At 39.1% G+C, this 144,179-nt stretch overlaps 5 long non-coding RNA genes across 6 annotated transcripts; 3 read left to right on the forward strand and 2 right to left on the reverse strand.

Moving 5' to 3' along the window:
• Positions 1-7,807: 7,807 nt before the first annotated feature.
• Positions 7,808-24,927, forward strand: LOC140688859 (uncharacterized). The gene is made up of 4 exons (XR_012063700.1): positions 7,808-7,934; positions 8,444-8,634; positions 20,777-20,931; positions 24,620-24,927. It is a non-coding gene; the product is annotated as an uncharacterized lncRNA (long non-coding RNA).
• A 25,690-nt stretch (positions 24,928-50,617) lies between these two features.
• LOC140688860 (uncharacterized) lies at positions 50,618-51,638 on the reverse strand. Its single transcript, XR_012063701.1, has 2 exons — positions 51,574-51,638; positions 50,618-51,442 (listed from the first exon to the last, which is right to left on the reverse strand). It is a non-coding gene; the product is annotated as an uncharacterized lncRNA (long non-coding RNA).
• Positions 51,639-55,424: 3,786 nt separating this feature from the next.
• Positions 55,425-65,170, reverse strand: LOC140688861 (uncharacterized). 2 transcript variants are annotated; one of them, XR_012063703.1, is made up of 3 exons: positions 64,728-65,170; positions 61,181-61,346; positions 55,425-55,563 (listed from the first exon to the last, which is right to left on the reverse strand). It is a non-coding gene; the product is annotated as an uncharacterized lncRNA (long non-coding RNA). The 2 variants fall into 2 exon arrangements; XR_012063702.1 differs by lacking the exon at positions 55,425-55,563 and adding an exon at positions 60,321-60,558.
• LOC140688862 (uncharacterized) lies at positions 55,818-56,160 on the forward strand. Its single transcript, XR_012063704.1, has 2 exons — positions 55,818-55,852; positions 55,995-56,160. It is a non-coding gene; the product is annotated as an uncharacterized lncRNA (long non-coding RNA).
• A 68-nt stretch (positions 65,171-65,238) lies between the features above and the next one.
• Positions 65,239-67,708, forward strand: LOC140688863 (uncharacterized). Its single transcript, XR_012063706.1, has 3 exons — positions 65,239-65,325; positions 66,146-66,206; positions 67,564-67,708. It is a non-coding gene; the product is annotated as an uncharacterized lncRNA (long non-coding RNA).
• Positions 67,709-144,179: the final 76,471 nt, after the last annotated feature.

Below are 144,179 nucleotides of genomic sequence, written 5' to 3' on the forward strand. Positions count from 1 at the left end.
AATCCTTCTTTATCACTAAGACTCAGCTCTCGCGAGGTGAATTTGCTGCTACTTTTAATCCTACATGGAACACAAAGGGGTCATCAAATTGTTCTGTGCTATTACTGACCAGCTATGTTGCCATCACTTAATTACATTAAATTTTCAGTGTTTGAGAGTCTTCTTTAAGGTATGTGACTATACATATTGGGTATAAGGGAGATGGAAAAAAAAAAAAAACAATTGGGTCCAGGGTCCTGAATTGGATGTGGAGAGGTAATTATTCAAAGAAAAGCTGAGCTCTGACTGAGAATGGGATTGCAGAGTGAAAGCATTTTATAGAAACCAAGTGCTTCTCGGAATTGGTGGACATAAACATTCATTGAAGCGGTCATAGGACCGTAATTACCCAACATTTAAGGATGTTGCTGTTTGAGAACAGATTATTTGGAATTCCAGTTGAAGAAAGTGTCAGAAGAGACGCAGTGTGCATCAGTGATCTTCTAGTGAAAGTTACTCCAGTTTTTGACCTGTATCAACCATTTGCCAAATTAATCACACAGTGTGTTCTATAATAGTCTTAAACTGTAACTAAAATAATTCTTGCTGTATGTTTATCCTGTATTTCCCCAGACAAATTATAAGATTCTCAGGGGCAAAGCCCATAGGTGCTTGGCTTACAAGGGGAGGTGAAACAGTTCCCTGCTTATGGTCGGCATTCAATAAATACATAATTTTGTATATTTTACTGAAATTTAGAATGAATAGCGCCTATATGGCCAATGAGTCTAATGGAATTAAAGGGGGTGTTATAAGATCTTGAAAAATGTACAGCTCATTAAGAAGAAGTCCTGCTTCAAGGTCAAGTGTAGAAGAGGCATAAAACCTACTACTCTGTAGACACTGAATTAATTCAAAAGGTGGGGAAAATAAATATTAATAGATGGAAAGGAAGATCTATGTATTCAGGAGGCTTTTCTGACTTTTGAAGGTAAAAGAATGTCACAATAAATACAACAAAGAAAATCCATGGGTTTTACTAACTTCCCTAGACCGCACAAGAAATTGCATCTTCGGCTTTTGACTAGCGTATTATTACGATCTTGTTGGACCCACAAAAAGCAGGCACGTTGCAGATGACAGATATGTTTGTTTCCTGCGGCTCTGGAACCAATAACCAAATGGTGGTGGCTTAGAACAACAGAATGTTTTTATCCTCTTATTGTGCTAGAGGCCAGAAGCTGGAAATCAGTGCGATTGGTACAAAATCAAGGTGTCAGCAGGACCACATTTCCTCTGGAGTTTCCAAGAAAGAAGTTTTCATTGCCTCTTCCAGCTTTTGGTGGCGGCTGGCATTCCATGCTTGTGCCTGACGCCTCCAAGCTCTTTCTCTGTGGTCCCACTGTCTTCTCTCTGTCAGTAAGTCAGATCTCTCTGTGCCTCTCTCTTATGAGGACACTTGTGCCTGAATTTAGGGTGCACCCAGGTAAACCAATATAATCTCTTGATCTCAAGATCTTTCACTTAATCACATATGCAAAGATCCCTTTTTTTTTCCAAAAAAGGTAATATTTACTGGTTGCAGGATTAGGTCCTGACATTTTGGGAAGTAATTATTAGCTACTGTAACAGCTATCTTTGCACTGCTGTTATTAAATGTAGCATCATATTTATAACTTTGGCTTTGTGATTAGACAGAGCTAAGTTCACATCTCTGTACAATCAAAGTCATATTAAAGAAATCATGTGCCTTCATGTTTCAATTTCCCCATCTGTTAAATGGGATATGTGTGTCTCACAATATTATCATAATGATTAAATGGAACAGTGTATATAAAACTTCAGCATAGTTTGGACTTAGTAAATTCTCAATTAACTATCACAATAATTATTTTTATAAAGTTAATAAACACTCTGATTTATTCAAAACAAAATGTCAGTGAAGGCTTACAAAAATGTCATTCAACTTGGCGGCTGTTTTCAAAATCTTACAATCTAATTGGTGAGATAAAATTTCCAGGCATAAAATAGTACAAGAAAAGTTAAGAAGTTCATGCTGGAAAACAGTGATGCTGGACTTGTTCAAAATAAGCAACAATAAGGGCGTGGCAGGTTTTTATATAGAAAGTTTGGGTTGGTGGGGCAGACAGGTTGGAGATGCAAAGACCCATGAGAATAGGGCTTGTGTGGTGGTAGGGAAGGAGGGACAGGGAAGGTTAGGAGGCAACAGATAGACTAGAGCACAGTGCATGCATGAAAGGGGGGAGCAAGGTCCTAGAACTGTAGACTGAAGACATACACAGTGCTCAGCACACGAACCTAGAAGTTCCACGAAGTCAGTGGCCGTTCCACCCCACCTCTCCTTCTCTGTCTCTGTCACATACACACATATGCACCTGGCTTAGTGTCTGACCTAAGAGTTATTCAAACCATGTTTGCTTCATTCTTGAATGAGAAGATGAGTAAAGAGTAGAACAGAGATAAAATAAATGTCTTCATGAAGCTGCAATTACCTGGACAAGTAGGTTAAACCAGGTTTTCTAAACTGGGGCACTGCTGGAATTTGGGATGGGACAGGTCTTTGTTGGGGTGAGGGGGATGCTGTCCTGTACATTGTGCAATGTTGGATTTTAACCGTGCTTGGCGGCTCCCCACTAAATGCCAGTTTCACACTTCCTCAACTGGTGACAACCAAAAATGTCCCTAGACATCACCAAATGCCCTTTAAGCAGATGAGGGCAAAATCACCCCGGGTTGAAAACTATTGGATTCAACCAAAAGAAGCATTATGGGATTAAGTTGAGAAGAGTTTCAGAGAAGAGAAGTTGGAATAAAATTAACCAAATAGACTAATTTCAGAAGACGTGCATTCTATTGACTTTACCTAGTGAAATCTAGAACTCAATGCCCTTGGTAATATAATAATACTATAATTTTATAAAATTCCAAATAATATAAAAAAATCCAACCACCACAGACTGAATGGTTTCTTCAGGTATTGTCACAGCTAATATATTTGGAGGGAAGGATCTCCACAAAAATGAAGTCACCAGTCAACCAGGGTGCTCAGAGGGCTGTGTTCTGAGATTCTTCAGCTCATGTTTGCTCTGCAGAGGACACAGGACCCATGTATACCCCGACGTGCCGACACACATCCTATAATCAGAACAGGACTTGATTTAAAGGGAACAAAGAAAACACACATATTGATTTCTGCTGCATTAAATCCATTTGCACATCAAAGGAAAAGAACACAGAAATGTTTCAATTTGAGTTATATACTTAAAATTCCATTATTAAAAAAGAATTCCACATTCTCTAGCAAATTTGGTTATATTATTATTTTTTTTTTTACACTCTCATAGCCAAATGGTTTCCTTTTTTGTGGGATGCATTTTCTGGAATACAATGAAACTGGCCATGGCTATAGGAAAACAAAATATGCAATTGCCTGTTTAGCATAACAATGAAAAGAAATGCATTTGGAAACACTTCATACTATAAAATTTGATATTAGCAACTGCAGGTAGAGTTATTTTTTATTAACTCATGGTAATAGAACAAATGTGAACCCAGACAAATGAAGTTCACAGGTACACAAAAATCCCTGGGTTTTAAGCATTATTTGAAATAAGTTTTAACTCCAGGTAAAATTATAAAGTTGCTAAATTTGGGGAGTATGGACTCCCAAAATATCTTCTTTTCCTTGTTTAATGCACCGGTCCCCAGGCATCTAATACTTGGATGCTTTTATGTGGGTGATTTGTGTATTCACTTACTCGACAAATACTTGATACTTATGTTGCACCAGACACAGTATTCAACAGTGGACATTATCAAGATGAATAAGCTACAGATCCCCTTTCTTCCCTGGTCTCGTTTTTCTCTTTAATTCTTTCATTAAGGTTTTCTTGTCCAATTTGATTTCTTCCAAAACCTATTTTTTCTTTTTCCCACAGAATTTTATTCTATTTTAAAGATGATATGATGAATGAATTACTACTAGTATATTTCTTAGTGATATGTGACCCTTCTCTGATAACGAATATCACAATCACATTTTATTTTATAATTGTGAATAATAGAAAGTAGGAGTTTTTTAGCATCATGACTTGAGTAGGGCCAGCATCACTTGGGAGTGAGGCTTATTGTCGCATCTCTCCACCCACATGTTCTAGGGAGCCTGTTATTTCTGACTACCTGGAATACATGCTTCTCCAACCCACTCTGCTTAGAAGCCCATAACCTACTTCTCTTGTCTTTTGAGAGGAAGGGTATTGGAGTATTTAGCCAAAAGGAATTAACAAGTGATGGGAAAACAAACAAACAAAAAACAAAGAGAAAACAGCGAAAGGAACTGGTTAATCAGCTCTCTCTCTGATGTACACTCTATTTATTATAGGTCAAAACACGGACTTCCCAGTGGCCCAATCTCATCGAGTTCTTCATGACCCCAAGAAAGAATTCTTTGCAGTTAAAAATATCACGGGACTGAAATATAAGTGAGGAAATACTGAAGAGTGACTCTCTTTCCAGAGGCCGTCTAGGCCTTGCAGGAGTACAGAAACTCTGTTATAACTCATTTCTCAGTGGGACAGTTAAGTGATGCCAACTTGAAATAGTCTGGAGTGTCCAAGTGGATGGAGGCCCGCATGGGTTGCCACGCTCCGAGACGACTCCACGGTGTGCTTTGATATATCCTTTATCTGTCTATAGGCCATAAAGGGATGAATTCTGTGAAAATAAGCTTAAATGATTAAATCACTCCAATTTGCTTTTGTTTACAGTTGTATAGTTCCTAAGGATAGTGTTTGAGCTGAATGCATTTTGACAGCCCAACAACACAATTCCCGTGTTCGGTGTGAGACTGCACACTGCTCTACACATCTCTCATTTTCCCCTATGTGTTTGTCTATCCTTCACCATTCAGCAGATAATTACCATCTTATTATATTTCTATCTTAAGATGGAGCAAGCTCAATAAAGCCAAGGGAATTATGAAGAGAACCCAGACAATTCCATTTCATTGCACCACGGTGAAACATAATTCATATTTTTCAAAATTGTGAACCATTGTGTGTGTTCAAAAACACTTGGATCTCAGTGCTGGTAGAAGGCAAGTGGAAGAGTAGGAAAAGTATTATTTTACTGTACTCAAAAAAAAATTGGTTCATATTTTCCCCCTAAATTTTTCTCCAAGTATTCTTAAAGTCCTTGGGAATTTTTATACTAAAAAATGCTCTAAGAACTCAAACTGTTCACAACAGGGTTGCAGTAATATGAATCATAGGCTGGTAGTTTTTTTCAAACTTGATTTCCAGATATCAAAATCTTTTATGTGAGATGGTGGGCAGGCCACCCTTTTTTTTACCATGAGTAATGAGGAACGCTAGCAGCTGGAATCTCAACTTGATGCCCACGTGGCCAGAGAGGGTTGAATAAAAAGCTCTCCCTTATTAAGCATGTATTGCATAAAGTCAGGAGTCTCTAAGAGATCCTGACACTTTTTTTTTCTTATGACTTTGCAGCACATGCTTAATCAGGTAGGCTCATAATCTGAGAGCAATCAGTTGATTCCCTATTTAAACATCTCTCTCCTACCAGTATGCCAAAATTATAAAATGTCTATCATTAGACATCTCCTTTTGTTAAGACAATAATGTTTCTTATTAAAATACAAATATATTATTAGACATTAATATCTTATTACTAATTAGTTAATCAATTTTATCCCGACAAAAAAGAAGGACCATAAGACAATGGGAGATAGGACCAGGGCAAGAATATTTATGAGGTGAGAGATCAGTAAAGGCAAGAACCAGAGGGTGCTGCTGGGAGGAGAGCTCAGATAAGACAGTGCAGAGGAGGGATTTAGGAAGGCAGATGATACTCTGGGAGCACTGAGACTTTCAGATCTGTCTCAAATTTTAATACCTGGATAATCATATATGCTACATGAGCTGGGGACCTGAGATGAAATGTGTGTGTGTGTACCAGGGAGTAGGGCAGAGTCATATCTACATGGCTCATATGGATCTGCATTCTGATGATTTAGATTTACTTTGGGGGAAAGATGTGGGACAGACTTCATGGCTTTTTCTGGGCCTATAAAATGCCTATGTTTCAGCAAACAACATGGCCACAGTGGGGGAAATGTGTTTTTGAGAGATACTGAGACAAGACAATAAAATAAAACAAAATAGAATAATGAAATAATGATAAACAAACTAATGGTAATGTTTACGCAGCCACCAGTGTACAGAATGAGACCTTGTAAAGACCATTGACAGTGAAATGGGAAAAAGAATAAAGAACAGGCACCTGCTGGCCATGAAAGGTGTCCCTGGACATGTCACTCTTGTCCTTCCCACATACGTCCTCAAAGAACAGTCCTCTCCAGGCAGTAAATCCCAGTTCCTGTGGTCCTGACAAGTAAAACTTTAGCTGGTATGTCAGAAGGCATGGTCAATATTAATAACAACAAAATATTTTATATGTAAATAGAGAACCAGAGACTGACCCTTTTGGTTAAGGGTCTCTGTCAGCCCGGACAGAGAATAAATCTCAAAGACATCCAGAGAGACCACCTCCAAAAGTGGAAGGATATTTAAATGTAGAGAGTCCAGTGCTTCAACCTAACTTTCCAAACACCATGATGGAAAGACACTCTTTCTGCCTCACATTCAGGATAATAGTAACTGATACCTTAACGTCATGTCGCATTACCCATTATTCACTCACTATCAAAGCTGATTCCTAGAACATGTACATGCCTAAAACTTTTAATTTCTTATAAGCTCTCAAAACAACTTTGGAATTAATGATAAGAAAGCTGAAACATAAATGAGTGAAGTAATTTGCCCAAGTCACACAGAATAATTATTGGAGATACGTTTAAACCCTGGCAAGAGGGAAAGCTGAATTATAAGACATAGTGAGTGACTTTATGGCCCTTTGTTTGATGTGACCTCAGTAAGTCTCTTATCTCTCATTGGCCAAGTGTGTAACGTAAAAGGGCATTGGAATTCTTGCAGCCACTGTGGAAAACAGTGTGGAGATTTCTCAAAAGACTAGGACTAGACTTACCATATGACCCAGGAATCCTGCTCCTGGGCATAAATCCATAAAGAACCCTTCTTCAAAAAGACACCTGCACCCCAATGTTCATAGCAGCACTATTTACAATAGCCAAGACATGGACACAGACTAAATGTCCATCAATGGATGACTGGATAAAGAAGATGTGGTATGTTTCTACAATGGAATACTACTCAGCCATAAAACTGACAACATAACGCCATTTGCAGCAACATGAATATCCCTGGAGAATGTCATTCTAAGTGAAGTAAGCCAGAAGGAGAAAGAAAAATACCACATGAGATAACTCATATGTGGAATCTAAAAAAAAAGAAAGAAAGAAAAGAGAAAGCCAAATGAACATAAATACAAAACAAAAACAGAATCATAGACAAAGAATACAAACTTGTGGTTGCCAGTGGGGAGTGAGGTGGAAAGGGACAGACTGGGAGTTGAAATTCATAGATACTGACAGGAATATGCAGAATAGATAAACAAGATTATACTGTATAGCACAGGGAAATATATACAAGATCTTGTGGTAGCTCACGGTGAAAAAAGTATGTGACAATGAATATATGTATGTTCATGTATAACTAAAAAATTGTGCTCTATGCTGGAAATTGACACAACATTGTAAAGTGACTATGACTCAATAAAATAAAATTAAAAAAAAGGGGGCATTGGAATTCTAAAGTCCTTTCTAGCTTCTAAATTCTGTGACTCAGTCCTAGTGAGTCTATGGGGAAATAGGCACTCTCATATCTCACTGGAGGATCAAAACATACATTGCCTCCTAGCAGAAACATGCCATTGTGTTGTTTCACTTTTAAGGATTCAACCCAAGATGTGCGAGATATAAAGCCAAGCCATGGAAGGTGAGAATGCTTATCTGAGATTTATATATACTAGCATGCAATTTAGGAACAACTTCAGTATCTATAGAAAGGGATAGATTATTCACATTTTCAGACATGATCATGCTCTTACTAATATCATGTTTTCAAAGAATAATTAATGGTATTGAAAAAACTTACAACACAATAGTGGGAAAATAAGAGATAAAATTATAAATATAAGACTATCTGGTCTTGATTTATGTTTATGTAGTCATGTGTATATATGTTTATATTCTTTAAAGGTAAAAATATATACAAATATCAACTTAGCTTTTTTTTTGGCAACATAGTTACAACTTGATTTCTAGTTCCAAATTTTTCCCACAAGCACTAATTTTATGATCAGAAAAACAAAATCTTTTGAAACAAAATATATTTGACAACATGTATCAAGTTCTATGAACAATTTTCCTCCTCTCTCTTTTCCACTTCTGATCATTTTAGAGAATCAGTGAGGACTTAAGACTGACTTTCCTTGGATCCCCTAGGAATCTGTGACATTCTTGCTGCAATCACTTGGATTAATCTTTGGAATGAACATATCCCTTTGGAACGATCATACAGATTTCCTTCCTGTGGACTATGCTGATGGCACCAAGTTATCCATGGCTGGAGACCCTATTCATGGAAACCTGTGCTGTGCTGCTAAATCCATGGTCATCAGAGGCTGCCTCTAATAGTATGTAACACATTGTTTACACTCAATAAATTTCAAGTTATAATCTTCAATAATAATAGTAATGAAGCAATAAAAATACCTGAGCTCAGTAGCACTGATATCGTAGCTCTTTACGAGTTCCTGGCAGGGAAAGCACATTGTGAGCAAGACCAGGAAGGGCATAGTGTTCAGCATGGTAGACCTTCTAGAACAACCTGTGAAGCAGAACCAATTTCAAGTGTGCAAGCATATGGGCCTGCAGTGGTGTCAGTTTTCCGTTCTAGGAATCGGGGCTGATGAAGTTGCATAAAGAGAACTGGAAAAATTTGCTAAATTCCCAGTTTTCTCTGAATTGTATCTATGCTGTTAGGGTAATATGGTTTGAAAAACATCTGAAAATGTCATGGACTTGGTGATGTTATATTGGCAAATTAGTGGGACTCTGTTCCATTGCAATTTATATCTTTCCCAAGGAATCTGTCCTGATCACTCAGTCTTACTTTTCTTTCCCCTTTCTTACTGTTGTTAGCACTTATCACCTATGGGTGCATTCAGATGTTTGGATATTTTATTTCATAATTTAGATGTGCTTCTGCATTTCCCCCTCTGTATCCTCTCTGTGAATTTTCTAAATTACAGGATCATTTGCTTGATTTTTTCAAATCTAACTAAGAAGTGATGTTAGAAAGGCAGGGCTTTTATGAGCAAGGCCCTGGTCTACTCCTCGGAAGTAACCCTGGGTAGAAGGAGGGGCGTGAGGACGTGATATGTAATTATTTACCTCCTCTGTTATTTTTCTTCTCTCTTCACTACCACTGAAGTTGTAGGAGGGCACACTTTTGTTGTATTCATAATGTAACCATACAACCGGAAAAGGATCTGGAACAAGGGGAGCATCTAATAAATGTTTTTAAGTGAACAAAAGAAGATTTAGAAAAAGTTGCCCTCCCAGAGAACACACATCACTGTGAGAATCTACCTCACCAATTCTCCAAAAAAAGGGGTGTGTCCAGGCTGGTTGGGGTGGAGTAGGTTGATCTGAGAGTATTCAACCAAAAAGTGACACAACACCCCTGGTTTTTATCAGAGAACTGTGCTAAATTCATGCATCTTCCCAAGCCTCTGATATTGACCTGATTACTTCCTGACACACAATTGTGACAGATCAAGGATTTCTCCTAGTCCGTTTCTCATCATGCTTTGTGATCCAAGACATCAACTTTAAGCTTCTTTAATCCGAAACAATCACAATTGACCAGACCAAAAAAAAAAAAAAAAGTCATGAGATGGGCCACGAAGGGGATATTCACTAAATACCTATGGTGTTAAATGGCGTACTCTACTTGGACACCCGCCATAATGGCAAAGAAGTCCCTATGTGTATAAGACACAAAATAAAATACTTACAGTAATGATAATTGTTATTATTCAATAATCTGTCTTTGTTTTCAGTTAATACACAGAGGAAGCAGATTATGCATTTTCGGCGAGCTTTCAATTATACAGCTGTAGATAGTAAATATGAGATACGCATATGTGGAAGAATTAAAGAGTGTTCCAACTTCCCCTGACACCAATTTTTAGGTTCTGCTGAAAGTCTCTGTGTGACCAGGGAACTGAATCATAAAATACTTGATCAAACAAAATGAAAGGAGGTTGTTTTCTGTTGTTGAAATTATACTCCACAGAAAGCACGCGCACACACTCTGAGATAAAACTTTGCTCGTATATTCTAATGCCCTGTGCATGTGTGTGTGTGTGTGTGTGTGTGTGCGCGCACGTGTGTGTGTATGCTTTTTCGCTAAGGATGTCACATCTCTCAGAATGCAAGCTGTTGGGGTTGAAATGCCTCAAAGCATCACCCAGAACTGTGAATCGGACCAGACACAGAAAGCATCTTCAGATGCTGGGCTACTGTTTGAAGACTCACTGTATTCGTGACCCCTATTTTGAACAAGACAGTTAATGTTGGTCTACTACATAAGATTTACCTTTGTCATCCTCAAAATTAAGGAGTTCTCATCTGCAAATGTCCTTAGGGATCATTTTGCCAATCCCTGTTCCTGAAACATGAAATTCATTTACCTCAACGCTGAAGAGGTGCTGGCCATCCAACAAATCCTGGGATGAGAATATTTTCAAGAAATAGAAATTCAAGGCCTGCCTTTTAAATGTGAAGGAGCAGCAAAAGCAGAAAGACACCGAGAACCCAGGAAAGGACAATTGACTTGAAAATCGGAAAAAGAGAAATGATAGAAAGTCTGATACCAAGTTGATCCGCGTCAGGGAACATCACCTTTTACATGAAAGTAAATCGACAAAACCGCCTTCTCGCCACCTGTGTCTCTTTCACAGTCCAATTAAAATCACGTTTCCTTTGAACACACAGGAAAAAGAAGGGAGCGTCTGGGCATGTAAGGGACCTCAGTCGTCTGGCTCTGCCGACAGGTGCATTTGTCATGGCCTGGGGAGCAATGACGGGACTTTCCCTCTATTAATTGAGAAGATTATACTCTGTGATACCCACGTTTTCTCATCCCCCTTCTTAGATAGGGGAGTGGAGGAGAAAAGTGGACACTGGTTAAGCAGGAAAGAGAAAACCCCTTTCTTGGTTTTATTGCATTCTAATTAAGCAGGAGAAGAGTGAAATTTTCTGCAGCAATACAGCAGCCTGGAAACACTGACAAGGTCAATTATCTCCTGATAAGCCCTGCACCGGCAAAGATTAATAATATGACTAATCTTAATTGAATGTGAGTTCATTGAATTTTATTTCTTATTTTAAAGTTCTCTTGGTGGGTGTGCACGCCATGGTGCTTGGAGAGTGATGGATGGAAGCAATGGAGTCACTAAAGAGCCCTTAGTCCCCCGTGGCCTGCTGTGCAGACAGAGGATGCAGGCTTGATTTTCTTTTTTTTGGTTCCTGCTCACCCCCATCCTGGCAGGAACCGAGAAGGGGCTAGTTTGATAATGTAATTTGTTCCATGAATGAAGAAAGTGCAAGAGCCTTCAAACCTATGAATTTGGAATTTCCCAAATGAAACTGAAGTGTGACTGACTGATGATGATATTTAAGGTGAAGTCGGTCTAGCTGATCTGTGTAGAAAAAAAAAAGAAAGATAACAGGTCCTACTTTCTTTCCTGGGATCCATCATCACAGATAAGTTGATTGTTATAAAAAAAATCTGTATAATGTTTGCTTTAATTTTTTGCACCTTTGTTATGAAATTAGGGAAGGATGTCCATGGACAAGACTTGTTTTGAATGAATTGAAAAATGGGGGCTAAGCTTGTGTTGTGTATGACGATCTTGTAAGTAATTTTCCCGATGGAGGACTGAGATGCTGCTCTTTTCACCCCATGTCTTCCCCACACCTGATGTTGCTTTTTCGTCTACAGATAGATGACCTCCACTCGCAGCCCATGGCTTTACACTCCTCCCTTGCAGAGTTGAGATGTGATGTAAGAGGTCGTGGGATTCTAAATCGCAGAGAATATAGTAACTTCTTATTTTGGAAACACTGCATCTATAAAATGACATAACACTTTATTTCACGAATCCTGTGTGTTGGAAATGTGCTTTATAAAAATACAGTTGAAAATGAAGGCTACTCACGGAAATGAGAGTGAGGGAACCAATGAAAGTTACTGTAAGTGCATCAAAAGTCACACAGGAATGAAAAGTGATTTGAGCACAACTGATTGAAGCCTCAGAGGCATTAATTGCAGATGAGATTTGAAACATAATATCAACCTCCAATTTGACTCATCTTTCCATTTCTCCTGTGGACCTCGGCTACACGTGAAACCTCCCTCCTCTGAAGTCACAGCTCAAAATCTGCTAACTTTAATTTGGCAACCAGAAACTAGCTTGACTGCTTGTAACACTGTGGTATTGCAATTTAACCCACATGTAAGTGTGTATTTGGCCTTTCATATGTGTGGTCTTATCTCCTCAACAGATAAATTCCTTAAATATGGGGGCCATTTTTTTTAAACAGCTTTTTATCCTGCAGAGTAACAGGCGGTGATATAGGGGATGAACTAAGTACTGAATATATAATTGAGTAAAAATGTTCCAACTTTTCAGCATTGGGACTGTGATGCGATATCAGTGCTGGGCACATGCAGCTGAATGTGGAGGTATTTTTCCCTAGGTGATCCTGAAACCTCAGAGAATCACCTGGCTTTAGCAAATGATGATCGAACCACGATGAGGGGCACGCATTACAGGTCACATCAGAGCATGGAGGGGGAATAACGGGGTGAGCGAAGAAACAACTTCAACTGCGAAGAAGAAAGGAGAGGAGGCTCATTAGTGGCAAAACACAGCCATAAGCCAGACTCCTCCAGAGGCACCAGAAGTTCAGAGCAATGAAAAAGGCGCTGGAGAGGTTCGTGCCATCTGTAAGTTTACATGTTGATAGCTTAGGGGGCAAACGATTGCAATTATTCAGAAATACTGATGAGAAAGTTCATCATTAAGCAAAGCAAGATTTAAATAGAATATAAATCGTTGGAGGTATTGTTCCCTGTTTTGCTTACTTCCTGGTGTCTCTGGTGATCTTCCATTTAGCATCATCCTGGAAGAGGAGGCGATCCAGGGCTTGATGCTGCAGTTTCTGATACACAAACCTGCCCAGGGGTTTTGTCAGCATCTCTCCCCTCGTCTGCGAACAGGGTTGGCAACTACACCCGCCAAGACGTGACGGCAGTCGACGGCTAGAGTATTGAAGTCTGGTGCGCGTGACTGGGGTTCAATGAAATTACACCAGGAAAGATGAAGCCCTTCCAAGTCGGTTGCACACATTGCTCTGCGAAATTTTCAAAACCAAAGTTCTGAAAATCTCTGTTGAAACGCATTGCCATGTTCCATCACCCATGTCTTTCAGAATGTGGTCTGACGTTGCCTTCTCCACTTCCCATTTTCTCGGTTAAACGCAAAGCATATTTGTAAATGATGTTTATTTTTCTATAAATAAGGTTTGGATTCCTTTCTACTTCACGGCTGCGTGCTTCGCCTCTGCCCTCTCTTAACGCATTTCCATGAAGTGCATAAAAGTGGGGCTCAGAATCCAGGCAGACATATCTCCCCAGTTACCACAATGAAGAGAGCGACATGGTGGGTTCAGAGTCACACTTGGTGCACATGAGCACAATTGGAAATATTCATTACTGAGTTGATCTTTATCATTTTTTTTACATAATAATCTGTTTGTCTTGACAGAATTGTCTATATCTCTGCTCTTTCTAATTCTTTTAGATGATAAGGATCTAGTTGTGGGTAAGAGATGGCACACTTGGTGTCGAAAACAGACAGTTCGACCTTTTTGTCTGATGGTTGAAGAAATAAGATGCATTATTCTGGCCAAAGGCTGACTATCAGTCTATATTTTCTTCTGGTATCTGAAAACCATATAACTCATTTTTAAGCCTGTCTCTTCAAGAAAGGGGAAGGGGTAAATTTCTCTCCCTCTTATCCATAGTCTTAGCAATCTCTTCATATCTCTCCCCTCCCTAGTCCTGAAAATAAGATCACTGGGCAGCACGGCATGAAAGACTCTTTATGAGGTGGTAGGTGGCCCCTAGTCAGCCTTGAATGGTTCCTAAAGCATTGACTTTGAATTATAATTCTACAACTTAAGATCTGTACATTTTAGGAGAAGTTACGTACCTTGTCTGAGCCTCAACTACCATCCTTAAAATGAGAATATTAGCATTTATTCCAGAGTGTAAGAATTAAAGGAAATAACCCATGCAGAGCACCCATTTCTAAGAAAAGTAAGAAGCAGATGGAGGTCCCTTATCTAGAATCTAAATTCATTATAAAATGAAGATACGCAAATACTTCATACTGTGCCACTCTACTGGGCTTCATGAAACATTCATTTCAACTCTCTGAGGTTGTATCATCACTGTTCCTGAGAGATAAGGAAATGGAGGGTTAGTGAAGTAAATGAGGTGCCCTGAGTTACACAGCTAACTGGTAGGGTTGGGACAATGCGAGTTCAGAGGGCTCTCAGTCACTGCAGCGTGTTTTTATAGGCATTATTATCCCATTTAATAGAGCAATGAGACCTGTATTTTGGTGAAACCCTGTTCAGGATGAGGGAGATAGATCTGTGCCACATAAACACTGAAATACTTGAAAAATATTATTGGGAAATTTTATCTCAAAGATCCTCTTCGATGTGAGAAACTATCTCATGCAAAAGTGAATGTTTTCTTTCCATGAAAATATGAAAACTTAGAAGAACTTCTTCACGGATATTGGTATGAATTGAAACTTTTTTTTCAGGATGCATTTTTTTTTCCACATCTGGGTTGTTTCAGATATGATATGACAACCCATACAAAAGTCCTTTGAAAAGTAGGAAGGCTTGTGTTTGTATTGGTTAAATCAATGGCCCATGTGCCAGTCAGTGATTTCCAACAAACTCAACTCTTCTGTATTGCCATCCCTAAAGGAAAAAATCTGTAGGAGGTAGTTTTTTTAAGCAAAGGTTCTTAGCAGCAAGGAACAGAATTTCCACGCTTTTAATTCTGCTGAAGGGAAAAGACATCCCAGCCTTCTCAGGCCCTTGCTTGGACAATTGTGTTTAAAATGAGGTAGCAGATTAGAAGCAGAGACGATACGCTGATAATGGTGAAGAGTTACTGGTGATAACAGACAAGAAGGTGGCAGAACCACTAACATGAAATCAAAGTGTCATGGAATTCCGAAAACAGGGCCATTACCAGAGGGATAGGCATACAGACTTGGGCCAACAAGAACCAAGATTTCTGTTTGTGAAGAGGACTCTGAGACAGCCAGAAAGCACGAAGCGATTCTCACAGTTGCCCATTTAGAAAGGCATATTCTTATTTTGAAAGAATCTTCCCTCCTAAATTTTCATATAAATATTACATTTTTTGCTTTGTATAAAGAAGTAAACTTAATTGTCTGAAAAAAAAATTCATCAATGAAACTTGTGTTATTACAGCCTGGAAAGCAAATGACTGTGAGTCTATATGACAGATGATTGAGTTCCTGACTGAGATAATATGCTGTAGCAGGAAGGTACGTTTCAACAGAGTGACTGAAGGTGTCTGCAGATAGCAGCCCACGCTGGGTGCCGGCAAGTTGCCTGGAGAGCACTCTCATCAACAGGGAAGCGGTCACCACAGCACGTAAGTCCATGTCAGAACTGCCTGCTTCTTCACTCATCATGTTGATTGACTCCATTCACGAAAACATCAAGTTATCTGGCATCATTTAAACCAAGCAACTGGTGTATCATGTGATAGTGTGTGCCCTTCAAAAGTGGTGATGCATTTAAGAAGATTGAGAACCCTGAATGTCAATAAGAAATAAAATCACCAGTATGATGGGGTGTGATTAAGAGCCTATTTCAGTGTGGTGCTCGTAGCCAGTCTCATCATTTCAAATACCACCCACGTGCTGACAACTTGTTTTCCTAGCTCATCCTTTTCTCCTGAATTCTAGACGTATGCCTCCAACCACCTCATCGATGATTCTTCTTTGGGTTAACGCTAGACAGGCGTAAGGCGGGAATGGATGGGGTCTGAGTTGCTCTTTAAGGATGGTTAAAATTGGGCAGAGAAGAGAGGAGGAAGAGCAAACACGTGCACCAGAAGAGCTGAACAAGAGCACAGCATAACCAATCAGTATAAATGGGGATCTTCTTCTGCAGAGGGCAAACTAGTACATTTTATCTCCAAATGTGATAGAAGATAAAGAATGAGAAATCCTCCAATGCCTCTAGGAAAAGTCCGGATTAGACGTAAAAACAAAGGAGTTAAACATTTCAGCTAAATGGCTTTTGTAATTTTAAGATGGCAAGTGTCCCCAAGATTCTAATTGATAAATAACCTTCTGGAATTCCTTCAGATTTCCAAGTAATTCTCCAGTCTTCATGAGAAAGAGAAGAGACATCGAAACGTGCTGTCAGATTTTGGGGGAGAATTCATATAATTTTTTCTAGGCTAAGTCAAGGCTCAGGTCAAACATCAAAAAGGGTCTACCACCAACCCCTACCAGTACCTTGACATATCTCTTATTAAATTCAAGTGGCTATAGTTTTGGGGTTTTTTTTTTTGCTTTTTTTTTTTTTTACTGCAGCCCAAATTATCTTCAGCTCTTTCCCAGCAGCGATGAGCTTTGAGGCAATAGGATGGTAGGAATCTTTTTTCACGTCTCCTCTTTACCCCTAATCTTTATTGCCTGTTCATTGCAAGAACAAGCATGAAAAAATAAGACAATTTCCAAAGATAGTCTAAAATCCCAAAAGGTAAGATAAAGCCATCTGGGGTCCAACACGCATATCATATTTTCTTTCTTTAGCAAGGCAGTTCTGCGTTTTATGGAAGGCATCCCAGTAGGCAAAAACCTACTAGCTGTTTGTAACTCCTTAAAAAATTTAAAAAAAAAAGAATAAAACTGCAATGTTTCTTTAATGTCACAGCCTGAATTATAAGCAGAGAGCTGGCACATCGCTCAGTTTATTCATTCTAATTACAATTGCCTTGTCACCGAGATGCCAACCTGACGAAGAACAAATCAGGGAGAAAGTCCCCAGGGGCCGCTTAGTGAGAGCAAGGCTGTCTCCAGTGGAATCAACGTGACAATTTCTTCCTTCCCTCCTCAAAGTCGAGAGTCCCCCTGGACAAATTCACATTTGATGATTTTCGCGAGGCTCTCTGTCTTCAACTGCTTGATTAGCATCTCACTCACCTAGGAAATGAGACTAAAGTTTGTGACCATTAAAAGGAAACCCAAGCATGTGCACAGGTGTCTGCTCAGGCATGTGACGTGCTTACGGAAACCGTTTCCTTAACTTGGCACCAAGAGTTGGCACTGATGGTGCTGTGTGCACGTATGTGTGTCTGTGTTTGAGCGTATGCATGCCTGTGTATATGCATGTGTGTTACTCTTTATGTTTTCAGAAGGTGATCTTTTCACACATCTCAGTCTAGAAATATGAAGCCAGAAGTTTGAAAACCACAGGCAAAGGTGTGCTGGTCGGTTCCCATGGGTACCTGATTTTCCTCTTTCTAACATCACAGCAGCTGTGCTTAGAGATGAGATCACTGTGCCTCTTGCTCCTAAAATGTTTCATACAAAACTGCATTCTCTCTGGTAAAACACATTCCCATGGACTGGGGTGCAATTAATGTTAGAGGGGAATTAATATAAATCAAATTCTAAAAACTACCTGGATAATATTCTCTCAGTCTACCACCAGCTCTTGCTTGTGATTGATCAGTAGCCCAGGAAATAGAATGGAAAAGGCACAGAAGGAGCCAGAACTCTGCCTTCAGAATCATTCCTCCTACCTCTTTGTTGGCATTTTCCTGAAACACTACTCTGGCTGATAGGACGATGGTTCTTAAACTCTGATGTGTGTAAAGAGCAGATAACTGGGCTCCTGGTCCAAACATCCCATCCACTACAGGTGAAGGGTAGCTCAAAAATCTGCATTTTGACAAGCATCAGGGGTGATTGGATCAGAAATGCTGCAACACTTATTCTCTCCATTCCCAAATTCCATGATGAGAACGTCTGTCTCATAAAATTGTCCTACAGCTTAACTAAGGTGCGCTTTTAATTATGATATATTTCAGCTCCTTCCAAGTAGTTTCCAAGAAAGGACTGAGCATCAGTATTTCCTCTGTGCTACACAGCACCCCATACATAATACATGCTCAGTAAATACTTGCTGATATGAGTTGATTTAATGCAGAAACCAAAGTCATATTGTTTAAGTGCCTTCTTTCTAGAAGCTGGAGTTTCCTACACAAACACACAGACTGCAATCCTTTAGAATTCTAAATGATTTTGGAAGAACATTCGTCTCTTCAAGGAGATGGGTCAGGGATGACTAGCTGTCCCCTGGGCCTGCAGACTTCTCAGCTACACCTCCCGCTCAGCTCTAGGTGAAATGATTCAGTGTTTCTGCCCAATGCATGGTTGATGGTCCGAGTCCTTCACTCATGGCCACCTGAGCTGCCCAAGCTGAAAATATACACCTTTTCCTAGGACTAGAAGGTCAGCCAACAAGAACAGAGTTATATCAGCCAGGATATAGATTAAATACAGGAGCTTCGGACCTTTGTGTCAAAAAATAGGTTTATATTCTCCTTCATGCTCAGAGATCAGCAAATTGAATTATCAGCCCTGCATGTGACAATTCTCTGCCCGGTGCCTTAGTGCTTCAGGGACTGAAGAGAATGAGTGAGTCATTTTCTTGGCCCTCAAGCAGCTTGCAGTTTAATTTGGGAGACAGAAGGACGCTAAGCATGTCGTGATTTGCCAAAAAGTAAAAGAATTCTAGAAATGTTTAGGGAAGAGAGACAATCTTCAGATGGGGCGATCTGAGAAACCTTCAAGGAGGAGATGAATCTGGTGGACTGGAGCAAATAGGTAGGTGCGAATACAAAGGAGATTAGTCAGCCTGGGTAGAGATGCGTCTGGTGGTCAGAAGCGCGAGAAAGGCAAAGCAGAGGTCCTTCCATCCTCCCCACCCACCGATAGCTTTCCAAGTCATCCATTCCCGTATTTCCTAAGACTTACAGAATATAATATTCATACACTAGTTTTGTACTGGACTGTTACATTGCATTCTAGGTATGTTTGATGTTTGCGCAGAACCCCCTGCTCATGGAAACTTCTCTCCAGTATTTCATTTCCATGGTGTCAAATAGCCAATCGATTAATTAATCCTTACATAAAGAATAAATGAGAAACTTAAGGGAAGCCCTGGATAACTGATCAGATACAGTCCTAGTTTAGGACAAAAAGGCAAAAAAGGTTATACTTTTCAGAAAGACTGGGGGAAAGTCTCAAGTCACATAAGGGGCAGGAGGGGGTGGCTATGACTCATGGAGAGTAAGTCCTTAGCTGCAGGAGATATGCACTCAAGTCTAAGCAAGGTAGAAGTTTTGTTTTTTCATTTCACCAAATTTCTAGCTTTGTCCATCATCTACTAACACCTAATTGAGAAGCAGTGTACTTTAGTCTTACTCTATCCAAAATGACTGGTCCCCATCACTTAGGAGTGAGCGGTCCTTTGAGTTTCTATAATAAGACTCCTTCCTGTCTCTTCAAACCCATGATGCCAATTTCGTTACTTACCCTCCTCCTTCACCATGTATTTTCCTGCCTTGGCATTTGAGCCAAATGCCCCATCCTATGGCTAGGCATTTTGCTCTCCCCTTTGATCCACCCAAAGCCATCCCTCCAGACCCAGACAGAGCCCAGAGGATTTCCCAGACACTGTTGATTCTTCTCTCTTCCACACCCTTGGATGTAGAAGTGCAGGCATGAAGCACATGTGACTGATCCAACGTCATGTGTCCGCATATGTGTGCATGACTTCAGAGCACTAGATGAGCCATTATTGCCCTATGTTTGTGCTCTCTGAAAAGGGCAGACTTTGATCATAGGTGTTGAAATCAGTTTGTTCAGGAACCCTTAGTCTCAGTGGCTGGACTGGAGAGGACAGACCTCAGTAAGGCATCCAATGTGCTTGTAAAGATCCATACAGGGGTTAGTGGATGATACAAAGGATGTTCCCCATCAAGCCTGCCTAATCACATTGATCATCCCCAGATACCTTTCCACTGCAGGACTAAAAGCCATCTCAGATGGTCTCCCTGGCAAGAAGAAAGTGAGTTGCATATTTTGGGCAGTTTAGGTGGTATGTAAAATGCAGACAGGCAGGCATTTATGACACCACTGTCCTTTGCGGAGCTATGGTGGGCACTGCATATTCCTATGGGGAGGGGGTGACGGTATGTATACAAGCCTCAAACTTTTAAAAACCACTTGACAATGAAAGTTCTCTATTTTTCAAATCACTTCTTCCAGCTTTAGTTTTAATAGCAGGTTAAGCAGTGCAGTCGGCCTGGGCCTGAGCCATTAAAACTCACCTGTGGTATTTAGTGGCTGGCTCTGGTGACCAGAGATGGTTGCAAAGCCACCTTTTCCCTCAGGTGACTATTCACATACCAGAAATGCACTCCAGCGAGGAGCAGCCGATTTAAAAGACAAACTCAAGTGTGACTCAGAGCTAATACAGATCAATCACCATTAAAACCTTTTGGAATAGGGCTCCCTCTCCTGCCGCTCTTCACGTCAAATGCCGTGTGTTATTATTCCCTAGAATCTTGAAAGAATGAAGATCTCGACAGCCAGTTAGATAGGCACCAGGAACAGAAACGAGACTGAAGTGAATGGAAACACGCCGAGCCAAATGGCAGTTTTGTCTTTTAAGGCATCCTTAAACATTTCCCGGAGCTGCACCACACAATTACTCAGGTAAATCATAAATGCATGTATTGCTGAAGAGGGAAGAGAGAGTAAATGATGAGGGAGGTGTGAAGGGATAGAATGCCTTCCATGCTTTGAATGGTACCCTTGAGAATCAATAAGGTCAAAGAAAAAAAAAAACAACACTGGTAGGGAGTTCTCCATATAGGCACCTACAGAATGACTGACTTCATCCCAAGCCAGAACCTCCAGAGTAGAAACTTTTCTCCCATGGAGGGAATTCATGTAAAGTAAAATTTAATTTAAACTTAGGAAATGGACCTCGTATTGGAATGATTCCCTGATAATGCCAGAAATGACAGGAAATGCGTTAAAATAATTTATAGGGTCCAGTTGTACTTGAACAGATGATTAACGGTATTCCATCTGCTTTCTAAATATCCCCACCTTCCACTAATTCCTCCGAAATTTTGCCATTTCAGTCAGGGTGAAATTTATTGGCACCCACTTACTGTGATTCGCACGCAGAATGATTTGCATGCCTTTATTAGGAATGCAGTTTATTTGGGGGGCACATTTGATTTATAAGCATTTGGCAAGTCTGCCCTTCTACTCTTTTTTTCTGTTTTGATTTATGCAAGGGCAGCGTTACATTTCTGGGGCTCATTCATTCCTTAGAAATTAACTTTTTAGCTGAAATCTTCCACTTGGTAAAAAAAAAACAACAAAGAAAAACTGGCAACAAATTCAATTCAATCTCCTTTGCTTGGCTACAACAAAAAAACAGTAATTAGAATCAGGACTTCTCTTTGGCAATATTTTGCACTAGATGGAGTTTGCATATAGTGGCTGTGGACTCACCATTTCTACCTCTCAGTGCTCTTTCTGTTAGCCATTTCTGTCTTTATACTTTATCTCAAAATACATAGATATCACTTAAAAATATTCCTATATGCGTGTCAACTGACATAAATGCACAGCCTAAAAGTTGAGAGTTATGCTTTATTTGACAGACATCTTTGAGGGCTCAAACCCCTTTGAGTCCGGGATGACAGCCTCTCAGATGGCTCTGGGGGGCTGCTCCCAAGAGGTGGTGGAGGAGCCAGGATATATAGGAGCTTTACAACAAAGACCAGGTAGTTGGGACATTAAAAGATGTCTTGTTAACTAAAGAAAACCAGGCATCTTGAATTAAAGAATTTAGCACTTTTCTATGTATGGGAGGAAGCAAACATTTGGGCTCATTGAATTCATTCCTGTGACAAGCACCTCGCTATCCAGGGCCAGTGTCCTGTCCTTTCTTGTTCTGAGTCCCCTCAGGGTGCACCGCTGTGAGTGGCTGCAGAGGCCGGGCCGCGGGCTTGTCTTCCCTGGGGGGTGAGGCAGCCGCTGATGACTTGATGGCTTCAGCGTTCTCTGTTTACTGATATGGTTTACAGTATTTTTCTTCACATGCAAATCTTCCCCTAATTTTGCCTCTACTCATTTCCCACCTTTACAGGACCATTGTTCACTACCTGCCCTTAACTGTCAAGAGGAAAATGATCTAATAAAATTTCACCACCAGAGTGAGAATGATGCCTGCCTCCATGAGGCAGCTGGGATTTGAAATGGAATGGTTAGAGAAACAATGCCTTAATTATAACTTCATAATTTATAATGAGCCATTCATAGACATTATGTAATTTGATCCTTAACAGATTTTTCAAGATAATTACACATATTTCAGTTTTATGTGTGGAAAAACTACAACTCAGGAAAAAGAAGTAATTTAGGGGGCAAATTGTGGGTAGTGGGTGACCCAAACCAGGTCATCTGTCACTGAAGTCTCTAAGTCCCACTTTTGCACTGGCTCCTTAGTGAGAGCTAAGAGGCAATAAAGTAATAATGGGCTTTTGTTTCTGGGCCAGACCCAGATGCATCTTCCCCTGGGCTGGGCAGCTTTCGTATATCTTTCAAATCAAATTACCTGGGTGGTTTCCTCTTCTGCCTAAAAGTAAGAGAGGAAGAGGAAGAAAAATAGCATTAGGAAAAGGCTGAGTGCAACTACAGGGGAATCTAATTTAGGACGTGATCTCAAGAAGCCTTAATCCCACAGAGAATAGTCCGAGGCAAGTCATACTTGTCCGCTTCTCCTATCAGCCCGTTTCCATTTTTAGTCTAAGGCTGTTCAGTGACCTTGTCCTGTGGCCCAGCTGGACAATATTACCAGAGAAACAGGAGTAGCTACAGCCTAATTATATGATTACATATTCATTTAACTCCTAGAGAGCTTATGACTTTTCTGAGAGCCAGAGAAGTAGTTGGCTGGAAACTCATGTTGAGAGATTGTCTCACCTCAAGATACAGAACCTGTGTATGGAACGTAAAATTATTAGCTGAGGTGTGTTGACGGACATCATGAGAAACAAAATGATGGAAGACATTTAAAGTAAAAGTTCATAGAAATGTAACTAGATCTAGAAACTTGCAATCAAGTCTGCATGGTTTAGCAAGATAAATGTTATCAGTGTAAGACATTTCATACTCAGATTGTGTCCAGACATTTTCTTATTTGAGCGAGTCATCGTATGGATGGTCATCTATTTTCTACCTGTGCTAATTTTGCTCTTTTTCTATTAGGAGTGAGAGATGCTAAGAAAGAGTAATGGCTTCTGAAAAAGAAAAAAAAAAGATTTAAAAAAGAGGAAGAGAGGTCACACTCTACAGAACAGTTCCTTCTTGATTTTGTCTTTCTTAAAATTGGTTAATCTGTGATTCGTTGCCCAACTGTCTTTCTTGATAGTGCTGGCTTTGCTGACATCTACAACAGGGTGGGAAATTTTTTTCTGTAAAAATTTTTGGCTTTGTAGACTACAGGCTCTGTCTCAATTCTTGCCTCATTTCTGCTGTCATAATACAAAATCAGCCTTGGAAAATACATACATTCATAGATGTGGCTTTGTCTTAATAAAACTTTGTTTACAAAAAAAAAAAAAAAAAGAAGAAGCAGGCTACACGTGGCCCATGGACTGTAGTTTGCCAACTACAGGGTATAGAAAGGTATGGTATTATATGTCAGCGGAAGGTAAGTCACTGTTACTTTTCCACTGTGTCCATTTTCAAAGTTGTTATAATAAAGTAAAAGAGTTTAATGAGTTTAGTTTTTTCACAGTAAACTTGAAATTAGTATACAAACGTCTCATCACACTAATGAAAAAACAAACAAGTATGTAATTTTACTGAGCAAATCACAAATATCTTTAACAACCTCAAGAAAAAAATTTTTTTCTTTCTTTTTTTCTTTTTTTACATATAGTATCATTTCAGTTGATAAAAATCTGGACACTGTGATGCACTTCTGAGATCACTTGGCTATAAGCAAGCACAAATCTCTACTTCTATAAAGCTCCCTTTCTCATTGTACCCTACATTTTCAAGGCTTTTGCTCATGTCCTGATTCTGTCCTTTGGTAATCCTCCTCACCTAGACTGCACTTTTCTCTTTCTGCTAAATCCACTCCAATATTTCAGGGCTAATTTATGTCCCATCTTTCCCCATAATGCACATTTGGCTACCTTAACTGGCCATTCATTATTTTTATCTTCCCTACCCTGTTTTCAAGCCTTCAAATCTAGCTCCACTCTCATGTTTCCAGGGTCTCAAGGTGCAAACCAGGGTCTTCACTTGTTTTCATAAACAGCTTTTTGTACAGAGAGAAGGTGTTAGCATTTTTAACTCCTTGTTTCCCCAGCAGGAAGGTGGATTCTGCAGAGTGGTCCTACTGTCTGATGCACTGCATGTGACGATGAGCATCACTGAGATGACTGGACAGAATACAAGACTGAATCTGGAGATCAAGATGCTGGCGATCATTGCTACAGGGCTGTTTGCAACTTTTTACATCAGTTGACTTACATGCAGATCCAAACGAGAATTTCCATCTTGTTACACAATGTTCTAGTCATCTCAGCTGATCTGCCCTTTTCTTGGGAGTGAGCTGGAACATTTAACCAGCCTTGATAGCACCTCTACCTGACTATTAGAGAAACAAATGCTAAGAAGTTTCAGGTAACCCAAACATAAATGGGATCATTGTCAGTCTTACTGTAGATCACCTTCAATACTATCTGGTCAACCGAGTGTTTGCTTCTGGTGGACAATCTGTCTCTTTGACGATAATTGTGATCCTTATTACCAGAATTAAATGATCAAAGAGAAGATTGCCTCTGAGAAATAAATTGACACAAGCAAAAACAAACATGCAGAAAGCACGAAACATTCTCGCCGTAATGAGTGTCACCAGAACACATGTTTCCTCCCAGGCACTTTGTGAAAATACAGCCTATTTGAAAATGCTCATGACATCCCGAGTTCTTCCACCCTCATCCCTTAGTAATTAAGGAATCAAATTTGTGAGGATGATAACGGGGCCCCCTGCCTAAAGTGACCACCCCCATCTCTTGCCAACTTCTTTTCAGGCCATCTCCTGGGGCAGCTGGAATGCTGAGGGAACCCTCCTAAATACGAGGTTTCAAAATGCAGCCACGTGGTTGCCAAAGCGGTCGTGGACCGGGGCTTCTAACCCCTGGGGTATTGGCCTCCTTTCCTTTTGTGAGAACGTGTTTTCATGTTTGGTGCTCCTATCACATCTTCAGAAGTCTGCAGTCTGGTTTCCTTTTTGAGGATAAAAAGACATCAGATTTTCTCTTATTTACAACATCTCTCCGAAGTCTGAATAATAAAGGAAGCTTCGGGTCTCTTATCCATTTTATCTTGTCATATATATATATATATATATGTGTGTGTGTGTGCATGTGTGTGTGTATGTGTGTAAAATAATAAATGTATATATTTATTTATAAATATATACCATATACACATGTAGAATATATTAGAATAGAATGGAATATATTATATAGAATATATAGAATATATATATTTATATATATACATGTCCCTTATTTTTATATACATACATGTCTCAATATATATTTATAATATATAATATAATATATATGATATATCATCCATATGTATAATATATAATATATATTTTATATATATACACGTCTCATCCATTTTATCTTGTCATTTATATATATGTAAAATAATAAACGTATATATTTATTTATAAATATATATATTTTACATATATACATGTATAGGTGTATGTAAATGCAGGCTAGGATTATCCTTTTCTATGGCTAATAATTAAGATCAACTGAATAAATGAAAAAAAACCCCACTATATTTGCTGCTAAAAAGGGCATCTGGTAGCAAAGAGGTGGGAGTGTCCGCTGGAGGATGATCAGATGGGATGTCTTGACATAGAACATAAGAGGTAAAAACGAAGGATGTGTCAAAGGGAAAACACTGGAATGGAAGGACACAGGCAAGCCGGTGGAAGCTTGACTGTAGAGGAAAGGCGTCCTTAACTGAGCAGACAATGCCTCTAATTATAAATCTCTAACCAGCAAGCGATGCAAACTTGAAGTATTTCAAACAGTTCTGTAGTTTGGTCTATTCATCAAACAGCAACCCACGTGTGAGCACCAAAGATGGTTCTGTGCCACACACTGTTGTTGGTGATCTCCCAAGATCCATTCCCCCAAATCGTCTTCCTTGGTAAAGTTCTCGAGCCTTGTTTAGTTTAGGATGACCGTGTGCTCCCTGGCAATCTCCGCCATCCTGGGGTGAAACGTTATCATGAGCAATCACGATCATTTATTCCGCTCGCCTGCTCTGAGTTCACTCACAGCCTGTGACACAGCCAAGCCTCGCCAATGACACCGGAGGAGACAGCCACTGGGGAGTTTCTGGGAAAGCAACCTGCCCACGGGACTGCCATGGTCGGTGGCTGAGCCAAGATTCAAATGCAGGGAGTCTGACTCTGTCTTCCTTTGGGAAGTGAGTAAGCAGTACCCAGAGGTTACTGCTCTCCGATTCTACAGCAGACGTTCTCAAGTTGTACTGGGAGAAAGAATACCTTGGAAAGTTTATTAAATGTAGATTCCGAAGCTCTGCTTTGACTTGACTATTAAGCTCTCTGGTCAGGCAGTGATGCAGGTGAACTTGAGATCATGTTATTGATCCTGGCTGAGTGAGTGGAGCTGACGGATGGGTGGTTCCTTATCCCTGTTTTATATTGTGGTTTATTTAGTCTGGGGAATTGTATCATTCATTCTGTTGTCTCATGGAGGTTAAGCACATGATTTTTAAATGGCCTCTGTTTGGTGCATAATGCCAGATTTCTGTCCCTTGTTTAGATGGAACACGTTATCAACTGCTTATTATTATATTGGTATTTGCTTGATGTAATTACTGGGGTAGTCATTAAGGATGCTAAATTCATTTGCTTTTCTTCTAGAACAATGTTGCCCAGTAGAATTCTGTGGAATGTGATAAATGTTCTATATCTGAGATATTCAACACTAGTAGAAGTTAGTCACAAGGGACTACTGTGCACATGAAATGTGCTCGGTTCAACTGAGGAACTAAATTGATAGATTTCATTTAGTTGTTATTTATTTATGTTTAAATATCCACTGTGGCTTGTGGCTCTAATATGCAGCTTCAGTGTGTATATATGTACATGCTGGTATTTTAGAACCTTGAAAAAGTATTTTATCTTCCTGACAAGTCTAATTTGTAGAATGGTCTATGCCCTGAATTTCGCTTCTCTTGAAAATCTAACACTTGATTCTCAGCTATTCTGTTCATCAGGGTTTGTCTTCACCTCCCTGCCATTCCCAGGCAGCCCCATCTCTGGGAGGCAGAGTAGTTTTCATGTCAGACACATGCGTGGACTTCAGACTCATAGAATCCTGACGCACAATAGCCTGGCCTCCTAATGGGTCACCACAGGGCGCCCAGGACAGGAACCACCTTTCCGGAGAGATGGACTCATTCATTATTCTGAAAGATTAAGTAGCAAATACCCATTAGAGAAAGTGCAAGCTGAAAAACAGATAACAGCTGGAGAAAAGGAAAAAAAGCCATTTGCAGATGAGAAAGGGGGGAGGGTGGGAACGAATGTGTTCCACACCGAATGGGGCTGGCTTTCCTTTCCAATCACCCAGGGCCATGTTTTGCCCAGAACTGGTGCCCGTGAGCTGCCAGACTCTTGCTGTAGTAGCCAGGTAGGACTCACCGTTAGAGTCCTAATGGAATTAGTAGGAATGACAGACTGCTCAATAAATCACCTGCTGGCCTCTTCCATTTGAATGAGAATCGACTGGTACAAATGATTGATTAACATTGACAAAGCCATATGGGTTCAGGCAGATTCCTTTTGTTCATATTTTCAAACTATTCAAATTGTATCTTTCTTTGAGGTCCAACATTGAGGTTTCTTTGTTGCTGTTGTTCTGTTTTGTTTTGTTTTTTTTTCTCCATTAGAACATGGATTGGGGAAGGGGAGGGTAGATTTACAGAAAATGGCAAAACTTTGATTCTCAGGTTACACTGGCTGTGTGATTTTGGGAAAATAATTACTTTTAAGTCTCTGTTTCTTTGTCTGTAAAATAGTGTCTTCCTTATAGGTGTAACATTCAGCAGTGTCTGGATTTAAAGGTTGGCAACATCACCATTAACACAGTCTCTACAAGAACTTCAAGTGTTTCCACTCTCGGATACTTACGATATGGTTCAGACTCTGGCGTGTAAATGTGAGATGCCCTGTCATTTCAGATTTGGTCCTGCCTCTCAACGAGACTGTAAGCTCTCCAGAGGCAGGTCTGAACTCCAACCCTGTGAGATCCTCACAATATTACATTCAACAGAACACAACCAATCCCCTGTTTGTCTCAGGCAGCGAGCTTTTTTTTTTTTTTCACTTTGGTCACATCTGTTGGAGGAAAGTAGGAAGGGTGCTGGGATGATGAAAGGAATTGGCTCCTTGAAAGATCTTGTCAAGTTTGAGATAAGCATCAGAGTCGGAGCTTGAGGTGGGATGCTGGGGTTCAAAAAAGTAGATGGAATTTGGTAATGGGACTGGGGAGAGAAGCAGCAATCATTAGGGCCCGTCTCCTTGGGCAGCAGACCTTGGGCTCTGGGCAGGAAACAGTCCCCATTCACAGGGGGAGAAAGGCCTAAGAAGAGAGCAACGTTGTGCACTTAAATAAAAATGCAATTTCAATGTACGATTCTTACCCTAACAGAGCTTTAGGAAACCTGACAAAATAGCTGTTTGGAATTCCAAGGTAACAGAAGTCCAGTTTTAGGCAAATGAGCCAAGAGGGAGCGCATGGGCTGAGGACAAGGACGGGCAGGTGGAGTCATGGCCAATGTCAGTGTTAGGCACTTGGAGAGGGAAAAAAACGTGAAGCATTCAGTTGGAGCTTCAGCCCAGCTTAGATGAATAGCTTTAGTCTAAGTTCTACTAGGTTGGAGGGCAGGAGAAACCCACACAGATCTGACACTGGATTAATGTCCTGCCTCCTTAGGGCTAACTCAGGGTCTGGTGCAGGAGAGAGCGTAGAGATGGGAAACATCCTTGTGGATCTCAGCTATGAGTTGCTGGGTAAAGCAGATTCAAAGGAATTCTGTTCGTTTAAAATGCTTGTTATCCTTAAGGAACAAATATGGGTTTCCTGGGTCCTTGCTGCTTGTCCATTAGCTGAGCTTTCCCTGCTATGAAGATGGGCCCAAGTCTAATTGACTGTCCACATATGGGACTCTGAACAATGGCAAACCAGGAGGATCAGGCAACATGGCTGCTCAAGTTGTAACCATGGGGATCAAGCAGTGAGGTGGGACCAGGAGACCAGCCAGTCTCAGAATGCTGGTGAGGCTGACAGGTGGCTATCGATGTCACTGCCATCCAAAAGCCACCTGGTGTCCAGTGTACCATGGGGACCCCTAAGTCTGACTCCCAGCGTTTCAACCTGACCACCCTCTGTCTCCAAAAAACCTGACCTATGGCTTTGAATCTCTATCTTGTTTAAACCCACATTCTGTGGTGTGTTTTCATTCTATCTGGTTTCCTTTTCTCTGTTGACATTTCCCTCTAAGACTATAGAAGTTTTGAAAAGAAGCCTGCCTTTTCTTAACCCCCATGCCCAAGTCCTGAAATCCAATGAATTCTCTGATTATGACATTGTCCGGAAGCGTTAGTGTGTAGCAGTGACGTGCTCTCCCACTCACCACACACACACAGAACCCCCAAAATGAATCGAACCACATCTGTGTAATCCCTTCCTGACATTGTATTTTAGGCAGAGCTCTGCATGTTGCGCGGTGGTTAAGATCACAGGATCTGGAGTCAGAAGACCCTCGGGCAAAAACACAGCTCCATCAAGTATGAGTCTTGGGGCTGAAACTGAGCAAATCACTGACCTATTTAAGCAATTGATTCTTCCAATCTAGTGTGAAGAGAATAACAGTGACCCATTTCATCGTGAAGTTTAACATTCCCTAATGCTGAATAACTACTCAGTTAATGTGGCCACTATTATTACTTAGTATTATTAACATTATTATTAACATGTCTCCTACTATGTCCATTTTCTGAGTCCAGATAAGACCCTTGATTCAAACTTCTCATTGCTAGTTAATTCCACCTTTAACAAATTGCTTCATCTCTGTAACAACCAAGCTCTTCTATTTGAGTACGCTCCCTTGTTTATCTTCAAAGAGTGTCACTGGCATCAAGAATAATTCACAGCTGCAACACTACACCCCCAGATCCTGTAATGGACACTTCTGCTTTGCAAGTTTGACACACTGTTTTCTGACCCAAGGGGAAAAAAGACAAACAGACAGACATTGAAAACAGCAACACGTTATTTGCCTATGATAGAGAACAAAACGAGAATGAGGGCTTGGTGGAAAAGCTGGATCTTCAACCAAACTTGTTGCCCACCGGTCACCAGCTTCTTAAGAGCTTGTGCATTAGGGGCATGTTACAGTTCATAAAACATAACCCATTGCTTTGAGGAGAAGGGTGGGAAAAAACCACTTATTCAGAAAAGTGAGTGAGAAACCAAAGAAGCTTAGATGATAATTTTGCGGATTTCAGTTAAAAATGATGTCATCTCCATGAAAGAGTGGTTTGTAACTTCCTTTGCATTTTGCACACCAAACTCCAGCCACATCGCCATGTGTTCTCCCAGCGGAATTCCCTCTCTCCTGCCTTTGCCATGTCTAAAGAGCTCAGCCAGACTAATTTCCTCAGGATTCTTCTGGACACTCAGAGGAGTCTTAGTTGTTTTGTTTTGTTTTGTTTTGTTTTGTTTTTTGTTTTTCTTCCATCTTAACACCCAACTAGTGTTTGGCTGGGGAGCTGCTGGGCAATATTTCTCCTCACCTGTATTTCTGAGAAGGCTGTGTGCCTTCCAAATAGGTCACTTCCATTCCCTTCTCTGACATTCTGCGTTTGCTTCCCTGTTGGCACTGCACCTATCCACACAAACTCATACCTTCTTTTGCTGGCCCAGTCCTTCCTGTCCATCTTTCTCAAAGTCTCTCCTTACTCCATCTCCTAGCTCCTGCAACATCTGACCTCAGAGACTGAGCTCTTGGTCTTAAAAGGTTGGGGCTAGTCTCCTATTTCTTGTGTTTGTTTTTTGTTGCTTGTAATTTTTGTTTTAACCTGTTGAATCTGAGAGGTATCTGGGAGCACAGATCGTATTGCACAGATCCACCATCTGAAAGCCCAGTGATGCTGGCTAGGAGGGAATTTCAAGATCATCTGAGAGGCTTCCCAGGGCTATAAAACTGCAGCCCTTTGGCTCAAGCAGAGATGCCTACAGTTAGAACGTACCAGAGGTGGCTAAACACCCAGACCAACCTATTCTGTGTGTCTCACTTGCCCATTTCTCTAGAGAATCCCCCACATTCTGCAGAGCAGTGTTTGAAAGCCATGAAGGGCAATTTCATTCCACGAATGAGGAGGCAGGGGTTCCGAGAGGAATGTAGGTTACCTGCCCAAAGACACAGAGCTGACATCTTGCACAGGGCTGGCAAATCATCCAACCCAGGGTAGAAACTAGTGGGACTGAGTGTGTTGGTTGATTGTCAGTTGTCACGTAGCAATCACCTGAGCTTCACAGCAAGAACCATGAAACAAGAGGAGATACCCATTTATATCAGGAGAAAATATGGTCTGTAACACTTAAGGACCTTTGGTGATACATATTTGTGTCTGCTAAGATTTTAAGATGCTTGGAATATGAGATAATCCATGGTTACTTATTGCCCACAAGCACCGAGGAAGTCAGGAACCTCCATGAACCAAAGACACCTCGGAGTCTTCTTTGCTTTCTGCTATGCTTACTGAAGGCTTTCTACTCAACATCACTCTTGCAAAGAGTTGGAGAACCAAAGGACATGAGTGATGGCCTTGGAAACGGAAACCACACTTCTCAGAAGTCAACGGCCTTCTTGATGGGCTCTTCTAGTCTCAGCCAAGTAAACTGCAGTGGGAACACTCTTCTGCCTCCTTGCCGAAGGGGACGCTGAAGGAATTGAAGATGTATCGCTTCACTGTGTTCTCTATCGTGAGCTGGATTCTTTGATACACTGAGTCAGTTGCAACAGAATTCTTCATAGAATAAGACTGCGGTTTTTCCTTTGCTCATTTAATACAAGGCCACTTTATATTTGGAAGGAGGTTTGGCCCGTTTGGGTGTCTCCTTTGTAACCTGCAAGCCTGGTGGGTTTAAGATGCTTGAACCGAGGCTCCCAGGTAGCCACTGATTTTCCTTCTCTGTAATTGATCATGAAATTTAGGGACCTCTTAATTACCACCGTGAAGCCACTTCTCAGGTGGACGTAGAACTCAGGAAATTCTGTTGTGAAGGTGACTCAGGACTCTACACTGCAAGCCATTATCTAGATTTTACCAGTATCTGTTTTACAGTCTGTCATCTCTCTCTTTCTGACTTGCAAAGGAAACAATTCAATATAATACGTGTGAGGCAACATACCTGGAGGGCAAATGTGCACCTGTTGTGAGATGGTCCACATTCATGGAATACAGTAGAAATATACATAATCCACAACATTGACTTCTCTGATGTGGAATGAAACTTTGCCCTTAAATGCAATATATTTTTTTAAATAATATTTTCTCTAATATTTCCTCTTTCGTTATTTTTCCCTTGTGCTGGTCTAGTTCTTCTGTGATCTTCAGTTTTTCCTCAGTATAAACTCATCCCTTAATAACCCTTAATAGCCTCTATTCATGGACTGACTTCCATTGAGAAACTATAAAAAGACAAACAATCTACACCCCTAAGTGTATGCAGCAACCACCATTTGGTCTTTAAATTGACAAAGACGTGAAACATTGGGTTGACTTACAAGTCAAATTTGATCTCATAATTATATCTGTACAGTTACTAGGGAATAACAGAAATGGGTCAGCCCAAAGTTTAGAGTGATACACGTGAATCTGAAACTTTGCAAGGATTTAATCTTCCTTTATTGGAAACAAAGAGTAAGGGGGTTTGGGAGCTCTCTAACAAACCACCCATCTCCGCCAGCGTGTGAGTCCCTGATCAGCTACGTGTTTATCCTTGGATGCAGGTTTCCACAGATGTGGGTGCTCTCAGCCAATCAGGGCTTAGCACACACTCATTTCCCAAGGTCCACTGATTCAGGACATGATGCTTTTACTTCCATTTGTTCCTCCGTTTCTTCCCTATGGCCACTGTTCTCCCATTCTCTGCAGTGTTCACACACTCATCTTTCACCTCACTTTCTTATATGTGACTTCTAGACCTCCTGCTCTTGTAAGGTTGTCCAGTTGTCCCTTCATCTTGACTTACTCTTCTCTTAAGAGTACTCGAGTTTTTCCCACGTGTGTGGATACCCCTTGTTTGGACTCGAGGTATCTATTTTCCTGAAAACCATCAAGGCTCCTCCATACCTGATGACTCCATTTAACTTCATGACACCCAACACAAGATTGAGAATTACTTTTAAATATTTGAGAATTAAAAGTAAGCAACATGACCAATTGCTTAGCCAAACTAGGCAATGTAATGTGAGCCTTTGGTTTTAATTTTAGAATTCCGATCTTATTTTTCTTGGTATTAGTTAAACGTTTGTTTTTTAAATGTTGTAACTGCATTGCATCACTATGATGCATTTCAATGTTTTTAAAAGCTAAACCTTTCCGTGAATGACTTAGAATTCCATCTCACTTCCTTGGGCTGAAGTTAAAGAAAAGAAACATGAAGTACGTGTCAAAATGTGGTGAAATTGTAAAAGCAGAAAGGCAATAGCCACGACCACCCGTATAATGAGACTACATCTCACTGAGAACGTGGCTCAACACGTGTCAGTGTCAACCCGAGGCTGAGATCTAATTAGGGTGCATTCAGCCAGTCTGATTATGTGTTTCTTGTTTGGTGACAAATTCATTCATTTTGCAACAACATTTCTGTGGACATCCAACAATTTGCTTCTGAGCCTGAAACACATTTTAAAAATATATAATTTTATGGAGTGGTGAAAAAGAGTGTTCTTCCGTAAACAACCATTAACACACACTCCGCTCATCTGACCCTTTAGATGAAATTGCCAAGTCTGTTTAGTGAGTTGACAAACTCAATCAATTAATAGTTTTGGATGCTAATTTGGCTGTTTGTTTACTGATGACAGTTAGGAGAAGATCTAGCTGGTTTTATTTAAATGAGTAGATCAGTTTGTGTAGATAGCATCCAATTTTCAAAGACCGAACATCTCAGGGAAACCACTGTGAATAGGAGAAAGAAATACACTGCATGTTGAATTTTATCACAAACTTGTTGTGTGACCCTGGGAAAGTCACCTGACTTTTTAGGCTTCTCTTTCTTTATTCTGATCATATCCCTCATGCTTTCATCACTGGGAGAGCAAGATGAAGCGATGGCATTGGCTTTTCTTAGATATGTTCATAATGACTCACATGAAACACAGAGGGAAGCACTTTGGTTTACCAGATATTGTTAGGACTCCTCAGGAAATAAAGTATCTTTTTGAAAGAAAATGTTTTGATAAGATCTTGGATCCAGAGAGAGAAAGAGATAAAAACATGTATGTCTCTAGAATCCTAAGCAATTAAGACTTTCCTGCATAATAAAATAAAAAATTAAGTAAAAATAAATAACAACGTGAATCTGCAATTTCACTTCTTAGATACCGGAGAAAAGGCTGAGAAGGCTAATACGGAAAGAGGAGGATGGCTCTGACAATGACACGGACACGTAACACTCTACAAATAAAGAGGCATATGATTTAATTGGAACTTGTTTTGCGTTTCAGTGGCACAAGCTGCCCCTCCTCGCTCGCTTCTTCACTCTCCCCTAAACGCACACTCCTACAAAGACAGCAGAGCCATCAAATCTTAATTTAGCAATGAGGTTCCTACACTGTAGATTGAGAACAGCTGATACAGAAGCAGCGTCCTGGATGCTGTGGTGGTTTTAAAAATGCACTCCAGCCTTTGAACAGCTTTTGGTGAACCCACTTAGGAGTTCCAACTCTCTGAGCTGATCGCCGTTTCTCAGGGAAGGGCAAGGAGACGCAGAGTTTCAGTTGCTTGCCTCGGGTCACGTGGGGGCAGAGCCAGAATCCAAACCCAGACACCTGGCCATGAAGTTTATGATCTGTGTTATATTGACTCCTCTCACCGCTTCCAGTTGCATTATCCAGAAAACATTTCAGAGGGCTGAAAGACTAGGGTCAGGAGTTGAATGGCACATCATTACAACACCATAAGGTGGTCAGTCCAGTTGGAAGACAACTTTGAGGTCCCTCAAGTTCTAGCCTGGCTCCAGAGACCTGCCTCTCTTGTCCCAGTCCTCCTCCCAGGACTGACGGGGCTGAAGAGTGTGCTCCACGGATTGAAGGCATGTAAATCAGACCCCCATCAGGGGAGGCAGGCAGGAAGCCAGGGACCCCTGCGTTCCAACCTCAGTCCTCTCCACTGAGGGTCTGCTTTCCATCATATATAAAATGAGGAATTTGCATTTATAGCTTCCAGGGTTTGCAAACCACAGGGCCATGCTTCTATCCCATCAGCCATGGATTGTGTTCCTGGTCAGTGGCCTCATAAAGCTCTCTTGACCCTCAATAAAGACAGTTCCAGAATGGCATCCTTTACTCTTCGGTGACTGTTAAACAGACACATTTCTATGAGCAAGCTCCCCTACTGTTTCCTATGTGGGGTAAGAATGGTTTTGTTCTATATTAAGGAGGAAGAGTGTTCCTCACTGCACACAAAATTCTGGTTTCTGAACAGTCCCTAAAACCAACCTCCTGGCTGTTTTTTGGAGTCATGTGTATGAAGGTACGTATGGGATGGATGTCATATACGATATTAAACATAACTTCCGGGAACTTGCTTTTTAAATAACCCTAAAGAGGAGTTTTTGTACACGCACACACGTGCATTTTAAAAATATTTTGTGTACAATGTAAACTCGTAAATGACTATTGTTTACATATGTGTATTTTTATTACATTTTTTTCTGAATCCACGTGTATATTCTGTGTAATGCTTATATTCTGTTTCTTTTAATACACATACTGTTGTCCAGAAATGAGGGCTTCTTTTTATGGGAGATATTTGTATAGCCTTGACTTTGAGATTTGACAATCAGAATAAGATTTATAATGCCATTTGCAGCAACATGAATGGACCTGGAGATTGTCATTCTAAGTGAAGTAAGCCAGAAAGAGAAAGAAAAATACCATATGATATCACTTATATGTGGAATCTAAAGGAAAAAAAAAGACAAACAAGCTTATTTACAAAACAGAAACAGCCTCGCAGACAGAAATCCAACTTATGGTTACTGGGGCAGGAATGGGCTGAGAAGGGATAAATTGGGAGTTCGAGATTTGTAGATACTAACTAATGTATATAAAATAGATAAACAATAAGTTCATACTGTATAGCACAGGGAACTGTACTCAATATATTGCACTTATGGTGAAAAAGAATATGAAAACAAATATATGTATGTTCATGTATGACTGAAGCATTGTGATGTACACCAGAAATTGACACAATATTGTAAACTGACTATATACTTTAATAATATATATATATGTGTGAATATATATATATATATATATACACACATATATATATACACACATACAAAAAGGAAAAAGGAAAAGATTTCTCACTGAGGATACCAAGCAAAATAAATTGTATTGTTATAAAGGCTTCCAATAAATTATCAGTTACAATAAATGAAGTCGTAGTCTCTTGGGTTACAACATGAAGATGCCCAAAAGGAAACAGGAGAGTCATTAAAACTAGGCATTTGGTGCCACTTGTGAAATTCATTTGGGGGATATCTAAATTTGGATTCTTTCCTGATAGCATTTTTTTTTCTTTAGAAAAGACATGGTTTGGATGTTTTGATTTTATTTTTTTTCCCCTTGAAGAATATGTCTATACATTTCCAAGCTGAATTTAAGTGGGTTATTTTTTTGTTGACATTTCTAACCTCTTTAATTGGATTTGTGTGTGTGTGTGTGTGTGTGTTTTGTCCTTATAGCTCTTGCAACACCTTCCAATTTAGTGTTGCTTCCTGTTTTCATTAGTTGTGGTTCCTTCCCTCGTCCAGGCCATTAATAAAAGGATTGAATCAAGCCAGCTCTCGCGGCTGTTGGTACTCTCCCCCGAGTGCCTCCCTCCTGCTGGACACATCCCCGATTCATCATTACTCTCAGTTTACCACGGTCCAAACAGGCAATGTAACCACATTCCTTTTCAAGTCTGCTTTTCACTGTATTCTGCAATTGCGTTTTCATTGCATGTTGGACATGATATTATTTTTCAGCCCATATGAATCATTACTAAAATCAAACCTAGTGGAAGCCAGGAGAAGACCAGGGAAAGAAATCTACCAGCTTAAAAGGTATTGGTATAATGGGTCTTTTTTGCAATGGCTGGGGAAGTCGGAAACCAGCAAGATTGATGGAGTCTGTATGTCAGACACAGTAGATAACCTGTGGGGCTGGAACCATCTCTTCTGGATCCTGTAGGCTGGAAAAATGCATCAGTGGATAGACGGGCATGTTTATTATTCCCAATAAATGCTCTGGGTCTGACAATTTTTCTTAGTTTAATGTATGAATTTCATTTCATAACAGCAATAAGACACTCCGGGCTGTGCATTTGTTAGGGGTTAGTGCACTTCTTGGGTGGTTTAAGTCATTCTGCCTTTAGTCTTGTGCCGTATAACATGACTCAAGGCACCTTATAAAGAGCAGAACAATGCACTGCCTGCCGTGTTATAGCTTGAATAGCCTTGTAAAGGGACGTGGATTACGGAGGTATGATAATAACTGTAAAACTGCAGTGGTAATTTAAGTGCCTGTGCTGGATAATCTGTATGATTAGTACTTTTTATGTTTTGGTCTTCTGTGTTTCATTCTGCTCAGAATTCTCATTTACTGAAATCACTGCTCAACAATGCAATGTGCTAATGGGGTTGAAGGTAATTCAAGATCTAATGTAATATTTAAACCTTCTCATTGTTTTGTTTACCAATTAGCTGCCAGAGGTTAGGCTGGAGTTTACAGGTTATCACCACAAGTTAAAACAGACCCTCGAAGGGCTGAATTCTTTAACTTCGTGAAAAAGTGATACCATATAAAGAACACCTTAATGTTTCAATACCAGAACCGAATGAGCAGATGAGCATTGCTTGTGTTTTAAAGCTAACGTTGTAAATATGTAATATGTAACTTTAGACTCAGTGAGGGTTTGGCATTCTGTAAACCAGTATCTTGCTATGTCAGGTGAACCATTTTTTTAAATTTGTTTTGTTGTTGTTGTATCCAGATGTTTGACATAGTGGTAGCTAAATGTATCCACATTCTGTTTGTTTTCAGTCATTTATTATAAAAGAAATAATGTGGGAAATTGTAAATGTTAAGGGGCTGACAGAAGTTAATGAGGGAAAAAAGACTGATGAGAATGTGGGTGCAGGTCCCTGAGTTTCCAGTCCCTCCCCTTCAGCTGACTTGGACATCACACTGACCGCTGCTTGGCTGTAAGGGTGTCTTCATCACTTAAATGGAAGAACTATGAAGTTGCTGTGTGCTTAGCAGGAGGGGAATAGATGTGTACCTGTGATGTATGTCATAATCGGTCATCTGTTTATCTATCCACCTACCTATCTAACCATGGTAATTGAAGGGTTATGGAAGGTAACTCTCCCCACCCCCACACACCCTGCGTAGCCACCAGGACTCCTATTCAACCCTCATTCCATGTCAAGAAAGTCATTTTCACATCTTCTCTTCATCGTGCATAAAATGACATGCTTATATCATAGAGTTTTTGAACAGCGCTGGAAGAAGTCCTAAGAGCTTTCCAAAGCAAGCTTTCATTCACGTAGGCATTCTCACGACCACGTGCGGGATGTATGTTCCTTCCCTCCCATAATGGGTTTCTACTGTTGGATAGCTACGGTCAGAATTTTCTCATTGTATGAACATACACCTCTTTATCATCTCTCCACGTCAGTCAAGGTCTAGCCTTTCATACTAACGTGAAAAAACGCTGCTCAGCTTCTGATTCTAAATTCCTCAATATTTCACTTCTCTTGAACTACTTTTAATCCCAGACAGGAGGTTCTGCAAGGCTCATTGCTAATTGTAGCCTGTATGCTTAATGCTGAAATTCTCTAGCAATGACAGAAGGTTCTGCAAAGCATTTCATAGATTAAAATTTTCCATGTTTCATTCAGTGAAAGGAGAAGAAAGACTGATAACACTGACAATAGCCTCCTTTTAACTTCATGTAATAGATCTAATATGGCACTTTGTCGCAGTCTGCAGAGCTGTTCTTTTTATTTTATCAGGATAGGAGTAGTTACTTTTCAACAAAAGAATAGGATTGAAAGAGTGTATTAAAAGAGAACAAGTACCCTGGTATTAATTTTTAGAATATAAAGAATATAAAGACTATCATGCACATTATTAGCTCAACATTCTGATTTAAAAATTTTTTTTTTTGCTCTTAGAAACTGCAAGCCTGCTGAGGGCTAAAGCTAGCCTTAATTACTTATCTTAGCAACTGCAGTATGTCTACCAACAAAGGAGATATAACTCATCAATGCTAGATGAAATTAGTTATTGATTAATAAACATTCATTCCCTAATATTCTTAGTATATAGCTTAAGTACAATTCACACTCTACCTTCTGGCCATACCTCCTTCACACCAAAGCTTTCTCAGCCCAGAGTCTTTTTTTTTTCTCTATTTTTTGTTGTGTAATAATTGATGGTCAGGCCGTGGTTACTGATTATTCATATGTTGCAACGTGCAATGAATTGCATTGTCCCATTGAACTATTTTTATGTTTGATATTATTATTTAATGTTCTACCTGTTTGTCTTCTTGACAAACTGGAACTTTATGCTCCCAACCATAGGATTACCCTTACAAGTCCTTGCTTTTGCTCAACATCTTGGACTAAGCACATGGCAAAAAAACACAAGCTATGTTTGCATGCTTTTACCAGATACTTAGGTGATTTCTTTAATTATTTCCATCATCCAGGCCATCTGACCTTCGTGTGAGGGTAGCACATTTAGAAACATCACAGCTCATGCACAGCATCCTCTGTGCTTGGAGCTGTGTATCAGTGAGGGGAGGCAGAATGTGCTTCGACATTAAAGTCTCCTTTCAGAAACTGCACAAGGACAGCCAAAAGTTTTTTTGTTTTGTTTTGGTTTGGTTTTTTCCCCCCATATATATATATTTGAATGCTCAGAAAAGATAAAAAAAAAAAAAGCCTGAAGAACAGATGTGTTAGAAGTGTGAATGGATTAACATCAAAGCCCCCTGGGAAAAATCCGAGACATGAAATGCAGGCTCCTGACTGACAAGAGCTATTCAGAGTCTTCAAAGCCTGGCAGTGTGTTTCAGGCTGTGTCTCTCCCTGAGCTGTGAGGGGCTTGTGTGGCAGGTGGAGGTGCCGGGGAGGAAACCCTCTCTGAACTTGGAGGAAATGGAGCCTCCGTGCGTGCTGATGTGCTGGAGATGAGAAAGGCAAGGAGTACTTTTCAGTCTTTTTCTTTTTTTTTTAAATCATGAAAAGACAGGGTGTATTTCGTATATAGGCAGAGAAAGAAGCCACTGCTGTATTTGATCTGAAGGGTAGTAAGAAGAACCTCTTGCATAAAATTTTGCTTACCCATTAAATGACTCAAATATTCAGTATTAATGACTAATTCCTCTGGTCTTTATAGGCTGGGAACAGTGACCCCCTAACGCCTCTTGTGGTTCTGCCATGACTTCACAGAATTAAAAAAAAAACAAACATTCAAAACAAGTTATCCACCTTCATGATTTAATGGTACAATCCAGAGACTAGAAACGGCATTATTTTCTCAATTGTTTCAACCAGGTCCTTTTTGAGTAACAATATTTTTGTAATTTGTTCATTTTGTTTTAAAAACATGAACCCAGTCCATTTACAAAGTTAGCAGGTAAAGTCATTGAAAGTGTAGAGCTGGAAATTTTGAGTATCGTTGGAGTCTTAAAAATGAGACAAGCAGAAGAGATGACTTTGGAATTAGAAAGGATACTAGTTAAAGGATGTGCCACCCATTATTGAGCTATCACCCTACTTTATGACCACACTTTGAGTAGCAGCCTCGGAAACCTTCAGGACGTATCTGCGAAGTAACGCACCCTTTGATTCTTCTCTTCAAAACTGTGTGAAATACATATAAATAAAATTGTGCCCTGGTACTGTATCCCGCTGCACACAGAAGGGTATATTCAAGCTGTGACAAGCCTTCCTTTATGAAGGTGAGTTTGATTTTGAGAGAAGTCATAAATCAGAGTCACACTTGTCAATTGAGATGATTCTGTTTTTCCAGCAAATGGGAGCCATTTGTTTTTCTTGAAATGCTGGAAGACAGTGGAACGTGCCTATCTATTTTGAACTAAGAATCACGGATAATCCAACTCACCTAAGTACAATTCACACTCTACCCTCTGGCCATACCTCCTTCACACCAAAGTTTTCTCAGCCCAGAGTCATTTTCTTCCTCTATTTTTTGTTGTGTAATAATTGATGGTCAGGCCATGGTTGCCGATTATTCATATGTTGCAATGTGCAATGAATTGCATTGTCCCATTGAACTGTTTTTATGTTTGATATTATTATTTAATGTTCTACTTGTTTATCTTCTTGACAAACAGGAACTTTATGCTCCTAACCATAGGATCACCCTTACAAGGATCACCCATACACCCACTATGGAAAAAAAAATCTGCTCCAATATTTTATACATAATTTATAATATTAAATAATGAATCGAGTCAACAAATATTTCTCAAGAGTCTATGCTGTTGTAGGAAATGTTAGAAAACAAGAGAGAATAAAAAAAATTAATCACAACTGATGAATCTCATACTACAAATTATCCAGATCAATCAGGGTGCATGTATCCTATTCTGATTTCTTTTATTGTTGGCTACAGTTTTCCTTTGTAGATGACCTGTCTCCCACCATGTTTTGAATAGATCAGGTAAATATGGTGTGATAGTTCACAGTCAGGTTGCAGAATCAGGTACAAATGGGTTCAAATCCTAGATTTTCCATTTAACAGCTTGGGCAGTCTTTAGCTATGCCTCCATCACTCTGTTGCTAATGTCTCCAGTTTTCACTTTTCTTAGTCATAAAATGTGAAGAAATAAAAAGACTGTTTTATTGACATTATAAATTAAGGTAACAGACAGGAAGAACTTAGCACAGTGCTTGATGCAGAAATGCTAAATCTCAGTATTGCTGGAGGTCCACACTCTGGAGCCTCCGTCCACTCAGTCCATTTGAAGGCCTTGCACAATGTCCACAATGAGGTTGATACCAAGTGCCAGCTTATTGATTCATTGTGATGTATCTGCAACTAAAATCTCTGAATGCATTTTTAAAGAAAAAACAAAAAAAGCAATCTACCTAGCCATTTACAAAATATATAAAGCTGGCTCTACAAGTTGCCAACACATGCAATTTGAGATGCATGAAGGGGTTACAGGAGCATGTTTCCACTGTTCTGCATTTATTTCCTGGAAGTCTGATAATTTCATACTCTTTCAAGATAAGCATTTGCAACCTACTTTCTAAAATGTAGATATCCCTGAGATAGGCAGCTTATTAACTATTAACTTCTATAATTTTGTTTATCCAAATATCCAATTTATTTTTAAAAAGTCACTCATAGAATCCCTTGCATACAAAATGAACTTGTCCATCTTTGCAATCAGAGTGTATAGAAGAATATACAGTAGGCACTTAGTATTTATTTCAGTGGATTAATGCATAAATCCATGCATGAATAAGAACGCCCTTTCATAAGCATGCTAGTGTATAAGTTTCAGGTTTGTTCTCGTGCTGGGTAATTAGTGGATAAAGAGCTACTGAGTTATTAATGGTGTCAACATTCAAGTGAATGAAGCAGAGGACACTGAAAAAGATTTTTCCTGCATGATCATTTTTTTAGACCTCTCCCTGGTGTTATGACATCAAACAGCCATATGGGCAGACTGTGACTAAGGGTTGCCACAACCTACAGAGAAAAATCATGGCCTTATTTATGTTGGAGATGGGGGAGAATTCCTCTCCTGGTCCAGAGTGGTTCTTTTCCACTACAGTCATAACTGTGCCCTGGAGAATCTGTTTAGGAGACTTCAATTGCCCATTTCCTCCAGGTAAAAAAAGAAAAAAAAAAAGAGAGGGAGGGAGAAATATAAGAAACTAACAGAGGTGAATTATTAGTAAAGTATAAATATTAAATGAAGGTAAAATTTCAAGCTGTTGAGAATATTTCATCTGAAAATGCATCTCAAAACCTTTAAAGAAAAAGAATATGTAAAGAACTTATCTACTTATTTCTCAGTGAAAAATGTGTGTGTGTGTGTTTGCTTTTTGGTTTTTTTTTTTGTTTTGGTTTGTTTTCGGGTGAGAAGATTACAATCAAAATATTTCCCTTTTTTCTAGACTTGGATGGCTGCTTGAGGCTACTGCATGGTGTTTACCTAGCATCATCTGGATTGTTCATGCATTTTCCACCAACTTGTTCTTTGTTGGGGAAGTTATCTTTGTGAAGAGACAAAAGCTTAGCTGAGATGGCAGGTGAATGACTTGCTGTGCGCGGCTGGGCGTAGGCTGGGTGGTGAGGTGGCATGTTTTCGTCTCTAACTATGGAGAGCGGAATGCTGAGACACAGAAGAAGAGCATATTGAGAAACGCTCAGAATTTAAACCGACTGAATTTCTTCTGTTACAGCATTCCCATAGTGGGAATTTACCAGTGACATTTGACAACATCAAACTCAGAAAAAAAAATCGAACTATTAATATTCTGTCTATTAAAAATTTGGTATAGGATTGATGAGAGCCAGGACAGAAGGAACGAAAAAGCAGTACTGGAGATTAGTTGGTGACAACTTGGGCAAGAAAATGACTAGGAACAACTGCCCGGATAGAAGCCCAGAAATAAGAAAGGCGTCAACAAGCCAAAAAAAAGGAAACACAACCAACTAGGTGTCAACACCAGAGCGATAGAATGCAACCAATGGAAAAAAAAATATCTCAGCATACAGATGGAGAAAATAACTCGGAAAAATTTGGTGAGTGGTGGTAAGTAGACACTTCAATAGGTGTATAATGGGGACCAGAAATGTCTGCTAGTGGGAAAGAGAATATAGAACCCAACCATGCAGTCAACCTTTTGAAAAATATTAAAGGCACTTAATACACGGAGTTCAAAGTGTAGTTCAAACTTGGAGTACCAATCAAGGACCACACTGAGTTCGTTATTAAAATTAAACACCAATGGGAGCTGTTATGGGGCATAAGGCATAAGGCGTTGAACTGGTGCAGAAGGACCACCAACACTCTGATGCGATAATAAGTCTCCAGGCTGTGGATCCACCATTTTTTGTGTCATTTTCCTATACGCCAACAAGCCCCACCATTTGCAATGGATTCAGCCTATAGGTGTGGGTTTGAGGTTTTCTGGGTAGATTTCCATGTGAGTTACCAAAGAGAGATGTCTTGCAACAAAACCTTCTTAGAGAACAAAACCTTTGGTGAAGCTATCAAGCAGGCTCTACGTTTACAACGTAATCAACAAGAAGCTCAAGAATGAAAGCCAGGACTTTTACTTAAAATATGTTACTATATAAAATAGTAACAACATTATATATAATTCAGTATATATATTAAGTATAGATTACATATATAATTACGTATATATTGTATTTGAGTATATATATATATATAGAGAGAGAGAGAGAAAGAGAGAGAGAGAGAGAGAGAGAGAGAGAGAGAGTCAAGTTTTCCATTTAACTTAAGAATAAACCCACGAAACAAATAGAGTGTCTGTGACAGGAGTGGGCGGACAGAGATAAAGGGGATGTCATTAAAGACCGTGACTCCAAATGTGGCAACTGACGACCACCAAGAGCACTAGACAGAAGAGTGTATTGTTGCAAGAACAACAGTGAGCAATGTTGATTTTGTTCTCGGCTGTTCTCTTTGCTTTGCAAAACAGGGATGTTCATAAAACTGTTTAAAAGTTTCCTATACAATATGAATATGTGCTGGGAGATGGGGCTGGGGGAGCCGTGTGCAAGCTTCAATTATCGGACACCACCACTCGGATGCAACACTTCACTGGCAGGAGGTTCTGGACACGTGAGAGGCGAGATAGAGCTCTAGATGGAAACAGCACAGTCGATGAGAAATCAAAAGTCTTCACGACGCTGGGAAAACGCCAAGTGACATATCCTCAGCCGTATTCCTCAACAGGGCGATTCTGAACCGAGAAGTGAATCGGGAAAGGGGATCTGACGGTTCCGGACCCTGGTGCCTTCCTTCAGCGTCCAGCTGGGCATTTGAAAGACCAGAAATCTGCTCTGTAGAGGTTGCTGCTCACCGGAAGTCACTTAAATCTTGGAAGTTGGCATTTAGATCCGAATCTCTGATAATTGGAATCCTCTGCCCATTAGTGATCGATCTGTGCATCTTTTACAAACAACTTGAGCGTCTGATGCCAGTGATTTTATAAAGTAGATCATATTTTTTATCAATTAACTAGTACTTTATAGATTGTCCAAAACCTGTCATGAACTGCGTAGCATTTCCTCAGCAGCAGCCCTGCCCAGTGAGAGATCATACAGCTGGGCACATCCAGTCCATCTGCCGTGAAAGAAACTGACCATTGATGGCAATTCTCAATCATCCATCAATTATCAGATACTTACCCCTCATGTTGGAGCAATGAGACACACTTCCAGGGTAATTTTCTTTACTACTTCTGTATCTAACAAATAGCTGTGCTTTGTGATTTTTGATATTTCTTAAATTACGCACATTTACGTGCCTGAGGAATCATACTAGGAAAACTGAAAAAGCTTCATAGAGAAAGCTCAGTAAGGCTACCACAAAATCTTCAAGGCATTTAAAATCATCCCTGTATCTAAAATATAGGAAGGAAAGATGATCTAGTTTTTTTAATGTCAGTGAATTACCAGATGCTTCCTATATGATTATGTACAGTATCTCATTTAACACTCACGGGAAATCTTGTGAGGGTGCACGTGGTTTTGATATTTAGAGTCCAGGAGGCTGAACTTCACTGGTGTTATATTAAGTAATTCACAAAACCAGAATAAGATGCCAATTCATGGGTCTCTGAAATCCAATGTTTTTCAATGATATTAATGTTATGTGTATAATCATGTCATATGTTTGTTTGGACACGTATAATGATAATGACAACAAAAATTGTACAAAAACAAACCAGCTTACATTGATCAATATTTAATATGTCATAGGCCCTTTGCAGTGGCCCCACTTCATCATCAAAACAACTCTCTGAAAAAAAAAAATTCATTATTATTCTGATTTGAAAGGAAAAATTGAGGGAGAGAGAGTTCTGTAAGCAATTTGCTAAAGTTTGCATGAATGCTAGTGATGGGCAGATATTTGACCCCATGTCTGATTCCAGAGTTCACAGTCATAATAAGTGTGACAAGTGCTCCACTACGGCAATTGCTTCCACGTTCATTATTTTATTTGAAACTATAAAACTTTATGAGAGGGCTAGAGCGAGCATCTGCTGACTTTACAGGCAAAGAAATGGAGGTGAGACTTCCAGGGAGCTGGGAAGCAGCAGGGCAGCATTTTAAGCTCAGATCTTCTGACTCTGGAACACACACCTGCTCCAGGAAGTCACGTGATGCTCATGTGATGGACAGAACAGGGCTGGTGCTTCTGGGAAAGACAAAGTTCCACACTCTGTTCCACAACTTGCCTTGCAAACTGAGCATCATAAAAAAAAAAGTTATGGCAAGATTGCAGTAAGTCTTTTTGTCCTCTTGACATTGAAGGCTTGATTTCTCAACGAGCTAAATCAGCCAAAAAGAGCTCATGTGTTTTCATGTTCAGCTCCAACCTGGGTTTAGCAAATTTTGACGGCTTAGCACTACTTCACAGTAAACAAAAGACAATTCTTGTCCCCAAGCAACTTACAATCTGGTTGTGGGGTAACAGTATCACTCATGCAGGAACAGCAAAAAATGGAAAGTGTACGCTGTATGTGTAGATGTTTAACAGAAATAATGAGCAAAGGATGGTATTGCCAACTTTAGGAAGAGATACTGAACAGATTCTTCTGGGTCATCTCTGCGATAGACAATAGGAATTCCAGGTGAAGGGAAAGATTTCACTCTGTAATCTCTGTGGTTTTCCTAATCAACTACCTTGAAAAAAAAAAGTCTCCAAGCCACACTGCTCTGTGCTCTTCAAGAGTGTCATAGACGTAGACAGAGTAGCCGGTACCTTCAGACTTTGTGCCTTAATTTTCCAAGTTCTTTTTACAGACCTCTGGGAATCCACTGTAAAAATTCACAGACGTCTGGAAAGAGAAATACTACAAATTCTTACCTAACGCCAATGTCTTTGCATGCATAAATGTCTCATTTTGTTCTTCTGTCTAAGAGTTAACTGAAAGTCAAAGACTGAAGGATGCAAATGTTTGAAAGAAACAATGAGGGAAATAACCCTGGTTGGCAGTTCTGGTGAGGTATTTTGGACAGATGGGGACATTAGGAGGACTTTGAGCATCCACAGGAAAGGGAGACTAAAGGTCTGGTGGTGGCAATGCAAAATCTCATTCCCCAGCTTATTATTTCAGTCCCATCAACTGTCTTGTCTTGGGAGACACAATATTTGCTCAGGAAACAGGATATGAGGGACAGGAAACAATAGATCTGGTCCTCATGAGCCCAGGCTTCTTTGCCATTTATCAATATAATTTTCACTGTTCTCAACCCTAAGCAAACTCCCTGTTTATACAATCCTTCTATGATTTGACCCAGATAAGGACAAAGTGTGTATTGATCAGTTTGCTTGAAAAGCACCTTGAAAGAGAAGAGCTCAGTTTCCCCTAGAGGATCACAGCCATACAAGAAGTTGATACTTAAGACTCATATCACATCAACACTCAACGGCTTCCAAGCAAGTGGACCAATCTGAACTAGATGCACCGGGAAATTTTTGCTACATAGTTTTCTTTGCCTGCAAGTGCCCGCTCAATCCCATAAGCAAGGTGTGGGTGAGTTGATGCCTCCTGGGAGATGTCCTTTAGCAAGAGCTGATGGGAATTTGTGGATAAATACTGTGGTCATCACTTTGCATGGAAAACCTCTGATACACACTCTTCAAACCAACACTTGGTGTCTCCAATCAGGTGAAGAGCCAGCTGCCCAATGTAGTAACATGCTTAATAACACATCATTGACTGGTTTCTTCCTCGTTCCTATCTTACTTCTCCAGCCCCTTAACAGAGTTTCCTGGTCTCACCTTCTGAAGACTCATGTCAGAAAAGAATCCTGCCTGCGGTAGAATTTCACATGATACAGGTGAAATGTGTACCACTGAGTTCTCTTCAAGTCTGTCACTCATACGGCAAAACATCATAAGACGACTTCATAGTGTTTCATAGTTAAAAAAAAAATTCTTTAAAGCCACTTTAAATGACACTTCATTTCTACCCCAAAAAGCCAAGTAAGAAGCCCATTAATAGTAATGCTTTGCTCTCATGCATAATTTTGCACTTTCTACAGCACTTTCCCATATTAAATCATATTTGATCCTCATGACATGCCGGTACAAAATGTAGGGCAAATGTTAGCTTGAGGGACAATGTGGAGTGGTGGAAAGAGTTCTCTGAACTGGGGGCCTAGAGACCTGATTCTGTCAGTAATTAGTGGTGCATCCATAGTCAAGGCCTTAATCCTCTCCGGGCCTTGGTGGCCTCATCATAGCCGAGGGCTGGTCCGTGGGATTTCTGTCAACATTCTATGAGAACCAAAAGTCCAGAGATGGAGGGTAGGGTATGTGACTGTGGGCAAGCTTCCTTAGCATCAGACAGTGGTCAGGAGCAGCACCAGGACTGAAAACAAGTTGTAGTAACTTTAGAGAAAGGGTGCATTTAGTAGCAAACAAGATCTTGTATTGATAAGAGCTTGTCATGCTAGCCACGGAGAGCATGTTGTGTATCACACATTGTCATAAATGCTGAAAAGGAAAATCACACAAGAGATGTGTTATTCCCAACATACAGGTTAGGAACCCTGGACTCCAATTGTTTATGTCACTTGGCCCAAGTCACAAGTTTTCCCTGCTCTCTGAAGCCCAATGACATGATTCCAAAAATGCCCTCTTCAGTTCAACAAGTATTTTTGTTTCTGTTTCACCCAGCACATCTGACAAGGGCATGGGGAATATTATGAAAAATTAGGAGTTTTGTTATCTGTGGTGTCCACTCAACTCCTCTGATTATATTTCCTCATTTATAAAATGGACATTCCTTTAGGGTGCTTGAGAGAATTAAAACTGGTGAAGGATTCAAAGTCTTCAGACTATGATTTCTACTGAGTATGTGTTAGTTTCCTTCCCTGTTTCTGATCAGTTTTTCTACCAAACCCAGCCTTCTCTGAAGGCCACACTGTCAGCTTTATACACCTGCAATCAACCTCTCTCCTACAAACACACATGGGGAAGGCTGGGAGGTTGGTGGTGCATGGGAAATGTGAAAGTCACGTGTGTTTAATTTTTCTTGTCCTGTCTCTGCCTTGATTCCAGTCTATTAGATTTATGAAAAAGTTCATCTCTGTCTATGTTTCCAGGATCCGTATTGTATTTAACTTTACCTCATTGCCTCCTCTTCTCACCTTTTTACCTGTGACCTTGAGTGTGCCCATTCACATGCATATGTGACTAGAAAGTGCGTATGAAGGTGATGATTTTTTTTAATGTTTTCCCCCAGGTTTTTTTTTTAACTTTATTGATTTATGCATTTATTTTACAATACTTTATCCTTAAACTGAAGTATAGCTGATGTACAATATTATACACTACAGGTAGACAATATAGTGATACACAAACTTTTAGAGCTTATGCACCATTTATAGTTATTATAAAATATTGACTGTATCCCCCATGGTGTACAACACATCCTTGTAGCCTATTTTATACCTGATAGTTTGCACTTTTTCATCCTCCCCCTCCATCCTGCCCCTCCCCCTTCCTTCTCCTCACTGGTGACCACCGGTTCCATGAAGGAGATTATTTCACTCATTTTTAGATCCAACTAGTGAGTGATTCATAGTTACCGGACTATGACTGTACCATAAGGCTAGAAGGACATGTTGTATCAACCAGGGAAATTGCATAATCATTATATTTTAGCTTAAATAACATCAGAAAAAAAACTTTAATTAAGATTTTTAATTAATAGTTGAGAGATCAATCCATCAATAATCATAGCAATGGTTATGGGGTATAATTGAGCTTCATTTAGGAGGGGGCTGATCAATGATTAGAATGAACCTTTCATATTCCCGGTCTTGAAAATATTCAGACATGATGGATTTTGACTCACAAAATGAAAAAGAAATGCCAGGATTGTAGATTATGGGGCCTTGGCAACTAGGGCATGAAAAGGAAAACAGATGATTGAAGTAAAAGAAATGATTCTATTGTTCAGCGTGTACATAATTATATTGCTAATTTGTACAAGTGCGAGATTAATAGAGGAAAAAATGCATCTGAGGAAGTCTACAGAAAAGAAAACAAAAAGAAATTGCTTGAGACAGCTTTCTTTGGAAGCTAATTTCTCAGGGGTGTTCTTTCTATCTCTAAGGGCAAGATGGTTGTGTGAATTCAAATGACATTCTTATCCTAGCATCATAGGAGCGGATTCAGTAGGGGATTGGACACCTCAAGGAGACAGTCCCTGTTTGTAGGATGATGACGACCCCTTGTGCTTCTGCCTGATCTGTTCTAATCAAATCCAAATGGCTCCTGGGACCACTGTCGATTCCACCCGAAGATGGTTCAGTTCTCTTTGGAGAACAGGTAGGTGATCTCATTCCAGGGCCGTCTATCTGATGAGGATGAATTCCACGGTGCACAGTCCAGATGGAGTCATACACACTCAGGCTGGGGTGAGTCGTGGTTTTTCAGAGTAGATAGCACCCCGTTATTGATGCGGCACACCATTCTCAGGGAACAGGCCACGTAAGAGTCTCAGTATCTCTGAATACACACAAGATTAGTCGCACACAAAGACAACTTCACAAATATTTTCAAAGCCTTTTCTCCCGCTGGAAAACCTACTTTGGTTACAAATTGGGGACTGGCTACTCCCACACTTGCCAACAACTTACACCCATTTCATCCTGTTCTCTCTTCAGTTTGCATGTGTCCTCTCAACTTCAGCGCGGTCTCAGCCAGGCAAGGATTCTGTATGTAAAAACATTTAACGTAAAAGCTCATGAGTGTAGTCAGTAGAAATATTTATATTGTTTATTTCCTGTATTTGTCCAGACATATACTGGTCTCTCTGGCAGATGCAAATAAAGGGAAAAAATGTATATCCATGTTTTTAACTTCTGTAAAGCTAGCATGCAGTGTTGACTGAAGGCATGATGTAGTGATAAGAGCAATGGAATTTAAGTCCAGCACTAATTCACCCACATTTGCTGTTTGGTTTTGGGTAATTAAGTTACCTAAACTATCTTGTCTTCAGTTACTATATCACTAAGGAAAAAAATAAAAGCTTATTCTGATTTTTCCATAGTTCATCACCATTTTGCCATTTTGACACTGTCTGGAGTTAGTTCAGACTTTACAGGTTCAGGGCACAGACCCCCAACAAGTCTGTCCTCACTTCACTGATCACAGGTCCTGGGGTTCCTAGGCCACCCACACTTCTGACCAACTGGCTACAAAATTGGCAGTTCCCACTACCACTACAACAACCCACAGGGCTCAGCAAAATGTTATTACTTACGTGAACAATTTTACTATAAAGGATAAAAATAAGAACCAGCCAAAAGAAGATACCCATACAATGAGGTCAAGATGGTCCTCAGCACAAAGCTCTCACATCCTCTCACCATGGAATCAGGGCACATCACGCTCCCAGACACAGCAGTGTGTTCACGAACCAGGAAGCCCACCTGAACCTCAGCGTCCAGAGTTCACACTGATGTTCCCTTACATGAGCATGACTGATTTCATCATTGGCCATGTGCTCGAACTCAGACTTCAACCGCATTTCCCCCTTTAGAGGTTGAGAATTTGGATTGATGTCACATGGCTCAAAGCCCCAACCCTCTAATAACATACATGACTGGCTTTTCCAGCATGACCAGCCTCCATCCTGAAACTACATAGAGCCCATCATGGGTGACCTTTTGAGCATAAACTCAGGTGTGGCCCCAGGATTACACCACAAATAGCAAAGACACAACTATCACTTACAAAATTCCAAGGAACTTTCTGTCCAGGGGTTTGGGAAAAATGGCCAGATAAATTATTTATTATGCAACATCTATTGGTTGTATTAGGTAATCAAATATGATGCCTGCAATTATGTGTTTTTTTACCTTTATTAAGCAAAAGTAATGTCATGATTTTATTGCTTGAAAATAAGAGAACGATGCAATTTCTATGTAATTCACTGTGATACCATCACTGTGATAGATCACTTGCAATTTCAGAAGAGAGAAATGTCAATGCTGGCTCTAGCCATCAGAAGAATTTTCATAGCTGAGACAGACCTTAAGTTGGGTTTTGAAGGATAAGCATAATTTGTTAGGGAGAAACGATCCCTTATATTCCATATACGCTGTCTATGCAGTCAAAATAATTTAACAAATAAAAAATAATTTAACAAATAATAAAAGTAGACTTGCTGACTGATCATTTCACCTTTTGATAGTTTTAGCGCTCTGTGAACACACAGCTCAAGACCATCTAAGTGTTTTCCTATAGATGCCCACGAAAATCTACTTGGAAAGGAACAGCCTTTATGCTGAGTCTGCATTTCCTCCCCCTTGTGTATATCTGGGCCCACAGATTGTCAATCCACGTGGTACCTGGAATATGGGGAAAGCCTGGTTTCATTCTAATCTCTATCGATGTCTAGCTTCATCAGTTTATACAAGATACTCAACCTCTTAGAAACCTAGCTTTTTCACCTGCTAAATGAAAATGCTACTTGCAATGTCTACCTCATAAGGTTACTTCAAGATCCAAAAGTGCATTATAAATTTAACAAGCTACTTTATTTTAGAACTGAGCTCAAAGGTGGAAAAATGGAAAAAGTTGAAAACAGACAATACATCTTCAAGTGGTACTGCTGCCCCTTCCTGCCACCCCATCTCAGCTTTCATCAGATATTCCTTCTCCTACCCACTTAGGAGAATTCTATTATTTCTACGTATTGTTCACAAAGTTCTATGAAAAATACCAGGATATGTATGAAAAAGGAGATTAAAATATACATAATCCCATAAACAGGAAACATCTGCCAGACAGACAATGAGTGACCCCACACAGACAGGCTGGCATCTCTAGCATTCTGATGGGGAAAGTCAGAACAGAGAGAGAAAGCAATAGTATAAACCAACAACCATAGTGCAACTCCTGCTGTGGTAAGTGCTCTAAGAATTTATGCTGAAAGTGTTGTGTGAGTTTAAATGCAAGAAAAATTAGTTCTGGCTCAGGGGAGGGTCAGGGTGTGATGGAAAAAAACAAAGCTTGTGCTTGGACTTGAAAGACAAGTTGAGTTTGAGAGTCAAAGAAGGGGCTGTGGGAGCAAATCATACCCAAGTTCTAGCACGAGTGACGTGCCCAGTTGGAAGAGTAAGACACTTTCTGGGCGAAGTGGACAGAGTGTCAAAGCCAGGACGTGAGAAGCTTGGGATGAGACACTGGGAAGACCCAACACTGTGAGAAATGCTCAATAGACATGTGAAGGGGGAGGAGGCTGCTGATCACATCTTTGTTTTAGAAATACCACCCTTACTCTGGTGAGAAAGGTTGGTTGCACAGAAGAAACTGAAGTTAGGAAGTCTGAGAAACATTTCAGAAAGTGTAAGAGATGATTTTTATTGAGTGATTCCCCTGCAACACACTATCTTCAAAACCTAAATGTGTTAGTACCTTAAATTGCTGAAACAATAGTATGAAGTAAATACTCTTGTTATCTGTGTTTCGTAGACAAGGAAGCTGGAAGGCCAAGTTAACTGGCTTAAGTGAATTGACCAAAGTGGTACCAGTCCATTTGTCTCCAGATTCATATTTCTTCATTGCTACAAGTTGGCCAGGGTCCCAACAATCAAAAAAAAAAAAATGAGAAAGGAGGGATCTGTACTTGACGGAGAGAAATTTCAAAAATATGACCCTTTGTTTTTTGAGATTGGATGAATGGGGATGCTGAAGGGATGGGAGTGGAAGGGAAGGTAGAGAGTACGGCTTTAACCTGGTGAATTTTGGATCTCTGCAGGTTGTGCACAGGCATTTAAGAGTCATTAACTTTCAACGAAAGTTGAAACCATGGAAATTCATGAACTTGCTAAGAAAGAGACTATCACAAGAGAAGAAGAGAGGTAAATTATATGAAGAATTTTAGATCAGTGGGGAATGTGTGAAGCCAAAAGTTTGGACATGCCCTCTAATTATGGGTTCAATCCCTTCCCCATTGGGGTTGCATTGGTTAAGGTGACTGACATTTGCTCTAACCTCAGTCTGGAGTTTTGATAACTGCTTCTCAAGGAGTTCACCGCCACAAATGAGACTAATAGGAGTCCATGGCTAAAGGCCTAGGACTGTTGGGAGACATTTAATTACCTTAAAATTTCTATAGCCTGGGGAACACAATGGTTAGTGGGGTAATCAGATGGGAGGTGGGGACTTTCAAATGCTAGACTGTGTTGCTAAGAGAAGACTGTTACTCCACTGGAGATGATAAAGCCATAGTGGATAGATGGTGACTGGAGCATAACTTCAACATTCATAAATCAACAATTGATGAAATATACTCGTGTGTAGCTAAGTAGATTTTGTATGGTAGGTTGCATAAACTGATTACAGTATACTGCAGGACTCAGGGAATTATGGGCAGGGAATTTATTCATCGAAGAAAGAACTAGAGTCAGATGTCGCTTTATGAAAACCTGAATTGTGGGTATCCCCACGATTCTTAAAGCTGGGAACTACATACCTTAGGGATCAGCTGGAAAGATGCTAAGGTTCCTTCACAGATGGAAGAATTAATTAGGCAGAGGAATTTTCTTCAGTATCCTTAGAATCAAGCAGTTTTTCGAAGCTGATGGACTTCCTGTCTTCAGAGAACACTGCCGCATTTCCTGGCAGGAAGAAAAGGAATGAGGACCACTTGGAAGGGTAGTCTAAGGAAGCAGACTGGCCAGGAACAGGGCTGTAATTTTGGAAACCCTGAAATAAAGGACACTGGAAACTGTGAGCCCAGTAAGGGACTTTCTGATGACACTTCCTGGTGCCTCCCCTTCATGGTGGCCTTTGTAGCACCCTGGATAAAATAATGGCTCATTGTTGGCATGGTGGCCAATGTCACAATAGAGATGTTGTGTAGGGCAACCAGGGGCAGGCTCTGACGGCTCAGGAGGAAGAGCAGAGGTGTGGAGTCACTGCTTATAATTTTCTGGAGTGTGAGAAGATCATTTCTAGGCTACCCTAAAAGCACTTTTGAAAAATAAAGTAATTCGTGTGGCAAATTTCCTGATATATTCTTTCACTCTCTCTGTTTATCTCCCCATAGGACGTCTTCCCAACTAACCACATCAAAGGATAAAGCTGTCCTGTGTGCTGAATCCTCGTCGCTGTCACGATCTTCATCACAGGGTCCTTGAATGTTTGTGTGTGAAGGACTCCTAGAGACCATACCAATAAATGCCATGTCCCAGGTTCAACAGCTGGAAACCAGACACCCGGAAGAGATTTCTCCCACTCAAATAATTTGTTAGTCACTAACATCGAGAAATCAGAATGAAACGGCGCGATCCAGGCAGGGAGCACTGATGGTGTGAGATGGTTCGGCAGGAGTGCGGAGGGGCGCAGGAGGACACGCGGGTGGGGAGCAGGCAGGGTACAAAAGGACAAACACACTGAAGAAGTGGGCCTGATCGGCCCTGGGAAGCACGCATGGCTACCAATGGGCTAAGCTTGGTCAGACACAGATTTCAGAAAGGTCATTCTGAAGACGGGGGAAAGATGGGGCCAGAGGGCTCAGTTACAAAGATAATTAAATATTCCTGGGGAGTAATAATAAGTTCTGAACCGAGAACAATACCTCGCAACTCCCACTATCCAGTGCCTTTTATTTTCTCTACCGTAAGTTTGTTTCTTGAGTTTGATTCTAAACTCATTAAGGACAAGGGCCTGGTCTTTGGCTAAGTCAAGAATTTAGCATAGAGTGGGAATTAGCAGATCTTTAACTGTGCTTTGAATGAGATTTCTGAGCACATGCTAGTTTGGGGGGAGGTCCTATGGTAAAGTCAAATCTTACTCTAGCACACATCCATGCTGCAATTCATGCTAAATTCAAAAATATTACGTAAGTCACTTACATTTGGGAAGATCCAATTTCTTAAATTATAAAATATGCGAACTGCATTTAATATACTCCAAATTCCCTTCCAGCTTTAATGTTCTATCATTTTGGTTTTCACAAACTCAAGCAAACAGTTCTATTTACTCCAAACTCCTGCTTAAACGCATCACGTTGGCTCAGCGCTGTGAGAACTTCAGCCATGGCTCCTGCACCCTTGCCAAGTTCACAATTCTCAGAAAGGAAATTCATGTTGTTCAGAGGCCTTAAGGTTCAAAGTGACTCATATTTTCCAGACAAGGTCATTTCACTGCACTGGAGAGTCCTGAATAATCTCCTCATATTTGAAAACAAAAAACAAAACAAAACAAAAAAACAGCACATCTGCATAAAGAACACACTTTTCACTCTTCAACAGCATGTACCTTGAGAAGAAAATAATGCAATTATCTTTATTTTTGTAGTCTTTTGCATTTTCATTCAATATATGGTGAGTTCTTCAGACTCTCTGCAATGAGGGAAAAGTAAGTTACCACACAGTGTCTATTTCTAGGCATGATGCATAGATTTTGTAATTACTGTCATTTGTCAGAATCAACCTGTTTCTTCCTGAATGCTAGAGTCAAAAGAGAGCAAATAAAATGGTTCTTCAGAGGAAAGGAAGGGATGTTTCCTTGTTATTGCAAATGGGCAAGATTAAAATGCTTTGAACATCTCCTGCTGGTCATCCTTGCTTCTTATTATGCAGTCATGGAAAAGGAATGGATGAATCTAGAAATACACCTCTTTTTTTTCCTGTGGCATGTTTGCTTTTATGATTGAGAACTCAGGTGGGGACCAATAGAGCCAGGATGTCCTTGTTAGTGGTTTGCCCATTGATAAACAGATAACCACATTGATGTATCTTAGTATTATTCCTCATAGAATGCCCCAGATTTTGACTTACTTTTGAATTACTTTCTAATTTTTTTTCCTTCAGCATTTAAAACAATTATCAGTGGGACTATCAGGCATTAGACAACATGATAGCTATGTGTTTGCAAATGACACAGATTGAAAAAAAAAATCATAGCTGAAGTTGGATCTTTCTATATGACAGATGAGATTAGTTTTCTCATAAAGGAAGACATTTGGGCAAATTTTTTTCTAGCTCTAACATATAAATATATACTTTGATGTATGTTTGATTTTGTGGTAGGCAGAAAAGGAAATATCCATGTCCTAATCCCAGGAACCTGAAATTATTATTATTAGATTATGTGACAAAGGGGATTACAGTTGTAGGTAGAATTACATTTGCTAGTCAGCTGGTCTCAGGATAGGGAGCTTTCCCTGGATTATTAGAGTAGGACCAGTGTAATCCCAAGGGTCCTCATAAATGGAAGAGGAATGCAGGAGAGAGAGCCGGAGGGATGGCAGCTTGAGGAGGACCTGAGTTGCTGGTGCTGGTTTGGATATGAAGAAGGAGAACCAGGAGCCAAGGAATGCAGCAGCCACTAGGAACTGGACAAGGCAAGGAAATGGATTCTTCTCTAGAGCCCCAGAAAGAAACAGCCCTGCTGACACCCTGGTTTTAGACCAGTGGGATCCATTTCAGACTTCTGATCACCAAAACTCTAAGATGTTAAAATCATCTTGTTTTTAAACCATTAAATTGGAGGTCATTTGTTAGAGCATCACCAGGATGGGAATGCAGTTTTAAAGCATCCATCACACTTCCTGAATTTAAAAGTTACTGCAAAGCTATGGTAATCAAAACAGTGTGGTACTGGTCTAAGGACAGACATGGAGCCTAGTGAAATAGAATAAAGATCCCAGAAATAAACCCTTTGGAGTACCGTCAATTGATTTTTGGCAAGAATGCCAAAATCTTTCAATGGGAAATGGACAGACTTTTCCATTAATGGTGCTGGAATAACTGGACATTCAAACAAGCAAAAGAGTCAAATTGGACCCTCATCTAACACTATATAGAAAAATGAATTCAAAATGGGTCAAAGACCTAAGGGCAAGACCTAAAGCTCTAAAACCCTTAGAAGAAAATATAGGGGAAATGGTTCTTGACAGTGATTTCTTGGGTAGGGTATCAAAGGCATAGTCAACAAAGGAAGAAATAGATCATTGGATTTCAACAAAATTAATAATTTTTATGCATCAGAGGACATTACCAAGTGTGAAAAGACAGCTCACTGAATGGAAGACAATATTTGCAAGTCATATATATAATAAGGCAATGATATCTGAATATATAAAGAGTCTGTACAGCTTAACAACAATAAACAACCCAATACAAAAATGGGTGAAGGACTTAAATAGACATTTATCCAAAGAAGTTGTGCAGATGTCTGGTAAGAACCTGAAAAGATACTCAACCTTTTTAGTCATTAGGAAATGCAAATCAAAACCACAATAAGGTATCACTTCACACACATTGGGGTGGTGATTACTTATAAAAGTGAAAAATAAGAAGCACTAATAAGGATATTTTGGAACCCTTGCATGCTGCTGGTGGGGATGCAAAATGGGGTGGCTGCTGTGGAAAATGGTTTGATGGTTCCTCAAAAAGTTAAGCATAGAATTATTATATTTTCTAGTAATTCCATTCCTAAGTATGTAGCCAAAAAAATTAAAAGAGAGATTCCAGTTGATACTCTACACCCATTTTTCACAAAAGCCACAAGGTAGAAACAATCTAGGTATGCATCAACAGATGAAGGAGTTAAAAAATATGGTCTATATGTACAATGAAACATTATTCAACCATATGAATACATGAAATTCTGAAATATGCCCCAACATAAGTGAATTTTGAAAACGTTATCCAAAATAAAGTAATCCAGACACAAAAGGACAAAATTTATGTGATGTCACTCATGTGGGGCACCTAGAAGAGGCAAATGCATAGAAACAGAGTGAAATAGAGGTAATGAGCTGTTAATGGGAGGGGAAAATTGGGAATCACTCTTTAATGGGTATAGTGTTTCTGTTTGGAATGTTGAAAATGTTCAGGAAATGTAAAGTGCTGATGGTTGCACAGCACTGAATATACTGAATGTCACTGAACTGTACTCTTAAAAATGATCAAAATGGTGAATTTTGTTATGTATATTTAGCCACAATAAAAGATGAAAAATCCAATTGGAAACCTTCAAGTAATAATGACAACAGAATTAGCCAAGATTGACTATGCATTTAATGGACACCCTGTATATGCTGACTGCTTTACCTGTATTAATTATTTTTGTCTTTACAATCTCAGTATGTGAAAGATTTTATTATTATCATACCCATTTTTAAAATGCTGAAACAGAGATTTAGTAACTTGTCCAATCACATAATAAGTGTGTGTGTGTGGCGGGGATGGGGTGGGCAGGATGACGCAGATTTGGTTCCACATACATGTTCTTATATTGTCTCCCAAATCATCCTGACACTTTCCAAATTATTGCTTAATTGTAAAACAATTTCAAGTAACAGTTTCATTCGTGTTTTATTCTGGACACAGTATTTTCAGAACCAATAGGGTTTTAGCTGTATTTAGTGGAGTCGGATTCTAGGGTTTGGGTCTCAATTCAGGCGTAAATGAGTAGGACAATTGTCTATGTACCTTTACTAGCACGACCTTTCTCCTCTCCTGTCAGTCAAGGTCTTCACTGAGGGCAGTAAAATGGTACACGTGGGACCAATGCCCAGGGAGTAAGGAAATAACCGGCTTTGCCTTCCACCTTCTCTTCATTCCTCACAGTCCTGGTGGTCCTGTTTGTAGCTCTGGCTCCTACAAGAATAGCGATGTCTCTGTGGGCTTTTCAGAAGAACTGGAGCCCCCATTTCTAAGCCCTTTGAACTAATCCAGTCAAAGCTTCTGGAAAAGTGGCTCCTGAAAGCAACTGTTTTCATGACTCTGAAATCTCTAAAATGATAAGTGCATCTTGGCAAAGGAACTTTCTTCCTAGCGGAATCACTTCTTCCTTCTGTAGTAAGAAATTTAACTTCTTTAGAAAGAACTTTTTTCTAACCCACGACCCTTGATTCTACAACCTGCATATGACTTCAGATAGAGGTGACCCTTCTTGAGAACAGACATGTGTTGTATCTCCCTTGACAGATGCCTCCTGCCTCCTGTGTAATTTAGTCTTTCTCTCTATTCTGCAGATAGGTGGCTCGGATTCTTAATTAAAAGATTCATTTCTATGGCAGCTTTTATAAAGCAAATATCTGCACATGAAGGAAGAGGAAAGAGAACAGAAAGAGGAGGGAATGCGGTCTGCTTTCCACCAGATACTCAGACGTTCCACTCATCTTTTTCGCACCTTGTGGAGTTTCAATTTTCCCTGTAAAATGTGGAGTAAACAAAGTTGCCAAAAAACACATGCTTTCGTGTCAGACATTTCACTTACTTGGGAGGCTGCAAGCAGCCTGAGAGAGCTCAGAGCTTCTGCCTGAGGAAATGGAGCGGGGTGGTCTGGGCTTTTAACTGGAACCTTCTCAAAGCTGAGGTGTGGACGCTGGAGCTGTGGCATGGGGTGGGCCACTGGTGGGCCGCAAGGGCATCTCACGTCGTTGCTGTCAGAGAAGAGAAGAACCAGGCCCAGTTGCCAGCTTGGATCTGCCTCTGTGGTGTGATGATGGTGGGCGTGTCCCCTTGCCCAGATTCCATCACTGACTTCCTATAAGTAGAAGCTATTACTGCCCACATTAAGCTGCAAGGGAGCTAATGTATTTCATGAAATGATTCTCTCATTTCCTGGGAGACGTTTCAATCTTCCAGGGTCCTAAAGAGGAGATGGATAGGGAACTGATTTACATATGAACTTTCTAATAACCTTAGTTCAGTAAACGATGTGTTGGGAAGCGTAAGTGGATGGGAGTTGGGGTGAGAGGGTGGGGACAGTGGTAAGAGGCCAGAGTCAGAAGCATGTACACTGTTCTGTGGTGGGGTCACACCAAAACACACTCTGCTTTCTCCAGAAATTTGTCTCTGGTTGGTCTGGGGACAGAGCCAGTGTCATGGTGATTCAGTGTGTCATCGCCTCCAGGTGGGAAGCACAGATGTCTACCTTCCAGCCTTGCCCTCTTCCCTGGTTTCCAGGTGGCATCCACCTCTTCCTGGAAGCCTTCACAGGCACATCAAAGCCCGTAAGTTCAAGATGAACTAATGACATTCATCCTCAAACTCACTCCTCCCCGCACCTCTCTCAGGAAAAGGCAGCAGTATTCACTGTAATATAAACCAGTCTCCCTGTTTGATAAAATGTCTGTTTTGATAACAATTTGGCATTTTATCCCCTTATCTCCATTTCTATTGCTTCTACATTGATTCAAAAATTCATATTATCCATATTAGTCATGTTCATATTATCTCGTTTGCATTACTGTACAAGATGGCAAATCTATCCCTTTTCCTCTGCTGAGCCCATGTCTACTTTAAAGAGCATTCACAATGGAGGCCACAATTTGAAGATTCCCTTAGACCAAAGAATCATACTCATGTAACCAAAACCTAAAACTATCATGATTTCCCCAAAATGCTGACTCTGACCTGAAAAAAACCCTAAGCCAACTTCACGTCAGCATGATCTGGTAGCTTCATGGCCAATAAGCTATCAACAAGGAAGCTTATGCAGTGAAAAGAAATGCAAGTTTCTATCAGCCAATCACAGTGAAAAAAATCTATGCCCTCAATGATGCTCTATGAACTGAGCTGTAACTGCTGAAAATTGAGCTTATAACAACTTTCAGTTTGAAGTCTCCCTGTTTGTGAACAATGTGTATCTTGCTCAATAAAATATTCATATCAGCTAAAGCTCTCTGAATTGTCTTTTGATACTACCTTCATTGTCACTGACATTAAAAGTCTTTCTAATATTAATATAATTACATCACTGCTCTGTTTACATTACTGCAATATTAAGGCTTGAGCTTAAAGTTGCTGCATAATTTTAGGTTAAAATGGCATGACATTGACCACAGAGCTTCCAAAGGTCTGTTGCCTACCTCTCAACTCCATCTTGTCTCCCAGTCTAGTGCCTGAACTAACCAAGCCCACTTCCAAGTTTTCAAATCGCTCCTCTTAACCTCTGGCCCTTTGCACATGCTGAGTCCACTCTGAGGAATGTGTAACCTCCAGTCTCTACTTCTAGTAATTAGTGCTTGACCCAGGAGACATCACTTCTGCTCGGATCCTTCCTATGATCTTCACAGAAGTCTGGGGTCTGGTTCACATTTCTTCCTAATGGACCACAAATCTTTTCAAGGGCAGAAGTGGGCTGTCACTCCCACCTGGTAACCCACATACCTAGCACAGTGTCTGCATCAAAACAAATTCCGACCAATCAATAAATGAGTAACTGAGTATCGTATGAGAGTAAGTTGCTTTTGGTTACATTCAGGCAAAAGCAGCCTCCACTTTCTTACCAGAAAAGTTTAAAACAGATAAGGTTATATATTCTGGGAAGTAAATAGACAAATATTATAGATTGTAGGCAGTAGAACACGTGTAAGGCAACCAGCAGGTAACAGCGTGCCATGGGGGCAGGTCATAGGACGTTGGAGTAGGATCCATGGGGGAGACTCAAGGAGCCTGTTTTGTGTTCTTAGCTCCATATGTGACCTTAGGGCACCTCACTGTGCACTATGACCTTTGCTTTAAAAGAGGGGTCACTTTGACATCCCACACTCCTCTCAACTCTACAGTTCCAGTTGGCAAACATCAGATCATCTTTTCATGGTTTGAGTTTCACCTTGATTTACTGTGTCTCTATAACTTGAGTCTTGGAGTTTACAGCTTGTCTTAAAATAGTTTCAAGACACGCTGTGATGCTGGAGAACATGGCCTTTGGGGATTAAAATATAAGTCAATTCATTGAGCATTTATTGGGTACTTAAGGAAGCACCGCAGTGTGTTAGATATAGTGAACACTGGGAAAAATAGGACAAAATGCCAGTCCTGAATGACTCTGAAATCTGAGGAAGTAGGGCTGAAGACAAGGAGGAAAAGAGATAAGATGTTGTAGGGCTTTGACCTTGCTCTGTGGCTTGAGTAATAGCCTGAAACACACAAGATGTCAAAGTTGTCGAGGGAGTCCTGGTGGTCAGATCATGAATTTACTGGGACCTTTAAATCTTCCAAGAGTGGTGACCAGGGAGAAGAGTGTGTGGCCAGACAGAAGGCTGAAAGTGGACACTAGCAGGTAAGCGAGGGGAATTCAAAGGCCAAGGGGAGGTGTGATTTGGATCATGGTGTAGAGGCAGACCTTCCTAGGGGGAGCACTGTCCCCCACAAGGAGACTGGGATGGAAAGGGGGGTTCAACTTGCAGGCAGCTGGGAACTGATCAAGGGCAGCAAACAACACGACACGGAGAAGCTCCAGGATGTGCAGGGCAGCACGTGGCAAACAGCGCTCTGCCTTAAGAAGAATGGACAAGAGGAAGGGGTTCCTCATGGTGGTGCCCACCACGTTGTGCAGCTTAATTCAGAATGGAAATCTGCCCCCAGCCCTGAGTGACCTCCCTCCTCAGGAACCACAAGTCTGGAACAGAAAGCACACTATTAAATCGTATGACTCAGCCTGGCATTTCTGACCATATTTGATGCTTTATCCCTCATTCACTTGCTCATTGCCTTGAGCCTACCCACTTATCAGTAACAGAAGGACAGATGCCGCCTCGCTGCCCAGTTGTACGTTTATTCCTGACCCAGTGCCCCTTCAAATATAAAACCTGGCACCTTACCCCTTCATAAGTGGTTTCAGAGTCCCAAACCAAGAACCCTCTTTTCCTTCCGGCTTTGTTCTGGAAGCTACATTATTGAGAAGAGACTCTGCCTGGTGAGCAATGCCTCCTTCCTGGCAGCAGACCCTTCATGTGCTTCTATTTTGTTTCCTTGCAGCCCAAATATCTGGGTTCTGGCTGAAAAAAAAATCTCAAAGCAAATGGAGTACTCACCCTGTCTGTCTGGGGTGATCATGATTCACTCATCCAATACAATTTAGATTTATCTAAATGAGATTCACGTAAACTTGCTTTGTCTGCCGTCTCGGTTAGAACACAGGAATGTTTCCTTCCGTGCTGATGGAGGAGCTGAGGCTCGATCTGCATCCTGTCTAATTCCCTCTCTCTGTCTCTGTCCCTGCCAGCTCCGTGCACACCCCTGCCCACTCTGACAGGCTCAGCACGTGTGTTCTCGCGGGGAGACGGGCCAGGTACCAGCTGATGGAGGGCTCGGAGGGAGGGAGGGAGGGATACGCAGCCCCGGCTTCAGATTAATGAGCTGTTTGACTGGGACGTGACGTTGGTTTAACAGCGGTTTCTCCTTAAAACGTGGCGCGATCGGGAATTTGCAGAAGTTTATTCTTAGCTCTTTCTTTTGGCTTCGGCCCCGTGTTAACAGCTTGTGCATTTTGTAACGCCTCTTCCCGTTGCCATGGCAACCACGGAAACTGAAGGTGTAAGTGGCTGGAGATCTGGCCAAGCTATTGGTTGCTAGCGCGCTGGAAACACAGGGCAGATGAAACCCCGTCTCGCCGTTGGCTGCTTTCTACAGGTGTGCCTCCCCGTCATCGCCCCGGCACGTGAAACTCCACAGCAAAATGACAGCTATTCGGACAATAAAATAGCAGGAGACGATTACTCACTTCAGAGAGAGCTGGCAGTAGCATTTCTTTATATAGTGAATTCCTTAGTTGGTTTTAAAATGTATGATTATGTTGACCACACGCCGATTTGCAGGCAGTTCTTAGGAGTAAATATACAAACCCTGAGTGACTAAGTTTTTTTTTAATAACTTTTTTATTGATTTATAATCATTTTACAATGTTGTGTCAAATTCCAGTGTTCAGCACAATTTTTCAGTCATACCTGGACATATACACACTCATCGTCACATTTCTTTTCTCTGTGAGCTACCATAAGATTTTGTGTATATTTCCCTGTGCTATAGAGTATAATCTCATCTATCTATTCTACAATTTTGAAAGAGTCAAGAATTTGATTTCAGGGCCAAATTAAATTGGTCGGCATAGATTCTACTTAGATCTCTCCACATCCTTGTTTTTGTTTTTAAACATTACTTGATCTTCTCTGTCAAAAATGCTATGGTAATTAAAAGACCATCATCAAACTTAGCTCAAGTTGCTAATGCTAAGTAAACCCAGCCCTGTATGTCAAGCAAAAAAAAAAAATTAAGTTAACAAATCCAAAAGAAACAACAGAAAACATAAAAAGTTATTATTTCAGTTATGAAAAAGTCAATGGCTACTCTCTCTCTCTCTCTCTCTCTCTCTCTCTCTCTCTCTATATATATATATATATATATATATATATATATATAATTTATTTATTTCTATTTTGATTTTATTTTCCAGTTCTACAAGTCTTTATTCTATTCAGATCTAATCCAGGCATTGTAGGAGGCACTGAGAATTGGTGAGGCAAAGTTCCTATTTTTTCAATGAATGTAGCAATAAATAAGGCTTTGGGAATTTGGGAATGAGACTCACATGAAGAAAACAGGTATAAAATAGTTATCTGTTAAAATAAATACCCCTGGAAATAGGCTTTGTGAGCTCAGAAAGTGGGAGAATCACCATGAGAGTCAGGAAATTTTGTATATAAAAGGCAAAAATCTGAACTTTATATTCAAAGATCAGACTTGGCACACGAGACCATCGGACTAGGAAGATGGCCTTTCTGGAGAAACATTTTTCATAATGGTGCGATCAAAGTGATTGCTTGAAAGTATAGGATAGTGTGGATGCTGGAAAAGAAAACAGTTCATCCTCAATTTAAGATAACATTTTGTTTAAAATATTGGCATTCCTTAAGAAATATGAGACTATTTCTTCATCGCTTAGATGAAGATGACAGCCTTTGCCTGTCTAATAGGACGATGCTGAATTCATTGTGAATGCATAACAGAATTTGAGGCTGTCTTATCTTAAGGCTCTGATACATTTTAGGCAGAAGAAAATATGTATTTTAGAAACTAACATGATGAAATTTGCAGGCATTGCAACAATACTACCTAAACCAGAGAAGTCTGCTTCTTCATAAAGATTTTTAGGTGCCTTGTTTCTTCTCATCCTCATTCAATGATTAAAATGTGGATTGCAGTCTTAGTTGACATAAGAGACACTATCACCCAATACCCACCCATTTAATAAGAGCACATCTTGAGAAAGTCCGTCTTCAGTCTTGCCTTTCACAAAGACAGCCTCTAACATTGCCAGCTTCCAATTCCAATCACTGGCAGATGTTTATTTAATCAAGAATCTCATTCATTCCCGGCACCTAAAGAGAGGACATAGCGTGAAAGTCTGTCTTGATGTTGAAACTGGGAAGCCTGCTCTGGATTTTATTACCTCTCCTGAAAGTAGGAGAGCTTTCAGCCTTTTATTTGGAGACGCCAAGATTCTCTGACCAGAGCACTTCCTGTGTTGAGGGTTTCTGCCTTGCTAGGTTTCCATAGAAATAGAGCTTGAACGAATCTCCCCGACATTGGTAGTTTTCCATTAAACAATGGTAAGAGTTCAAGGGAATGGAAAACCCCACTTGCTTGGTTACATGAGCAAGATAAAGTTTGTTACTTTTCCATTTTCATTCATACTCTCATTAGGTAATCAACCCCAAAGAGACAATAACCTGCTTTGCTGTTAGGAACAAGAGGACAAATCGTTCTGTGTATGCCCATGTACACACACACACACACAGACACGCACACAGACACACACTCACACCTTTCCTTTCCGAGATTCTATCTTAAGAGTATCATTCCTCTTTTCAGTTCATGGATTTATTTCTGTGAAAATGCTACCACCATTGTCATTGGAAAAATACAACCAACCGTTGGCACCTCAGTGTGAGTGAGTAGATTATCACTTAGCAGTTTTGTTGGGTGAAGAGGCACAAAGATCCGAGGGCACGTTGGAATGTACAGGAGCAGGAATACTCTAAAGAGGGCAAAGACCCTGGTGGTAAGATAAAGACAAATGTGTAATTTACTTAGGAGTCTGGAGAACTATGGTTTCATCCTGGCTTTAAATGACAAAGCCGATTTAGTCACACTAGCTAATTTTGTAGAGTCTCTTTCTTTAACTGCCACACAAAACGATTGCACACGATGATCTCTAATTCCCATTCTAAAAATTTATTTATAGAGTTATAATCGCAAATTTGCCAACAAATCTGTCCTTCCCTAGTGGACAATTGCTAACGGATGTAACACAATAGATTAATGACTATTCTCATCTAATATTTTTTTAAAAATCCTTATAGAGTCAGCCAAATTTAGTAGCCCTACACTATTAATATTGATGTTTCTTATTTTCACTAGAGCCCTGTCTTTGGCAGAATTCTGAGATGGTCCCCAGATTTCCACTCTCTGCTGTCCACACTTTGAGCAATTCCTTCTTCTTGTGGGAGGGAAGAACTGGGGAATATAACAAGATAGCTGTTCCTTTGATTAGGGTTTGTTTTATAAGACCCTGTGCTGGCCAATTATTGAGGGAGGAGAAATCAAAGAGACTCCCTCCTCCTGGGCTGGAAGAAAGCAAATGTCATGAATTGCCTTTAGAGGCCACGTAGCAAGGAACCTCAGGTGACCTGCAGGAGCTGAGAGGAGTCCCAGCCAGCTGATAGTTAGCAAGCAAACATAGACCTCAGTTCTATCACTGCGATGAAATGCGTTTCCCTAATACCCAGTGAGCTTGGAAGAGGACCTCAGGCTTCAGATAAGAGCCATGGCCCCAGCTGCCACTTTGACTTCCACCCAGTAAGACCTTGAGCAGAGGCTCCAGCCAGCCTGTATCAAGCAAGACTTGTGACCCACAGAAATCATGGAATAACCCATTGTGCTGTTTACATCTGCTTAATGTGTAGTAATTTCTTAAACAGCAATAGAAAACTAATACCAGGTCTTCCACTGAAGACCGAGTTCACATAAACCAACATGAACACCTGGTAAGAGACAATGTTAGAAAAAAACCCATCAGTGCAATTGACAGAGTTAAGAACAAATGAATCCATGGGCAAAACAGACTACATGAAAGCAGATTTCCTTTGACCCATTACAATTCTATCTAAGACTTGGGCATTCAGACCAGTCCTCACTCCCACGTCTGTCTCGTTCCTCATCCCTCGTGGGCACACGCTTGTGCATCCGTGTGGCTACATGTGGTATGTGCGTATCTGCCTGGTAATGAATCACACCAGATCTTTTAGGGGTAGTTGTTAAATCTCTTATAATGGATATGACTGTGCAAGTCTGCCATTGGGGAAATTTTCTCCTGACCTCAGCTGGTGACCAGCTTATGCCCTGAAGCATAAGAATTGATAGGCCCTGTAATTTTATCCAAGCTAATGTAATGGCAGCTGCTGTCCGTGGTGCTTGCTATCTGATTAAATTCCCAAATTAGGAATTGTTTTTTGTAACCCTGAATTCCGTCACGGTGGTAAAAATCTGGCAATAACTGTCCTTATTTTTACCTCTGCCAGTACGGAGTGTTTCTTCAATAACACATGGACCATCTCGGACCATCACATCTTCCTCTGGCACTTTATTCGAATTTGGAATTTTGTAATCCTACTCAAAATGAGATTGCATGCTTTCTAATGTAAGAAAGGGGAGAGAAAGAGAGACAGCCCAATTCAGCTCTAAAACTGCAATTGTTCGCCTACCTCCAGGGACACATCACACAGATTGCCATGAAAATAAATTGGAAAGTTTACAATTCCAAATCATTGCCTACCATGTATTACTTTGCAGACAAACACAAACACTGCCACCACCATCATTGCCATCAAGAATCCACGAAAACACATCCGAAGAACTTTCATCCCTTCGTGAGGGAAAATGCATCGCAATTAGATTAGACTATAACCATTCAGAAAGTGTGCTTGCTTTCTGCTGCTTTTAAAATGATTTATTATTTATTACCACTTTTTTTCAAGATTAGCTTCCTGATTCCTTGAGGAAAGGAGCAGTTTGGCTCTCTGTGTCATTACCAAAGCAGAGCAAAAGCCTTCAACTGCGGACTGCTGAGATTTCTACCATAACAGTCAACACAGCAATTAGAACAGTTTGTTACAGTGACAGCAAAGAAAAGCATTTTCAAGCAACAAGGCAGAGGAGTAGGAGCTGGAGGAAGAGAGAGAGCTCATGTTCATTCGAAGGGGACCAACGCCACACAGCAGCTAATCCTGGAATAGCAGGCAGTTTTGGAAACGGAGGCGACAAGCGATATTCACAGACAAGAGGTATTCACATCAGTTCTTGAACTTTGGAGAAAGCTCTGATTTTGCTTCCTCTGACTAAGAATAAAATCGGATTGTAAACCCTGGAGTTTGGGAAGAGACAAAGAATTTTTATCTAGTCAACTTCCTAAGCTAACTTCTTGTTTTAATATTATATACAAAAATAAGAAGGTGGGCATTTCCACTGTTAATTCTGGATTTGAGATAGTATTTTGGCATTCAGAAAATATCTTACAATAGAAACTTTGCCAAAGGAGCCATATTTATTTCACAACCAGGATATTTGACATATAACTTCAATATCTTTCATCAGTTGCCACTTAGTCACTTACTCTGATTTTCATATATTTAAATTACGTTTAGTTTCATCACTTGCTCGGGAGAAAATGCTTGATCTCTTTTTTTCCCTTCCTTCTCTGTTTGTTCTTTGTTTCCTACTTTAAAAAAAAATATATGTATACATATGTTCTTTTTACCGTTGGATTTTGTTCTCTATTCTAGTAATGACAGTCTGCAAAACTCTGGGACCTGTCAGTTACTACTGGATTTTTATTTCTCCCTATTTCTAATGAAGCAAGAATACAACTTGCTTACCTCAAAGATGCCATCTGAAAATCAATGAAGTTACGTGAAACGTCTGATCTTCTCAGAACTGGATATTTTTCTTTGTTCAGGAGCTATTATTATATCGGGATTCAGTAAAGAGCCAACTACAGCTGGTTCTCAGATATTGAATACACATCTTGCTAGATTTTTGGTGGCACATATTTGAGTATATCAACGTCTCTATTCTGCAATGGAAAGAGCCAGGTCATACAAGCACACAGATGATGTCCCATCCTTTCTAAGAGGAAGCGGTTTGTCAGGGATGTTTCAGTCACTGCTTTCCAGTCTGCCTTTCTGGAAGCAGGTACTGCTAATGAAGAGGAAAAAAAAAAAGTTGGCAGTTTTTTCTCTTCTGCTTTGTTTTAGGAGAAATAAGCCTTTGTTTCTTCCTTTTATTTGTTTTGCAACAGAGCAACGTCTGCTTTGGTACCGAGGCAGCTTCTGCCAGAGTCAGAGGTGAGGTCATGCTTGAGTGAAGAAATCTAAGATCAATTTGTTGTCTCATACTTCAACATTAAATGCAGCTTGAAATATAATTGTTAGTGTGTGCACTCTCTGCTTGAAGGAAGTGTCAGAACAGGGAGTGTGGTAATTGGTGATCAACCAAGACGTGTCCATTAAACCAAGGCAAACCAGAATTTTCAGGCTGAATGAAACAGACAGAGTGTGCAGGAGGGGAAACAGAGAAGGCGGAAGAAAAAGGCAAAAAAGACAGAGCTTCAAGTATTCAAATCTTTGTCTGTCCTAAGAAATACTCGGTCACATTTGGAAATTTGCCAATAAAATTGCAAAGAAAATGTAGCATATAAAAATCATTTTCCTTTATTATCTTTCCTACGTAAAAGGTCTCCCCATGTAAAGATTCATAAATCCTGCTTTGGAGGAAAGATGCCACCCAGTGCAAGTGACTCATAATTTATTTTTTGAAGGGATTTGCATGTTAAAAAAGAGCTGTTGGGAGGACACAGTGTGGTGGGGTGGGGCAGGTGGTTCCCACCTCGGTGGCAAGGGCTTTTGAGATGCCCTTTGAATCAAGCCCCATAAGGCTTGATATTCTGGTCTTGCGTTCAACTGGACAAAGAGAAAAAGGAGTGATCACCACATCCGTTTTGAGGCTCCACAAGTTGAGATTCATGCGGAGTCAGGAGGTTGTGGTGCTGATTCCAGGTCAGACGCATCCTGCCGTAGCCTCTCCATCACGCTGGCTAGAGTGACGAGGACAGCATGTGTCTTGTCGGACCACGAGAGTCAGGCGCAGTGTCTTGAACCTCCTTGCTAATAAGATGTGTTTCCCTCACTGAGAGTCAGCATGGGATCCTGGAAAGGGCAGGGCTCTGTTATCACATGGGCGAGGGTGTGTGTCCCCACCCCAGCATCTAGTATTGTGTAATTTGCAGCAACTTACGCGAACTCTAGGACCCTTCATTTCCCATTAGTGCAGAACACAGTCGAATTTACATGAAAGGATTTGGAGGAAATTAAAATTAAGATGATGCTCATAGCAACTCCCCATTCACGTGCACCTGTTTGTGGCAAACTCAGCAAAGCCTTACACATGTTATTGTATTCAGTGTTTACACTCTTGAATGATAAGTATTATTCCCATTTGGAGGGTGAGGAACCTCAAAAAAGGTTCAATCTAGTTGTCAAGGCTACAGCCATTAAGTGAGACAAATACATGGAAACTCAGGTTTGTTTAACTCTGAAGCCTCTGTTCTCTGAGTGAAATCTCAGTCTCTCTGTGTCGCCCACTTTACTGGCTATGTCTTTGGTGACACAGCAGAAAATGAGGCCAAGGAAGCAGGCTGGGAGACACTCTCAACTGAGTACCAGTACCTGTTCTGTGTCCCGAATTCTGGAATAACACTGACATCGATTTTTTCCAATTTGAAATTCATTAAAAATTTTTGATGGGGGTGCTCTGATTCCCCCAACTTTTTTCTTTTCATAACCAAACACCTACAAGTTCCTCAAGCATTTATCTGAGGATTTGGCTCAAAATCCCAGTTATTCTTTAACTATTTCTTTCCTCTGTCCACAGCACAGAAAACAGTTACATTAGTAGCAAGAGAGAGAATACAGTCCAGGCTCTTGGGAGAATTTTGAATCAATTCTGTTTTTATAAAAATTAATCTTTTAATTTTAATTTAAAATTTTTTTTTCTTTAAAATTCCTCCAGCAAGGATCTGGAATATCAGACACTTGTCTAGTCAAACCTTCTTTCATCTCCAGATGGGATTGAGCAGGACAGCCAGGACAGTGAGTATCCATACTCAGCCCAGATCCCGTGCTCCGACCAGCCAGGTCAAACCACGTCACTCTTCAGAGACATCACTCTCTGCTCTGACCACTGAGGGAGGTGCATTGGTCCTGGGCTTCAGCCATCGGTTTTCCACTCTTCAGCTGTACACTTTCACTGAGTAGATTGGAATACAAGGCCCAGAGAGGTCGAGAGTTTTTGCCAAGTCACCAAGTTCCTGTAGGAGAACTGGAATTAATGTGCATGCTTCCTGACCTCCAGTTTAGCGTCACCAATTCCGTGATCCTCATCAGACCATTTCTACAAATGGAATCCAATGTCAAGACACCAGCTTTCCAACCCCACAAACTGCCCGCTGCCCTGTGCAATCACCACATCACCACCACCACCATCTCGTCTTGCAGTGACACTCACTTACATGCACGCACACACACGCAGGCATGCAGTCACATGCACACACACTCACGGTGCGCTCATATACATGCATGGAAACACATATCCCACCCGAGTACACAGCACCCAGTCACACACATGTACACACCCTCACATTCAGACACATACTCATACACAGGCACGCACAGTTCCTATTGGTCAGTGTAGATCAAATTTTTCCATACTTGTACCTGCAAAACTCACATTCATCCTTAAACTTGGCTTCTCTGACCATTTCTCCAGAGGTGAACCACACTCCCTCTGGATCAGGACCATTCACAAGTCTCTCCTGTCGTGTGCATCACACTCCACTATTTTTACACATTCCCTGTTCCATTGCACTGCAACAGAAATTACAGATTATAATTGCCTTCTGGAAAGAACCATATTTTGCCTTCTTTTGTTTCTCCATAACCTACCAGAGAGCTTGAGCTTGTCATAATATGTGTTTCCTGAACGGAAGCAAACTGTGGATACTGGAGTTACAAGCAGTTATAATCCCAGGGGAAGAGGAAGCACATATCACCTTGTGCTCAAGCATTTTCGCCTCACCTTGCCTTGCCTCCTCACTCTGTGCTAGAACTACTATGAGTCATTCACTGAAAGAATGTTCCAACCTACTGCTGATAGACGATGTGCTAAGTAAGTGCACTGAAGGTAACAAATCTGGGAGTCAAGTACCCTGCCTTCAGAGAACGTACTGTCCAGGTTGGGTTGGGGGTGGGTGCTGAAGAGTTCAGAATCCATCAACACTGCTGTAACAGGAAAGTACAAAGAGAAGTGCTGTGGAAATTCAGAGTAAAGTAAAGATTAACTTGAGAAAAGTCCATGCCAGCCTCTGGTCTCTGTCCATGGTGCTTGCCAGCTCGCACCCCTGGTATCTGCTTTAACTGGATCGTTCTTATAGGACAGGGGGTCCCTAAATCCCAAGGCACAGAGAATCATGAGATTAAAGTTATCTGTCCATTACCACTGGATCTTGCTACATGTAATTCCATTTCAGTCCTGGGGCAGCTTTACGTTGCAGATTGCAGATCAAGTGCAAATAAGTTCACACGCTGTCTCTTTTGTGAAACATTCCTAGAAGAAGCAACAGCAAAAGGGAGGAATGAAATGCCAGAGATACTGGAAAACCCAAGTGGCTCAACATTTTTTTTTTAGTTGTAGATGGATTCAAGATTGAAAGTCTGGGACAAAGAGAGGAGAATGCAGTGAAGAAGTAAAAATGCTTTTGACAGGAAAGAATAGAAAAGATGGATGGGACCAACTCCTGTGAAGGCAGAGAGGCAAACAAGAAGAAGAGAAAGCTTTGAAGAAGTCTCTGTCTCCACTCCCCCTCTTGTCCTTAGGGCTGGCGGGGCAGTAGGGGCTGGGTGTGTTTTGTTCCGTTTTGTCTTTTACATCAGCAGGGTGAGCGCTTTCTCCCACCTTTGTTCTCTCTGCTTCCTTGCAGACAAGAACGGCTGCAGTTTAGACAGGAAAAAGCACATCAGACACACGGGGAAGAAATGCTCATTTGCTCTCCAGATTCCCGCACATCTCCTCTCCTTTCACAGCACACACAACCAGGCTGATCTCTATTTCCTGACCTTAGGCACCAAGAATGAAAGCTTATTATTCAAGTTCAGGGAAGGATGCCCCATGCAAGAAACAAAGGAAAAGGAGCATCGAATCCTATCCACACAATCAAAGGCAGAAGCCGGACAGCAACCCTGCCCCAGAGCAGGGTTTGGTAAAGGGGGAAAGACAGTATTCAAAGACAGGCCCCTATGAGAGTGTTTATTACCAGGACTTGGGGATAAGAAAGAACTAGCAAAATGGAACAGAAACAGTCCGCAGAGATCAATCTTCTATGTACTTTCAAAGTCAGCCCCCCATTTCCTCCCCCAAATGCTTCTCCCCATCATCTCCCCATGTCTGCTCGCTTTTCCCAAGGACCAGAATTCCTTCTTCAGAGATGCTCATGCTACTGCGTCCAGAATGGTGGCTCTTCTCTCTTCTGTGTGTCATCGTGATGCTTCATCGTCTCCTCAGTGCCCGTGCTTATGCACACACACGTGCACACACACACACAAACACACAGTTGCCTCATGGGTTGACAACAGGAGATTAAGGGAATCCTTACTGTTTGGGGGTCGTGAAAAATGTGCTCATGAAATTTCAGAAAAATCCAAGAACCTGTGCTTTGTTATTACCGTCATTCTTTCACAGATAAGGAGAGCGTGTCATGGAGGAGAGCTAAGTTCATAATAACACACCAGCTAGTAAGTGAAGGAACTTGAATTCCGTCCTTTGATAGCATACTTTTTGTGTCCCACACATCAATTTGCCTTGAATTCTATTATCTTTCCTGGTTTCCAACACTCTAATTCAAACCTTTTTTTTTTCCCTCTCCATGATGTCTTTTTCTGAACACATCAATCTACATAATTATTTTCCTTGAAGTTTGCTATAATAATAATAATAATAATAGAAATTATATATCCCAATAGTGTCTTGCAACATATAGTATAGTGATGTATAAACAGAAATGTTATAAAATCTTACTTTAAAATGCTTACTGAGCATTTACCATGTACAATGTACCCGTCCAAGGACCCCCCGTTACTTTCTACTTACTCCAAATAAACATATTATTTCACTAATTATATCTTTATAAGCTCTGTAAGGTACAAGCATCCTTTATATTTTCCCTTTGTTCCTATGGTGTCTACTTCCTTATCTCTGTAGAGCCTAGATACATAGTATGTGTGCAATTAAATCCAGTTATGGGATTCGTAGTAAGTAAAACACAGATCCTTAGTTTTATGACTGTATTATGCTGCTGTTTTTATGATTACTGAGCGTCCATTTCTAAGTGTTTCTACTTCTGAATTGCTCAGAGGATACCAAGCCTTTCTGACTCCAAGGATTTGGCAAATCTCCTTCGTGCCCGCCTTTAAGGGCAGCCTGTTTGGACATATACATTTTAGTTCTTTTTTTTTTTTTCCAGCTGCTAATATTTCATGTTGAGGCAAAATATGAACAACATCCCACCAGCTATACTGTGTTGTATTATGAAATTAAGAACGGCATTAACAAGACAATCTGGGAGCTTTTTCTATGTGCACCCTTATTTCCCAAAGGGCGACGAGAAAATGGCATACCTTTGGGAAGCAGGTGATACAGAGAAAATAACCCAACCCAAGCGAGCCTTCGGGCTTCCTTCTGTGACAGACGTCACCCTCCCAGCCATTCTGCCAATCCCTCCACAGCATATGCTGGAATCTGGAAGACTTGATTTCTGGTCACCACACTGGTACCTCTCTGCAGCCTGAAAATGAAGTTACTGATTGCAGGTAAGGAAAAATATCGCTGGAAGAGTTTGCCTTTGACGTGAGATGATAGCTTTCAATTTTTGTGCTTAATAAGATGGACCCAATTTTAGAAAGTTTTTTCCTTTCTTGGTGTGAAGAGTTGTAGGTAGTAAGCTATCTCCAGCTTTCTAAAAGAAAACAAAATTGTAATCCATCAACCAACCTATTTTCATGTTTCTTAAGTCTTAAAAATAACTGGATGCTCTGAGAAAGCAGGATTGAGTTCCAAACTCTTCCTCCAGAGCCTTACCTAAGGCACGGAAGAGATGACGGAGTAGGAAAAGATAATTATCGATGCTGAATCTGAATCCTGTCATGTGTCATGTGATGGGATGAAATAGAAGGAAGACGGTGAGGAGACGCTAGAGCCATTCCTGAATGAGTGGTCCTCAGTACTGAAAAATAAGGGGCAAGCACTGATGGTACAGGTGGACGATGGGAGACAGGAGTCTGCCCATTGGGAAGTCCCCCTCATCATGTACTCTTCTACCTTTTTCATGTCTGTGTTGATTAAAGCATCAAAAACACGGTGAAGGGCAAGGTAAGAGAAAGCCTGGAATTGCACAAATAGGAGGCATTGTCACCCAGTATTACAACAGGAGCGGTGGCCCCTCAGCAAACATGAGCCTCTGTACACACAAACTTAAAGGCAATAAAAATATTTTAAAGCTTGAGTGTTTGTCATGGCACAGTCCAGAGCCAGCTAGAACGCTCCACTTCTTTCACATAGAGTAGGAAAAACAAAAAAAATGTTGACACAAGGTCAGAAAATAAACATACCCCGGAGCCATTAAATGGTCGGGAATAACAATTATGTTAGGAACGAAGACATATTTATAAATAGCAACTGTTCTCTTCTTAAAAAACACAATTGAAAATTGGGATGATAATCGACTCTTAACAAAGGCGGTGGCTGACTTGAAAGAAAAACTAATGCAAGCACATAATCACAGTGCAGATTCTGGAAAATCACGACCAGAATTGCAAGGAGAGAAAACCAAGTAAATTATATGGAGCGAAGGCTCTACGGCATTCAAATCACAGAATAAGTGAACGGAGAGGTGAAAAAAGAGAAAAAGAAATGGAAGGGAGGGAGGGAGAGAGGAAGGAAGAGGAGACCACCTTGCCAAAATCTGAGCTCTTAAAGAAAAGAAAAGGGCAAAAGAAACAAAAATAACAAATCACAAATACTGCAGAAGAACTGATACATTCAACTGACAGAAGACCTGTAGATGGACAGGCTTCAATGTATGCAAGGTGAAATTAATTCATATCTAAATATACTCTAATGAAATAATGGAATATAAAGATGTGTATCTACACAGAGCAAAATATCATATATCCACAATTATAAGAAAATTGGTGATAACTCTGAATACAAACCAGTCTTGCATTTTCTCAATGAAGACGTCTGAAAAAAATGGGGCCACCTTGAAAACACTGGGCATGTTCTAATAATAAAAACTTATTTATTCATTTACTTGCCCAGGCATATTTAAATTCACATTTTATGAAACTGGTAGTTGGGAATTATACTGTTTCCTTCATCTTAGATTATGAAACAATTTTGTTCAGATTCTTAGCATGTATCTTTGATGTCAATGTCTTCATCATTAGCAAAGCCACTTTAAGATCATTTAACCCACTAGGTTAAACCATTAGAAGCTGCCAAATTTCAACTTGCTTTTGATTTATAGAAGGACAGCTGCCTATGGTTCAGTATAAAAATCTTATCCAACTCAGGATTTTCCATGTAAAGTTTGATGATTTATGGCTCTTTTGAATGTGCATTAGAATCAAATCAATAGAAAATTTATATACAATGACAAGTTTTCATTTTAATAGTATCAGGACAGTTTAAAAAATCCTAAATATATAGATTGTCAAATATGTATATATGTAACAAAAATGTAACTACTTAGCCAATGCTTTATTTTTTTTCAGGTAGTTTATTTACAATGCAACCCAACACTTGCCATGATGAGGTAGTATCCTGAGGAATAATGAAGAAATTTCTGTCAAACTCTTTACCTTCAGGTTTTATTGGAGGAGTCTGTGAGCCTCTAAAATCAGCACTGATTGAGGTAGTTTTAAGCTAGTGTGTCTTTGTAGCAGGATTCTGTGTTCCTTGTAAGAGAGATGCTGGAAGGACTTTGTAATTCAACCCTCTCTGTGCAGAGGCTGGATTCAGATTTCTCTTTTGTATCATGGACAACCAGATTATAATCAAAGAAAGAGTGAAGGTTCTCAAGTTCTATACCCAGCCAAGAAAAGGTGATTCATGTGTGACAACCAAAAGTCCTCAATCCTAAAAAAAAAGAAAAAAGAAAAAAAAAAACTTGAGAAAAGTAACACCCACGTACACTAAGACAAATGTATTGGAAGACACATACTTATTCTATAAATTCAGGTTATAAATATATTTTTGGAAATATTTCTACCTAATACAAGAATAAAATAATTTACTTATAAGAGACTTTAATCAAAAACAGAAGCTTGAAACTGAAAGAAGAAACTGAAAATTTAACGTTGTTAATTTGTTCATAAAAGCTAATATGATAAAAAAGATTAAAAGCCTAGTTTAATTAATTTCAATACCTCCTACTTCTGTGAGCCTGTGTTGGTTATGAACATCTCTGTGAGTAGGTCTCCTCATTTATAGTGTTGGATGATGCCTGTATCTGCCTCGCGTGACTGTCATGAAGCTGGTACACATTCACATGTGTGAAGAACTGACAAGGTCAGTACATCAGTGCTTGAGGACATGCACGACGAAAATAGCAAAATTAGCTGAAATACGTCGGTGTTCACATCGACAATAAACAGTATGATAGAGTGAATGCTAAGGGTAATGATCAAAGACAGTTTTAACAAATCTTCATAAATTTAATAGAAGTGTCAAAATATGAAGGTCATATATGAGAATTCTTTCAAGTCAATTAGTAAAACTCCAAGCCTCAAGTGAACCTGAGTATTGTATATTAAATTCCTAACTAGATCAAAACTCCTTTATAGCATCTATTTTCCTGTTGTCTACTGAAGAAGCATTAGATAAAGAATTGCTTTTCCTGATGGCAATGACAATGGCCGTGATACCGTTAATAGAGTTGATGCTGATGGAGCAGGCAGGTAGCTAGATGTGATCAGAGGCAGGGGGATGCAAGCCAAATGGCAGACTACCATACGTCTTGTGACGGATCAAGGAAAGCAGAAACCTCCAGGCTGATAAGAAACTAATAATTCTAGGTTGGCGAGCGTCCTGGAGGCAGACAAAGAGAGGTGGAACAAGACAGGAATCTCCACTGTCTGAACATAACCTTTCCCTCATTATGACCTCCATCCGAATATAACCTTTCACTTATGATATATTTATCCAAAGGAAATGTAAATGTTTGTTCATTAGGACCTAATCTGACCTGCCAATCAAGACTAGAGGGACAAAATAAAATCCCTTCTCCCCTCCAGAAAGGTGGAGCTGGGATGAAGATCAGGAAATATGACCCCAAACCTCTTCCTGCCAATGAATATTCTGCCCGTTCACTTTTACACCCGTATAACCAACCCTCCAAAGAAACTCAAGGCAGCTACCCACCTGGGTCTGCTCACTCTTTCCTTCAGAGCATCCTATCTATCTCTTAATAAATCCTTGTTCTGCTTTCTTGACCTCCCCATCTCATTCTGAATTCTTCCTGTGACAAGACAAGGACCTTCTCACGGAAAACAATGCCACTGTGCCTTCACTGCACCACAGCCCTCGCTAGTGGGGAAGAAAGTATTAGAGGATAAGAGACAGGGAATGACCTTGGAGAAGACCTACAAGTAACCTTGAAGATCTGTGAAGCCACATTTTGATAAATTCCATGGCAGAATAATAATGCTGCATTTCCAAACACACATAGGGAGTCAAAACGAATAGACTGAAAGACAGAGATGATCCCCCCAGCTGTGCGGGGACCATCAGACCGTTATTTGAGATGCTTATCCTCTGCAAAATGGTTTGCGTTGAAATTATTTTTTTAAGGGCATCATTTCTCTTAGAAAAACTTCATTACTAATTTGCCAATTGAATATCCCATAAGATACTGAAAGGCATTAGTGAATAGAGAGTGAATATTTTGATTTAAAAAACATGCGCATCCCCCGTTGTTCAGTAATAATAGGGATGAATAACATCTACTTTAGGTTTTCAAATGTAATTTATGGTGATAAGACTTTTAGACAGGGGATGGATGCACTTGATGGATGATACACATAGAGCTGAAACTCAGGTAATGATGGTGACATGTTTTGCATTAGGTTATGACAATCTGAAAACAATCAAAGTATTTTTTTTAACTGCTATGGAAGAGAGTGAATTAATAAACTCTGTTAAAACAGGTACTCGGATTCCTGGATTGTCCATCTTAAGTTCTAGCTGGGAGGTTCCCTGCCAAACAAAACATGATCAGTCAAAGCCTCAGTGGGGAGGGGGAGGCGTGGTTTCTGGAAAATTTTAGGATTTGACATTGACTAACCCATATATCATCTCTATAAAGAGCAAAGACAGAAAAAGCATGAAGAAGGCAGAGAAGTTAACTCCTGATTTAGCCACTGATGCATTGATTGTGTTCTTCTACTGAAAAGATATCTCAGCACAGCTCTGATATATTTTCCGAAAATCCTTAATTTCTCTTCATAGATTTTCTTCACCATAACCATCATTAATCATTACACACTAAAGTGCTTGATAATGTTTATCTTTTGGGTCTGCTTCTCCCACAGTTCTGTGGGAAATAACTGTGGCGGCTGTCCCATCCCTCCCACCCTGGTGACAAGATGTACGCTAAAGCCAGGAAAGGTTCTCCAAGTCCTTGCAGACAGCAAAGACCACAGGCATTGTAATACGCAGCACCTGGTGGGCTCGGAGCACAGTCTGCTGAGTTTCCAACATCAGGGCTGTCAGGGGAGAGGATCACATCCCCATGTAAGAAGTCCTGCTCCCTGGAATGAGGCCAAAGATAGAAGAATCTGGCTCAGTTAAGTGTGGCTCTCGATCACAATTAGGTAGCCCAGGGCACAGTGTTCAAATGGTGGACTTAACTAAGGTATGCTTCAGGTTGTGCTTGTTCTAGGTGACTCAGTCTGGTGGAGAACACTTAGCAGCTGAAATGGAGAATTCAATCCTAGGAAGAAGTGCTGGAGAGCCTTAAGATGGTACCCAGAGGCCCGATGTTCCAAGCAGAGTTCAGAGCCTGGTTTCGGCTCTCGCAGTAGTTTAGACAAGGCATCGGGTAGAATGTGAAAATGGGCGTCCTTGGTGGATGTTGAGTGCTACACGCTGGAGAAGCAGTGTGTAGAGAAACATGGGTTGGAGAGAAGCTCATATTTATTAAAACTCCTCTTTCCGTATGAGAATGTAGGGTCTAATATGAGCACTGAACTCCCTCTTGTCCCAGTGAAGCCTTGAGTCTGGGTAGCAAGGCTGTCTCTAGCATGGGAGGAATTGTCCCATGACCTTTCAAGGCCTAAACAATAGTCCCTTCCGGTGTTGACATCACTAGAACCACATAAGCAACGACTCTACCGTCCTCCACTGATGCTGCAGACCCTGGCTTAGAACTGGGTGTGGTCATTGCCTTTCTCCTGCAAACAGCACTTTAGAATGAGGAGAGAAGAGGACGCTCATGAACACGCTTTGATCATCGCCCCCTTGACTGTGGACCTCTGGGAAAGGATGATGTTTTGGAAAAGTTAGATACCACGATGTTCTTGTCCATGAAACAACCACCAACACAATGATTTTAAAATGTCTGTCAGTGGTGAGTAAGATAGAAGTTCAACTTCCTTACTGACGTAGTAAGTTTACAGGGTTGACCTAGGAATCCAATCTCCTTTTTAACCTGATTTCAGTGGAAACGTGAGTTCTGAGTTCCAAACCTGTGACTTTACGAGTCTTGCAGAAATATCTGTGTTTATGTCAGTGTTACTTTTACTGATGTTAGTTTGGGCTTTTATTAGGCTCAATAAGGTAGTCCTACAATAGTTCATTAAACGGCTTAAGCAAAGAAACAAATGCTGCTGCCTCGCACTTGTTTTTGCAAGGACCTGCACAAGACCTGCTAGTCCTCTGAAAAATGGCAAAAGTCCAAGGACACGTATTATCAACCACTGTTACTCCCCCAGACTCGTACCTCAGAGACAGTGAAAGCAGGCTGGCCTCTCTCACTCCTGAACCCAATAGACTTAAAGACAAAGGAAAGCCAGGCGTCAAGTCTGAGGTCTTTTATTCAACCCTAGGACCCACGATAATGTAGAGAAATCCATTTTCTGTTTAGCGAGACCTCATTTTCTAAAAGATAAGCTTCCTCTATATTGAAGTGTCCTCTACCCGCCTCTCCAGGGCATAGGAACCCCAAACTTGAGAATGTTATTGCTTCTCTCCTTAGTATATGCTTTTTGGAAAGTCTTAACATTTCCCTGCCTGCCTTTGCCCTTCTGCAAATTAATCTTGTAATACCCGTTTCAAAAGAGTGATAGGCAGCTTTTGACATGTGTAACAGGGACTTTGAGATCCTCAGATGAAAGACGCTTCGGATGTACAAAAGCGTTATCCTTGTTGGATGTGCGTTTTCTGCTACGGTCTAACTGAGGGGAGGGATTAGGAAAGATTAATTGTGCATATGATCTGTCTAATCGGTTAAGAAGAGCGCAGAATGCTCATGACCTTCAAGATCACCACATAAAACAACTTTGTACCAAGGCGGTTTCCTGGGCTTAGGTGATTGTTTCAGCAGAGGTTAAGCTACGAGAGAAATGCACACGCTTGAGTTTTGAGACAATTCAACTGAGAAAGGAGCATAAACGCGGAAATGTGCACCTATGATGTGAGTCAACACCGCAAAAATGTTGGGTCTCAAAATGAAGATTTTGAAATCCCATTTTCCTCCGTATGTGAGTGTGCTTTGTGGTGTAAAGAAATGTAATAGTTCTGAGTTCACTGCCCCCAAAATGGGTTAAGGACGGAGACCACTTGCTCTAATCTCCCCAGTCCCCTGCGCTCCTCAGTTATCCATACGATTCAGTAATAGGTGCTCAGTTTCTCGTCTCTTGAGAGAGACGGATTGTCCAAGTACAAAGAATGTCCCTTGGAGAGAAAGCCGTGATTATTGTTACAAAGGTCAATACAGTTAAATATTGTCACGAAGCCTCTAAATTGCATCCTAAGTCCTGCCCTCCAGCTTTGCAAGCTCCTTTTAAAGCCATCAGCCAGTCCTAAGGAGAAGAACCCCGCGCTTCCTTTGGCTTGGCGAATTTTGCAGATGTAATTGTTTTCTTCTATCATCTAATAACCTCGTTGCCCTTTAACTTTTTTTTCCCTTGCTCCAAAGGTTTATCTATTTATTTCTGTTTTTATTTTTATTTTCAAATAATTATTGTAAAGATATTGTATCATGGAAAACTCCACCATACTCTTCTCCCAGCTTCGTCCAGTGGGTACATCTTATATGGCTGCAGTACCATATCAGACCCAAGAACTATATTGGCATTACGTATTTTATATTTTTATATGTGTGTGTGTGTGTGTGTGTGTGTATGTGTATACATAAAACATATTATATATATACACACACACTATATATATATATATACACACACACACAATATATGTAGAATTATATATTGCGTGTGCCTAGAGTTCTATTCTAATTTATCCCATGATCACGTTAACACCGTTGCAGTCAGGATAAAGAGCTATTCTGATCACCACAAAGGTCTCCCTGAGGCTCTTTTGCACCTTGCACCATATGCATAAACCACATCCTTTAACTTAACATTAAGTAAAAGTTAAACCACATCCATATCATATATTGTGCATACAGCTCTAGAGGTTCAAAGTGCTTTTACATATTGTATAAAATGCTTCTAAGGTATGGAAAAGCAGAAAGCTTTAGTTTATGGATAAGTTCTGAGCAATCACAAAACTAATAAGATACAGAAGCTGGACTTACACCCTGCGTTCAGATGTCAATGCTCTGGCTTCTCTCTCATGCTGTTTCTCAGTTGTGGGGCTAACAATGCCATCGGATTTTCTGGAAAAGTGGAAATTGAATAGAGACAATCACCCGGGATTTTTTAGGTTCCCGGTTGTTCTTGTGTAATGGAGCTAGGGACCGTCACTGTTCCCGAAGTTACGTGGAGCCAAGGGCAAAAAGCCTTCTCCTCCCCCTAAATTAGCAGTTCTGTGGAGACCTAGACATGCAGTGAAGATCTGGAGACAGCGACAATGGAAGCTCGTTCATAAGCGTTCACCTATAAATGCAAATCCGGAGCCACCATCGTAATTATGATATTAACTAGATTATAAAATGGACACAACTTGACTACTGACTGACTCTGCAGAGGTGCTTTAAGGATTAACACAGATAATATACATCAAATGCTTGTCACACTCTCCGGCTCACGGTCAACGCTGAATACACGTTCTATTTCAGCATCATCGCTGTGGGTTCCAGCAGCATCGCCCGCCTTCTCATTGTTTTACTTGAGGATTTCTAAAATAAAGTCGAGGGGGAGGTTATAGCTCAGGGGTAGGGCGCATGCTTAGCATGCATGAGGTCCTGGGTTCAATCCCCAGAACCTCCATTAAAACATTATTTTTTTTAATTTTAAGTATTAATGAAAAATAACATGAAAACTATAATGAGAAATAATATGAAAACTTGTATGTGTGTATATGTATGACTGAACTATTATGCTGCACACCAGAAATGGACACAACATTGCAAACTGACTATACTACATTTTTTTTAAAGTACACATTAGACATTATTTTCAGAGGCTTATTCTGGATCAGAAATACTCACTTCGGAATTAGAGAAACAGTGGCACCCTAGTGTTGCGTAAGCTCAGAAATGCAGAAAAATCAGGGCTCCGGGAAACAAAACTTGAAGAATGAGAGTGAGGCGATAAGGCCTGGAAGTAAGTCCATAGACTATAAATTGACCCAACGTATCGGCTAACTACAGCTTGCCCGACTAGCCACCACCCTCCGTGAGCGTTAAACTGCTTACCAGCGTGTAGTCAGAATGGTGGTCTTGGAAATGAAGGAATCTGTGTTTTCCCCAGGCTGGACGTTTTAACAGTTCTCAGCCAGCTTCATCTCTATGTCTAGGGGACAGCTGTCTGCTGGGCCACCTCCCTCCCACCTCATACACAGCAGGAGAACAGTGGAGGTGAGTGATGACCCCTCCTCCAGGCTGGCCTCTGCCTGGGCATGGCTGCGGTGTCCTGCTCAGTGTGAGCTGATTGTCATTGTCACGGCACCTCCCAGGTGGAGAACGTCTTCTCTGCTCTATGCCTGCAGCCCTGCTATTAATGTTTTATTTGTCTGTGTTAAGTGTTGCCCTCTCCCCACTGTCTTCATTAGAATGCAGATTATACTGAAATAAACATCACATCAAGTAAGTGTGAATACATTTATGAGATCAATTTCCTTTTACAAGAGAACGCAGGCGAAAGAGAGTCCTTGGTGCCTAGGTTAGGAGGAAGACCTTCAGTTGGGGTCAAGGGTTTAAAAGGAGGGTTTCCTTAATCTTGGTGCTCAGTTTTCCTTTTTTCACCTCTGGGCACCGTGGTCTTATTTCATTCCTTAATGTTACAGATCCATTTCAGAGCCCAATGAAGAAATGTCACACTCTTTGCTTTCTGGTTATGGAACTGACTCCAGTGCCCTCTGAAGATACAACATTCAGTTAGCTTGGGGCATTTATAGGAATGAAGTATGGGTTAATGAATACTAAATAATAAGATAAATTGGCAAGTCCTGGGTAGTTTTGATTCATGCAAGCTATAACGTTTTATATATACATGTATATGTTTATATTTTAAGGTGCATGAATCAGAATGTACAAGAACGCTTGTAATTTATCTTGATTCTTAATATTTATTAACATATAATGCTAATAAATTGTAGTGTATACACTTGTAAATTTTTAATATATATGTGTTCTGAGGGTGAGTAAAATGAGTAAATATTGGAAATAAAAAGAGCAAAATGATAAATACTACTTCTTCTACACGCAAGTTAAACTTTGTTTTCTGAATGTAACAACCTGGTCATGTCAAAATCGTTTTTAAACTCTTTTATCTTTCTATTCCTGTCCTGTTTTGTGTGTGTGAGTGTGTTTTTGTGTTTTCTTTCTGGTTTTGTTGCTGTTGTTCAAGTCATGGAAATCACCATTTTTCCAACAGAGGGGCAGACACTGAAAGGCGAATTAATCCAGACCTTGCCATTGCTGGAGCAGCTCTCTCTAGTTTTGCAGTTTGACTGATGTAAAAAGGAACAGAAGGCAAATCATGTAGGGATCATAGGTCCTGGATCTTACTTCTCCATCTTTTTCTATCCTCTCTTCATTCTTCCAATGGTCCTCCCACTGAACCCAAGTCTTACAAAGAGTCTGAAGAAGTTGTTGCCACTCTGGGATCAATAACAGAGAGAAGGACCAAGGACACTTACCTTTTATTCAGGGACAAAGAGATGAAAGGACTTTGGGTAGACTTTTAACCCAGCTGGGTTGTGAGTATGTGTTTGGAGGAGTAAGTCCCTCTGGAGCAGGAGACTAAGTGAATGGCTCAGGATCAGAGATGCCATATTGAGGCACCAGTGTGACAGATGAATGATGCTGTTCATCCTGCATTGTAAATAGAATTTGGTAAAGGCAGATCTTATAGGTAAACTTACTGTACATAAGAACAATTGGAGTTAAGTGTTTTAAAATGCAGGTTTAGACCTTACTCCTGGAGATTAGGTACGTTTGGTACCTTGGGTGAAGTCTGGAATGCTGCATTCTGCTGGCTGTTATGTGGTGATCCACCAGAGACTCTGAGATGCACGTTCCTGGAAGACAGGGACTCTGTCTTGTTCTCCTTTGTATATCTAGTCAGTGGCTGAGAGGACAGCACACATTGCTGCTTAATAATGTCTGGGCTGAATGACTACTAAATTTTGATTGCCCATGATGAGTCATATTCCTTGCAAAGCCCTTTTATACATGTGGTAGCATTTCTTTTTCCCAGCACTAATATCACCTCTGTTTTCTACCATTCTTGTTAAAGATGAGAAAGTATGCATTTAGAGAGGATAAGTGATTGAGTGAGTATGTGAACTCAGGTACATTAATTCTCAGATCTACTTTTAGGTTTGTGGGGTAAGTGCACAGATGGATGAATGGATACCAGAGTTGAAATCAAGATGACAATTACATAGTAAATAATAAGAAGATTAGACTATTTGTGTTCAAATTTGAAAACCACATGTGTGTGGAACATATTTATTTACAGTTCTATTATATTTATGATTAAACATTATATTGATAGTTTCTTGCTATATATATAGGGTCATATCCTACTTGACTTGAATTGAGGATAACTGCACAGCAATTCTTTGTCACCCTCTAAGGGATTCCAGTCTGCAAAGGAAGGAGAAGGAAGTTGTATGTGAGTTACACACCGACTCCTTAAACAGCTCAGCATTCATTATGTATCTGCCTTGTGCCAACTGTTTCACTAGACGTGGGACGTAGAACACTGAACAAGCAAACATGGTGCCCACCGTCATGTTAGCAACAGTAATAACAAACACAACATCAATAACAGTATTCTAAACCCCAAAACACATCCACACACATTGTTGCCTGTGATCCTCATGGCAGCTAGGGTGAGAGAAGGTCATTATCACCCCCGTTTTACAGGTAAGGAAATGGAGACTCTTGACTAAAGCTTAAGATGTAAGTAAGCCATAGACTCAAACATACTCAAGATTTTTAAATGCTTATCTTGATTATCAGGCCACTCATCATTTTCATATCAGTAGCTGTAGCATCCTAGGCCGATTGAGGAAAACACATGAAAGAAAAAGTAAACCACATTTAACTGATCCATTAATCTATCTAAACTAATTCACTGTACTCCTTATTAGAGTTTTGCTTTGAATGATTGATTGATATTGGATTTTTTACCTCTAAAATAATCAATGATTCTATAAGATTGATGGAGGATGAGTCTTTGAGAAACATCTAAAATGCCCGAACCATGGCACATTTGTAAATTTTAGCTCTGATCTTTTCACGTAGGAAGAAATGTAATCTGAGAAAGGGCATACTTTTTGGAAGCAAATGTATAATTTACTTCGCTAATGTATTTTTAAAAGCCAAAGACTGCCTCATATGTGAACACATATATATACACAATCTTTAAAAGCACAGGAGAGCCTATAGTTCTAATAACTCTCATACAGCTACCTTCTCATTCCTTTGCAGACTGGAATCCCGTCGAGGGTGACAAAGAGTTGCTGTGTAGTTGTCCTCAGTTGGAACATATGGCTTGGCATTGCTTAGCGTGACCTTGTGTTAGCTCTTAACTAGCTTTACCTGGCCGACCAGCCAGCCATTCTTGACTTCACTGTGGTCATGAGGGCTTTAATGCCTCCTTAACGATGACCTTCTCTCATTCCTGGCACGTTAATGGCCTCACCTCAGGGTTCTGCCTCACATCTTGGCTGAGAACACAAGCTTCCTTCGCTCAAAAGATTAATCAGAAGCTTGTGGCTAATCGTAGACTGTCCGTCCCACTCCCATTTTGGTGCCTGGCAATGAGAACAGGTTGGTAAGTGTTATTATTGACTTGTAGACTTGGAATCATCCTCAAAAGGTCATTTCTGCCCAACGCCCCCTCCTCCAAGGATGGTTGCAGATAAGCCATCCCTATAACTGATTATTCACTCACAGCTGATTTTTTAAATGCTTCTGTGTCCTTGCCAGTCACCCTTGCTCTCCTTTCGCCAGAAGTCAGAGGAGAAAGAAGAAACAAGGTGATAGAAGTATAAATGACAGTAATGCCTAGGGTTTCCTTTCTTCTTTTCAGGCACCATAATGGCAAAAGGGGCACCTCTTACCTATTGGCCTTCACTGTAGAAGGCGTATGGGGAAATATCAATTCCCCGAGAACAGAATTATGAGTTTCAAGAGCTGCAAGGGAAATATCACCAAATATCTTCCCCTCAACTTATAGATAGACAAAGAAAGATAGAAACTGAACCACAGTTTCACAGACAAGGAATTTTAATCTATAATTCTGAGGTTTCACAGAAAGGAATCTAAATGTAAGAATAAATATGTATTAAAAGGTTAAGGCTTAAGACAGAAAGAGAAAGAAAAATACCATATGATATCACTCATATATGGAATCCAAAAAAAAAAAAACTGAAAAAGAAAGAAAGAAAAAGAGGACTCTAATGAACTCATCTACAAAACAGAAAGAGACTTGCAGACATAGTAAATGATCTTATGGTTACTGGGGGAAAGGGAGTAGAAAGGGAGACATTTGGGAGTTTGAGATTTGGAAATGATAACCAGTATATTTAAAAATAGATAAGAAACAGATTTCTTCTGTATAGCACAGGGAACTATATTCAATATCTTGTAATAACCTTTAATGAAAAAGAATATGAAAATGAATATATGTATCTTTCTCTCTATGTACATATGCATGCCTGGGACATTATGCTCAGACCAGAAACTGACACATGGTAACTGACTATACTTCAATTAAGAAAAAATTAAGGCTTCTTGATTCTAAGCAAAAGCAAAAGTAAGCAACCAAATATGTCGAGATATAATTTGGTTATAAGGTGATAGTATCAAGAGTAGACCTATCTTGAGTTGGTATCAACTACTTCTCATGGACCCGCCCTAGAAATGATGACAGACAACGAATCAGTCACAGGTAAATAATAAGATGTTAGTCTTTCATTATTTAGAGCTCTTCGTGTAGGTGTGTTACATCCTTATGCGGCGGCAGTTGTGGGATGGGGGCGAAGATTCCTTCTGTTCTCTTTAAGTAAAAAGTGGGAAGGCAACAAGAAAGCACTGACTGGTCATGATTATAGATAAAAAGTTTCCAGATAAAAATATCCATTCTCTTTCTCAAAGATTACCATTGGAGGCAGAGTAAATTGTCCTGAAACAGATTCTTAGATTCATCAGATATATATAACATTTTGCTTCTGAGGGGTAATGAAGATTTCTGATGCTAACCTCTCAACAAATGTCAGAGTAGCAACTCTGCTACCATCCTCTCTCTGGAATGCAGAATGTGCCACCAAACCTCCTGGAACTCAGTCCTATAGTGAAATGGAACTAAAAAAATAGAGTACAATGAAACATCTCAGAGTACTTTGTTAACTCTAAAATATGATATTAATTCTTATTAATTATTCTCTTCTCAAAAATTCATATTTTTAAGTTCTAACCTGCAATGCCTCAGAGTATGACCTTATTCAGTAAAGGGTCTTTACAGAGGGAATCATGTTAAAGTGAGGTTGTTATGGTGGGCCCTAATCCGATGTGACTGGTGGCAGGTGTCCTAGAAAAAGGGGAGATGTGGATACAGAGACATACATGAAGGGAAGATGTCATGAAGAGATGTAGGGAGAAGATATTCATACACAAACCAAATAGAAAGACCTGGAAGAGAGCCTTTCTTACAGCCCTCAGGCAGAACCAGCCCTAGTGATGTCTTGAATTTGGGTTTCTAGTGGGACAATAAATATCATTTATTTAAGCCATTCTGCTGTGCTTTGTTATGGAGGACCTAACAGCCTAACACAATATGCTTGTTATTTTTTAAAATATTTCAGAGTGAGTAAATGTCAGTGCCAATGCAAACCCAGGGCGGTTTTCCTTTTTCTCTTTTTTTTGTATGTATATATTTTTATTGAAGTATAGTCAGTTTACACTGTTTTGTCAATTTTTGGTGTACAGCATAATGCTTCAGTCATACATATACCTATATATATCCATTTTCATATTCTGTTTCACCATAAGTTACTACAATACATTGAATATAGTTCCCTGTGCTATACAGTATAAACTTGTTTATCTACTTTTTATATATTAGCTAGTATCTGCAAATCTTGAATTCCCAATTTATCCCTTCCCACCTCCTTCCTCCCCTGATAACCATAAGTTTGTGTACTATGTCTGTGAGTCTGTTTCTGTTTGTAAATAAATTTGTTTAACTTTTTTATTTTTTAGAATTCACATAGAAGTGATATTATATGGTATTTTTCTTTCTCTTTCTGGCGTACTTCCATCCATGTTGCTTCAAATGGCATTATTTTGTCATTTTTATGGCTGAATAGTATTCCATTGCATAAATATACCAGAACTTCTTTATCTAGTCATCTGTTGATGGACATTTGGGTTGTTTCCATGTCTTGGCTACTGTAAATAGTGCTGCTATGAACATTGAGGTGTGCGTGTTTTTTTGAATTATATTTTTCTTCAGATATATACCCAGAAGTGGGATTGCTGGATCATGTGGTAAGTCTAATTTTAGCTTTTTGAGGCATCTCCATGCTGTTTTCCATAACGGCTGTACCAAATTACACTCCCACCAACAATGTAGGATGGTTCCCTTTTCTCCACACCCTCTCCAGCATTTATGGCTTGTGGACTTTTGAATGATGGCCATTCTGACTGGTGTGAGGTGATAGGTCATTGTGGTATTGATTTGCATTTCTCTGATAATTAGTGATATTGACCTTTTATTTGTTCGTTTTCCTATTAGTGATGTGTATGTCTTCATTGGAGAATTGCTTGTTTAGGTCTTCTGCCCATTTTGAATTGGGTTGTTCATTTTTTTTCTTATTAGGTTACATGAGCTGTTTATATATTCTGGAAATTAAGTCCTTGTCAGTCTCATCTTTTGCAGATATTTTCTCCCATTCCATAGGTTGTTGTTTTGTTTTGTTTATGGTTTCCTTTGCTGTGCAAAAGCTTATAAAGTTTAATTAGGTCCCATTTGTCTATTTTTGCTTTTATTTCTATCCCTTTTTTCATTCTCACTATTTCACTAGGTCCTAGGTCTGTCTAGTAGGGACATGGAATCAGAAGTTCTGACTGACTTTTTCATGCATCTAATCATATGTTCCACATTACCCATCGCAGAGATGTAATTAATTACAGAACCATAGATCCATGCTTCTCTTTACATGGCAAAGGCAAAATATCACTCACTCTTTTATTCCCATACACTTAATCAGAAGCTTCTCCAAGAAAGAAATAAACGTCGTCTACAAGGAGAGGCCAGAAAGGGTGTTGTGTCTTGAACAATGGAGGTACTAGGAACAGGGACAGTCCCATCTTCTGTAGTTTTATCTGATTCTCCTCTGTGTATCTCACATCAGAATTTAAAATGCTATTATGGAATTGTTATCTGAAATATTTACATCTCAAACTGTATGGAGTCCTTTTAAGCCATCACTTAGAGACCAGAAGCTATCAATTGTCATTGTTCTAGATTTACCCCAGAAAGTATTGCCTGTGAAAAGCAAAACCAAGTTTATTTTAAGCTAAACCCAAGTAATGGTCTTCAAAAAAAAAGAGAAAAGACATAGTTCAGCTCTGGCGTATCAGCCGTCTCCTGGGTATGTGAGTTTGGGTGCAGACCTGAGAAGAGGGTTAGCATGCATGGGGTTTCTGAAGAGGGTAGGAGAGTGAGGTTAGGGGATGGGAAGAAGCCCAGTGGAGGAAAAATCACATCCTCAGCCTGAACACATATGGGAGCTGTAGAATTTAAATTCTGCTCATGTTATGTCCTGAGCGAAGGCAAGGACCCTGAGCTTCCAGAGCCCAGCATCAGTCAGTCATTAGCTTACGGGTCTTGCAATGGAGACACTTCTTGCCATTTAAATTCTGCTCATGTTATGTCCTGAGCGAAGGCAAGGACCCTGAGCTTCCAGAGCCCAGCATCAGTCAGTCATTAGCTTAAGGGTCTTGCAATGGAGACACTTCTTGCCTGCATGTAAAGTGGCTTCCTCACAACAGAGACACCCTTGCAAATGTCATCACTGATGTGGGCCATTGGAAACTGAGCGAGGGGCCGGGGATGGGGGAAGCTATGGGCTCCTAGAAGGGGAAAAAGTGATCCAAAGGGATCTGGGTGGGAGGACCTTGGCTACAACGGCTACCACAGTGGGTGATATTTTTGAGAGTCTCTCTATCCATTTCCTACTGAGAAAAATAGTGATTCTAAGGGACCTCTGTCCAGGAACTCCACAGTCAGGGGATCTCTGCTTGTTTCAGCTAATGATTCTTTTCATTTGGGAGTTTGTTTTCATTTTATTTCCATTAATTATCATGCTTACTGGTAAGTAAATAAAAGATAAGTTTACTGTTTTAAAGATAATACTAAAAAAATGCTTGTGTATTTACAACTCAGATTAAGAAATAAATGGTTGTCAGTAGCTAGATGGCTGCTCTGTGTCCTTCTCTGATCACACCCTGTTCCTTCCACAGGAGAGAATCTGCTGGCTGACTTTCCTATCCATTAGCATATTATTTTCTTTAGTGTTTTCATCTTTGTTTGCATCCCTAAAAGATACATTGTTTCATTTGGATTTTTTTTTTAATGATTTCACTTTGTCTGCTTAGTTAAGGTAGCACGTGTCAGAGATTTCCCCACTCTTAAAGTTACAATTTTCCCTGTTGTAAATTAGTAAGTAATTTGTGGGGAATGACTTTGAAGCTATGCAAATACTCTACATCTCATCCATACACTAGGGGTGCAGGTTTCATCACTTTTTTGGGGGGGTTCAACTTTATTTTTAAATTTTTTTTAATTGGGGTATAATTGACATTTGACCCTTTTTTGAACTGGACATCATTTTAAATTATACACTATGTATTCTCCCATATAACATGTTTCTTTGTCCAATACTGTGATTCAGTTATGTTGACAACTGTAAATCTGTTTAATTTTACAGTTGCGATGTGCGCATGGATTTTTTTTCCAGCTTTTGCCGTTACCAGAAATATCCCTGTTCTGAAAATCTTTGCACCCTTCACTAGGTACACCCATGCAAGGTTGTATCTATGGAAACATGAAGAAGTTCGTGATGGTGCCATCAACTTGCACCCTGGCAAATACTTGATGTGGCCTGACTTTGTCCTATCAGACTTCCTGTTGGGTTTAAACTTGTATTTTCCTGATGCTAATTAAGTGGAGCATATTTTCATATTTATTGGCCTTTTAGGTTTCCTCTTCTGTGAATTACCTATTCCAGATTTGTTAACAATTTCCGTTAGGCTGTTTTCTAGAAGTTCTTCATGTATTTGAATAGTTCCACATGGTCAGTTTTATGTGCTACAAATGTCTTCTCCCAGATGGAAACTTGTTTGTTTACCCTTTTTATGGCTGTTTGTTGTTGCTGTTGTTATTTTTAAATGAAAATTCTTTAATGTAATGTAGCTGAATTCATCTTTTCCTTGATGGTCCTTTTTGGGTAATTCTAGAAAATCATTTGTTTCCTGAGTTCATAGAAGTAGTCTCTATAGCATCGTTTATGAATGTTATGGTTTTGTCTTTCCCATTTAATTCTTCAATTGACTCATTAGTAATTTTTAAATGACTTTTTAATTCTTTAGCAAGTTAAAGAAGAACTGGTGGTTTGCAAACTGAAATCATATCATATACCAAGATCTCTATTATGCTAAATCCCACAAAATGAAGCTATATTTAAAACACCTTATCCTTCTAAAATGATAAATTATACCCCCGTTATCTCTATTGCAATCCAGTTTCTCTACTTACCTTAAAAGAAGACCAGAACTGTCAGTGCTTGTCTGTACTTTGTATATTTAGTAAGTTAGGCAGTTGGTTAATTATTCTCTCCTTTATCCAGAGAGCATTTGTGGAGGCTTTTCTCTAGCTGTATTCTTGCTAAAAAAGCAAATTGAGGCTTCTATAAGGTGCAGGCGAATTAGAAGTGAGGGAAGTTATTAAGGGTAATGCTTAGTCTAATATATATCTTCATAGAGATGAATGACTTTCAGAAGCCATTTTGACTTCTCTTTTACAAACACACACACACATAAAAGCAAAAAAGAAAGATAGTCCTTTTTTTATGTTGTATAAGTTTTCAAGAGTCCAATGGACGTGAGTAAAGTAGGGGGAAAGAATTATTTTCGTTCCATCTTGACTTCTTTAGTTATTGTTACCATACACATTAGCCAACTGCACTACAGCTAACCTTTTTGGTAACAACTAGAATTGATATAATGAATAGTTCTTGTTGATATCAGAAGATCCCAAAGTACGAATCTGTGATATAAATGAGAAGTAAAGTCACTGAATTCAGTTTTAGAGACTTAATGACAAAGCTTTGTCCCTCAAAAGCATTCAGTGAAAGATAATGAGAGAATATATGAATGATTGAAAGGATGGATCCTCAGTCCCTGTATAAAAGGGGGTCAACAGTTTGATGAACTAAAATGGGCTATGAAAAAGATGATTCACCTGCTACAAATGTTACTACTGCCACTAAATATTCAAGTGATAAAACTTGGCTTTTCAAAGCTCTTGTCAGGGCATTTTTATCTGTAAAGGTTTCATTGTTTTCAAAGTAATTTATAGTGAGCCTTGGCATTCTGAAACACAAGTTTTATTTGATCCTGGAGAAGAGAAATAAGATATTTCACAGAAAGATGGAAAAGAGAACATCTTAACCCAGTGCCTGTTCATTGCTTTTTGCTTCCTTAGATCCCAGAATATCGAAATGCTTATCATTATCATTATTACTTGCTTCATCTACTGTATGCTTATCAAAGTAAGTTTCTCTGTCACAGCTGGAACAATCAAGATTTCTTTTGTTGCTTATAATAAATAAATACTCAATTGTGAGAATGTCCTCAGGGAAAGTTCATTAAAAAAGAAATGAAAACGTTGAGAAATAAATGGTTATTGTGATTGCACTTGTTTTGATATAATATGCAAAAATGTAATTTGGTTCTGCAATGTCGGGAATGCAAAGGAAAAAAAATTTAAGATGGAGAAATGGAAAAGGCGTTGCATTTATTATGTTATTTCAATTATCATTTTGTTTCTGGTGGGGGAGAGTTTAGATTCAAAACAGTATTTTGGAATAAAATGTGAACGCAGCTAAGAGGGGCAAAGGGGCCAAGCACACGAAGAGGAATGTTAAGTCATAAACAGATAAGATTTGGCCTGTTCTCTAGCATTTCTTGACAGATGCTTTTTTAGATTTAATGCCTAGATGTTGGGATTTCTTTTTGTTTTGCTGAAAGTCTCTACTGGCAGCCTTATTCTGCAGTTTCCCAGATTATTTCACCTTCTCCTTGTTTTGGTTCAATGACAAGTTACAATTAACCAGCCAGCAAACACGGTAATAGAGATGTGGATGGCTTGAGGTAAGCGCCTGATACCAGAACACAATCCTCTAGGCAAAACGATCCATTTCTGGGATTCAGGAGAAGGGAGTGAAAATTAACTTTGCTCTTTTGCAGATTGAATTCTCCTTACATGTCCTCATTCTTCAAGTTATTCTCTTTTTTATTTTTTGTCTCCGATGTGGATTTGCATGGTAGTTTGTTTTTCTCAGATTGTAAGTGAAGATGGAATTAAACAAGGAAAACAATTAAGACAAATAGTGTGAGCCAACGTGCCAGAGGAACAGGAGAGAGAGAGACAGGAGAGAGGGAAGGCAAGACGGAGCACGGATTGAATTCAGAAAGCAGTAGAGGCCACTGAAAAGCAAGTAGCGCAGAAGGGAAATGGACTTTAAGGCCATTGTTTTTGCCCCTGCCCTAAGCTCTCTAAGATGCCTTCATCGTTTGCATTTAACCATCATAGTCAGCCACTTAATGTAACTCCTCAGATCTCACCTTTATTCATTGTCAAATGAATTTCCAGTTCAGAGTAATATGTATAAGCAAGTAATACTCTTTGACGGAATGATACTATATTTTAAGAATTCCCTCACACACAAAACACACCCACCCACCCACACACACACACACACACACACACAGACAATACACCAGTAAGAGGGAAATGGAAAAATATGTGATTCTCTAGTGACTCTCGGGGCAATTTTGACCAGTAGTTAAACTTAAAAAAAAAAATTCCTGGACATACACAGTCTTAAAAATATATAAAGAGCCACCTAAGGTGAAGAGATAGAAGGGGGCACTTTGATGAAAATGACAAGGATTGAAGCGAGAGAATGAAACAGGAATAGAGCAAATGGTTTTGTGAAATGGCCATTCTGTATTTAACAGTGAGTAAGGCACAAGATGTGTTTACATTGCTGGAGAGAAAAGGGGGTAATTCATACAATCTCTGGTCCCCAAGAAGTTATACCTTGCAATACAATTTACCCCATTCATAAGGAAGAGATACTCAACTCTAGAGGGCAGAAGTCAATGAGAGGACTGCAGGGAGATTGAAAGAAGATAATATGAATGATCCTTGAGTGGATAAAGCAAGGAGAGAAGATGAAACTTGTTCTGCAGGTAATGAAAAATGAGATAATGGGGGAATGAAAAAAATGCAATGCCCATTGTTCTGGAAATAATACAAGCAAAAGATATGGATAAGAACAGAAGTTGATTTGAACCTTTTAAAGGAGAGACCCGAATAGAACACACTGATGTCTTGGAGGGAAAAATATATTAGGGAATTGTCAGCATGAAAGTTGAAAATTGTTGATGGAGATCAGCTATGAAGTTTTAAACAGCCAATGGATGGCTTTGAGTGCAACATTATCTCGTTGACAGCCAGCATGCATCATATAATGTGGCACGCCACGGATGCTCAACACACGAGTGATTAAATCACACGGATCAATGAATGAATAAAAACAAGTAAGTGAACACAACACATCTGAGGAAAATTAGCTTGGTGACAATGTGGAAGTAAAGAAGTGGCCTGGAGACAAGGAGGCTTATAATGAAGCCACGTCAGGACACAAGAGGAGAGGTAAGGGTGGTGACAAGGGAAGAAGGAAGGAGCTGAAAGGGGATATAAGGGTCTCCTTGGGGAGGATCATAACTTCCTGGCTTTGGCAAAAGAACTGGTTTAAAAGGAATTGTTATAAGTGTGGTACCACAGACGTTATATTTGCTGACATTGAAAATGTGGAGGTGGTGGTTTGAGATATGGAACTGGACCTTTGTACAAGCTCTAACATGGGTTATCGTAAAGCACAAATACAGAGACTGATGGAGACCATGAGAAAGGATGATGTCTCACTGAAAAAAAATAGAGAAAGAAGAAATGAGACTTAGGAATATACTTGTGACTCATTAAACATCTACTTACATGCCCTGATCTAAAAGATGGAAGCCCTCTGTTGACTGGGTGAAACAGGCTGGCGTGGATTCCCTGTTTGCTGTGCTACAGAGTTGAGGTGTCTGCAAATGAAACTATTTCAAAATCGGTATTAACTGTTAAAGACCAGTCCTCCTATTTGCATTTGATTAAATTCAGAGTAGCTCATTTTACATTGTAGGGGAGACCCCAGATGGCCCTGTGAACGTTCCCTTTGTGGCCCCTGGGTGAGGCTCAACTGTTTTCATTTAGCTGTCTGTCTACATACTCTTGGTATGATCTCTCCTCGTATTTCTAAAGCAAATGAATCAACTTCCTTTTCTTAAGCACACATGCCCCTGGAAGAAGGACATTCGATTTTAATTTTTGGAAATGACGTAAAGAGTTAGTTTCTTTTTATTTTACTGAAGCTTTTCCTCTACAAAATTCTTCGGACTTTTAAAAGCTACAGTGCAAAGCAGTATTGGCAGTCCAATGAACAATTTAGAATTATAGCCCAAAAGGACTCATGACAGTATCCAGGTTTATAATCTCAGGCAGCGTGATGGTGGCAGTGGTGGTGGCAAAAAATTGGGGGATGGAGCAAAATTCTAAGAGCTCAGTAGGATTTTAAATTATGGAAGTATAACTCAAAACAGAAGAACGAGATGATATTTATATTTGGGGAGACTAATTACAAAATTTGGGGATTAGCATTAGTGGTGTCAAATAATTTTGTAGCCTCAATTTTCCTTATTAATTCCCCTTCCAGAGTTTTCCTTCCTCGTATATTACAACTGAATAAAATGGTTTAGGTGGTGCTCCACTTTTGTCACTTAATCAAGTGTGCCAATTAAACAGAACCTTCCGTTAATTATTAGGAGAGCTACACGGAAAAAAAAATTTGCCTGGAGGGTTTGGATTATTTGTTACCTTTTTTTTTTTTTTAATGTTGTATTTAGCTGTCTGGACTAAGTATATTTAAGTTGGGGCTTATTATTGTAAGTCAGAAAGTCACCAGGAACTAATTATTTTCAGTTCATTTATGTGATTAATGTTGAAAACTTGGAAACTTGTGCATACCTTGCGTTGGCTCCAATTAATCAATGTGGGGAAAAAAAATTCAAGGTGCCCCCAGTCTTACTTCCCAAGCGCTAAAGTGTTACTGGATTTCAAGCATGTTTTTCATTAGTCTGGCTGGATAAACACAATGACATTGCAAACTCCTCTCCTCCCTCTCTCCTGACTCCCTACAGAACACCGAGGGGCTTCACATGTAGACAATAGACATTTTTAGTAGATTCTTCTCAAATGTAAAACTCAGATGTGCAACTCAGACTTTACAATGAGAAGCAGAATTGATGCTCCATAGCCAGGAAGACACATTTCTTCAACCACAGGGTCCAGAGGCATTGACTTCACTACTGTCACTAAAGTCTGGCTGGTGCCAAGAGACCTTCAGAATCCTTGCCCTTTGACAGCTGTTTGGTGGTTTATTTAAGATTTCCATGGGCAGTCTTAGCACTGTTCCTCCTGGACAAGTGTCAGCATTTCCTCCAAGTCTCTGTCATCCTCTGCCTTAATTGGCTCCACTAACAGGTGTTCTAAGGCCAAAAAGATGAGGATTTAACTGATTCATCACTTCCTGAGGCCTAATGTCAAAGAAAGCATTTGGAGCACACTGGGGGAGAAGCAGAAGCTTGGAAACATGAAAAGCTCGCACAGCCCATTTGGCTTTAGTTGGCAAAGCGTGGTCATGGAACGGGTTGACTTGAACCTGAACTCTGGCCTTGATCCTCATGCCAGGGATCTCAGTTCTCGTAATTTCCTTGTGCTCTATTTGGAGCAATGCCAATGAATATATCACTGTTGTTAGTACTGCTGATTTTTTATACTTGCATTATATTATTTACTTTGCTTTTTCCTAGTACCTTATCATTACCCCACTTTAAACTTGAATAAGCTGAAGGTCAAAGAAATTAAAAGTCTTGCCAATGATTTTATTCATCCAGAAAATAAACTAGTGGTTGGCAGGGTCTAGAAGTGGGGGTGGTAATTAACTGTACATTGTTGGGGTGATGAAAATGTTTCAAAAGTGATTTATGGGGGTACCATTTGTATCTTTACCAAAAGCTTCTGAATTGTACATTTGAATGGGGAGATTTTTATGCTTTCTAATATATACCTCAATAAAGATGCCTAAGAAGAAAAAATCTTGCCAAAAGTCACATCATTCTTCTCACCCTGGATGCCTGCATGTGTACTGCAAGGCAACAAATTATGGTTCCTGTCTAGTTTGCTATAGACTGTTGGGTAATCTGTGTATGTTTTCTGGGCAGAAGTTTCTTCAGCTATAAGTGAGGTCACTAGAATAGTTATGCATCTTGAAGATCTTGAATTAGTCCAAAGGTTTCTAATTCTAGCTGAATAAACTGTCCAAGAATCAGCATGCAATGGTATTAGTCAAAAAACTGCATATCAAAAATGATGATTACGGAGAAGAAAGGCATGGAAATACTGATTGTCACTTGATAGTGGGACTACAGGAATTTAATTTCTTCCTTTATTATCCGTTTATTTTAAAAATATTCTAAAATACACGTGTTTCAAAAAGGAAGTGAATTTTACTTAAAGAAAAATATTTCTGTAAGGACATTTGATGAAGACAATTTCATACAGAAACTAAAATGGAAAATACGGGTGTTCTGAGGGCAGAGCTGAGACACTTCAGTTCAGAAATCAAAGGTCCACACATTCATGCAACTGTTTAACTTTATGTATCATCAAGTCAGGTTGTGTTTAGTTATTTGGTTTGCTTCATTGGTCACTTAATGGCTTAGGAACACCTAGAGGGTGGTCCTGGATGCAGGTAGAGTTTCGGAATTTCTACAAAGCACACTGATCTGCAATGGTGCAGGGCAATTATACGAACAGAATGAAAGGGAGAACTATTTTTAAATCCACTCTGAGTTATGAACATTCCCTTTAAGAGAAGTTAATAGGAAGTTGAATCAAGATACAGGAGAAATATAAAAAGGATAGTACATTTTCCTCAAGCAAAATGATATTTCAATTATTTTTTTTTTGGTATATTTACTTTCAATATCATACACTTTCTCCATCGTCTTCAAATAAGATTTAATTTAGATAAATTCAATGTGTATCTCATATTTTCATTTCAAAATATGTCCATTGCCTAAAGTGAGGCACATCTGCATTCTGAATACATGGGAGATGCTGTGGTCTCGGCAGGAGTGGGCATGGAGCAAATCGGGCTCCTTACAGCAGGGAAGGAAGGAAGAAACACCGAGCTTCAGTGGAGGCAGCGAGAAGGTCACGAATAAGTCTATGTGATGCCAGACATTTGGAATATAAATGAGCATCTCAGTTAGACGCATGGGTGTTTGCACTATCCCTCTGAAGTTCGGGCCATATAAACATAAATATCAGGTTAATAGAACTGCTCACATTTCATTCAGATTTTAGCTTTTAAGGACTATTTTGAGAACGGCTCTCTGACTTGGTGTCAGATTGTGAATTCATGTCTGAAATATGTCTCTACATGATATATGAAAAGTATTCATTCTGTAAATGCAGTGACACACACCCTTAATTATCACGTCTGCCATTTTGGTTAACTATGTGAGTTTCTGGAATCACTGAGACTGGAAATACTTTGTGGTTCTTTTGTCCAATCTCCCATCAAAATAGAGACTCTCTGTCTTATAAATGGATCGTTAGAACTTCTTTATTCATATACCTTCATGGAAAATGAACTCACCAACTCTGAGGAGGTCAGATCCATTTTTCATTTCTCTATTTTTCAGACAATTATTCCTCCCATCAAACATGAAACATATTTGATTACAAAGATATGATTTGATTACTAATAGCTAAGGTTAGACAGAATTCTCCCCTTTTATCCCCCAAGTGACAGATCCTTGAACATTTGAAGACAGTTACTATTTTCCATGCTACGTATTTCCAGAATAATCTACCTTTTCTCACGTATTGTTTTTAAATCATAGAATCACTGTGAAAACTGTGTTTTGTGAATTTGTGTGTGCATGAGAGGGGAAAGGCAGATTCCTATGAGAAAGTTTATAGATTAAGGCTGTAGATGTCTTTATATGTAAACTAAGAGAAGCATCATTTGAGCAGTGGACATTTAATCTATTTTATATTATATTACGTTATCTTATATATTCAAGCTTTTGTTTATCCAGTAATGTGGGTTGCTTATAGGAACGTCTACATATGAGGCCACATGCAAGCTACTGTGATTGACACAAGAGAAGACAGACCCAACTGATGGAAAACTGAGAATGCTTGAGTACCTGCAAGACACTAGGATTGAGGGCAAGCACTTTACCGACATCACCTGTTTACATCAAGTCACAAGACATGGTGTTTACATTCAGAGGGCATGTGACATAATGGGAAGCAGAAAATGTCTTATTGAAATGAAGTGATAGGGCGGAGGAGCTTCCTGCCAGTTTCACCAGGAGGGACAAACCATCTGAGCCTTGAAGAAAAAAGGAACAGGCACAGAAGGTGGGGGCATGTGGACGTGGTCATCCCATGCAAAGACAATTTTATAGGCAAAGTCATAGAAGTCTTATAGGAGCAGGTAGAAGATGATTCTGGAGCAAAGAGAATATTGAGAGGTAGCCTTGAAAATAAAGACAGAAGGATGCGCTGAAACGAGACCGTGGTGGTGGGGGGAGCATATAAGGTCAGTCAGAACATTTTGGCTTTGTTTTATGGGTATTTCATGTCACTGAATGCTTTTGACCAGAGGCATGTTGTGGATTACAGCCAAATGCAAAACATTTCACTCTAAGTAGATGGAGATGTGTGATGCCTTTAGGGCACCGAGGCTTGGAAATTCTCAGGGCTCACTCCAAAGCCCTCTTCAGTGTTTCTTCTGTTCCTTTTATTGCTAAAGAGTCCCGCCCAGTCTTACATGTTGCTCACCAGGCATGGGACAGGGATGTTTCTCTCAGTTTCACATTTTCTGAGCTCCAGATTTACATGGCCAACTGTCTAGGAAGCATCCACCCTAACTTTCAAATAAATTACAAATCAGTAAGTTCACACAAATGTATATATGTATATACACGGACATATGGCTTTTGTCTATCCATCATCTGTCCATCATCTCTGGCAACCCAAGTTCATAATCCAGAAGCCAAAAGCCCTCCAAGATAGACCCCTCTCTTTGCCAGTAACACCCAATCCATCACCAAGCCAGTTTCAGCATATGATTGTCTTCGGAGTCCCCACTCTTCGCCGTTTCTGTGAACAGAAATGTACAAAAGTTTCTTCTGCTAGTCTGTGGAAGGTTTCTGACCCTGTGCTCCCAAGACTTCCATTGTCCTCCACATAGTATCAAATTCTCAGCACTACAGAAAAAAGAGAAGTAGATAACAGGCAAAGTAATTTATATAAATGAGAGATCTTTTTTGTTTTCAAAAAGTAATGGAATTGTTTTCAAACTAAATATCTAATTGAGTAATCAGAGTATGTATGGTATGATGACTCACCTACCAAGGCAGGAGCTGTTCAATGTCAATTTTGTTCACAGAGGATGCTAACTCATCTTCTAGAGACAGAGAAATAATAGATCTTCTTCTTTCTATTCCGTGGTGTCAAAAGCCACTTAGTGTATTATGGGAAAGGTCCTTAAAAAAGTCTCACTAGCTGTGATTAACATCTGTAAACCTGATTTTATCAGAAAACTTGTCTTCCCATGGCATGTCAAAAGAGCTATGCTAAATCTCGCCCCTGCAAAATATTGTCTGTAGTTCCCCAAACCACATTTGTCACCAGTGTGTCCTGGAGATGATCAGGGGACCCCATTTTACTTTTTGATAGGAAGAAATTTCTGTGATCAATCCATGAGTTGACGTCTGCCCGACACTATGGAAACGGCTTTTCTCTCTCTTATGCTAGAATAACCTAACTCCACCTATAATTAATTGGATTTTAATAATACAATTAAAATGGAAAGAGGCTCAAAACCTCTAATAGTGTTAATCTGTAGAGGTATGTTATTCAATATATTCCTGTGAATGGGAAATAAAATGAATTCATGATTATCTGTGTTTGGAATGGGAAAATTAGTTAACATTTGAAGGAAAGTTCCACATCTTGCATGAAGTAATGTGGTTTATTGTAAAGCTAAGCATCTGTCTTGTTGAAATGAGCTTTCTGAGTAGGTATCTCAGGAACCCTTTGATTTGCCAGAACTGAATCTTATAAACATTCATTAATATAATACTTTGGGAAATGATTTTTTCCCTTTTCCAAAACATTGCAATTTCTGAAATTAAAAAAAAAACATTTTCTGTATCAGAAAGATAAATGCTAATACTGGAAGCAATTAAAAAGAGAAGAGATACAGATTTTTACATGTTATCTCCATATGCCAACTGCTGGAGAAGGGGTGGAGGAGCCCTGGGATGGATTTGTAGCATTTTTAGTCTTTTTAGGACAAAGAAGAGCAGGTCGGCAATATTTTTTTGCTTTACCATTTGCAGTATTCTTTCGTCTTCCTGATCAAAACAAAATCTAGACATGTAACTTCTTACACATTATGAATGTTGACCTAAGACTCGAACACATCTGTGAAGAGAGACAGTACTCATGCTTTATAACTGTTTAAAGCTTAAAAAAAATTAACTGTAGAGTTTCAAAAAGAGATCCATTTGCCCATGGCAAATAGAGGGTTTGGTTATTGACGGTGTAACACTGGCCTTTTATGAGTCTTCCAAATATATAGGAAATTCTGAGACAGAGTGTGGTTCTGTAGTCTGGTTCAGTGCTTCCTGAATTGGGTTCACAGAATGGGAGATAGTCCGCAAAACAGAACTTTCATGGGATTAAGAGACTCACTACAGAGCAGGGGTAGAGGCTGCCATTCTTAAACACAATCCTCAAGGTTTCCTTCTATTTCTTGTTAACAGGCATGGCTCATTCTTTCATTCAGCAAATAGTGATTAGCATCATTGTGTGGCAGTCTTCTAAATGCAGGGGATCTGCATTGGACAAAGCTCATACAAACCCCCACCCTCCTGACACTTTCACTATGAAGAGAGAAGACACATATGCACAATTCTGTAGCATAAGTGGGATGTCCTATGGGGAAAAATCAAATTAATTGGGAAGGGGTATTGAGAGTTTGGGGCAGCAAAATTTTAAATAGTATGCCTCAGAGGAAAACATGGCATTTAAATAAAGTCTTCTAGGAGAGGATGGGAAACACCATGGGAATAACTGGGAAACACAATGCAGGCTGAGGGGGAGGGAAATGCAGAGGTTCTGGGATTGTAATGTACCTGATAAATATTAGGAAGAGGAAAAAGACCCTTGGAGCTGGGAGGATCTAGTCAGGGAGGCAAGTGAAAGAAAATTCTCATAGAACCTTGTAAAAGGACATTAGTTGTATGCAGAGAGGGAGGAAATGAAACCAGAGGACTTTGAACAGAGAATGACATCATCTGACTTTGCTTCAATGTGATGGCTCCACACTCCGTGTGTGGTTTTGAGAAAAGACCCAGGAGGGGCGAGGGGAAAAACAGAATAACTCATTTGTGAGAAATCACAAGAAATCGGTTTGATTAGTCTGATGGAATTTGGAATAGAAGAAGTGGCAAGGAGAAATTGGACTCTCAATACATTTTTAAAGCATCAGAATTTGTTAAATAATTTGTGCTGGGGGAGGGTATGAAACAAAGGAAAGAGAAAGAATGCCTTAAAGGTTTCTGACTGCATACCTGGCAGGAGGGAGTTGCTGTGAGTTGAGATGGAGAACCTTAGTAAGAATGAGTAAGAATAGATTCAGGGTGGCTGAATAAAGGGCCAGCTTTGTATATGCTCCATCAGAAACACCTGTTAAACCTCAAGCAGAGCTATGGCTGTGAACATGGATACATGTGTTTGGAGTTCACAAGAGAGACGCTAGGTTGAATAGCACCCGCATGAAATCCATATTCTTCCTGGAACCTCAGAATGGGACTTTATTTGAAATAGGGTGATTGAAGATGTAATTAGTCAAAATAAGATGAGCTCATATGGGATTAAGGCAGGGTGAATTCTTCATCAATACAACTTCATGAAAAAAGAAGACACAGATGTGCAAGGAGATTGCACGTTATGATGGGAGCAGAGATTGAGAGACGGATCTGTAAGGCACAAGGAATACCAAGAATTGGCAGCAACAACAGAACTGAAGAGAAAATCGTGGAGCAGAATCTCGCCTAGAGCCTTCAGATAGAGCAGGGCCCTGCCAACTCCTTAATTTCCAACGTCTAGCTACCAAAGCTGTGAGAGGTACATTGCTGTTGTTCCAAGCTACCCAGTTTATGGTGCTTTGTTAATTCATCAGTCATCAGCATTCAGCAGTTATTTAAAGTCAAGAGACTCGTTGAAAGTCCCCAGGAGAATAAATACAGTTAGAGAAAAAGAGAAAGTCCAATGTCCGAAAGATGGGCAAAGCTAGCTGGGGAAATGGGTCAAGGTCAGGGAAGTGGGAAGAAACCAGAAAAAGAGATCAAGTGGTAGCCAGCGAATGAGAAGAAAAGCAAGGAGAATGTGGGACCCTTGGAACCGAAGTGAGAAAGTATATTAAGCAGGAAGGAATGTATTATATGCTGCTAACAGATAAAGACGAAACCTGAGAACTGACCATTGGTTTCAGTAACATAGCAGTCGCTAGTAACCTTAACACTGAATTCAGCTACCATATTGAAAATTGCCTTGATCATTTTCTTTTAATCTTCAAAGATAATTACTGACATGATCTAATATAATTTTCAGGTAGGTCGCTAACTGACCGAGATGATAAGATGGGGAAAGCAGGATGTGGTGATGTCTTCATGGAAAAAGCAAACAATTTAGGTAAAGATGAGGAATCCATACCTGACCATGGTACTCACAAAATGTAGAGTTGAGAAAACATACGGACAAACTTCCACTGTTGAATAAGCTTGTATTTTCAAAGGCACTTGTCTGTATTTTTGCTGTTCCATTTTTCCTTTTTGTTATTAAATAGAGGAGGAAAAAAAAAAAAGAGAGAGAAAAGACAAAGAAAGCCACAAATACAAAGGCAAGGAAGTGAGGCTCCTATGGGACCATGCTCTTTGTCGTCCCCATGTGAGAATTGTTGGTGACAGAACGCAGAACACCGGGAGAATCTTTGTCAACGGCATTGATGTTCCCCACTGTAATTCTCTGCTTTGAAACCGATCTGCAATTCTCCCGGCATCAGTGTTCAGTTTATTACCCCAGGTGGGCTGGTCTCTGAGGAAGGCCAGCCCGGATCTGCAGCAGCTGAAATAACTAGCTGGGGCCAATGAAACCGAGAATGTCCTGGGCTGGTTAATATTCATATATTTGAAGGGAGCACCTCTGTTTAACCTGAGGGCTGTATTTTATTAGATTTATGCACCAGAGGGCAATACCTGAAACTGAATGAAACTGTATTGTTTTCTTAAATACCAGCCATTCTCATTTATGTCTCAGATGAATATCTGTCCGTCCTTGACATATGAAAACCTGTTCTCTCTCGGCTACTAAACATTTTCTTATTGTGGTCACTGTGTCCTAGCGTTGTTTCTTAGGTAAATCCCTTGGAAATTAGAATAAGACATTTTTTTTTCTCCACTACAGCGAATGCAGCTTTTTGTCAAAAGTCTTAGGCAGTTGTAAAAACTAAAGTTATGATCACAGCACGGTCTGGAGGTATGCATTCCTGACAGTGGTGTGCTGGATAATAGGGGCAGAGCAAGTGTCCAGGCAAGAAAGATTGGATGCACAGACGATGGAGCACATGTTGCGGGTAAAGGTAAATGAGGAAAGCTGTTCTTGTTATTTGATTGGACAGAGAGGTATTGACTATCACAGCAACAAGAAGATTCCAGAAGAGTGGATCCCAAAGTTGGATTGCGGTAGAATCAAGTGAGAATCCTATGAAAAGACTGAAGTCTGAAGCCCTCTGAGCCTGGAAGCCTCCTGAATTAGAATATATGGCAGGAAATCTGGTGTCTGCACCAGAAGAACAGACAGGAAGGGCCAACAGGAAGTAGTGAATAGTGAGGCCATTTCCGGGCCTAAAATCTAGCGAAATTCTCTATTATACTCAATAGACATACTTCTATGCCTATTGCTTCATCTTTCTTGTTGAAAATTGGGACGATTACAGAATCCTTCATGCGAATCCTGTTACTTTTTCAGATAGAGAAAAACACAAGGGAGTTAAAGAATGCTTCAAAAACAGTCGTTCCTGAAGTTACTGAGTGCACACACACACACACACACACATATAAAGATTCCAATACAAAATAGACTTACGAAACACTGAACACGTACACCCCTGCGCATACTCTGATGACCCAAATTACACATTAATCCATTTCAGATTATGTGGAGTACTACAATTACAATTTGTAGATACTGACAGGCATATGCAGAATAGATAAAAAGATTATATTGTACAGCACAGGGAAATACATATAAGATCTTGTGGTAGCTCACGGTGAAAAAGAATGTGACAATGAATATATGTATGTTCATGTATGACTGAAAAAGTGTGCTCTACACTGGAAATTGGCACAACGTTGTAAACTGACTATAACTCAATAAAAAAGAAATGTTATAAAAAACAAAACAAAACAATTGATCAGTTCACCTTTATTTAAACTGGTGCTTCCACTACTTATTTGCCCTTGGAATCATTTTTTCCTGCATATCTTCAACACAGTTTGGAAAATGCTGCCTTTGGTAGAATTTCTGTTCTATTAACTTATAGTTTCACATTTTACTTTTGAATCATGAGCTTGCTATGTAATATATTTTAAAGGAACCTTATTTCTGTTAGTTGTTTTAGACTGTAATTGTGCAGTTGAATATACTGAACCAAGAGTCTCAAACTTAGATGCTCCCAGAGTTCAAGAAGGCAGTGAAATGCGTGAACTGAGCTGACTGCAGGTCAATTGGCAGTGGTGGTGTCTCTGGGTAATTGGAGAATTTATTATTTGGCTACAGTTCTACAGAATCCTGTTCTAAACCCTAAGCCCAACAGTGCCAATGTACTTTCTCTTTCATATCTATATTGTCTATTATCTATCATCTATCTATTGATCTATCTTCTATCTATTATCTATCTATCTGTCATCTATTATCTATTATCTATCTATTATCTATCTGTCATCTGTCTATTATCTATCTATCTATCTATCTATCTATCTATCTATCTATCTATCATCTTTTATCTCTCTATCTATCTAACTTGAGAGCAAGAGATTTTGCCAACACAATTCAAGGGCTGTGGGCCTTCATTTTCAAACTCTATTCTAAATCAATCTTGTCATTAAGGCTAAGAATTTCAATATTTTTTTCTTGATGGCATTCCATTACCTGTTCATTAGCAATTTTCACAAAAGAAGAAAGAAGACAAAGATTGTAAATAATGAATAAGCCAGAACGATCCACCCTAATTAGATTACATGACAAAATCATTTTTATGTTTTATATTTACTTAGGGTCATAACAGAACACTGATAGATCCAAAGTATCTACTTCCCTATGGGAAAATATGGAATAAGGTAAAGGAAAATGTTTCAAAACCTGAGGCAATGAGGCTGTGTACACAAACCCTATGTGATTTAAAAGAGTTTGCCTGATCCTCCTAGTTGCTGAGTGCCACAAGCTCCGTTAATAAGATGTCCCTAGAACTTGTGCAGGTCTGAAAAAAGATCTGCTTCAGTTTCTTCCAATGTATAAATGCCTAAATACTTGGTCTTACCCAAGCAGGGAATAAAAATAACCCAAGAGCCAGAGACAGTCAGTGTCTCCTGATGCCTCCAGCTAACTGGAAGAGGCAGGTAGAGGAAGTGAGAATACATATATATATAAACACACACACACACACACACACACATAACTGGGTTTAGTGAGGAGGGAGGGAGAGGGAAGAGGTAGGGAGGAAATAAAAGAAGCTGCTGTGACAAGTCTTTCCACAAGGGAAAAATACTTCAGGTCTGGGAGCTCAAGTGTCACAAAAATAATTAGGAGATGACAAGAAGCCTTTCTTCTGTGCAGTGGGCCATTCCCAGCCCTTTCTGGCCCAGTGGAAGCAAGAGGAGTCAATCTACCTGCACTCAATTTTGAGGAGGTTTTTTTTGTGTGTGTGTTTTCCTCTGAAAATGCCAACTCTCCGTTAGCAAGGGAGAGAACTGAGCAGGACAGCTGAGGAGGAAATTTGCCTCAGAGAAGCGTGGTCCTTCTGGCATTTGCATTCCTGAGCCTCCAACTGTGGCATTTCAGAGGGCAAAGTTTACCCACTTGAGCTCAGCTGTTTTGTCCGGTGGGTAACACAGCGTGCTGAAAGGAAGCACTTAACTTAAAAAAAAAAACAGTAACAAGAATGGATATTCTTAGAAATCTATTGATTGAAAATTCTTCCTCTTCTCTGTCCAATTTTGTCAAAACTTTCAATTTCTTAAGACCAGTTTTTAGGAGAAATGTGAGGTTCATAGCAAAATTAAAAGAATGGTACCAAAATTTCTCATCTACTTCCTGCCCCACAGAAGCACAGTCTCTCCCATTACCATCCACCACCAGAATATTTTTTTTTTTTTTTTTTTTACCAAGAATGACTTACACAGACACATCATAATCACTCAAAGTTGGTAGTCTACGCTAGGGGTCACTGTTGGTGTTATACATTCTATCAGTTTAGGCAGAGGTGCAATGCCATGTACCCAACACTGTAGTATCACGCAGAGCGTCTTCCCGACCCTAAAAATCTTCCACACTCCATCTATTCATCCCTTCCTCCCCTCAACTCCTGACAACCACTGCTCTTCTAATCACTGCCACAGTTTTGCCTTTTCCAAGAATGTCATGCAGTTGGAATCACACAGTGTCTATGTAGCTTTTTCAGATTGGCTTCGCTCACTTCGTAATAGGCATCTGTTTCCTTCACGTCCTTTCCTAGTTCCTTAGTTTTGTAGGAAACTGTCAGACTGTTTTCAAAAATGGCCATACCATTTTGCATTCCCACCAGCAACAAGTGAGGGTTCCTGTTGCTCCGCGTCCTCTCCAGCAGTCAGTGCAGTCAGTGTTCTAGAGTTTGGCCATTCTAATAGGTAGTGGTATCTCATTGTTTCAAGTTGAATTTCCCTGAAGATATATGATGGGTAATATCTTGTCACATGCTAATTCCTTGGTGATATGTCTGTTCAAGTGTTTGGCCCATTTTGTAATCAGATTGCATTATTTTCTTATTGTTGAGTTTTAAGAGCTCTTTTTATATTTTGGATAATGGTTTTTTATAAGATCTGTTTTTTGCAAATGTTTTCTCTCAGTCTGTGGCTTGTCTTATTCTCTTGTCATTGTCTTTCACATAACAGAAGTTTTTTTTTTTTTTAATTTTGATGGAGTTCAGCTCATTTATATTTCTTTCATGGATTGTGCTTTTGGTGTTGTATCTAAAAACATCATTTCCATACCCAAGGCTGTCTAGGTTTTCTGCTATGTTATCTTCTAGGAGTTTTATAATTTTGCATTTTACATTTAGGCCAATGATCCATTTTGAGTTAATTTTGTGAAGAGTATAATGTCTATGTCTAGACTTTTTTTTAATAGGGATTATTTATTTGTTTGGTTCTTTTGGGGGGGGTAATTAAGTGCATTTATATATTTACCTTAGTGGCAGTACTGGGGATTGAACCCAGGACCTCATGCATGTTAAGCACATGGTCTACCACTGAGCTATACCTTCTCCTCCTAGATTTGTTATTTTCATTGTGAATATCCACTTGTTCCAGCCCCTGGAGTTGGAAAGAGTATCTTTGATTCATTGTAGTGCCTTTTCTACTTTGCCAAAAATCAGTAAATTGCATTTATGTAGGTCTATCACTGGACTCTTTACTCAGGTCCGTTGATATATTTGTCTATCTTTCACCAGAAGCACACTGTTTTGATTAATGTAGCTTTATAGTGAGTCTTAAAGCCAAACAGTGTCAGTCTTCCAAATGTGTTCCCCTTCAATACTGTGTTGGCCATTTTGCGTCTTTTGCTTCTCTATATAAACTTTAGAATAAATTTGTTAATATCCACAAAATAGCTTACCAGGATGTGTACTGGGATTGCTTTCAATCCACAGATTAATTTAGAAAGAATGGACATTGTAACAACAGTGAATCTTTTATTCATGAACATGGAATATCTCTCCATGTTGGTTATTTGATTTTGGCCATCAGAAGTTGTAGCTTTCTTCACATAGATTTTATTATGTTTGTACTGAACTATTTCATTCTGAGCAGCATCAGTGCAAGTGGTATCGTGTTTTTAATTTCAAATTCCACTTTTTCATTGTTGGAATATAGAAAAATGATTGACTTCTGTATATTAACTTTGCATCCTGAAGCCTTGCTATAATTGCTTATTCCAGGACTTTGGTTGTTGTTTTTTATTCATTTATATTTTCTGTCTAGAGGATTATATTATCTATGTACAAAAAGAGCTTTATTTCTTCCATCACAAAATGTATACCTTTCAGTTCCCCTATTGTCTTATTGCATTAGCTAGGTCTTCCAGTAGGATGTTGAAACAGAGATGGGAGAAGTGTTCTATAGTGCTATGATTAAGTCTGAGTCTTTCAGTTGGTTATTTTCTTTCCCCAAGGTCACTTAGGCTCAGAAAATAACCCAACAGTTTCTCCTGGTTAGCTAATTTCTCCTGAGGGTAGTTCTTATTAAGAACAGAGTGTTCTGATGTGTTTCCAAATGATTCCTCTCCCCCTCCCCTTGCTGAAAGGGTAAATGGATGTTTTTTTCCTGATATTTTCTGTGGGAACCTAATATAGTTCCCAGAGGTAAATCTCACAGTACTGTGGTGGCCCCTAAAAACTGGGCCCCCCCACAGGATTTTTAATTCTGAGAGTTGCCTACACTGAGTCTCCAGCCATTTGTCAATTATAGGTCAGGCTATCCTACCTGGACTGGTTTCAGTGGTGGTTTGTAATTGTGGCTCGCCACATTCACCTGTATGTCTCTCCAATCTTGGAGGCAGTGGTTTGTCCTGTGTCCTCCCCTCTCTTATGGATCCAAGGAGAGTTGTTGATGTTTCCATCTGTTCAGCTTTTTACTTATTATTGGGACAAGGCGTCAACTTCCAACCTCCTTACATGTGGAACTGGAAACCCAAGCCATTCAAGGTGTTTTCATGTAGTACATAAGATAATAGACCCTTTGCAACATGACCACTTTTTGTGTTGGGAAGAAGAATCTTGAGGACTGCAGAGGTATCTGAAACATAAAAAAATAAGGGTTGTGAAGAGATAAACAAAATGCCATGAGAAAGAGACCCTGAGCTACAGTTAAGCATATGGCATGACTGGTATTCTGCAGTGTGACAGCGGTATACAAATGCGCACCATCAGCCTGTTTTGGTAACTACTGATATTATTTAGGTAAAATGGACATAATTGTGTCCACAAACTCATATTGCCTGTATATCCCCAATTTCTCTCTTTTTCTCTTGGTTTCCTTCTAGGAAGTTTTGAAAGCCAAGGTATCTAAATCCAGGTTATTCAAATGTCTGACAACTAACTCATGAGACACAGTCCTAGGAAAGAATATATTTTGATGATTATAAAGGAAGCTACTTCAATTATTATAGACTATTTAGTCTTTGGCCCCCAGTCTCTCTCTTTACACCAAAAGGGAGGTTATTTGGTTCAAGTGGGAGAATCTCATGGATACACTGGACAGATAATACAAACTTCCACTTTGGGATATTTCTATAAATGCCTAAGAAGTGAGAGGTGAAATCACTCCAGTTCATCTTCTCTCCACAAGAGTATGTCTTCAGAACTATTGTACTAGTGTCTTTGTCCATCTGCACTTCTATAACCAATGGTCATAAAGTAGATGACTTAACAGCAATAAATTATTTATCACAGGTCTGGGGGCTGAAAGTCTAAAACTAGGGTGCCAGCATGGCTGGCTTCTGTGGAGAGCCCTCTTTTGGACTGAAGTTTGCTGAGTTCTTACATTCTCACTTAGTAGAGAGAAAGCAAGCTAGCTCTCAGGCTTCTTCTTATAAAGGCACTAATACCACTCATGAAGGTCCCATCCTCATGACCTAATTGCTTCACAAAACCGATCCTCTACACACCATCACATAAGGGACTAGGGATTCAATGTATGCATTTTGGTGGGACACAGACATGTAATTCATAGCACCCAAGTATCCCAGGGAAAAATTATGTGAATATGATAACCACACTGACATTGAGAAGGTAGTTGTATTTGTTTAGGGGTCTCTAGAGGTCCCTTTCAATATTTTTATCATTTAATTGTGCATTTTTCCTTCTCTTTTTGTTTGTTTCTAGCACATCAGGCTCTTGACACTCCCAGGAACATTGCTTTGGAAGCACTGGTACAACAGATAATTAAAGTCAGAACACCTGCTTTTAGGCCTGATATCAGTTATTTCCCTCTTAGAAGTTCAAACTATAGATTTATTTGCTGAGTTAATATAAATTTTGATTAGTGCTGGAAATATTTAATTGACAAATGTTGTCCCTGAAAATAGAGATGTAACACATCAAAAAGTAAAAAAAAAAAATGATAACCTTAATAACACAGAAATATAAAGACATTGTTGGGCTTTGTGAATCAGAAATAAGTGTATATTACAATTTCATTTACATCTCCCTTGGGTATAATACAAAAGGAAGATCTGTAACGCTTTTGTCCCATAGCAGCCTGATTTTCATTTGACTTTTTCTCTTTTTCCTTTAACAAAATGAGCTCTTTGAGAAGGAAACAATGGGAAAGGAAAGGATAAAAGAACCTGCAGTTCCATCAATTTTCTCATTGTGCCTCAATAGCTAAGAGACTGAGGTTAGTACCTTTGTGATTTTTGTAGTATTGACTTTAGGCTATTTTCAATTTGTGAAAATAAATGACTTCCTCCTTCCTCTTTGTTTCTTATAAGTAAGAGACTCCTACAGGCTCAAATAGGCTAACAATATTTAAGATGCCTCTTAATGATGATGTTGCAAGTTGGAATACTAGTCTGAAATTAGTTTATAATCGTCCATTTACTTTTTACACTTCCTTATGTTTTTAGTTAAATGCATGATCAAAATTACTATATCTTTGTAGAGAGTCATTACCTTTAATTTTAGATAATGACCCTCATCATCCTGAATCATATTTTCAACTTAAAGATAGATTAGGAGTTTGGGATTAACAGATACACATTGCTATATATAAAATAGATAAACAACAAGGATCTACTGTATAGCACAGGGAACTTTATTCAATTGCTTATAATGAGCCATAATGGAAAAGAAACTGAAAAAATACATATGTAGACATGAATATGTATGACTGAATTGCTTTCCTGTTCACCTGAAACTAACATTGTAAATCAACTACACTTCAATTAAAAATAAGAATCAAAAACTAAACAAGAAGTGTACTTTAACTAATATCCCTATAGACAACCATTTCCTTTTGGCTAGGGCTATTCCTGTTCTACTTATTTCTTCCTTTCACTCTCTATCTGTATCTTTCTTAACAGCAGACAGCCAGATATTTTTATTTTTAATCTGAAAACTACTATAAGTTGATGAGCAACTATTAACATTGATCGCATTTACTGACATATTTGAATTTGTTTAAACCAACTCATTTTGTGTCCTTACTTCAGTTTAATTTTTTGCTTCTCTTTTCTCCTTTGCCTTTTATTTGCTATTTTATTTTTACTTTCAAGTAATATACAAACTTATATTTATTTTATTTAGTGGCTACCCTGAAGTTTTTAGAGCACATACTTTACTTAAGAATGTTGAAAGCTACACGTGCTTACACCAACTTATCAAAATAAAGCTCTAGGATTGGCTGACCAAAAATCCATTGCTGAAAAACCTTCTTCCTTCCTGTCCTTCACTATAAAAAAACAAAAGTTACAGTTAAATGTGTGCTCTTGAGGCAGTTACTGGATTCTGCCACCTTTGTCAGGTTCTCTGTTTCAGCTGAAACAATTTCTAAACAGTTCACATCTCCTTTTCCATAGTACATGCTATATATGCCAAGTATTGATTTTTTTTCTAATCCAATATTAATTATTAATATTATTTTTACATGGTCAATGCTAATTTAAATTCACCATTCAGTTTAGCAATTTAGTTGTTCAATATTGCTTATAGCATTTCATGTTCTTCTTAAGAGTTCAATTATAGTTAGTTCTTTGGAGTAAGGAATTTATAATTCGTTAATCTTCACAGTCTTTTTTTTTCCTCATAAATTATCATTATAAGAAATTTTACATCTAACAGGGATAAGTAAGCTTCTAACAAATTAATTATCAGTTATAGAATAACTATAAACCATATATGAGATTTTTTAAAAATACTACCTGACATCTCTACATCCCTAGAGAATAAATAAAAGTCAGAAAATATTGGAAGAGAGTTGTACCTTGAAATAAACTAGTTGGCATGGATGAATTAAGTATGTATATTGCAATCCCTAGAGCAACAGCTACAAAAATGCAAAAAGGTATAGATAAAAAAAATCATGTGTTAAAATGGAATTCTAAAATAAAAAAAAATGCTCCAATAATCAAGAAGGTTTGGAAAAGTAAAAAAGGCTAAGAAAAGGAGATAAAAATAGATAATAAAATAGATTTAAAATTGTTCATATTAATAATTGCATTAAATGTTAATATACTAAATGCTTCTTATAAGAGGCAGAGGTGATCAGAAAGGATATTAAAGTAAGATTCAACTATGTACTACCTACAAAAGAAATATTTTAAATATAAAGGCAAAAAAAATAAAATAAATTAATGTAAAAAACATATGCATGCAAATAGAAAACGAACAAAAAAAAATTGATGTGACTATACTAAAATCAGATAAAACTGACTTTCAGCAAAGCATTATACCAAAGACAGAGAGGGAGAACTTTTATAATAATAAATGAGCAATCATTAAGAAGATATAACAATTATTAGCATGCATGGCTAAAGCAGAATTTCAACATACATGAAGCAAAAATTTACAAAAAACGAAATTACAATTTCAATAGTACAAAACTTTTCAATTGTAGAAAATTTAATCATTGCTTTCTCAGCAACTGATAGAACAACTAAAGCTTGATACCATATCGATAAACATACAGAAGAGTTGAACAACATTATTGACTGTCTTATCCAATTTTATCTCAAAAATAATAACGTACAGAGGGTATCTTATAAGCAAAGTGGAATTAACTATGAAATCAATTATAATATGCTATGTCCGAACATCCAACCATTTTAAATTAATCATCAAAGTTATGAAAAGTATTATGAGTCAAAGAAAAAAAAACACAAAGAAATTAGAACATATTTTAAATAAAATAAAATGTAAAACTTTGTGAGATGCAGCCAAAGGAGTAGTTGAAAGCAAATCCATAATCTTAAACATTTATATAAATGAAGAAAGGTTTAAAGTTAATGACCTAAGTTTCCACTTCCAAAATGTGCAAAAGAACAAAGTAAACCTAAATTAAATAGAAAGATGTAACTAAAAATAAAAGCTTAAATCAGTGAAATGGAAAACAGATACATAATAGAGAAGCTCAAAACAATGATTGGGAATATCTAAATTCTGAGTAAAAATTTAAAAAAATTAATATTAGGCATAAGAGAGGGCAGTTACCATAGTTGCTAAATATACATTAAAAGGATAATATTAAAACATAATATTTGAAATATAAACACAATCATGAAAACTCAGTGGAAATGGACACTTAAAAATACCACTAGCAAAAGTTTACACAAAGTGAAACAAAAAGTGTAGATAGCCCTATGCCTATCAAAGTATGTAAATTAATTATCAAAGTTTTCCCACCAGCTAAAATCTAGACTCAGAAGTTTTGCCAGTGAATTATATCAAACATTTGAAAGAGAATTAATGCCAATACTGCACAATGGTCTTCAGAAAAGTAGAATAATTTCCAAATTGTTCTATAAGCCTTATATAACCCTGAAAGCAATATCTAACAAAGAATGTAGAAAACAAAAAAGAAATTATGGATAAATGCTCCTCATTTAAAAAGTTGCAAATGTGCTTAACAATATATAATAAAATTTAATACAATAATAGATAAAAGGAAAATGCAGAATGACAGTTAATGAAGGATAGTTTTACATTCAAAAGCATTCAGTGTAATTTACCTCTTAAGAAATAGAGAAAACTGATCATTTCAATTGATGTAGAAAATACATTTAAGAAAATTCAATACTCACTTATGGTAAGTATGCTCAACACTTAAGTATAGGGGTATATGAGAGAATTTCCTTTGTCTGATTCAGGGCATCTAGGTTAAACAAAACAAATTACAACAAAAACCTACAATTAAGTGAATTCATACTTAATGGTGAAATATTGAACAATTTCCCCCTAAATGAGGAAACATAGTAAGGTTGTTCATTAAAACGTCTGTTCAACATTGTGCTGGAGAACAATAATTGCAATTTTTTTTTGCAATTATTGCAATAATACAAAATAAAGAAACATGTTACTAGAAGTAGAAAAGAGTTCCAGGTGACATTGTTATCGACAGCTCTCTGCTGACTCTTATTTATGGTACATATGCTCTTGTGTGTTAAGAGGTTTTTAAATTTAAGCTCCTCTTCAGTGAAGATTCAGGATTCCTGGGCTTTGAGTCTTTCTTCTTATAAGTTTTTATTTGCCTGCATCAGGGACTCTAGATTGTCCCTGCCAGACTCTATTTTATTTTCTTGTCTTAGGGACAGAGGATCAAAACTTGATTTTTCAAGGGAAAGATGAAAACAGGAAGAGACAAGCTTCCTTGTGATTGTCTGTGATAATGGGCACATTTTTTTTCTCACTCATTTCATCACTGGTTTCATACGTGATCCTCAGTTCTAAGTTCTTGACTCTTCTGGGCCTAAAGCTTTGACTTAACATCTCTGTACAGGTATTGATACCCAAGTCGCTAAATGCTCCCAACCACATCTCAGGTCACTAAAACTACCATCTCTAGGTCTTACCGGATTTGATTCTGGCATCTGGGAATTTCTTGCTGTTGAGATGTTTCATTTGTTTATTTCTTTCCCCCACAAGTTTTGCAATGCATTTTAATTTCTGTTTTTGTTACTGTAATTAATGAGTGTTTTAGATGTTTATAGAGAGGATGTACAACTTACTTTTGTGTGTCATCCTGTAAGAGCCAGAAATACTTTCATTTTTAATAAAACATGGAAAATGGTCACAATATATTGAGTTAAAAGTAAAAATAATAAAATTGTTTTATAGTACTATATATATTTATAATATAGTCATGGCTTATAGGAACAAAAATAAAAGTGATCATTTTTATTGCTCTACTCAAGCATTGTATATTAAGTATAGTCTACATTTATAGTTGAATAAGGAAACATTATTGAAATTAAAATAAAGGAAAGAAAAACTAGCACATATGCAATGAATATGCTGAAAAATACAAACAGTTCCCCTGGCAGAGTCATTCTGTGAAACAGAAAGTGAATGGAGACGATTCTTCATGAAACTCTAGTATTTATATGAAAATTATTTCAAAAAGTTCATGTGAATGGGATTCCCAAACCGGAAATGGTTGGTTCAATTTCTCTCAATCTATTGATGAAACAATGAACCTGGCAATTCACAGCGGGGCAAATACCAACCCCTGGGAGGTGAAGACATAACCTAAGAATTATAGGCCAAGTTATTACTCCTTTTTAGTGTCAACATATTCACAATCACAGACCCTGCCTGGTGGGAATGTGACTACTAGAGGTAATTGTGACTTTTGCCTTTGTCAGTGACCTTCCTCAACTCGTTAACTGCTTGAGAATGACTGGTCCAGCAGACTCAGCTCTGATGCAGCAAAATTTGAAGTCACCCGGGAGAGGATTAAACTTTACATTAAGATATAGCTAACGGATCCTAAGATGAATTTGGTGAGCGATGAGGCGTTACAGAGAATACATGTACATTAAAGTAGATGACAGGAAATTGAAAATATTACGGTGACTTATTAAGTATTGATTTTCGCAGATTTCCTGATACAGTTTGACACAAATAAATGGCAGAGGCAAGGAAATCTGATAAAGATAAGAAAGATGGGGACACAATGGTCAGCGGGAACAACTACAGATTTGGACCTAGGTGTGGTAATTGCATGTCTAGAGAAGAAAGAAGACACGAGAAAATAACTGCAGACAGGAAGCATGGGCCAGATGGATGGGAACATAAAGGTAATTTCCAAAAAGAGTGTTAGTTCCAAGTTACAAAGGTGTTTCTTTTAATAGGTCACTGTATTATGTCCTTTAATTTCTTTGCTCCATCTAAAGTTGAAATTGAATATTCTCAGGATCTAATTGTCGACAAGATCCAGCTGTGGAAAGAATATCATAATTAGCATAAGCTGAAGAAACTCTTCCTTGATAAAGACTATGATACCACATCGTATTATTTTGTATTTTACATATAGTGAAATTCACTGTTGCAAGACACCAGTGCCCCAGGCCATCTCTCCTAGAGGAGGACAGACTCTTCCTTTTACCCAACATCTTTTTTGGTATCTGTGACTCGAATCTTAGCCTCTCAGGATACAAGTTTCACACCTTGCAGTGAATCCCTTTTCTCCCTTGGCTGACGCCTACATTCTATCAGTAACTAGAATTAGTTGATTGTTTGTATGTATATTTTTTGAATTAGACCACTACCACGCCTGGATTTCACTTTGGCCGTGGCTTGATAACTAGTCTTTTATTTGTGTCTCTGTAGTCATACTGACGTCCTTGGTGCATCTGTGTGTAGCATGACTGCTCCTTCTTCACCTACAATTCCGTGAAATTTTGTGTTTCCATTTCTTTGTTCTTGTTGTTTTTTTCATGAAGACATTTTTCTCCATTTCCATTCAACAACTTCATGTTCTCATCCCTTTTTATTTGTTTGTTTTTGGTGAGAGGAGGTAATTAAGTTTATTTATTTATTATTTATTTTTAATGTAGGTACTGGGGGTTGAACCCAGGACCTCCTGCATGCTAAGCACACACTCTACCACTGAGCTTTACCCTCCTCCCCCACCCAGCGAGTCATTCTTCAAGATCCAAATACAAATGCCATAGATTTCATGGCAAACTCATTTTTTTGCTCCTACATTTGGCTTCAAAAAACATTTAAATCTAGGACCTGTTGAGATCAAGATGCTTGAGTTAATGTTCAAAAAGAAAATATAACCACCAATCTGGGATTTTTTTTCACTTCAAGAGGAAATCTACATTGAAGACAAGCTTTGGGGAGCAATTAGCATATACATACTTGTTGGGATTGTGTGAAGCAGTGCATCCGTCAGGCAGACATTAGAGTGTTCAGTAAATGATGGAGCTTTCCCACTGTGTACAACAGAAAGTCCAGACTCTTGAGCTGGCCATGCAAACCCTCTAATTTCTGGTCCCAATTTAATTTCTAAACTTTCTTACCATTCTTTGCTTCATTAAATGTCTGCATTGGTCAGTGGGCTTTTTGTTTCTGGAATCTTCTATATTACTAAGGGGTCTATTTTCCTAGGACACTCTTTTCCTTAGGGATTTCATCCAACTTCTCTCTGTTTACATTAATCCTACTCATTTTTTTAAGGAACAGTTTACACGGTCCTTGTTCTGTGAGGTCTTTCCAAACTTCACCATAATTTCTTCCAAAAAAAAAAATAAGTATCATTATTACATCATGGACTTATCATTTAGGGTTTTAGAATCACAAAATTAACTAGATGAGGGGCTAGTCCAAGCTCACACAGTTTGTGCAAAATTTTTAACACAAGTGTGTGTCAGAGCTACACCAGGGATAAGATCTCTTCCACTTCGACTTCATCTTTAGGTCGTCTGAACTTGCCCCTTTCCATCACTATTTAACCTTTTAAATGCATAGGTTTTCTTTCCCTATCTCAGCTTTAAGCATCTTAAATACCCAGTTCACATTCTAAACTCCTTTGCATTTAGCATAGTACTTGACAGAGCAATCTGCTTGGTATATGTTCAGTGCACTTTTTTTTTTATTAAAGACCCAGGGATCAATATTAAATATTAGGGTATATTGTAATACCCCCCAAATATCCCTTGGACCATCACTTCCTCATCTGCTAAACAGTAGAAAACTCTGGAGCCCTGCTACTTGCTTTCCTACTTATTTTTACTGTAGTAATTACTGTTTGGGAAGCTTTTGAACTTCCGGCCAAACCATTTTTGGAAGGTAAAGCATTTTTCGCTAAAAAGTAGGAGATAGATTTTAAATCTCATCCCTGTGTCAGCATATAGTATTTTAAAACTAATCCATTTGGTTTTGTTCTTTTCCCCCACTTTGTCAAACATCAAAGACGAATGAGTGAAATCCCTTTCTCTCCATATTTATTAGATTTATGATTTGCTGAATAGAGAGAAATAATGTTTAACTCAGATTATTTCCCTACCATGACAAGCCTAGAGATTTATTACTTATATTAAGTGATAATTGCAGAACTTTATGGAGTATATCAGTGCAGATTCCTTTAAATATATTGTGTAAGGTAGGTGAGGCACGTGTCTTACTGATGAGAAAAAAACTGAGGCTAAATGAGATTCAGTAACTTGCTCAGAAATTTCCAAGCTCGCGGGAAGAGCTGGATTAGAACCTAGTTCTCTTGTCTCCCTTCCCAGTTCTCTTTCTATTACTTTGTGGCCTGTCCCCAGTTGGCGAAGAGAGGCCCGTTTTGGCTGTGAAGTGGCGATAGCTGGTGCCTGCTGCCAAGGAGGCATATTGAGTGGGATGTACTGAATCTTTCGGTCGCATCAGGTTCTGCTGCACATGTACGAATTTTGCCAGAATCAGCTTCTTTCATCAAGATGTTCATTTTCCAGAGATGAAATTTAATGGGATGAAATTTCATACAGTCCGTGGTTAGTGGATAGGAAATATAATTAGAATATTCCGTGTTGGATAAACTCCACAAAAATGATTGAGAAAATTCGTATGGTCACTGCAGGAAAACTTGAATTGGGCAGAACTCAAGTCTCAGGAAATCTTGATTACTGGGGGAAAAAATTGGGAGGAATAGGAATGTTGCAGGAAAATAGGTGAGCAGACCTCTGTGTGTGTTATGTGTGTGTGTGTATAACTTGAACCCTAACCCTATCTTTAATTATTTGCCTCCCTCATAGAACTTTCCCACTCATCTTAAGTATCTCATATCTTAGTTGGCTAGATCAATTGGAGCATTTAGGGAGGAATAGAAATACTTGATGGTTTTCAAGTTTTCTGGCTTGGGACCCTGGGAAAATGGTAGAGGCATTCATTTTTTTTTTAATTCAATTGGTATGACAGGTGTTCGCAGCACAATTTCACAGGAGATGGAGGAGAAAAGGCAGTTACAGGAACCATTATGAATGAGTGAATAGCTCAGTTCACACATAGGACTAGGAATGAGACATTCTGGGATATCTTCCCCGATCTTTTCATTTTGCAAACTCTGGCACCCTCTGTCACAGAGCAGGCAAACCCGAGCCGGCATTCTGTCATACTCCCTTTTCGAATTCTTCTGATAAAGTCTCCTCTAGCTCCCTATTGGCCCTTTTTTTCTTGCTGCCGGAGTCTACCCAGGCAGACTGTATCACTTTTTCTAGCTTCTGCATTTTAATGATGAGGTGTTCGGTGTCGGCCGTTCCTTCGAGGGACAAAATTTCACAGGGTATCAAATGCCGAATTGGAGCTCACATCATAGGCTACTGATGGCAGCAGCTTGATCATAAATACAGAGTTTCTTAGGTCCTGTGGTTTCCTTTCTTATCAAGAGTCATGTTTTGTAGACCTTGACTTCATTATTCAATGACAGAAGGACGTGCAGTCAGATAGATGGAAACTTCCATTTCCCTTCCCGTCCATCAGGGCTTCCCAGGTAGGTCAAGGGGCTGCTGACAACGTTGTTTCTGCCCTTTCTTCCTCCTTTCCCCCATTTCCCGCTTCTAACAACATGCTTTCCCCAAACACGCACCTCATATGTCATCCTCCCTTACTTGTGTCGTATCAGCTCTCAGGACGCTCATGACTTTTATCTGCAACAAAAATGTGATGCTGGGCTGGGGCGGCCTCTGGGCTCCCTTGGTGTTTACTCATGTAATGCAAACTCATTCCATTGTTTGTCCAAGAAAAACATCACCGAGAAGGCAAACCTACAATTAAAACCTTATCTCAGGGGTTAAAAGTTGAAGAGGAATTAAGAACAGACAATATTATCGTGTAAGTTATTGGAAACACTTTCTCTCTTTGCTAGAACAATTTCTAGGGCACTGTGGTTGTTCCTCTTCACAATGTCTCAGCTACCCCAAATAGTGCCTAAAACCAAGAACTCATTGAACCTGGAATTGAGAATTTCCACAATGGCTCTTATGTGTTACTGGTGCATCGTACGTATGTGCAGCATAGCATGTAAGTCACGCCCACCGAACATGCAAAATAAGAAGAAAGTGAGAACTTTAAACCAAATTCTCAAGTACTTAAGTGTTTAACCCCCCACCAGACAACCAAGAGCGTTCTTTAATTATTATCACACTAAAGCTTATAATTCTTGCTCTGGGGACTCCTCCCACTCTGTCCATTTGGCTTTGCTTGGTGGGCAGCACGAAGCCACGAAGACAGGGGAGCAGAGAAAGGAAACAGGGAAAGAGACTCCAGCTGGGAGAGATTCCTCTTTGGAGATTGTGCTTCCTTCTGACTGTGCAGTAAAACCGTGTTTGATTTCAACATCACTTAACCTTTAAGAGTCTGTCTCAAGGGCTAAATGATAACCAGAATCTCTTCCAGCTCTACTAACTCTGATGATTGAAACCATACAATCACCATCCCTGCCTCTGTTGTCGACAAATTAAAAATAAGTTTAAGAAGCTGCAGCACTGGCTGTCCTGTGTGATCAGAAGGGCTTTCCCTGGTAGAGGTGAGGGGTGCTGGTCCCCATGGCTTCGGCTGCAATTTCACGTGGGATTTTTAGAAGTCAGTGACTGCATTTCTATACCGATGTCATCTTAATCTCCATACACTGTATTGTGAACATTAATCAATTCTTTAGTACTTTTCAGAAAACAGATGACTAGAGGGTGTCAGAAAATAATTTCTCTTTTAAAAGTAAATGATATAATGAAGATGTTTTCTAAAATCACCAGCAAAAGATGCCTGCATCTAGGGAGGCTACATTATTACCTTATTTGCTTACATGGTTCCTGGACTATCAGTGCTGAACTCATTCTGTTTAAAGCTCTTCGGGCAATCTTAAGCATGACACATGCTTCATAGAACCCAATTCTATTCTAGCTCATTCAACCTCAAAGGGCGTGGCGGAGGCTTCCTTTCCCATCATAACCGCCATCCAGAGTGACACACCTGCCCCACGTTACTACAAGGCACAATCTGTATTGGAAAAAAAAAAAACCTGGATAACAATTCTGGGATTTATAAATGCTTCCTCATGACAATACCCTGCCACCAGAGGCACCGACAACAGAGATAACCCAGCTGGTGTGACTTACTTTCCAAAACCATAACCCTAATGCGTCCCAGAGGCAGACATGAAAAGAGATTTATTATTAGTTCTAAGCTAATGCTGATCAAAGAGCAAACTGCCACGAGGCTGTGGCCAAGGCTGCCTATGCTGTCCAAGAGGAAAATAAAAGGGAAAAATCAGGGAGAAATGTCTGCAGTATACAAGAGCAGTGTATGGGGAGGATAAAACCTCTTTTGTTAGGAAACTGTCTCTCATGACCAAGAGCCGTCCTCTGCCATCTGCTCCCCGTGCTGCAGTCTCACAGTGCAGACGCCTGTCATGGACCACAAGCAAACTGAGAACTAGGAAAAGTGAATATTTCCAATGTGGTTTTCCTAATATCAAGCCAGTCAACCCACGATCTGCTGGCCTCTGTCTTACTGCACATCCTCAAGTCTCGGATCTCTAAGGGCAGACTCCCAACAGAGCACCATCTGACTACTGAGAGTGGAAAGGACACAGACCTCGACCCTCAGGGAAGGTGTTGAGACAGTACAAAGTGACAGAAAGAGATGCAGGGAAAAATGAGCATGGCCGCTAGAAGCCCAGGGGAGATACACTGATTACATGGCATTCGCAGCCTCCTTGCTGTGAGATGGGTTTGTATGTTAATTACCAGCTGGTATTCCCCAGATATCCTTCTGCCCATGGGGGAGAATGTTGTGGAAGACTTTTAGCAGTAGCAATAGGGAGGACCAAAGCAAATGTCTTGATGGGGGGACAGGAGATGTGACCGTCGTGTGGATGGGATGGACAAAAGAAATGGCAGAACAAGGGAAGTGATGGTTTGTTCCCAAGTCCACAGGCCAAGCTGGCAGGCGCGCTGAATCTCAGATGACAGGCAGAGTCAGGAGGAAGCTAGAACCAGATTCAGGCAAAAGGTCAGTTGCCAGTGGAAACCCAGGGCCACAGGGCAGACTCCTAGGAAGCAAAAGCCAGAAAATGCACCAGATCTGAGAACACAGAGAGGGTACTCTAATGACAGGCAAGGACATGGTCACTAACTAACAAAGATTTTGCTAGCTGGAGTGGGTCTATTCACTGTCACCTCTGTTTTCCAGCTACCCTGTTGAGACGCTACTTTGAACAAGACAGGCCAGGAGGCTGGTAGTGGATGTCAACTCAAAACAGCTGGCTTCTTAGCGAACATGCGTACAGGGAAGAGACAGAGGAAAACTGGATGTCCACCAGCAAAGGCAGACAGGTAGAGCAATATTTTAAAACATGGAAGCCACTTGCTAATGTAGATTTTAAATATGCAAAGGAAAAACTTGCCTAGTGTTTTAAGTTTATGCACGGAAATGGACAAGCCCTTGAATTTTCTTTCACTTCTGTCTCTTAGGAGGACCGAGACTTTGGGCAAGTCACAATCTGGATTTATAATCTACAGTTTATAACACAGAGATATTTTAAGAATTAAATGAAATGCTTTTCATAGCAAAATGTTTGAAGTACCCAGTACAGCAATACTCAGGAGCATCCAAATGCTATTTGTAATCAAGTTTTTTTTTTTTAAGTAATGTTCTCATACATGCAATAACGTATGATTATCTGAGTGGAAGAGATTTGGGTCTATTTGAAATTTTATGCAGGGTCCAAGAAGCAATCAGTTCAATGGGACAGCTCGGACCAACAATGAGGCTGGAATAAAGAGGTTTCTCCTGAGCTCCCAAATTCATCTTGTGCCATTAAAATGTTCCATGGCCCCGCTAAGGAAGCGTTTTTCAAAATTCAACATTCTTCTAATAAAACCTCTGTATAATTGGAATAGAGTAGACTTGCTTAAAGATAAAGCAAATAGATGAAAATCCATAGAAAATATTATCCTAAAGAATTCAATACCAACAAGTTAATAAAAGCAAAAAGATTGATAAGCCTTGTATCGAAGTATTATTAAACATTGGTTCAGGGGTTTTAGTAAATACAATAGGACAAGAAAACAAAGTAATTGATATAATCATTGGAAAGGAATATGTAATTATTTCTTTATTCTGATAACATATTTATTATTTTTATTCTAAAAAGTAGTAATATTAAGAGACTAATTAGGGAAAATTGATGAATATACAACACAACAATAATGTATACATATATATGAAATATTTCAGTTATAATTTGAAAAAAAAATCCTTGAAAAATTTAAAGGTAAACACAGAAATCCTGAAAGATGCTATTTTTAATGGGTATAAAATATGAGGTAAATAAGTAGAAATTTATGCTATGTTTTTGGATAAGCTAACAAATTATTAAAAAGTAAATTCATATATTAATATACAAATTCACTTATTAATATACAAATGATTTATTTTCCAATGGAAAAATGTTATCAAAATTCCCCGGGAAACCAAGAAAAGTAGGAAATAAAGACTAGCTATGGAACAATGGCCTTCTCCAATCACAAAGCACACTGTAAAGCAACTAATTCTTATCTAATCAATACGACATTGCCATTGGACTCAAAAACATATTAGTTTAATACCAAAGATGGCAGATTGAGGCCATAGCTCTATTTTTGCCTTTCACCTGTTTTCCTATGAGTTTCACACTTCCAAATGATTAAAAAAAAAAGCAGAAGAATAATACAGCATGATAATTGAAAATTATATGAAATTTAAACTTTAGTGCTCATAAGCACAATTTTATCAGAACACAGTATGCTCATGGTATGCTCATTTATTTGCATATTTCCCACAATTCCTTTTGTGGTGCAACAGCAGAGTTGAGTAGCTGTGAAAAAGGCCACCTGGCTTGCAAAGAGTAAATTCTTTCGTATCTGGCCCTTTGCAGAAAAATGTTTGATGATCCTCGGTGTAACATATTATAGTATCCATCTTACAGAGATGTGACTTATCATTACGTGACAAAGTTAGTATGGATTGTCCTGGCACACATGGGTAATCCTGTCTATGAAAATAAATAAACTATCTTATATTGTAGAGAAAACAAAATTTAATATGGATTACATCGCTGACTATAAAATACAAACAAAATTGTTTCAAGAAGATCTGATAAGCTGAGGCTTAAAGAAAGTTTCAAAAAAAAAAAGGTACAAACAATAAACTATGAAAAAGCATAAATATATAACCAGAAAAAATAAAAATATTTTTGTAAAAGGTTAAAAAGTCTTAATATATTCACCACAAATTTAGGGGAGAAATTACACAACAGAGGTCAGGCAAAAGGTTAAGATTTTAATATAGCTTCACTTTTATTTATTATCAAGCATAATGACAAGTAATATGAAGATAAAATTCAAAGGAGCAACTCCAAATGGCTAAACAAAACAAAACAAAACCTCAAACTGAGTGGTAGTTAGGGAAATGCAAATAAAAATGTGTTACTATTTTAAAATCATCAGACTGGGACAAATTTCAAAAGAGCATTAACACTTATTGCAGGTGGGGAAAATGGCTTATGGATATTTAAACTGAAACAGCCTTTTTGGAAAGCAACCCTGATGAGTATTCAGAACGTTTGAAAAAACAAAAACAAAAACGTACTCTTCAATTTAACCCCTGAGAGTCTTAGGAATAGTAAAAATACAGCAGAAATGATATGTGTCTTTAAGTTTTTATGTTGCCAAATTGTTCATATAGGGAAAAACATCAAACTATAAACAAGTGTATGATTGTATAGATGACTGCATATCTATACTATAGAACATCACGTAGCCATTAGTTAACAGGAGCAATTTGTTGTGAGCGTGGAGGCAAAAATGGACAAAGGCACAAAGTAGTAACATTGTTTATCTGAGGAATAGGATGGGAACTGTCAGGAAAGAGAAGGAGTAGGGAGGAAAAACTTTTTAAAAGGTAGCATAAAACTAAAACAGTCTGCCCCCTATACCCTAAGTATGCCATGATTACCTTGATGAATTTGTGAATCTACATGTGTGTGAGTGAAGAAATTTCAGACATACTTTTTGATACAGTTTTGTTCCTGTTTTGCATCACATTTTTAAATAGCGTTGAACGTTGTGTATTTTATCAATGTTTTTATCAATCATCGCACTTACACCTGGACCTATGTCAAATATTTCTTTTACACAATGGCATTGTCCTTTTTTTGTGATATTAATATTTCCATTCTTGCCTTTTCAATATTATATTTAATACTTTTCAGTTTGCTCTCACATGACCCCATTTTCTGTTGTGGCATTTTAGTTTCTGTTGTGATAAAATACTTAAGTGATGCCTCTTCATTTGTGTTAATTAATTTATGTTCACTTTTTCCCCATAGTCATCACTTTTGCCTTCATTTTGCTTATACATTGATGCTAATTGTCTATTTTTGATTTATGTATAGATCGTGATTGGTAGACCCATATTTATTTTTATTAGGGATGGCCACTACTTCCTTTTCCATTTCCTCTTCTGAAGACCAAAATCGACATGTGCTGTCTCTCCATGGTCCTTAGCCAGTGTACATTGTATCATATTTTTTGACCTTGTTGTTTATTTCTTCTCCATCCTGTTTATTTTTCCAAGGGTGTCCGCAGCATCAGTGACTTCATTCTATGTAATGGTACGTCTTCCACTTACATTTCCCACTGATAATTAAATTCAAACACTATACTATTCACCGTCCTACATCACATCTTTTATTGACCTGTTCTCATTTGATAGAAGCACTGTGCTTCAACTCACAGAGGATAGACATTGGATATTTTTATCCTTTTTTTCATATTTGTGAAGGTTATCTATTTTAATATTACAAATTCCCTCCACATTTTTAGCATTTTCTTATAATTAAATTCTTATTGGCTCTCTGCTGATTTGTTTCCCCCTTTTTCATAAGCAAAGGCTCACACTGGAGAGCAGTCACAGGCAATGGTTACTTTCCATCCTGACACAGCTGAGTACCAGCAGATGCAGAGGTGGTCAGAGCTCTGAGCCTGGAGGCTTGAAAGCTGTGCCAAGCACAGTTCTTGGCACACTGAAGATTTCTCCCTAAGGTGCTAGTGATATTTACTTTTAGGAACAAATTCCCACTTCAATTTTTCTGGCTCATTCTGGTATAAGCCTGGAAGAGAAAAAATGATTGTGAGTGAAATCCTGGTTTCTGCTGACAGAGAGGAGTTAAGTTCTAAATATCACACAACTTCTTGATGGAATGAAGCTTCGGGAATATTGTGAAAAAGACTTTTCCCCTTCTTTCTTAAGTACAAAATGGAGATATGATCAGAGGCAAATTACATTGAGGGTGGTTGACATGCCGGGGCAGTCTGACTAATTTCGAGGTGTCTCAGTGTCTCAGTGTTGTACTTACAAAACAGAAGTGAAGCAACAAATTCCTGGAAGGGTGTAATTCTAAACCTCATCCTATTGGTGAGGAAAATTTTGAAAACCCTTCACAGAGTATGAAATGTTCTTATTTATCATTTTTCTAGTAGATGTAGTAGTTACACAAGAAGGAGTATCTTCCATGGGCACAGAGAAATCCAACTGGTTTCTAGAGTCGTATTAAACTCTCTTATTTTATCATTCACTTTCCTTCCTTCTCTGCTCCCATCTCCCCTCCATTCTCCTTTCCCTTTCCCTTTCAGTTCTCTCCTTATTAATTATACTAATTTTTTTCTTTACAAAAAACCACAAGATAGGATAAGAATTAATGGAGTGATCTGATTGGAGCGGTATACTGCATTTCTACAACATGGAACAGAGCCTCTCAAAACACTGAGAAAAATGGAAAAGGATGGTGAGAGTCAAAAATGGGGACCTGAGGATGCATTTTTATGTATTACTCTTTAAGAATTATCTTCCCTTTTTATGACAAAAACAATGTGAGTTGTTGTATTTAATTTGGAATATACAGGGAAGCATACAGATGACGGAAAAATTCATTTGTAAACACACTATCTTAAAATAACCACTGTGAAAATACAAGCACATTTTGTATAGTATTTTTTTTTTCACTCTGAGTTTAAAATGAAATTGGGGCCATTCTCTGTATACTTATGAGTAACCTTCTTTTTTACATTTGACAATTTATTACAAACTTTTTCTATTTATTTTTACATTTTCCAAAAAGATTTTCAGTTCCCTCAGATGAATGTTAATTTAAAACCAATCCTCTCTTATCAAGCTTTTGGGTTCTTACTTTTTTTTTTTTTACTGTTATAAATAACTCTGTGATACAATTTTGTATATAAACATTTTTTGCTTAGCACCTTTGTTTCCTTAAGTGAAATAATGGAATGCAGTCTTTTTAACAGAAGCTGTCTTTGCTTTTCCTTTAAAACAGAATATATGCTAATGTACTTCAGGGTCTCAATGGACCGAAAAGTAATAATTTCCCCAAGTTAAGTAAAACACATAAACTGTCCCTATTTTGTTCTAGTTTATTTTGCTTTGCATCTAAGAAACTCTAAAAGAGCATAAATAAACTAATGCGAGAGGCGAGACTTTTTGATGTCTAACTCTATCTTTTAGATGCTGTGCCTAGTAGGATCCTGCCAATGATTTGATCCAGAACCTTCTCTATATATGGTCTTTTCTTGGACCTGATTTATAGTCCTTACAATGTCCTACAGGTAATTTGTCTATGTTTTCCGTTCCAAATGTTAGAACATTTCAGACACATCTCCCTTTGCAAATTGCACCAAAAAACACTTGCGGGGTCAGACCTTTTAACAAGTCTAACACAAATGGAATACGTTATTCTCGGACTTACAGTGGTGCTCATAATTTAATAAGAAAGGATAATAACGAAGCATTATATTGATCATCTTTACAATAGAGAGGATGCTCTTGCATCCCCATATAAGGCCGGCCATGAGAATGAATTTGAAAGGATCTACAATTTACTTGCTAGCTAGAAGCAAATATTTTTTTATGAGCTGAAGCTTCATAAAAGTTTCAGGATAGAAAGGCATACTAGCACATAACCTCCAACTGTCCTGCAAAGGTATTTAGCAAAATACAAGACTGTATATTTCTAGCCATAAATAAATACCCTGATAAAAAAAAATCTATATGTAACTTAGAATGGACCAGCTGGGAGACAGTGTCATGGGGAAGTGTGAAATTGAATACTTTTTTTCAAGTGAAAGAATAATAAAATTAAAGTTGAAAGAACAGGGTTCTACTTAGAATTACTGGTACTATAGTTGTAACAAATGTTTGAGGGAGAAAAGAGAGAGAAAAGAAAGGGGGGAAAAAGGAAAAAGAAAAGATAGATGGATGGCAGAAAGGAAAAATGGAACAAACAAAGGAAAAAGGAATGAAGGATGGGAGACTGGGTTGAACTGTTGTTCGCTGGTACATGAAGTAATGACTGAATTAAAAATTGATCTCTTAATCTTTCAGCTCATGCCTTCTGCTTCTTCACTTTATTAAGCCCCCCCCACCACACCCCCACATATTATGTTGTCTCTGAAGTAGATGGAAAGAAAGTAGAACCTGGACACAAAGGAATGATGAAGATGTTCCTATTATTTTTCAGATTTAGCAGTTAACAATAACCCTTGTTCCTCACCACATGATTTATTCATAGCACATTTAGCATAAATTAATTGAATGCTCTCTGGAATAATGGTCCAAAGAGTCCGGAGTCTATCAGACAAGGACAACAGAGTTAGAGCAGTTTGGGAAAATTTCTCAGGGCACTTCAGTGACATTGATGGTCGACTCCTCAGTAGAATTCACTGAGATACAGCATAAATACTTTTCCATTAGCCTTGAAATTACACATCCATTTGTGTCTCTTTGGGCCACATCTTTCCCAATATACCTCTGTGCTTAAGAATAGACTGAGGCTCCTGTGTTTTTACTTATCTCAACAACATAAATAAACTAGCCCTAAAAAAAAGGAGAGAAAGAGAAAACAAATTGGCTTTCTTTTTTCTTGATTGTTCACAAGAAGTCGCTTTTACAAAATAAAATGGTCAGTCAAAATATTTTCTAAATAATGACTGTATTTCATGCATGAGCTAAAAAGCAGTAGTATTAATTAATAATCATCCTTCTGCAAGCTTGGGTAAAAGCTTTCTGAGAAAATTTTGTGTGATCAACAAGTTCTCCAAATAAATTGAATTTTTCTAAAGTGGGATGTAAGCACACGAGTGTCTGTATGTGTGTGTGTTGGCATACATGCTATCTGTGTGTATAAAGTATCTTAATAGTTTGATTCTGTCTCCTTCTACACTGTAATCACATATTTCAGATAACAGAAACTGGAGTTTTTACAAAGTTTCACAGCTTACTACGAGCTGTCAAGTCAAGCCAGTGACACACCGCATTCGATTTGCCACCTGTCATCACAAACTTTAGTAAAGTCACATCCGAGGTCAGGTACATTTCCAGCCTCTTTCGTAACCTCGCAGGTTTCAAGGTCCTATCCGTGTGGTATGAACTTGATTAACTTTTTAAAAGATGACAGACAGGGCCTGCAATATTTAAGTCCCCAGACCCACCTGACCAAGACGTGGTGACGTTCCCAAAGCTTAGGATATGAACAAAGAATAACTGGAATATTTGATTGATCTACCTTGTCTTACAAACTACGCAACATCTGTAGTTCCTTCGCTAGGAGTGTCGGCCTTGCGGGGACGTGAAAGCATCACAGATTTCATATTCAGAAGTGCACGCTGAGCCACAGCCTTATAAAAAGGAGCACTTAGAATGGGTGAGAGATGACAGAAAAGAAACTAAATGACATACTCGCTTTAGTTCTGCCTTTCACTGTTGTGACCTGCATTGATGTACGTTGACATGGATGGAGCCGTAGGAAGAATAATTGTATTGCATTATTTATTCTCCAATAAACTCCAGACACATATAAAAATCCTGTTAGTCAAAATGTGTGGGTTAGGAGCTGGTTGGATAATCAAAAAGATGATTTCCATTAAATATAAAAACATCTATTTACGAATCGTGTCTTTTTTTTTTTGTCTCGTGAATTGGTGTCTATTGAATCTTAGGATTTCTTTCTTATATAAACCATATCCATAATGAATTATCCAAACATTTCAAAGTTGTCTCTGAAAGGCTGCATAGCTATATAATTCAACCTCATTTCTGGCATACTTGATGAAATGTACAATGAATAATCATGTGATTATACACACCATCATCATTAATATAATGATAAAAATATATCTATCTGTACCTGTATGTTAGTAAATGAAAAATATATATAATTTGAGTGTATTGTCAACTTTTGAATGTCTATTTTAAAATATACTTAAATATTCTAGTGAGATTCCCTATTTACTTAATATGTTAATTGAACTGTATGTATATTTACCAATGTAACTGTAAAGTCTTCATAATAAATTTTGATTTTAAAAAACATCAATATTATGTAAAATAATTATTAATAAACTTGAAATGATTAAATAGGTAGATCAATTAACATTTAATATGGATATTAAGAGAGTGATTTGCCTAGATAATTTTAGAAAGAACATGACATCTTTTGAGCCAAGAAATACTATAAAAATTAATAATATGAAACGGAAAATTTAAATCAGATTTTATAACAATTCTGATACTTATGAAATTATTTAGTAGGCTCATAATCATAACATTTAATAATACAAACATTAAGAAGTATGTAAAAGTTATTTTATTATACCTGGGTCATAAGTCTTAAGCATATTGTACATATTATGAAGGTTGAATGAAAAGCAGAATTTAAATCTCACAAAATGTCAACAAAGCAAAAAATTAAACCATAAGAAATTATTTCCAGTCCAGGCATCATATAGAAAATAAAGAATAAAAAAAATTTTTTTAAATAGGTAGAAATGATGTTCACCAAAAAATCTTAATCGTTCAGTGACCTCAGTTGAAACTGAGCAGAAATTTACAAAGCTGTGACTGCTGAAAACTTACTTTTGTGACAAAATTCAAACTTTTAAAATCTAACAATTAAAATTGAATGAGAAAATTATGGCAATAATATAATTTTTAGAAAATTGTATATTTATATCCTAGAATGATATTCATATTTAGCTTTGGTCAAATTTTCATATGAATACTCAGAATTCTACTGTTTTGCTTTTAACCAAAATGTGTATGACTAGGTATTGAAAAATAAGTATTTCAAACATATTATTATCAAAACAGAATTAATAATTTCCAAAGTAAACCCTCTTAGCTCTGCTTCCCATATATATTCTGAAATCTGTGCAAGTCCGTTTATGTCTAGTACCATTACTTTGGCTAAGTCATTACTAACTTTTCCCTGGACGCTTAGAAGGAACTCCTAAGTGAGCTCTGCCTCCTTTCAATTTCTTCTCAAGGGATGATCTTTCATAATCCTAACACACAGCCCCCTTTAAGCCCCTGTAATCATTCCCAAGTACTTTTTTTTTTTAATCTAAATTCTTTGCTTTGGTCTAAAAGATTTCCTGGAGCCATCTCTTGACTCCTTCTCTGAGTATTTGAATATTTCTCTACAACTCACTCTTCTAGATCCATCACTCTCCGACTCACGTGCATCTAATTGAGCTTGCTTCTGCTTTAAGAACTTGCTCTTTATTCTGCTTGAAACTTTTGACCCACAAATTCTCTTAGCTCGGCTCTTCAGGGAAGGTCTCAGGTGTAACATCATCTCTTGTGCAAGGCTCATCATGTCAACCTAAGGATTCTGAGCCTCCGAAGGCTACATATTCTTCTGAGATAGTGATGCATGCTCTAAACTCTTTCTACCCCAAACGTACATATTTAGAGCCACACGATATTTTATACAAGTTCAAGAAGTTCATGAAACCTATTAAGTACATATACAGACATCCCAGAAGTCCAAGTAACCCAGATTAACAATGCTGGACCTCTCAACACGTTATAACCCACACTGTATCATCTGTTGGGGAGTTTTCATGATCCAAAATTAATTTTTTATCTATGTGTTGACCTAAATAATACTTATTCTCTCTTAAGTATAAGTTTTATTAGAGGATACAAGAGCCTTTTTTTGGTATTTCTGGTTTATTGAATCCCCAGAACCTGAAATACTGTCTAAATTTAAGTAAGCATTAAATTTATATCTGTTGGATGAACGAATAAATGTCAATTATTGGAGAGAATGTAAGAATGTTAAAGAGGACTGACCTATTTATAGCAAGTGCATTGATTTTAACGTCACCCAGGTTCAAGAAAATGTCCACGCCTCTCTCCAGAAATCTCACTGGTATCTGCTTTCGGTGCTACCCATTGGCTGTCCCATATGTGGGGTGAAGAAGTGGAAGATCCAAATACACCCAGATAGATTAAAAAATACAGCATTAAAACTGAGACCCCCTCAGAGAAAAAGATTGATTTGGAGCAAGTGGAGAGTGGCCCACGGGAAAGAAATCAAAGCCTGTGAGTTAGTAAGATTGGAAGATGCATCAAATGGCTTTGAGGTAATTTGGAGCAGTTTACTGTAATGGGTTAAACAATATAGTATTTTGTACCCCAGAGATCTAAGTTTAATTTTCAACCTCGCCATTTACTAGTTACCTGACCTTGGGTAATTTTACTCAATCATCAAAATATACAGAGTTTTGCTGACTTTCTGATAAAAAACTCTGACACTTTCCCACCCATTAGATCTAATGACAAGTACCCCAGACGCCACTGTTACAATCTTTACTATTTCCTATGCTTCTTTATTCATCTTGTTCTTGTGAGTCTACACTCATCTTTCTTCCCAGTTCCCCCCTCCCTTTTTGTAAATCTTGTCTCCACTGCTTTTGTTTTGATGTGTGATTTGATAGGTTACGTATTTCTCTAATTTTATTCATAAAACCTTATCTAAATGGCCTGCCTACTGAGTTCCATATCTCCACTGACTATGCAGATTGTTGGAATCTTCCAGAGCCCACCCAGTGGACAGGGTTGCCAGTTCTAAACTTGTTTGTCAAACGTGCAGGGAACCCCTCGTCTCGCCATGAGTCGGGTACACAGAGCTTACCATTCTAGACAGGCCACACTGGCCTCCTGAACGCTGTGAGCATCTCCCCTGTCATTATCATCATTATCCGTCCAGCTCACTGAAAATTTGTGTCCCAGATAAGATTTATGTTAATCATTTGGCTTTATTCGTTTTATTGATAATTATGATCTTCCTCAATATCATTGTTTTCTCTTTTACTGATTTTTTTTCTTTGGATAAGAAATATGTCATCTGTACAAACAGCTCAACAGTACAGAATATTATATAAACAGGCATGGGCAAACATTTATAGCAAAGAGCCAAATGATAAACGTTTTTGACTTTGCAAGGCAAACAGTCTCACTCACAACTACTCAACTGCTGTTGAAGCATTAAAGCAGCCACAGATAACAGGCAAATAAAGAGTATATGGTATTACTGTAAACTATATTTCAAAAATTGACAATGGGCCAGATTCAGCATGGGGGTCGCAGTTTGCTCACCCCGGATACAGTGTAACAAACGAAAGTCCTCATTTCTACCTTCTTTAAATATATTTTGAACTGTAGCTTATCATTTAAGGAAGTATAATACATAACTCAAATCACATCAATAATTTACGTGGTTTTAAGGTCACTGATAGACGTCATAATACTTCTCTTCATAGAAGTAACTCTACTTAAAACTTCTTTATTAAAATATTTCTGATATCACACATACTAACTTTAAAATCCAAATGTACATACGTGACATTTTAGAATTGATCTATAGTTTCTAAAATTGCTTTAATTATTTTGCCTAAGAATAAATGTAAACTCACTCAAATTAACTATTTCTTTGTGTAGGAATTAGAGATCATGGTTATATATCTCCACAATGGAATATATATATATATATATAGGCAAGAACTGAAGTATTTACTTGTTGGTCTTTGTTGAGCTCTGACACGTGGAAAGACACTGTGGATGTATCATATTAAAAATCAGCCTCACTCTTGCACAAGTAGTCCTTTTTCATCTTTTCTGTCTCCGAATTGTTTTGCTCTTCTTACTAAATAGATTCTACTCGTAGAATCAACGAACTGTCAACGAACTAGTTTCCAAATCACGTGTTGTAGTGTCAGGCTCCACACTCCTCCACCCCAGAGAAAAGATCAAGGGTTTCCCACCACCTACAAATTAGAGTGCAGTCATCTTCATAATATATTAAAGCCCTCCAGAGTATATTATCTATTGACATCTCTAAGATTATTTCTTATATTCCTTTGTAAACGTAAGTGAGATTGTTAACTGATGTGCTGTGTTCGGAATGCATTTGGCACATCCTCAATTTTGTTCATTGACTCATACGAAAGGTTCAGTCTTCAATATCCTCCCTTTCTTTTATCTAAATCTAGAATTCAGTGATCTCTGTATGAGTTATATGTGTATTTTTCTAAGGAGAAGACAACATTCTTTTTCATGTAAAAAAAAAAACATTAGACCAGAACGGAATAGACAGAACAGTTAGAAATATTTTCCAGTTACTTTTACCTTAATCTACCATAATTGGTAGGCACGCCTCATGCTCTATGACCTGCTCCAAAGGGAGCTAAAGGATCATCACTTTACCTTTGGCACTGAGAACGTGGCCACAGATGCCTGGAAATACCCATTTTTCTAGAGAAATATGGCTATAAAGTAAAACAAACAAATCAAAGAATGAATAAATACATATTAAACAAGAAAAGAGTGGTGCACTAGCCTTCAATTTAAGTGAACAGCAACCTTGAAATTAGGAATGGCTTTGAGATATGACTGAACTACAGGTAATCTGTCTTCTTTTGTAACACACCATCTCTTCAACGCTGTTTGTTTTAATGCCATCTTGCTTTTCTGTATTAGGAAAGATTGGTGTTTTGCTTAATTTGCTTAGTATTCTTACCAGGCTGATGTACCCCGCGGGGTGAATACAACCATCTCATTCATTCATTTCTCTCTCCTCCACCTGCACCCCCCCATCAGCTTACATATTAGAAAACCAGCCCCTTTGGTAGCTATTTTTACTCTTCCTTCCTCCCTCCTTCATTCCCTGCACCTCTTTTTGGCCACATGTGCATCAGTCTTCTTAGAAAATTGTGTAGAAGAGATAAATCAGAGCGGCCAATGACTGGGAAAGAAGAGCACAGAAGAGGAAGAGAAAATAATTTAAAATAATGTGATGTATCCAATACGCTTGAGGGTAAATATGAGAAGAAACAGCCTGTTTGGCCCAGGTCATTCCAAAAAGCAAAACTAGAACCAAAGAACCAAGAGGCAGCTTTGGGCTGATATTACAACGTTTATAAGAGCAAAAGTTATCCACCAATGAATTGGTCTGCCTGGTGAGGGTAGATTTGCTGTCACGTAAAACAGCGGAGCTGAGTGTGCCAGTGATGTTAGAGATTAATATACCAGGCATTAATTCTAATAGCTTTAGATTCCACTGAGCTAATCAGATCCACTCCTCTGATTTAAACAAACAAACAAAACAAAGCTGCATTACAATAACTGCCTACAGGATTTCCCTGATTGTGGTAGCAACTGATATGTCTGCTTTCCCACACTCTCTTCTATCTAGTGGTTCTGATACAACGTATGCTCCTGACAATCAGTGTGGGCACATGGGCAGACCGAAGAATAGACTGTCTCACAACAGTGCTGTGGCAGAAGTGGTTGGTCTAGGTAAGAGCAATCTAGACAGGCAATGGAGAGGGGAAATGAAAAACCTCCCTTTCCACTGTGGTTGCTAAGTAAAGTGCTTCTGTCAGATCAGGCAGAGAGCTAGATCTGAGCAGAGGAAAGGGGACGCAGGCCAAATGGCAGGAGCTGGGCAGAAAGAGGGACAGAGGCCAAATGCAGGAAGCCAGACATCATGTAAGCAGCAGGGGGCCCTGGGCAGAGAAAGAAAAGCAGGGACCTCTGGGCTGATAAGTGGTCACACATTTTGAGGTGATGAGTGGCCTGGAGGTTGACAAAGAAAGGTGGGAAAAGGCAGGAATTTCCTGTGTAACCTGTGTAATCTGAATGTAGCCTTTTGCTCATTATGCCCTCATTTCAATAAAATTAGCCTTGCAGATCAGAAATACCCATCCTGCACCAACCCCATGACAATTCCAGTGCAGACTACATAAGTACAAAAATCCCTCTTCCCTTTGGGAAGGTGGAGTTGGGATGAAAATCATGGAATATGACCCCAAACCCTCTCCTTCCTAATGAATATTCCACCCATTCATTTTTAGGTCTGATGTAACCAACTTGCCAAAGAAACTCAGGGCAGCTGCTCACCTGAGCCTGCCCGCTCTTCCTTTAAGAGGGTACTTTCCATCCCTTAATAAATCCTCACTTACTTTTTTCACCACTGAGTCTTGTCTCTGAATTCTTTCTGGGATGGGACAAGAACCCAGAAACCAGTTACATCTACTGACAAGATCTTGATCTATGACTGCCCTGAATAGTTGTTTTCTCTGATCAAAAGAAGGAAAAGCATGTGTAGTGTCAAAAAAAAAAAGAAAAAAAAGTGACTGCACATAATGGTGAAGCTAAAAGGTTAAAAAAGTAGGAGACCCCAAGACACTGCTAGGTTCCTTTGGACTCTGCCATGCCTGTAGTCTTTCGCACTCCTGTGCTACCCAAATATGCCATTTATTAAATGTCCCCCTAAAGAATCTAGTCTAACATACGGATCAAACTCAGTCTTATCAAGCTATTTGTGTTAAGGATATCAGAGCACCAATCCTTGGCATTTGTAGAATATTTGATATGCTATTACCTCTTGGAGGTAATCCTAGTGGATTTCAAAGGAAAACTCACATTGTGAATAACTTTTATATCCACCCTGTCTAGCATAGTTTTAGGGACCTGATAAGGGCACAAGAAATACTTCATTTGCGTGGATCAGTTATCTGGGTCTGATGAGGACTCTAAAGATATTTTTACTGACAATTCCCTTCATGGGAAAAGGGAGTGAACTCAAACCCTCAAAGCCAGGGGCTTAGCCTGGTGTTAACTAATACAGTATTTTCCTTAAATACTTGTCTTTGTTTTTTCTTAGTCAGCAGATTTTGCATTAGAATTCATGACAGATCCATTTTTACTTTAACATAAACGTATTTCAAATTTTCAAACTATTTTCCAGAACTTTTTCAGTAAAAAAGAATGCACCAGGAAGAAATATTGTGTTTTGTAATATGGAGTTGCAACACCTTCAAGCACACAATGTGATAGCTCTAAGAGTAAGTGGAACCTTCCTGGAGAGAGGTTGGTGGTCAGAACTGTGGGCATGACCAAAAACAAGTTTCTGGGAAAGAAAATGCATTTTAAGATTTTTCTCAGATTTCCAGTTGTCCTGCACTTTACCAAATCTAGCTTACATGTTGGTGCTAAACCCCCAAAATGGTCACACATCTATCAGAAAGTATCACACAAATTGCCTCACACATAAAATATATTAAAAATATCCAGGCTTACAGATTGATTAAAAGAACTTGGCCAAGCATTTCTGCTAACTTGCTCATAATATTTAAGGGGAACGTGCTGTTGGCGATCCAGAAAAACTGTAATTGTTAGTTTTAAAATAATGCTGCTTCATATACTCATCATAAATAGTGAATTAGATTCTAACAACAGCAACAACTTAATTATCTCAAATCTGCATATTCTACCTTTGCAAGTTTATTTTGGTATCGGCTTGACCTGCTTTGAGAAGCCCAGTTGCCTTGGGAGTTGGAGAAAACAGGATGAGAAGTGGTTGCTTTCACCAAGTGGTATCCTGGGAGGAATCAGATTGAAATTCAAAATGTGATATAAATTATTCACCATGATGTTAACATTTTAAACAGAGTCTTTTCACAGCTCGCATCCCGTTGGGATCCACAACGATCCTCCGAGGCAGGTAGGGCGAGCATCATTATCCCCACTCTACAGATGAGGGTATTCACACCCTTGAAAGTGGAATGCGTTGCCTGAGGTCAAGCAATATTCAATCTAGAAATAGATGCTGGAGTCCTCTCTCTATTCTAGGCTTCATGTATTCAATTTTGCTGCATGCTATTCGGAGGAGAGAAACTGTGCTTACTAACACTGTGGAATTAAGAAAGAATAGTGCATTTTGATATCACAGAGTAACCAAGTCAGCATTAACCTAGCTCTTGGCTTTTAAACTCACACACACATAGGCACGTGCCCACAAGGCATGCCATACTTTTAATGGGTATGTAAGTCAATAGACTTCTCAAGAAATTTCTCAAGTATACCAGAAGACCCAGTTCTCAGTTGAACAGATTAGGAGGGATCTTTCATTATCACGTCTTCCTCTTTTGTCATTCAAACAGTTAGCAATAATGCTGGCTTTACCTTCAACACATCCTGAATCTAAAACTTCTACGTATTCTTAGAGCGATAACACTGTGTGCTTAAAGTTGATACAATTCTGTATTGGAAACACAGTATTTCCTCCTAGTGCATTATTTTTTACCTCCCCCTTAAAAAAAAATCTGGAAAATAGTTTGAAAGTTTGAAACATGATGGTTATGTTAAAAATGGATTAATCATGGATTGTAATGCAATATTTGCTGACTAAGAAAAAATAAAGACAAGAATTTAAAGGAATGTTGCATTAGTAAGGGGACCCGCAGGCTAAGCCCCGTGATCTGTTGGGTGCTACCATCCCCAATGGCAGCATAAAGCATAGGTAATAAATATCTCAGTACTTCTAAAGCTGTAAGTCAGAAAATCCATGTTGGTGACCTAGCCCGGATCCTTGCAAGCACCTCAAATCAGAAACATTCATCTTTTCTCCTCCATGTTTTATTTTCTGAGTCCCTTACTAGTGCTCTGTAATT

Source organism: Vicugna pacos, chromosome 24, assembly GCF_048564905.1.
Source record: "Vicugna pacos chromosome 24, VicPac4, whole genome shotgun sequence".
Classification (NCBI taxonomy): domain Eukaryota; kingdom Metazoa; phylum Chordata; class Mammalia; order Artiodactyla; family Camelidae; genus Vicugna; species Vicugna pacos.